The following is a 144,179-nucleotide window of genomic DNA, read 5'->3' on the forward strand; positions in this document are numbered from 1 at the left end:
AAGATCAGGAACAAGACAAGGTTGTCCACTCTCACCACTATTATTCAACATTATTTTGGAAGTTTTAGCCACAGCCATCAGTCAAGAAAAAGAAATAAAAGGAATCCAAATCGGAAAGAAGAAGTAAAGCTGTCACTGTTTGATACTATACATAGAGAATCCTAAAGATGCTACCAGAAAACTACTAGAGCTTATCAATGAATTTGGTAAAGTAGCAGGATACAAAATTAATGCACAGAAATCTCTTGCATTCCTATACACTAATGATGAAAAATCTGAAAGAGAAATTAAGGAAACACTCCCATTTACTATTGCAACAAAAAGAATAAAATACCTAGGAATAAACCTACCTAAGGAGACAAAAGACCTGTATGCAGAAAACTATAAGACACTGATGAAAGAAATTAAAGATGATACAAGCAGATGGAGACATATACCATGTTCTTGCATTGGAAGAATCAACATTGTGAAAATGACTATACTACCCAAAGCAATCTACAGATTCAATGCAATCCCTATCAAACTACCAATGGAACCTAGGGGCAGGACAGGAATAAAGACGCAGAAGTAGAGAATGGACTTGAGGACACAGGGAGGGGGAAGGGTAAGCTGGGACGAAGTGAGAGAGGGGCACGGTCTTATATACACTACCAAATGTAAAATAGGTAGCTAGTGGGAAGCAGCCGCATAGCACAGGGAGATCTGCTTGGTGCTTTGTGACCACATAGAGGGGTGGGATAGGGAGGGTGGGAGGGAGACACAAGAGGGAGGGGATATGGGGATATATGTATATGTAGATATGATTCACTTTGTTATACAGCAGAAACTAACACACCATTGTAAAGCAATTATACTCCAATAAAGATGTTAAAAAAAAAAAAGGCAATTAAGAGTCAGAAGAAAACAAGATACAAAGAGGACTAGAGAAGATGGAGACAGTAGGTGGATCCTATGACTGTCCATATTTTGAAGGATTCCAGTCGTAGTCTGTGTATTTCCTTAAAAATAAGCCCCCACCCCACCTTCACCATTTTTTAGTATTAAAATCGTCCCTGTTCCCTGTAATTGAGGTGGCACATGTTTTTTGTATTAATCAAGACTCTTTCTATTGCAAGTAACAGAAAGGTAACTAATCAGTTGGAGCAAAAAGCCCAGGGACCATGCTTCTGGCACGGCTAGATTCACATACCATCAGGAATCTGATTCTCCATCGTTCAGTCTGCTCTCCTTTGTGTTTGTTTCATTCTCCAGGGTTTCCCCTCTTGATGGCAGAGATGGCCATTGGAAGCTTCAGGCTTATTTTGTACTAGTTTATCATCTCAGAAGAAAAAGTTTCTCTTTCCAGTAGTTTCAACAAAAGTTCTGTGGTTAATGCTCACTGGAAAGTGCTGAGTAGCTTTCAATCACTGAAATGTGATTGGAAAATTGTGATTGACTGGGCTTGGTCATATGCCTGCCCTTGAACTAGGCTCAGACCACACACACACCACATAGGAAAAGAATGAGAGAAAACGCTCTAAGAACGGTAGAGATTATGAATTGCCCTCCATAAGTTTTTGTCAAGTTCTTTCCGGGTAACAAAACACCCACATATTAGCCAGGAATATAGCCACCCGGAATCAAGACTACATTTCAAAGGATCTCTTGAAGCTAGAAAGCCAGGTGACAATGTTCAGACCGACTGAATACAAGTGGAAGTGATGCAGGTCACTTCCAGGAAACGTCCTCAAAGGGATATGTCATGATTTTCTGCCCTTTCTTCCTTACCTGTGTCCAGAATGTGGACAGGACAGCTGGAGATGAATAAGTCATCTTGGACTTACATGGTGATTTGGGGATGGAGGAAACACGTGGTAGAGCCTGGGTCCTTAACACTGTGGAGCCACATCAGCACTGAATCATCTGTGTCTTCTTTCATGTGTTAGAAAAGTAAACATATGTCTTGTTTAACTGAGTGTTATTTGACAAAACACACAACCCAGCATAATCCTACCAGAACCCCCCGAAAGGAAAATCCTGGCATTCCTGGAAAAAATAGGGGCAGGGATGATGTGCAGGCATGTCCACTGTCTCACTCCCTGAAAAATTTTATCTCAGTCACGGTCATTACTCTGGTTGGAAATTTGAAGAGGTAGATCTGCCTGGCTCTGATGTATCTGAATATCCAGAAATTTCAGAGTTTATGAATTCAAAGACAAAACTAATTTTAAAGTTGAGCCAAGCACAGAATTATGAGAAATAACCATATCCATGTTTTTTTCCCTAAAGAAAAAAGCACTTGTCAGAGTGGATTAATCCACATTTAACCTTGTAACTTTAACAGTGAAGTGTAGAAATAGCAGGCTTACAATGTGGAAAACTGTTGAGAATACATATTAGAACTTCTTTCAACATATCTGTTTTGACATTTTTATTAAGAATTTGAGTGAGGAATTAATTAAATTGTAATCAAACACAGAGATGGGATGACGCCAATAGAACGGTTCATGTCTTGAATAATGGAATCAGAATTACGCAACGTCAGAACCCCAAGAGGTTTAAGTTTGTCATAACTCCCCATTGTACAGCTGAGAAAATTGAGGCTCAGAGCTGTCAACCCATTTGCCCAAGGTATACCTGGAATCTAGGGTAAAGCTGTTGGCATTCCTTCTTTCTACTTTTTCTTTTTGAATAAATGAAAGCTATGTCATGATTCAAGATTCAAGTAGACATTTTTTTTTTTAATGGAGGAGTGAGATGATGAGATAAGATACAATTTAATCAGGTCAAATGTGTAAGGACCTACATGTTGGGTCCAAAAAAGCCCACTGTACAAGCACAGTATGGGGTAGATGTGCCTTAATCAGCAGCAGTAAGAAACTGCTTGTAAGAAACACTTAGAGACGTTATCTGGCTGAAGCTTGAGCTGTCAGCAGTGTGATGTAGCTACAAGAAAAAGATGATGGAGTCATGGGAGGCATTACTAGAAACAGAGTTTACGGAAGGGAGGGGAGAGTCCTGTTGAAGTTTTCAGTCTGTTGAGCTTTTCAGTCTACACTGGGGAATTCCTCATTCAGCCCCAGGTGTCAGACTTCAGAAGTGATATAGACACATTAGTTCAGATCTAGGATGGAATTATGTGAGGAATAGTCAAAGGAAGTTAGGAAACTGCAAAGCACTCTAAGAGCTTGAATCTTGGAGTCCGACTGCCTCGGTTTCATCCCAGCTCATCCAATTACTGAGTATGTGTTCATTAAGCCTTAATCTCACTGTCTGTAAATTAGGAATTATAATAGTACCTGTCGCTGAAGATAAATGAGGTAGTGAATGCCAAGTGATTTTCATGTTACTGGCACAAAACAAGCACTCAATAAATGTTAGGATTAAGGAAACGACGTGATGTGAGGATAATGGTAACAATCCCATAGGTTGTGGTGAATATTAAATGAGCTAACACATGCCCAGTGCTTGAAACAAACTTCCTAGGTATTATTATCATCTGTAAGAGAGGGATTGGCCTAAGGTTTCTAGGGATGGGTCTGGTTTGGGGACAGAATATTCCCTTAGCTTGGGCTAAAGTCCACAGAGCCTGACCAGATTATTCCCCAAAGAAGGACCCTGAAAAAGGATGCTCAGTTTGGGGAGAGAGAGGGGTGCAGTGAGGGTGGTGGTCACTCAGACATTTCACGAGGGTCCTCACTTGGTGAACACCCGGACAGGATGACATGGCACTGCGGAGTGGCAGCCCAGCTGCGTTCTTGGCCATGGTCATTTAGGCCTGTCTGATGAACAGTTCTGATCCGCTAGTGTGGTCGTGCAGGGCAGTACTGGGGTTGGTCACTCAAGCCTGTTCTGGGCACGGTCACTGAGAATTGTCCTGTGGGCAGTCACTTAGGACTCATTCGAGGAGGAACTGCTCCTGGATAAGTCCTCCGCGCCCTCTGTTTCCTCCTCCCCGTGCCACTGCGTGCAGAAGTCCTGGACCTTAGGGACGCTGTGGGACCCTGGTCAGCTCCCCGGGGAGCAGCCCACCGCTAGGGGGCGGCGGCTGAGAGGGACCCGCCCTCGGGGAGTCCGCTCCTTTGGGGCTCGCTCTTCCGCCAGGCCCAGGGAGAGGTGGAGTGACAGTGGGTGGGGATGCACGCTTCGTGGGCGTAAGAGCGAGCCGCCTGGGTGTGAGTCAGCGCGCGGGGGTCCAAGGAGCTCCACGGATAGTCACGGAATCTCACTCACGCTCGGCTCCTCCACCCATCCCGTCCAGAGCGTGTGTCCCAGTCCCGCGCCTGCGTGCGCACACCGCACGATGTCCGATTTCGGGCTCTGGGTGTCCGTTGGGTGAAACGGGGGTGGGCGGAAGAGGGAGTGTCCCTGTGGGTGTTTCTGCGCCCAGGTTAGATTTGTCTCTCCCCTCCCCATGTGGGGTCTGGGGGTGTATCCTGCTCAGGTACGCGTGTACCTGTGTTTGTGCGTGCGTGCATGTGTCAGTGTGGTGGGACCTGTTATCAGTGCAGGGTGCTTGCGTCTGTGCCCGGGTCTCTGTCTGGGTCTGGATGTTGGCGCAGTCTCGAACCCCTGGGTGTCGGGAGGCCCTGGTGGCCGGGGTATCCAGCCTCCCGGAGGAGCAGATGCCTCGACACCTTCCCCTCACCATCCCAAGCTGGCCTGGGCTCCTTAGGGAGCTGCCTACGTGGGGAGGGCCCGGGGTGGTGTGTCCCTGGGAGGGATAGAGAGTGGGGGCCAAGGGGCTGGCCGGGTCCCCGGGCGGGGCGCGGGCTCGGGGGACCCGCGCGGCTGACGTCAGGCGACTCCTTAAATAGAGCCGGCAGCGCGCTCGGCCCCGCATTTCTCGAGGAGCCGGAACGCGGCCGGCGGCCAGCGCCACCGTCCGGCCCGCCCGCCCGCACCGCCGCGCCGCCGCCGAGCGTTCGGGGCGCCGCGGCGCGAGGATCCGGGATGGGGCTTCGGGCGCTGGGCGCGCTTTTAACCCGGCGCACGTGAGAACCGAGGAGCGCCGGGAGCCGCCCCGCTGCCCGGAGCCCCGGAACCCAGGACGCGGGGATGTCGGAGGCGCCGCCGCCCGTTCCCCGAGGAGACGCCGCCTCCGGGATCCCCGGGCATGGTGCGCGCCCGGGCCGGCAGCGCCCGGAGAAGACGGCGCCCCCTATGCCCGACCCCCGTGGCCCGGGCCGCGCCTCTCGAGCCCTCTAGGCGGCCGCAGGGCCCCAGCCGCTCCGCCGCCGGCGCCCCCTCGGAAACCATGACCCCCGGCGCGGGCCCATGGAGCCATGGCCTATAGGGTCCTGGGCCGTGCGGGGCCACCTCAGCCGCGGAGGGCGCGCAGGCTGCTCTTCGCCTTCACGCTCTCGCTCTCCTGCACTTACCTGTGTTACAGCCTCCTGTGCTGCTGCGACGACCTCGGCCAGAGCCGCCTCCTCGGCGCGCCTCGCTGCCTCCGCGGCCCCAGCGCGGGCGGCCAGAAACTTCTCCAGAAGTCCCGGCCCTGCGATCTCCCGGGCCCGACGCCCAGCGAGCCCAGCGCTCCCAGCGCGCCCGCCGCTGCCGCGCCCGCCCCTCGCCTCTCCGGTTCCAACCACTCCGGCTCGCCAAAGCTGGGTACCAAGCGGCTGCCCCAAGCCCTCATTGTGGGCGTGAAGAAAGGGGGCACCCGCGCCGTGCTGGAGTTTATCCGCGTGCACCCGGATGTGCGGGCCTTGGGCACCGAGCCCCACTTCTTCGACAGGAACTACGGCCGCGGGCTGGACTGGTACAGGTAAGGAGGGGAGCCCCACTCAGCGCGCCCCGGCTCCAATCGGCTCCGTCCTCTGAGCCATCTCCTGCGCTTTCGCTTCCCCTTAACCCGGCTCGCTGAGTGGGTTCCGGTTGACACGTGAGGGGGTGGGGGAACTCTAGCAGAAGGATTTATCCAGAACTTCCCAGTGATTGTGCAGACGGGCCCCGATTTGTTGAACGGCGAAGGACAGTTGGCTCTGGAATCGCCGGAAGGGAAGGGAGATCTCTGGCCTGACCTCGGGGCGAGCTGGAGGGCTGGCTTCGTGTCCAGCGTCTGGGGTAAAGCCGAGTGCCCAGGGAAGGGGCAACCAGGACAGGTGCTGCCTGAACACAGCCCCCTCCTGAGTCTCGCCAGATCTTTCCTGGCATTTGACGGACCCAGAGAAGGGAAAGTCCGAAGAGGGCCCCCTCGCGGCAGGGCTCTGCGCTTGGGCGACGTCCCCGGAGTTCAGGACGAATGAGAGGTGCCGGCATGACAAAGGTCCCTTCCGGAGTCTCATTCTGAGCTCCAGGTATTTGCTGCTGTATCTGGCCCGAGACTCCCAGTCACTGTGACCCTGAATTAGTGTTTTTGAATAGTGGAAAGGACCCTGGATGTGAGTCTTGGCTCCGTCACTTAGCTTGAGCAAATTCCTAAAATTCATTGAGCCTTGATTTTCTGGTCCATCACAGGGAGCAGGAAAAGTCCCTGCCCTGTGTGCCTCTCAAGGCCTTTCTAAGCGCTCTAAAAGTGTCAAAGGGACACTTTGCACTGGGCGATGCTTCTAAACCAGCAGCCAGGGTGTGGAGTTTGGAATACTTGTAGGCACCTCAGATGAAGGCTGGCTAGGGTCATAGGGGCAACCAGTCATAGGCAGAGTGTCCACTCCGCCACTGCACGGCCAGGGATGACAGTCACCCAAGCTGGTGGTGTCTGGGAATAGCCTGAAGCTTCTGGAAGGTCGTAGCCTCCACTGTTCAATGCCCATTTCCCTCCCAAGCCCTGTATGGTGCTGAAGTGTAGGACTGGCCCATGTGTGGGCTGAGCAGGGCATCCCTGGGGGTGGTGTAATGTATGTGGTCCCCATAAAACCTGGGTCACAAATTTCTCACCATTTGCCTGACCCCTTGAAGACTTGCTAGAAATGTCTGCCTAGTAATGGAACTGGCGAGGGGTAACATGGTAGCTGACACAGTAGCTGAGGCTATTCTTTAAAAATTTTATTAAAGTAAACCCTCTAGGGAGTAGAAAGTCATAAGCATATTGGATAAAGGACAACTTCATTAGAAGGAGGACCCCACTGGGCTCATAATAAGGACCCTGGGATTTGTAAGAATCGGGGCAAAAGGACCAACTTGTCCCCTTTGCCAGGGAGCCCTGGCCTGCAGTGGTCATGGCTTATGGGACCAGGGGTGGGACATGCCCCTTCCTCAGGAAGCAGACACACAGCCCCTCTCCAGTGGAGTGCCGCAGGGCACAGCTGGTCTGTGGGTGGCCCCAGCACCGTTATGTTGGCTCTATGGAATAGGGAGGGTGGCACAGAATGGCAGGTTTGGTGCTTTCCAAGCTGTGACCCCCAGACATCCCATCTGGGTGTACGAAGTATTCGAGGACAGCGTCTGAGCCAGACCGTGGGGTGGGAGAGGCAAACACATCTAACAGCAGAGCGCGATGTGGGTCAGCCATGGCCATACTCTAATGCACGGCAGGGCTTCCTCGATGGAAAATCTAAAGATCATTATGAAACCCTTTGCCAAAGTGAAGTGCCTTTTAAGTGCAAAACAGCAAAATTCTGAGCATTGGCTTTTATTGAGCCCTCCACTAAACACCTATTCCCTGCACCCAGCCCCTGCACTCGCTCTTCTGTGCTCTGCCGCCGAACACTGTACCTCAGGCTTCCTTCTCGGAGCCTGTGTCATTCAGGGATGGCTGCTTTTTATTTTTAACCTTGGCATGTGTGATTCTAAGCCAGCTTAGCTGTGAACCTTAGAGATGGGAGCCGTGCCTTTTTTTTTTTTTTTTTTTTTTTTTTTTTTTTTATATAGCACATTTGGATTCTGCTAAAATTCTCAGCTGAGTCTTGGTAGGTTTTATTTAACATCAAGCATGCTGACAGCTCCACTTCTCTCTCTACTACCCCCCCACTTCCCAGGGTCTGTCTTACCGTCCCTTTCCCCCTTTTTATTTCTGAAAGAACATTTAGCCTGCAGGTCAGGTACTAACAGCCCCATCCCCATCACTTCCCCAGGAAGGCTAGGAGCCTCTAGCATCAGGAGGGGCTGTGTGATTTGTGCTTATTTGGGTTGCAAATCCACACCCCCAGAGCCCAGGGTTTCGGGTGTGGATGGTCATTTCTGCATAAGGTAATACTGCCCCATTTGGATGCTGTTTCCATAATTTCCAGAACATTTCTCTGTATGTGTTTTACTCTTTATTATCACTCAAGTAATATGCATTAGTTGCAGAAGTGATGGGGATAGATGGTTTTCTTTAAAACCCATGCTCTCACTTTATTCCTGAATTCCATGACTTAGGACGGCAGGTGGTAAGATGCTTCTGTCTCTGCCTGTTGCCCTTATCATTTCACAGATGTGAAAACTGCAACCCAAAAAGAGAGCATCTGGAATGGGACCCAAAGCAAGCTGATGAAATTTAGGCCCAAAAGTCATTGGCATGCACTGTCCCACCAAGACTTACACATACACGCTGTGTGTGTGTGTGTGTGTGTGTGTGTGTGTGAGCTCGTGCGTGTGTGCATTTCCAGCCAAGTACTCTAACCAGTGTTCTACACAGCTTGCCACCATAAAGCCAGTGTCCACTGGGTAGACATGGCCAAAGAGCCCTTGCACCTATTGTAGGGGACTGTGTTTTCTAAAGGTAGAGTTGCAGAGTTGCAGGCAGTGGATCTCATTATGATCTGCCCACCTTGAAGCCCCTGGGGATAACCTCCCAGGTCTGGAGGCCCCAATAAGGTAGACAATGGGCAAATCAAAAGGAGAGACTTCTTTCTGTGAGTAAGTGGAGATAAACCAGGAGGTGACAAACGGTGCCTGAAGGCAGAATGAAACATCCAGAGAGGCACCATTGGCCAGAGACCAGGAGACAGAATCTGCACCTTCCTTACCCCCAGCCTGAATCCTCTCTTGGAACTAGCCCAGTTCAGGCCACCCTAGGAGAGCCCATCACTGAAGCTTACCTCACCTCTGCACCTGGCTAGCTTCCCCTCTCCCAATTTGCTCCACATACAGAAGGGTCCTGGCCTTAAGTTCTACTTTCAGCTCTGCTTTAATTGTCCTTTTTCCCCCTCCCTCCCTTCCTTCTCTCCTTCCTCCTGCATTGGTAAAAAGTCACTTCTCATTTCTGGGTGTCAGTGTGCTCACCTTTAAAATGAGAATGATATCTGACAATGTATGTGAAAATGCTTCTCCCAATCTAAGATTATATTCAGGATGCATCAAAGGTTGATTATGAGACAGAATATTCAGGACCTTCATCTTTCGTAAAGAGACGTAAGTTGTGCATTGTCCAGTAGTTTTTAAAGTCTTAGGGGAAGCTGAATTTTGTGTAAAGTGTTCTCCATTTTGCTAGTTTTCAGTGACTGGGGGTGGGGGTGGCAGTGTGAAGAGGAAGTGAATCTTCTCTAAATGCATTGAAATGCCAACAAGAGCAAGTTAATATGTGATAATTGACTCTGTGCTCTGGTGTCAAAATTGTGATAGTTGAGCCGGTCCTGTAAATTTTAGGCTCCACAAGTCTGGTTATTTATTTGTTCAGTGGCAGTGGTGTTCTGCGGGTGGCGAAAGGCAAAGAAGACACAGCATTTGCCCGAGAGGCAATAGTCTAAGTGAGAAAGAGAATTAAAAGCACAGAATAAGGTCTATCACCTGATCCAGCTCATTTCAATCAAGAAATCAAATTTCAAGAGCGAAGCCAAACTCTAGAAAGGCAAACTTTAAGAAGAAATAAAACCAAAGGCAGAAGGCAGGGGAAGTAATGAACGTAGAAGGCTTTACCACCTTTAACAAACTGATGGACACATGGCATAGATGGACCCGTGCTTGCCGCGTGCACAGATGTGTGTGCACGCACAGCTCACACGTGGGCACCCGCACACACAATTCCAGTGTCTGTGCAGACATGTCTTCATAAGGAGTTTTCCTGCTTCTGTCCAGGAGGATGTCACACACGCTGATTAAATGGATCCACTGAGTCCATAAATCCTCTGTCTACCTTGTAGGTCTCTGTCAGCCTCGCAGCAGCTGGAGATATAGTAGTTAGTTCCAGCACGTGTACAGTTCTTGTCAGGCACCGAGGAACATTCAGGATGGGCAAGAAGGGCTGTCATCGCTCAAGGAGGCTTTTTGAAGAACTGGCCTTGCTTCCCCCTAGAGCTGGGTGGGACAGTGGAAGAGCTTGGAATGAAGACTGGGCTTTCCCCATGGCCTTTGGTATGTGGCTATTTAGGGGGGAAAGACCCAGACCAGCCCCTGTGCTATTCAACCGGCACACATTGTTACAGCTGTTTTGGATGTTAAAATATTACATAGATTCTAAGAAGCACATTTTCTTTTTCACCTTTTAACATCTCTGAAATTAGGATGTGTCCAATGATTGATGGGGTCTTAAGTCCTTGAGATATGATGCTTCCATATTGGATGGAAACTCTCTCCCCCAGAGATGCCCTCTGCTCTGGAAACTCATGGACCTTACAAAGGGCCAGCAACTAGGTGGCAAATGCCCGGCCCAGCAGGGAGCCCCTAAGACCCTGCTTGTCTCTGCAGCCAGCAGGGGTCTCTTCTGATTGGTGAAGGAGCTGTACCCATTTTAGATTTTTGATTGTTACCCATGCCATTTTCTATCCTGAAGTGAGGGGAAGTGTGGGTTGACAACCACCAGGAGACAACAAGATGCTCTGGTGGTCATGTTCTTCACGGGCTGCTGTTCTGCCCAGATATTTGGAGTCATATCCCAAGAGTCCCTAACAGGTTCAGGGCATGCTTGATGCCCAACAGGTGCTGTTGCCTGCAGTGCTGGCTTCTGTTCCATGCATCTGGCGTGCAGGACTGTAGAATAGTTTTCTTCTCGTTGGTTAGACCTCCACGCATCATTCCTGAATGATTGAGTGAGCGAGTGGGCGGGGCGGGGGTGGAAGCACACAGCTCCGGATTGATGGCAATGCCCCGAAATGAGTGCCCTTGGAGGGCACGCCCTCTCTGTGAGCGAGGGCTCAGCCGTGGGTGTGGGGCGGGTAGGTAAGCTCGCTGGCTGTGAGTCAGGCTGGAGGGCGTCTGCAAGGTCACGCAGTCTACCTAAACCTGTGGGACCGTCTCTCCCCTCCAGAACTAACCCCAGGGTGGTTAATCCATTTATTTGTCAAACGCCTACGATTTGCCAGAATCAGTGCCAAGCTGCTGTAGACCGGCTGTGCTGCCACTTTGCTCTCCTAGTGGGCTGCACGGATGGGCTGGAGGGTTCTGTAGTCCATGGGCAGCTGGATGAGGTGGGTGAAAGCCACAGTGATGGAAATAACTTAGCGTTTCAGAGGTAATTGCTGCCTGTCCATCTCCACAGCTGGGCTGTTGGTCCGATGCTGCACTCACGGGGCTTCCTCAGAGGATAACGGCCTAGAGAGAGAGGGGCAAGGGGTTACTACTGAGCGTGTGCTTCCAAGGAACTTGGGCCAGATGGACTTGTTGGGTTACCTGGGGCTTGAGCATCACATGATTTCCCGGACACAAGTCCACTGGGACTGGCTTCCCAAGCTTTGAAATCAGCGGCGTTAATCGTGGTTCCATCTCAGTGCTCGTGGCCACCGGCTCCCACGAGTAAGAAAACCAGGGTGTCTGCTCTGGGTGGAGGCCCAAGGACCTCTCACTGCTGTTCTCTGAGAGGCAGCGTCACGCCCTCATCTTCGGAGGGTAGCATTTTCCAGGCTTCAGTCATTTTTGTACCGCCTCATAGTTGCCAAAACCTGGCATGACCTCTACTATTATTTTCTTAATAATGTGTATGTTTACGTTAACATTTAAAAATTATAATTTTTGTAAAGAACTGGGTTGATTTTTCTTCAGTGTGTACATTTTAGAATAGATAATATGTTCCCATAGTGCAGACTTCAAGAGTGACAAAGGATATTCAATGAAAACCATTCTGCTCCTTCCCACTCTGTCTCTCCACCACGCAGTTCCTCTTCCCAGAAGCAGTCACGGGATCCGTTTTTGTGTATCCTTCTAGAGATGTGCTGTGCATTTGTAAAGCTAACACCCATTATGCAAATGTAGTCAAAATACATATTTTTAAAAAACAACTTTATTTGAAAACCACCTTAAATGGAAAACCAGCATCACTTGCCATAATTAGAAAGTAATTGTAAAAATAAGTAGATTGAAAACAAACAGTGCTATTGAGTTTTTGCTACTGAAAGTGGCTAGAATGTTCCAAGCCTGTAGCCTGCTCTATCTTTGTTTAAAAGAGGACGTTAGGGGATACTAAGAAGAGCAGTTAAAGAAATACTATATCAATGTGAAACATTTCTCCTTAATGTAATCAGAAGGAATGAAAGTGAAGTGGAAAAGATAATAAATTTCCTCACCAGTAGGTCTAATGTAGTATCTAAAATCACTGAGACGAGCTATGCGCCAACATCATAAGAAACACTACTAGTCTGCAGAACATCCAGTGTAAGTAAATACAGTGATGTGTCTAGCGTTCAGATTCCTTTGATGTGTTAATGATTGGAAGAGACAAGCCAAAGGAAAACTCAGAACAAATATGAGCATTCAGAAAAGTATTGCTGCTTACAGTATTTACAAAGTAGTCTAGCCTTCAGAAGAACAGGAGTCCCTGAATAAAGGGTATAGCAGGTATTTAAAAGAAAAAAACAAACCCACAAGTTTACTGTTGGTTTCATCACTGCTTTTGCTGGTGGAGAATCAGCGGTCTCCCCCATGAATATCGTATCTCCATAGGTCGTTACATACCTGCAGGCATCAGTGTTAACAAAAGTCAAAAGTAAAGTTGTTTCCACTAGGGACTTGGCAACTTACGTGAAAGGGGCTCAAAGCTTTATTCTGTTTTTTGTTTTTTAAATTTTGAGGCTCATGTGAGAGAGGATGTCTTTTTGAAATCTCAGGATGCAGAGTCCTTTTTTTTCCCCCTCTGCGATGCCTGATGTGAGGCTTAAACATAACAGCAGGGCAGGGTGTCACTCTTGCTTTCTCAGAGAGTTTGATCTCACTGTATAAAGAGGGGAAGACAATGTTATGTCTTTGTAAATACTTTTTAGCTGCATAAAAGGAGCTCCGATGGGGAAAATTGTCCTTGGGACTTACCATATGTTGTCAACAGAACCCATTTAGAGCACGTCTGTGGTAGCAGGGCTCCCCAAGCTTGCCTTCAGGTGGGTAAATAGTCATCGACCCTGATGAGGCGGAGGCTTCCTGCTTTCTCAGGGCTCCGGGTCTTTGGTGCTCACTGCGGGTAATGGAATCCCAGATCCACCCTAGGCCTGGTGGAAAAAAGAGCTGGCATTGAAGCAGTGCCTCAGGGAGCACCGGAAAGAGGGAAGGAGGGCAGCCCTGAGTTCATGGATGAGATGAACTCAAAATGGAGATCAGAAGACAGTTTCAGCACAGTGATTAAAAGCTCGGGCTCTTGAATCAGAATGAACGAGTTGGAATCTTGGTTCTACCACGGAGTGTCGGTCCACCAACAAGTGCCCCAGTTCTATCTGCACATGGGGACCAACCCTCTTGCCTACATGTAGGACTGAACGAGTGATATCACGTAAAAGTGCTCAGAAAGTTTCTAGCATGTGGAAGGTGTCCAACAAGTGTTGGCTGTCATTATCGGTCGTTGATTTTCTCGTCATTCCTTTATTGAGCTAAGTGCTAAGAACCTGAAGGTGAATAAGACACAGGTCCTGCTCCTGGGTTCCTCCCAGTTTGATGGGTTATGAAATGTTCATGGGAAGTTTTTACGCAAGTCAGAGCTGATGATAGGAACCATAACAGAGATGCAAGCAGAGCTATCGTAGTGTTGGGGGAGACAAAATCCAATTGGAATTTTGGAAGGCTTTCTGGAGGAGATAGTGTGTTATTTGGGTCTCACTGGGCAGACGGGATTTTTGCAGGAGGCGGGTGAAAGGGGTGGCCCTATAGGGATGCTGTTTCTAAATACATTCATTGCACAATTTCACTTCTGATTACAGTCAAATCAAAAAAAAGTTTTTTCAAATCACTTTAGTTCTGCATGCATTTATTGACTACCTACTGTATGCCAGGCACTGTGTTAAGTCCTAGAAAAATTAAGATACAAAAGAACTCTCCTTTAAAGAACTGAAGGAGCAGACAAATCCAATAGCAAGATATGCTGAGAGAGAAAATGCTCCTGGCATATGGGGTCACAGGAGGGGCCCCCACTCAGGGTGGGTCAGAGAGAATTTCCGGGGAGCTGATGCCTAAGCTTTAGGACATTTGCAGTGGCTGTTTCCTCCGCCTGAATCACTCTTCCCCCAGAGCGTCCCTAGATCTGGCTGCTTCTCATCGTGCAGGTTCCAGCTCAAATGTCACCTCGAAGACGCCTTCCTTAGCTACCCAGTCTAAGCTGACTCACCTTCCTCATTGCCCTCTATCTCTTGTCTCCTCCTTGGTTTATTTACTTTTTACTTCTTATTGCAATTTGAAATGATCTTGTTCATTTTTCTTTTTACTCACCGTCTCCCCCACCAGACAGAAAACTCCGGGACATCAGGGATCTTGTCTGTCTTGTGCATGGTCGTGTCCCCTGGGCTGAGAGTGGTGCCTGGCACACAGTAGGTGCTCAATAAATAGTTGTTCAGTGACTACGCTTAGGTGTACAGGACGACTAGGAATTGGTGAGTCTGCTCCAAGGCTACAGACTGGCCCCAGCCTTTCGTTAGGCTTTTCACACGTGGGTCTCGGGAGGCTGGGTGAGAGAGCGCAGGGTGCGGTGCCGGTGACTCAGCCTCCCCTTCAACAGATATTTAGTGAGCATCTGCTCCATGCCAGGTACTGCTATAGTCCCCGGGGAGAGAGCGGTTGAAAAAAAAAGCAGACAAAATTCCCTGCTCCTGTGGTGCTTACTTTCTATGGGGTGGGAAGGAGATGGTCAATAAAGAAGTAAGTACATTATATCTACGTCCGATGGTGACAAGTGCTGTGGGAGAGTGAAGGAAAGGAGGATGGAGAGAGCTCAGTGGGCAGGGAGGGGGGCACTGCGATTCTAGACGGGGTGTTTTCGGGAAGGCCTTACAGAGAAGGTGACATTGGAGTAAAGACCTGAAGGAGGTGAAGGAGCAAAGCATGTGTGATCTGAGCGAAGAGCCCTCTAGGCAGAGGGAAAAGAAATGCAGAGGCTCTGAGGACAGCAGGGTCTCCGGTGTGACTGAGGGAAATCTAGGGGCAAAACGGCTGGAGTGGCCACAGCAAGGAGGTGAGTTATGAGAAGTAAATTCAGAGAGGTGGCCAGGCCCCCATTCAGATCTATGCAGGGCATTGCAAGAATTTTTTTTTATGATTTGTTTATTACTTTTTAAAAAAGTATATGCTGTGTCATGCACCAGTGAAAACTGAGAGATCCAAAATGTTCCCCTCTCACTTTTAGAGTTGGAGAAACTGGTCTTCTCAGAGACTCAAAGATTTGACCAAAGCCACCTGGCTGGGGAGCGGCAGAATTGGGGCTTTTGTTTGTTTCAAACAAAATTAAGACCGTAGTGTAGACACATAAGGCACAATTTTCAGTCCTGCATTCTCTGCCCGATATTCCATCATTAAGATGTTCCCACACCATTAAATATTTCCAAACCTTGATTTCAGTGTCTGGGTCTCATTCTATCATGTGGTCCCGTGGAGGGCTTACCCATTCCCCTCTTCTTGGACATTTAGTTGCTGATCCCCAATTTTTATTTTTCTATTTAAGTAACTCTCCATTGCCTAGATCTCTAATTCTTTCTTTAGCGTAGAGTCCTAGAAGTGAAATTACTATGTCACAGTGAAGAACTTTTTTAAAGGCTCGAGATACATACTGCCAAAATGGTCTCCAAAACATTGCAAGAATTTTGGCTTCTACTCTGAGCTAGTGGGGAGATATATTGGATGGTTTGGAGCTAAGGAGTCATATGATCTGACTTATATTTTAAAAGGATCTCTTGGACTGCTTGACAGAAGCAGGGAAACTGATTAGGAGGCTTTTGCAGTGGTAACGTTGGAGGTGTGAGAGGTGGGCAGGTGCTGGGTACCTTCTGAAGGTACAGTTGCAGGTTTTGCTGATGGATTCATAGGGACTAGGTAGGAGAGGGGAGTCAGGGAAGATGCTGGTGTGATGATGACATCTCTTAAGGGCTTGCTGTCTTTCAGACCCTTCCAGGTGACAGCAGGCTGGGGTCTGAACCTAACATACTTCCCAATACAGCCCCTGGTTTGACGGGCCAAGCATCTACCTGTAGGTATCCTTGAACTAACCAAAGAAAGGACCGTCACGTTCTACTGTAGCTTGGAGACTGCAGGGTCCCCCCCAAATTGGTGAGAGATGGCAGAGTCCCTCTTTCTGGAGGTCTTTGAGGCCCTTTTTATAAATGCAGTGTTCTTAGGTAATCTATTGAGATTTTTTTGAAGATTGAGTTACCTTTGCTCCAACCCAGAAAAGGCACGTGTCACTCAGTGTGTGTATCACCCAGCTTCTCATTCTTGTTCCAGCCTCATAAACATGCCTGGCAAGGGAGCTGCCTTGATGGCATTGCTAGATTTAGGGGGCTCACGTGTGGTTTCCTTCAAACAGAATTGAACACCATAATGCCTTCCCGCAAGATAATCAGGATCTGAATCTCCCCACCTTCTCCAAAGCTGCTGGAGCATGGGGAAATGTTCTCTGCCTTGGCAGCCTCTTTGCAGTGCATTTCTGCTTTGATGGTTTTAATGAAGGTATGAAATCATCCAACAGCTTTCATTTTGCTCAAGTGAGATGGCTTAAAGTGGAGGTAGCATTTCCCAGGATCAATCCCCATTTTTAGAAGTGGCTGGTTAAACTCTCTGCAGTTTATGGCCACTTCTGGCTGAAACAGTGTGGGATCTGAATTATTAATTCTGTGAGAAATGAGTTAAGTCACTGCAAAGCTCTGTGGTAGCAAAATCCCTACTACTTTAAGGCCTCTTTCTCATATTTTCTCTAGCACAAACATCTCCGTTAACCAGAAATTCTTGGGCAACTTGGCCAAATCTCTGTCTGACCGTCATTTTGTCAGGAGGGAAAGAATTTGGCTTAATTTGATTGTTCTCTCCTACCAAGGATGACAAGGAGGAAATAGGCACAAAGACTCTGAGAGGTACTTATTTCAAAGCTATTTTTTTATAGGTACTCAAACTTGGACATGATTCAAATGTCAACTGTGCAAGCAAGGTCATCTCTAAAACACGAACCTCTGAGCACTTCTACCCTGTCCAGGTGGCTGGTGCCCAGGGAAGTGTGTAGAAGGATGGAGAGCTCTGAGCTGCTCTGATTATGGCACCGGGAGCTGGGGGTGGTGACCCAGCTGCAGAGAGCTCCTATCCCCTGGAGAAGCAGTTTGGAGCAGTGATGGCTCAGAGATTCATGTTTTAGAGATGACCTAGCTTGCACAGGAGGTGAGAGCCTCTCTGATTAGGTGGTTTGGTGCAGATAGAAGTCCAACCTGGAGAGTGAGGTCTTGGTTGCAAGGCGAGGCTAAGGGATGGGCAGGGGTGGACCTCTCTCCAGCCTAGTTGGCACCTGCAGAACGACAGGAGAACATTGGGACGGTGGTGCAGAGGAGACTGGAGGGAGAAGGGTATGATGGAGAAGAGAAGGCAGCCGCCCCTCAGGAGGATGAACTGTGTCATTTCTGACACAATTCCCTTTAAAGCCAAACAGAGCTTTGATGTGGAGAGAGCTCCACTGGGTTGGTTGAATGATGAGTATTGAGAGTCTGTGGGTGTGAACCATTGGTGGAAGAGCTAGGCAATCATCCAGGTTTGTCTTGCCTCTGGGGTAATCTGTCAACAAGCTTCTCCCATCATAAGAGTCAGCAAAGTTCTATCTAAAATCTGACACACTGTTTCCCAATCTTCAGTCGTTTGGGTGCCATCTACAAATACTTTTATAACCTTTACATGGTGTTAAAGTCCACTCATAATTTTTGCTTTAACCTATTTACTTAAACATGAAACTTTATATCACTATCTTAAATGAGAATCATCACTTGCCAGAAACAGAAAGTGGTCATAGAAACCAATGCAGTAAAAACCAAACAATGCAATTAGACTCCAGCCCAATACTGTTGCCTGTGCCACATTCTGCCCGAGGCAGCCTCTTTTTTTCTGTTAAAGAGAGAGATCAAAATCTGTTAGGGAGGCGTTAACATTATAGCGCCTAAGACTTTCTCCATGATGTAATCAGAAGATTTGAATAGAATGAAAAAGGAAAGATGATTATTTTGTCATGATGTGATTAGGTGGCATTTAAAGGCATGTCTATGTGCCACCCAAATATTTTTTTAACCAGTAGTGGTACATATCTCACACTTTGGGAAATGCTGACCTACCCACCTGGATCCCTCTTGCTTTGATGTCACTGTATTATTTTATCATACTTGGTTGTCATGGTCCATCAACAGCTTGGGAGGGACTGGCTGACATTACAAAGTCTGGGTGGTTTAAAAAGCTGTGATTTCAATTTAAATTGCAAATTGATGGGGCATCATGGGAAAAGCGAATACAGACGTGAAGAACTGAAGGAAAAGATCCAGCTATGCAGTATTTTTAGATCTTTTTCTCTGGAATGATTTTGTATCATTTTTTTCTGGACTCTGGGTTTGATAAGACCAATTACCTGAGGGCTACCCAAAGTTTCTTGACAATTCCAACCTAAGTGGCCTATGTAAAATCTTTATTTACTGTTCCTTAAAAAAAGCAAACAAACAAAAAAGCTGTGACTTGGATGAAGCTCTAAGGCATTATGCCAAGTGAAAGAAAGGTTACATACTGTATGGTTCCATTTACATGACACTCTCAAACAGGCAAAACTAAAATGATGGAGAAGAAATCAGTGTTTGCCAGGGTTTAAGGCAGGGGGATGGTGTGAATATAAAGAGGCAGACAAGGGAATTTGCGGTGGGTGTGCAGTGGGGAATGAAACCCTTCTGTGTCCTGACTGTGGTGGTGACCACATGAATCTATACATGTTTTAAAATTCATAGTGCTTAACACTAATAAAAGTCTATTTTCCTGTGTAATACTTTTAAAGATAAAATTTTAAAGTAAAGCTTTATTTTAAAAATATCCATGATTGTAGAACTCAGCTACTGAAGGGCCATCCTATATCCCTAGTTCTTAATTATCAAAGCGAACCAGCTCCCATGTTTTTGGAGTTCACAAGCCTACCTTCCATCTTTGTTATGAGTTAGAATCAAGAATGTGGGTAGCCTTTAAATCTTCCCCATCCCACACCCACATTTCCGAATGATGCTGGGGTCTGACGCAAAGGTTGGGTTTCCATTGTGGTCTGGGGCCTTGGTGGCCAATGCAGATGTTCAGCCAGGCCTCCACCTAAAGGTCTGAGGTCAGGACATGGAGGAGGCAGCAGTGGAAAATGCATCTCATAATCAGAGTGCCTGGTGGTGGATAAGAAGATTTGGCTGAGGTCCTGGGGAGAGTTGGCGGGGCATGTGCGATGGGGGAAAATGGATCACAAACCACAGAGGAAGAGGTATCCAAGGATTTCCCCCCCAAAACAAACCAATTCACGATCTACCAACAGCAGGTCTGACCACCTGAGCACCAGACAGCCTAAGGACGGAGACAGAAGCATCCCCTGCTCTCCACTCCCTCCATCCCGAGCCAACTCAGCAGGGACAAAAAGCTCCCCAATGCACCTTCTCCTGCCAGAGCACCCCCTCTTCTGCCCTGGGAAGAGCACCCACCCTGGACTGGAGATGCCCACAGCTCCCTCCTCCCAGTACTTGGTGAAGAACCCATGCTTCCCAGAGCCCCACAAGACTTCACTCCTCAGCCACCACTACGGATGGGCCACCAATCATGTTCTTTCTTTCCGTGGCATCTGAAATTAGACACAGAGACCCCGTGTACAATAGGGAGAGGCCATTAAAGTCTGACTGTACTGCCTGCACTTTATATCCACAAGGCACCCACCCCAGCATCCTTTCACAAACCCCAGTTTTCCCTTGGGTTAGTTTGAATGGATTTCTTTTCACTAGGTGATGAAGACACAACTTGGGTGGTTATGCTGAAGTCACCTGGGCTGGAGGCAAAAATGTGAGTGTTGCCAGCCTGTGGGTTTTAATTGAATTCATGGAAGGAGCTGCAATAACTCAGGCTCCTGTACTGCTGGAGAGGGAGGTCACAAGGTGTGGCGTGACCAGGAAGTAAATGGACACAGTGATGGGGAGGGATAGAGGCGGGCGGTCCGCACATAAAGCACAGTGAAGCAAGGGGTACGTGCACCAGACGTGTCTGAGGTGTCCACCCCTCCGACATCTCTTACTCTGTGCTGGCCCCTGAGGAAAAGATGGTTTGTATTTCCTAACATTACCTTTCTCCCATGATTATTGGTCTATTTGGACTTTTCCATGGTCAGCTCTCGTTGTTCCTACTAACCTATTTCAAATATGGTGATGATCATACCACACATCAAGACATCTGGCATCTGCTACTGAGATCATTGTCCCCAACATATAAATGCTTTAATTTTGCTGATTATAATTCATCTATAAGTAAATAAGTAAGGAAACAAAGAAAGATACGTCCACATGGTGGAATTCAGCATAGCAGATAAAAAAAGAAAAATGGAACGAATATGGAAAGTTCTCAAGATACGTTACTATTCAGTTAAAAAATAGCAAGGTGAAAACCTTATTATCTTTTGTGTAAAAGAGGGAAAGGAATAATATATATTTAAATTTTCTTATTTGTGCACAACAGATTCTGAAAGAATACACAGAAACTAGTAATGGCAGTTTCCTGGGGGTGAAATTAGGTGGATGGGGACAGGGGTAGGAGAGAGACTTTTCACTACACACCTTTTATTTTTATTTTTTGAGCTATGTGAGTACATTCTTTGAAAAATTAAAATAAAAGTTGTACATTGTGGACAACTTAGGAAACTGATAAAATAATTTAAAAATCACCCAGACTTGGACTTCTGGTTGTAGCCACTTAGGATTTTGCTTTTTACCACATTTACCAATTGCTTTTACAATTTGACCTGGATATCTTTCCATGACAATAAGTATGCATCTACAGAATCATTTAAAATGCTTTTTATAACATTTACTTGTGTAGATGTACCGTAATCTATTTAACCAAATCTATTTTTTTTAATTTTTTTATTTATTTATGTATTTAATTTATGGCTGTGTTGCGTCTTCATTTCTGTGCGAGGGCTTTCTCTAGTTGTGGCAAGTGGGGGCCACTCTTCATTGCGGTGCGCGGGCCTCTTCACTATCGCAGCCTCTCTTGTTGCGGAGCACAGGCTCCAGACGCGCAAGCTCAGTAGTTGTGGCTCACGGGCCCAGTCACTCCGCGGCATGTGGGATCTTCCCAGACCAGAGCTCGAACCCGTGTGCCCTGCATTGGCAGGCAGATTCTCAACCACTGCGCCACCAGGGAAGCCCTATTTAACCAAATCTATTGATGGACATTTAGATTGTCCCCACATTTTATTATTTAGTAAGAAAAAGGATAGCAGCAAAAATTTGTCCATTCCCCCCCCCCGCAAGATATATCTCTTGCAGAGGAATTTGGGGTTTGAAGATAAACATACTAAAAGAAAGAAAAGTTTCTGAAACAAATTGCTAACTTTCCTCTACTCCTATTGCAATATAGGTGAGGCATTTATTCTCCATTAGCAGAGCCTAAAAGGGCTCTTCCCCACAACCTTGTTAACACTATTAACAGTCTATTTGATCTTTGCCAATATAAGATGTGGAAACAATCTCTTTTTAATTTGAAAAATTTGATAGCTATTATAAAATGTTTATTATTGATTTGTATTTACTTCCTGAATTTTTTTGTTAATTGTTTTTCCTGTTGGATATATTTCTTTTCTTTTTAAAAGAGGACGTGTAGTGATTGATGACGCTTACTCTGGGTTGACGTCACACTTGTAGTGTCATATTATTTCAGATATGTTTCTGGTGGGGCAATAAAATTTGGCTGGCTTCCATGTTTTTATCTAGTCTGATAATCATCTTTCAATAAGAAAGTTTACATTTTTATATGTGTTCTGATTATTGACGTATCTGGACTTTTTTCTATCATTTATTTTGTTCATTTCCATTGTTTCTTTTTTCCTCTTCCCCTGACTCTCTGCTATTTGAATCGTTGGAGCTTTCTTAATTCCTCCTTTTCTTCCCGCTACTGGGCTGGAAGTTATACAAGCTAATTCTGTGCTTAATAGTTACCTTTATATCTGACCAAACAAAGCCTTAACAAAGAATAACTTAGAATGCCGTGACTCCCAACCTCCCCTGCCCCAACTGGCTATGTTATGGTTGCCTAGTATTTTATTCCACTTGCTTTTGTGGTTTTAATGTTTGTCAAAGCCATATGTCTGCCTCGTCTAAACAGTTAAATGATATCATGAGGCTCGTCACAAAAACAGCAGCCTACTGCCTGTCTCCCCACGTTCTGATGTCCACTTCGTGGAGGCACCCGATGTTGATTCCTTTGGCTCCCTCTCCGTCTGTCCCTCCATGTTACTAAATAACATGTTTCTATTGCTGTGTCTTATACATCACAAAAAGATAACCTTGGGAGTTAAAACCGCACCTCTCAATTACTCAGGTAAGTGAAGAATTTCAAGATTGTAATTGTGCAATATGTGGAAAACAATGCTAATGTGTACAATACTTACTGAAACTAGTCAGATGTAGTCAAAACTCTACTCCACAGCAGCCAAGCTTCTTTATTAAATGAAGAAGATGAATTGACTAAGGACTCCACCCCAAAAGTTGGAAGAATGATAACACAAATGTAAGGAAACAAGGAAGAAATCATTAGGAAAGATAAAAACAGGAAATGAATCTAGGAAAACAGTAACATTGCTTTAAACAAAAAACCCAAGAACTGATTCTCTGAAAAAAATCAATAAAATAGACAAACATCTGTGGTATTTAATCAAGAACAAAAAAGAGCACAAACAGGCAAAATGAGGAATGAGAAAAAGAATAGAGCCAGAAGGTTTTAAAAAAATCTGCGAAGGGCTCAAGCATCTTTATAATGCTGAAAAAGAACTAGATAAAATCGAATTCGTATTTAATCCTCATAAACCACTTAGTGCATCTTTTTTTTTTTTAATTGCTTCACAGTGGTGTGTTAGTTTCTGCTTTATAACAAAGTGAATCAGCTACATATATACACACACGTTCCCGTATCTCCTCCCTCCCGCATCTCCCTCCCTCCCACCCTCCCCATCCCACCCCCCCAGGCGGTCACAAAGCACCGAGCTGATCTCCCTGTGCTATGCGGCTGCTTCCCACTAGCTATCTATTTTACATTTGGTAGTGTATATATGTCCATGACACTCTCTCACCCTGTCACATCTCACCCCTCCCCCTCCCCATATCCTCAAGTCCATTCTTTAGTATGTCTGTGTCTTTATTCCCATCTTGCCACTAGGTTCTTCATGACATTTTTTTCCCCTTAGATTCCATATATATGTGTTAGCATACTGTATTTGTTTTTCTCTTTCTGACTTACTTCACTCTGTATGACAGACTCTAACTCCATCCACCTCATTACAAATACCTCCATTTAATTTCTTTTTATGGCTGAGTAATATTCCATTGTATATATGTGCCACATCTTCTTTATCCATTCATCCAATGATGGACACTTAGGTTGCTTCCATGTCCTGGCTATTGTAAATAGAGCTGCAATGAACATTTTGGTACATGACTCTTTTTGAATTATGGTTTTCTCAGGGTATATGCCCAGTAGTCGGATTGCTGGGTCGTATGGTAGTTCTATTTTTAGTTTTTTAAGGAACCTCCATACTGTTCTCCATAGTGGCTGTATCAATTTACATTCCCACCAACAGTGCAAGAGGGTTCCCTTTTCTCCACACCCTCTCCAACATTTATTGTTTGTAGATTTTTTGATGATGGCCATTCTGACCGGTGTGAGATGACACCTCATTGTAGTTTTGATTTGCATTTCTCTAATGATTAATGATGTTGAGCATTCTTTCATGTGTCTGTTGGCCATCTGTATATCTTCTTTGGAGAAATGTTTATTTAGGTCTTCTGCCCATTTTTGGATTGGGTTGTTTGTTTTTTTGTTATTGAGCTGCATGAGCTGCTTGTAAATCTTGGAGATTAATCCTTTGTCAGTTGCTTCATTGGCAAATATTTTCTCCCATTCTGAGGGTTGTCTTTTGGTCTTGTTTATGGTTTCCTTTGCTGTGCAAAAGCTTTTAAGTTTCATTAGGTCCCATTTGTTTATTTGTGTTTTTATTTCCATTTCTCTAGGAGCTGGGTCAAAAAGGATCTTGCTGTGATTTATGTCATAGAGTGTTCTGCCTATGTTTTCCTCTAAGAGTTTGATAGTGTCTGGCTTTACACTTAGGTCTTTAATCCATTTTGAGTTTATTTTTGTGTATGGTGTCAGGGAGTGTTCTAATTTCATACTTTTACATGTACCTGTCCAATTTTCCCAGCACCACTTATTGAAGAGGCTGTCTTTTCTCCACTGTATATGCTTGCCTCCTTTATCAAAGATAAGGTGACCATATGTGCATGGGTTTATCTCTGGGCTTTCTATCCTGTTCCATTGATCTATATTTCTGTTTTTGTGCCAATACCAAACTGTCTTGATTACTGTAACTTTGTAATATAGTCTGAAGTCAGGGAGCCTGATTCCTCCAGCTCCATTTTTCGTTCTCAAGATTGCTTTGGCTATTCGGGGTCTTTTGTGTCTCCATACAAATTGTGAAATTTTTTGTTCTAGTTCTCTGAAAAATGCCTGGGGTAGTTTGATAGGGATTGCATTGAATCTGTAGATTGCTTTGGGTAGTAGAGTCATTTTCACAATGTTGATTCTTCCAGTCCAAGAACATGGTATATCTCTCATTTGTTTGTATCGTCTTTGATTTCCTTCAGCAGTGTCTTATAGTTTTCTGCATTTTTTAAAAAAAATTAATTAATTATATTTTTGGCTGTGTTGGGTCTTCGCTTCTGTGCGAGGGCTTTCTCTAGTTGCGGCAAGCGGGGGCCACTTTTCATCGCGGTGCGCGGGCCTCTCATTGTCGCGGCCTCTCTTGCTGCGGAGCACAGACTCCAGACGCGCAGGCTCAGTAGTTGAGACTCACGGGCACAGTTGCTTCGTGGCATGTAGGATCTTCCCAGACCAGGGCTCGAACCCGTGTCCCCTGCATTGGCAGGCAGATTCTCAACCACTGTGCCACCAGAGAAGCCCCACTTGGTGCATCTTAAAGATACTTTTTCTCATGATTTTAAAAATAATTTTTAACATGACATCCTGAACTCACGTGGGTATCATTTCCCCCAAACTCTATCTGCTGATGAATCACAGAAGTGCTAGGTAAAGCGTAGATAATTGATAAAAGAGTTCAAGTGTAACAGCTAAAAACAAAAAGCTTACCTGCGAACTGTAGAAAGAGACATCACCAGGGGCCACGGAGGGTGGGAACGGAATGGTAAGTGGCAGCTACTGTTGCTGAGGGCTTTATTTCTAAGTAATTATTATTAAATCATTTCATATAATGTATCTCAATTCAAATATTACATTTGATATTGTCCGTAAGCTTCATTACTGTATTCACAGCGTAAGTCTGTGTTTACTGGTGCCAGTATTCACCTTCCTTCCTCCATTAATTTATATCTTTTCTTTAGCTGTTTGTTTTTATTTATCTCTCAACCAGTTGGAGAACTTTCATCAATAACTTTTTTTTTTAAGTTACTGTTTTAATTTAAGCCCTTTGGTAGGTTTAAGCATATCTTTCTGCTTTTCTCACACATGAACAATAATTTGGCTGAATTAAAATTTTTAGGGCAAAACTTTTAAAAAAGAAAACAAAAACCCTTCTGAAAACAGCATTCTACTGTCCTGTGGCGCGCACGCGCGCGTGTGTGTGTGTGTGTGTGTGTGTGTATGTGTGTGTGTGTGTGTGTGTATGAGACAGAAGAGAAGTTTGATGTCAGCTGGATTCGTCTTTTTCCTCTGCAGACAAACTGTTTCATTTTGTGTGGTTGTCTTTTTCCCTGCCTGGATGCTTTGTGATTTTTCTCTACTGTTTAAGTTAAAACATTGAATCAGGATATGTTTAGATGTGGTTCATGAGTTTACCTTGCTACTTACTAACACTTCTACTCTGATCAATAGAATTCATCTGGATTTTCCATTAAATTCTTAATAAACTTTACAGATTTGTCCTCTAAAATTATTTTCTCTTCTCTCTATCACTTTTTTCTTTTGCCTCTGAATTCTATAAGTGTCTCCTGAGTTGCTTTATTCACTGCTATGTAGTTTGAAATGTGGAGTCCCACCTCCATTTTTGGCTTTTACTTTACCAATCAGTTCTTCTTTTCCATGCAACCCTTATTGACTTCAGATTATTCCCTCTCTACAGTTGAATGGATGTAGTGTTTTCTGAGTCTTGCTGAGAATGCAGCTATTTCTAATATTACTTTTGTTCCTTGTAGCGATTGTCCTGCTTTAACGTTTACTCTTATTTCTCGCACTGGTTTATGAGCTACAGTACTTTATTCTTCCATACATCTGGTGATCTTTTCTCTTTTCTCTACAGGAGTAGACAGTTGACCTATTTTGGAGATGATTCCTGGAAGCAGGAAGGATAGTGGATAGAGGGACAAGGGGAAGGGGGGAAGTGAATTACGAATAGCTGGTTGGCATGGTGGTGACTTGGACTCAGTTGTGCTGGGGAATCCAAGGAATTCTAAGGAATCCTCTAGAAAGTGCCTCAAAATTGTCTCTCCAGATGAGAGCCATTGGCTAAGAGTTTCTCCAAGGAGTGTTTCCCTCCCTGTGCTTCTTTCTGGACTGCCCTGGGTGAGGGGAAAGTGAGCAGGGGTGCTGTCAGGGTTCACAGGAACTGTCCATCATAGCTGCCGCTGAAGTCCAAGGTGGGCTAAGGGAAGTGAAACAGGGCATAGAATGTATCTGTCACATAACATATCGTGCACTCTTTCTTGCCCATGAGCTCAAAAAGAAGTCAAGGTCTCCAGCTGCTTACTCTTCCAAACTACTTTCTCTGGAAGCAGACACAGAGATCTCCCAAGGACCAGGGATCTACTTTGCTGCTCAGTAGTGATAGCTCAGCCGTGACTTTCAAGTCCTCCAGTTTTTTAGATTGAGCTTGGTCTAGACAGAGGGTCCCATCTTAGTCTCTCAGTCCCATCTTAGTCTCTTGCTAAAAGGTGCCTATCAGGCCTTTGTTTGCTTGGAATCCTTCAGACCAGGCCATTTCCTCCAGGAGGGTCCCTGAGGCCCAGTGCCAGGGCAGCCAGCCATTCCCAGGGCTCTGTGCTCCACTGTGTCCAGTCAGGGCTGACCTCGGGTGGCTGGGAGATAGCTGAGCCTTCCTAGACTAATGTCTCCAGCATGGTTCTCCCAGGGGAAGCTTGTGATGCTCAGAGGTCCTGAGCCTTGAAGGAAGGAAAGCTTAGTCCAATAGTGGTGTCAGAAGAGCTCTGGTCTCGGGTTAGGAAACCCATGTTCTAGTTCCCACAAGTTCATCAACTTGCCTTTGCTCTTGGGTGGATGACTTGTGTACCCTTAGTGTCAGTGTTTTCATTTGTAGAATCAGGGAGTTAGACTTAGGTTTGTGTAACCTGAGTGGGGAATGTGTCATAACTAGGTGGTTTGGGGTGATCCTTGAGGTGATTTGGGATGATGTATACTCATGTTACGCACATCAAAGTTCATGGTGAAAACATGCCCTTTTCAATACCCATTCCTCATTGCAGTTGAGTCAAGGAGAAGGTCTGCTTGGCGTTCATAGCTAACACTGCAACGCTACCTAGTTAGAGTTTAATTTTTTTTTCCTCTCTGTACTTATTTTTACGGTTACCTACCATTTGTGGCAAGAGATACAGTTTTCCATTTATGGTTCTAACAAAATTTTTTTAAAACTAAAAAAAACTAAAATTTTTTTAAAACTAAAAAAAAAGTTTTTTAAAACTAAAAAAAAAAAAATTTTTTTAAAACAAAAAAAAGTGAGTGGACTTTAAGGAGAAATAGAAAGTAAACAATAGTGCAAGTATATGGCCAGGATTCTGGGGGTTGTATCTGAACGACTGAATTTGGAGCAAATGGACTTAAAGCTCCTTTGTCTCGCTCTAGAATCTCTTTGAGCAAAAATCCATCATGCAGTTGGGACTCAGGGTGCAACATTCCATAGCCTGGGATTTTGAATGATCCGTGTTGGATTCCTTTGGAAGGTGTTCCCAGCAGACTCACCAAGCACCACCCTTCAGATTCAATATCCTCTGCAACGTTGGATCAAAGAGGCTTTTTTGACAGTTGGTGGAGGCTCCTATATCTTACAGCAGCTTCAGAATGAGTCCTTAAAAAGCATAAATAACAAATTGCCTCTTTGGTTGCTTTGACATCTTTGTTTAGATCAATCCAGGTGTGTCGTAGCTGAATAGTTTGGGCCAGAGTCCTTGCTGGGGAGAAAATCGTTATGAAAAGCTATCGATTAGGTGTCCACGGCTGCTGAAACCCAGCAGTGGAGGCTCCTGGAGCTGCATTTATGAAAGGGCAGGAGTCATTGAGAAGTGCAAGAATGGGATTGAGAGAGGAGACAATTTGTTGAAAGGACAACGGCGTATGCAGGCAGGCGGCCACTGCAAATCCGGTTCTTCCTCGTTCCAGGTGGCAGGGTGGGTGGTACAGGGTCTGCTAGGGCAGTTGTCCCCTACCTTTTTGGCACCAGGGGCCAGTTTCGTGGAAGACAATTTTTCCACGGATTGGGGCGCTGGGGATGGTTCAGGTGGTAATGCGAGCCATGGGGAGCGGCAGATGAAGCTTCGCTCGCCCGCCTGCCACTCACCTCCTGCTGTGTGGCACGGTTCCTAACAGGCTGCAGACCAGTGCCGGTCCGCAGCCCGGGGGATTGGGGACCCCTGTGCTAGGGTGTGTGCCCTACTGCCATTTGCAGCCTCAGAAAGAGTCCGGGGGATGCTTTTTCTTCCTATAAGATCCTGCCTTGATCTCATTACCCCAGGACTCAGGTATGGTAATGCTGATCTACTGTTTTTACCACAGGGTCCCAGCGCTGCCCAGCCCCGCCTGATGCTGCCCGTCACTGCCCAACCATGAACGCCCAGCCCACACTTCCCTGCGCAGCGCCAGCCGGCACTGTCACCCCATCTGTGAACTGCACTAAACTGATGATCACAGTTGTGCATCCCTACATTGCCCTTAGCAACCCTGTGTAACACACTCCCTCACTGCACTGAATATCCTCGAACATCTGTGCGTTACTGCAAAAGGAAGCCCAACCTTGTCCCTGGCCATCTCCTCTGTGCCTGGAACAGTGCCTGTCACCTAATAACATTGATACCTGTTTGTTGAATGAATCAACGAGGGTTTGTAGCACCTGAGCAGGGCAGGACTCAGCCTCACTCACAGGCGCCCACTGAAACCACATTGCACTGCTGACTCACAAGAGAATGAAAAGCTTCTCAGGAAATCTGGAAGGAGCTCTTGAAAAGAACAAAATTGTAAGTAGCGAAGGAGGAGAGGTACAATGTTCCTTTCTGCCTATAGCTTTAGAATAGTTGTAATTGTGAACGGCCTGTCAATCACATTTGATAAGTTAAATCATACCTTAGAGCAGTATTTCTCAATGTTGTTTTCTTCTTGGCACAAAAGCTTTTGCATGGGTAACTTCTACAAGTTATGTGAAATTTTGTTTCCAGGGTAGAAGCCACTCCACTCTTTTTTTTCCAACTCACGGTAGCATATTATATACTTTTTTTTTTTTAGATGACACATAGTTTTGTCCCCTTTCACCCAAAGATTCCAATATGCCCCATACCTATCCCTCCTGCTAGTTAGAATTAATGTCTTAGGTGCTTCTAACTTCATTTTGCTCATAAATGTCTCCAAGAACATGATGAAAACTATATTCCCATTCCTCTCAAATTTATAAATATGTACCTGCAACATTTTGCAGAATTCATCTTATTGCAATGGAAATTGGCTGCCTTCAAGTCCATGCACTATGAATGGGATGCTTCCAAAAAACATCTTTTTATCTCAGCTTTTTAATGTGAAATAAATGGTCATTTTCTAGAAAAAAAATGCTCCAAGTTGTGCAGAATAAGACAAAAAGTAGCCTTTAAACTTTACTCAAAAGGAAGTTTCAACGATGCTGCCACCAGCATTTAGCTGGTACAAGAAGCTGAGATTGTGGTGCAGTGCGCATGTCATCTTTGACATCAAATCAATTATGACTTTTGGTTTTGATGGCGATGGACACCTGACTTACAAAAGTAAGTGGAAGCAAGTGAAATCAGAGATTCTGTGGGTTGCTTTGCCCAGTGAGAGTGGCCTGGTGTCAAGGAGCACAACATTTCCCCAAGACTCCTTAAGTTGCATTCACACCACATCATTTCCTTTGTACTCATGTCGGGGAGGTCACCTCTCGCTCAGTCTGCATAGTCTTTGCTTGGCAAAGAAACTTTATTATTTCAGAGATGTCGCCTGCTTTTGCAATTACCCAAAGGAGCTCACAAAATAGGAATTCTTTGATGGTGTCAGAGTGCATATAAGAGGTGAAAACGAGCTTCTGGCTGCCCTGGGAGGGAGCAGCGATTTTGTCCACCTGGAAGGCCAGAGAGAATGGCGCAGTTGTCATTCCCCTCATGACCTGCCTCATGCTATTAGGAGAGACGTCGGTGGTTCTGGAGTGTGTGACAGTGTCCTACCGAGGCACGTCTTACGTTTCTTCCACTGCTCCACACCATAAGCCAGCTCACAAGCCACACTGACTCCTCTCCTTCAACTACTTTGGACGTTATCTGTAATACTCAGGTTCTTTCAGGGGCTATCCTTATAATTTTAACTTCATAGTCTACAGCCTGTCAATATTTTACCTTCTTCCCCCAAAATACAAGAACCTCAGCATACAAATCCCTATCACCGGCCCCCATCTACCGTGTTTTTGTCTAGGATTTTAGTTACACCTTGTTTTTACCAGCCCACATCCTATTATCATTATTACCTCCTTTTTTAAAAACAGGAAACTTCTCTGTAGATCTATCCAGAGGTTTCCTAATTCCTTTGGTCACCATTGCATCTTTCATCCACTTCCTCATTCTACGTTCACTTGCTATCTACGCAAGTATGCCCTTCAGTAGTTTTTACTGGTAAATTCTGTCAATATCTTTTTTTTCTGAAAATGTCTCTATTTGCCTTCACTCTTGATTAATAGTTAACTCAGTACAGAATTCTAGGTTGGCAGTTATTCTCCCTCAGATCCTGCAAGATATAATTCCAGCATCTTCTGAACTTTCGTATCATTGTTGATAAATCTGCTCTGAATCAAGTTGTGATTCCTTTATAGGCAAATATGTCTTTTATCTCTGGTTGCTTTTCACTATCTCTTTGATGTTCTGGAATTTCACTACAATGTATCTAAAGTATGGATTTGTTTTATTTTGATCCGAACATACTTTGTTTCCTAAATCTGAAGATTAATGCTTTCTATAAATTCTGGGAAATTCTCAGCTGTCATCTCTGAGTATTTTCTTTTCCATTCTCTATTCTCCCTTCTTCCTCCTAGGTCCTCCTGTTAGACACGTGTTGTACCTTCTAATGCATTTCTCTCATCTCTTAATAGTCTCCCCTGTTTGCCTTCTTTAATCTCTCAGTGTCAAACTATAGAACACTTCCTTTGTATTTTTTCATTTGTTGGAGAGTATTTGTTTTTAACAAGAGAAAGGCTCACTTTGGAAAGGTTAGAACTTTTACCAAAACTAGGATTTGCCTGGTTTTTCCCCCATAATGGGCTATTCTTTCATTCATGTTTCTGGGTTTTTTTTATCTCTTTAATTATGTTAAACATATTTATTTCATAGTTTCTTTTAAATGGCTTTATTATCTCAAGTTCTTGGGAACACTTATTCCCTTTTTGTCATATCATCTTACTCTCCATTATGATGGATTATTTCCTGGAGTGTTTTTTAATTTTTAAGTTTCAAGCTCATCTTAGTGGGGATTGTTTCTGCCATGTGAGTACCATGTGTCCTGGTTTGGAAGTATTTCTACTGAGTGGCTTTGCATTTGCTTCTGCTGCACTGGGACGGACTTTTGTGTTAATTTCTTGCTTTGGGACTCCTACACCGTGCTCAACACAAGCTCAAGGTTTCAGTTTTTCAAGACTTAGTTTTTCCTCCCAGAACCCTGAATAAAGACAAAGTTCCTTACAGTTCCCCTGGGCCAGTGGGGCAAATTTCTCTAGTCTTCCTTCCCAAAGATGACAACCCTTGCAAGTTTCACAGCTCTATACAGGGGTCTTGATTCCAGGTAACCACCTCCCATGAGCTTAGGGTCACACCTTCAGTCCTTCTGAGGGCATAACAACTCCATCGACTAAGGCCTATATATGGTCTGTTATCTCTATGGGCCACTGTGGCATCATTCTAACTATCAAAGTTCTCTTCATGTTTGCCATTCAGGGATTTCCCTTTCTTTTTTGTGAACTCAACTATGTATTTTTACTGTAATATTTTATCTAGAATTTCTATTGATAGGAGAGTCCATGTTAACTCAGGCTACTTTGCTACAGGGCCATATGATGTCTTTTTAATTATGGCTGTATTTGCTTAGCAATACGATCAGCAACTTAGTAGGAGGTTGAAGGTTAGGCTTTTTGATAAAGCAAATTCAACTTTTGGTAAAGTTCCAGTCCTTTTTTTTTTTTTTTTTTTTTTGATGTGGACCATTTTTAAAGTCTGTATTGAATCTGTTACAATATTGCTTCTGTTTTATGTTTTGGGTTTTTGGCCCCGAGGCATGTGGGATCTTAGCTCTTTGACTAGGGATCAAACCTGTACCCCCTGAACTAGAAGGTGAAGTCTTAACCACTGGACCACCAGGGAAGCCCCCTCCAGTCTTCTCAAATTGAGTTTTCTTCTCTTTAACAAAAGATGTTTATTGTCTGATTTCATTTCAGGGTGGTCAGGTGTAAACTGGTCCTTCAGCTTGGTTGCTGCGTTGAGCCAAGAGGCCCAGTCAGCACTTGTTCACGTATTATCGGCATTGGACAGTGATGTTCCCAATCTCATTGCAAACCCTTTTGTCTTCCCACCTTTAATGCCTCCCTTGTTATATGCTTGGTCTTACTTTGTACCCTCATGTAATCTTAGTAAGATCCTGGACCAAGTCACCTACTTGTTCCACATCACCCACAGTGCCAAGCACATAGTAGGCAGTTTAAAAAAAAAAACAAACCTGTATGCTTTATATGAACTCATTTGTAATTGGAGATATTAAAATTAAAACAATTTGAGATATCATTTCACACCTATTAAACTAGCAAAAAATTAGAAAAATGCTATGTGTCAGAGTAGATAAGAGGGTGTGAGAACTCTCGGGCACTGCTGATGGGAAGGCAGACTGCTGTAATTCTGTACAGCGATCTGACATGACTGTCAAATTAAACATATCAAAAACTCCAGCGTTCCACTCCTGGGCAGATAGCCCAAAGACATCCTCACAAATTTCCGTAAAAAGACATGTACAGGGAAATATACTGCAGTGTAGTTATAGAGGTGGGGAGCTGGACACAGCCTCCATCCCCAGGAAAGTCGGTGAACAGGGGTGGGGATACACAGGTGGGGTCTTCTGCAGCCCTCAGCATCAGCAGATAGATGAACACGAAGCAACACAGATAGACCTTAAAAGTAGAGCACCGAGTGAACAATGCAGGAAAAGGAACGAGATATTCAGCGTAATACCATTTATGTAAATTTTTAAAAACCTACATGCCAAACAATATACATTTCACAAGATCATACTCAAGCAGAAAGATATCCAGTAAATATATGAGGATGGATTGCCTGTGGGAGAGGGGAATGAAGAGAAAAGTGTGTACATTAATTAATAAATACATAAGAAAGGGGCTGTCACAGACCAATGATGATGACACAGAGCAGGGAGTATGATTAACTCTCAACACATGGTGTTCAGAAGAATAAATAAGAAAGAAACATTTGTTCAGTTGGGAGTCTCATTTTCTCCTTGAATTCTTGCCTGATCAGGCCAGCCTTGTGTGTTTTCTAGAATCCTGTAATTATTATTTTAATATGTGTCCTTTCCTTCCAACTCACTGATAAGCTCTTTAATTGCAGGAGTTACGTCTTATTTGTTGTTACATGGCTGCAGCAAGATGTAGTTGAAAGAGGATGGATTTGCAGGTCAGATGAGCCTCTTCCACTGACTGTGTGACCTTGGGCAAGGTCATGTTATCTTTCTGGGCCTCAGTTTCCTCATTTGGAAAACAGGAGCGCAAAGACCTTTGAGGATTTTTACCAAGACTAAATGAGGAAATATGAACCATTGTCCCCAGTACAGTACCTGTAGTAGATATTCAGTAAATCCTAGCATCCTCTCCTTGATTATATTTGCTATATTCTCCAACATATCGTAGGTGTTCCAGGAAGATTTTTTGAACAGAAAGGGACTGATGTTCACATAGACTGGAGCAGAAGATGGTGGCTTTAGGTGTAGCTAAAACAGAGCTTCTGCACAGCATTGTTTTAAAGCATCCAGATTGCTTCTGTGTGTGGTTGTGAAATATTCTCCTTTGAGCACCTTTAGAAAGGAAGTCTCTGCTTTCACACATGCCTCTGCCATCCCACTTCCCGGCCCTGTTTCAGGCTTGAGGACTCTGTGACTTCTCACTCACCTTCCTCCCTGCTGGTCTTGGGGAGAAGGACTCTGTGTGTTCAAGCTGATTTCTCTCTCCCTTTTGTTCTCTGCTGTCTGTTAGAGAGACCATAACTTAACGCGAGGCTGGATGATTATCCCCACGCCTGCCACAGAGTCGAGAAACCCTGACACTCTACTGTGGACTGCGATGATTTTCTGAGGCCTTTAGATTGATTGCATTCATCTTAGCAGCAGGTTATACACGCTATAAAATTATCCAGCTGCTTTCTAAAATCTTGTATTCAACCTGAAAGTCTTTAAAAGCGTTCACATTTTGAACATTTTAAATCCAGCAGGCTTTGGACAATGCAGCTGACTCACTGTGATTTGTGTGGGTTTTTCTTACCCCTCTATGCCTTGTTTTTCTCATCTAGGAAACGGGAATGATCTTCAGCATGGTGTATTTAAACACCCAGAGGGTCGTGAAGCAAGCAACGAGCCCTAAATAGCAGGTTTAGCAGAGATACTCTCACTTGCTGGCAGTTATCACTCCCCCACTCATGTTATTTCACCACTACCAGCCAGCAGGAGCTCACAGACATATACATTTACCTCTTTGAAATAATTGGGTCCTCTGTCTCTTTAAAATAAGCCAGCCCACTCAGATACTAAGACCATAAATTAAGAGGGGGAAAAAACCTTTTACTAAAATGTTTGCTGTATGGACATGTTACAGCTCAACTTCAGTATGTGGGAATACCATCCATTTTATTGTCTAGTTCTCATTCTAACTCGATTTAGACAGACTGAATAGGCTAGGTCATGCTGCATAACAAACATCCCCAACACATCATTAAGATTAGCAGAGCAAAGGTTTGTTTCTTGTTTATGCTACATGTCCTTCAAGTGTCAGCAGGGGACCTCTTCTCCTTGTGGTCACTGAGGGACCCAGCTCATGGAGACCTCATCTCAACATGGGCTTCCAAGTTCACCACAGTAGTGGAAAGGGAATGTGGCAAATAATATGCACTGGCTCTTAACATTTCTGCCTGGAAGTAGCTTCAGGAAAGGCTTGATCCAGGGCACAAACAAGGCCATTATGCTCTATCTTTTGGACCTGCTTCTCCTGGGTTATTTCTATCCTCAGGTTCTGGCAGTTCCAGGCTTCCCATCACCACAGCACCCATTTCAGCAAAAGAGACAGGGTTCCCTCAAATAGTTTCCACACAAACCCTGAAGTCCCTCTCTCTTTGTCCTGGATTGAGTAATATAGCCATCCTGAAGTGATAACCAAGGCTAGGGCAATACAATGCATTGTCAGCTTAGTGTAGTCATCTCCACTTTCAGGGCTGGGTATGGGAGTAATGTTGCTCCCATAAAATAAAATACAGGATACCCAGTTAAATTTAGATTTCAGGTAAACACAGAATTTTTTTTTAGTATAAGTAAATCCCAACTATTTCAGGAGACATACTTAAACTAAAAAATTATTCATTGTTTATCTGAAATTCAAATTTAACTGGATATCCTGTATTTTATTTGCTAAAACTGGCAACACCATATGGGAACCCCCTTCCCAAGCCAGTGGTTCCTTCAAAGCAAAGAGTGGATGCTACATTATCAGAATAAGAGACTACTCAGTGTCATAAACCACAAGTGGTTCACCATAATAACTATGCCAGGGCTGAATGGTTGTGATGCTTCTCTTAGATGTATATGTGTGATATAGCTCTGAAATAATACCTTACCATGGCATGTGTAACAAACAACCCCACAACTTAGTCACTTAAACCAATAATTTATTACTCTCTCTCATGGTTCCGTGCAATGACCGGGCTTATCAGAGCAGTTCTTACACAGCATCTCTCATGCAGTTGCGGTCAAATGTCAGCTGGGCCTGTTATCATCTGAAGGTTCTACTGGAATGAATGTCCAAGGTGGCTCGCTTACATGGCTGGCAGTTGTTGCTGGCTGTTGGCTGTGAGCTCAGCTGGTGTTGTCAACCAGAGTGGTGATGTGTGGCCTCTCCACCTGGCTTGGGCTTCTAGGAGCATGGCAGCTGGGTTCTGAGAAGAAGCATCTCAAGAGCAAGTGTTCCAAGAGGTCCAGGCAGAAGCTGTGGGACTTCTTATGACTTAGCTTCAGAAGTTCCAGAATTTCACTTTTGCTGGCTTCTGTTAGTCAGGCAAGTCACTGAAGCTGGTCTAGATTCAAGGGCAGAAAGGAATTAGACCCCATCACTTATGAGAGGAGAAGCATGTGTGTAAAGGGAGGGAAGGGATTGATGGAGTCATCTTGGAGACTGTCAACCACATGCATTTTATGTATGTTATGTAATTTAACCCTTACATCGACCCTACTGGGTAGAAACTGTTGTAGCCCCATTTTATAGACGAGGAAACCAAAGTCTCGGTGGAGTCAAAGGACTTGCCCCAAATCAAACAGCTACTAAGTGGCAAAATAAGGACTAGAACTCAGGTCTTCCAATTCCAAGTCAAAGTTATTCTTTTCTCCATTGCAGCCCAGCTGTCTATTCTTTGGAGTGGGACCATTATTACACATGTATTTTAGAATAAAGATGAAAACCCATCCACCTGAAGGAGGGTATAATCCATATTCCCCTGATTCATGGGAATTTTCCAATCCCCACTTGTTGTATTACATTCCTGGGTCTCCCCTAGGATAACTTAATATAAAAGGTAAAGAACTTATTAGACTAATATAATTTTCAGCCAATGGTGGTGTTGATGGCTGGGATAGTTTGGATTATTATTCCATAAATAATCACTCTTGTCTCCCCTCCATCAGTGTTGGGCTTGGCCATGTGACATGCTTTGCTCAAAGGGATGTTAGCTGATGTAACATGACCAAAGGTTTGAATGTGCCTGTGTCATTGGGCTTGCTCCCTTGTGCTTCTATAACCACCACCTGGTCCTAGAAGGATGGGAGACACGTGGAACAGGCCTGGCCTCAACCAGAAGCTTAGGCCCAAGCCCAGGTGAGCCCAGCCCAAGTTCAGCCTGGACCAGTGGTTCTCAGCTGAAAGTGATTTTGCCCACCAGGTAACATTTGGCAATGCCTGGAGACATTTTTGGTTGTCATGACTAAGAGGAAGACACTATGGGCATCTAGTGGGTAGAGGCCAGGGATACTGCTAAACATCCTACAAATGTACAGGACAGCCCCCATGACAAAGAATTATCTGGCCCAAAATGTTAGTAGTGCTGAGGTTGAGAAACCGTGGACCTCCAGCCTACCTGTAGACACACGCACAGAAATAAGTGATTGTTATTTGAAACCTCTGAGTTTGGGGGGAGGTTTTTAATGCAGCATTATAGGTGATAAATGGCAGATATGATGGCAAATGAGAGAAGCGTGTTTTATGGGGCAAGCTCATAAATGGTTCCTCCCAGCTAAGCTTTGTAATCTCCTTGCTGGCTCTGGTCTCCAGGCATTTCCTCTGGCAAAGGGCAGCCCAGCAGATCAGCTTGGATTCTTACTTCCTGGGGAAGGGGGGCACCACCTTAAGCCCCAAAGATTCCTCCCTCAAACTTCATATGATCCTCTTTCTTGCCTCCTGAAGCCCTTAAATGACTCTCTGCCTCACAAGGCCTGCCCCTTCCCCTGTCTGTCACATTCAATTTGTCTGAAGAATTTTCTCCAGCTGGTTATTAATGCTTGTTTTCTCCTGCAGAAAAGCTCGCCTTTTCTCTCATCATTCCAGGCTAGACTCTCCAGTCCCGACGACTACGTGCGTTCAATGGTGACTCGTATCCCCAAGGATCTTAATTCATTCTACACTTTTTCAGAAAAGATGAAAAGTGTTCCTTTTGGTCCTTTATAAAATCCCCACATCCCTTAGGATGTTTTTATGTAGTCTTGGTTCTCAAACAGAGAAAAGAATCAGGTTCTGACTAATCTGCACAAAAGAAATGTGTATGTATAACTGAATCACTTTGCTGTACACCTGAAACTAACACAGCATTGTTAATCAATTATACTCCAATGTAAAATAAAAAGTTAAAAAAAATTATAGAAACATTTTTACCTACTGAATATGCAGTCCCGTTTTCTACCAGCTCACCTTCCTCATCCACTTGGAAGGATTTTTTTTTTTGATTGCTGTATAATTTACATACAGTGAAATGCACAAATCTGAAGGGTACAGCTTGATCAATTTTTACATCTGTATACACCCATGTAACCACTACCTAGATCAAGATCTAGAACATTCCATCACCCCAGAAAGTCCCCTTGTGCCCCTTTCCAGGCAATCACTACCCCCACAGAGGTCATCTGCTATTCTGTCTTCTATCATCAAACGTTAATTTTGCCTGTTCTTGAACTTCATAGAGGTGGAATTATACAGTGTGTCATGCAGCATTTATTCATGTGTGTCTGGCTTCTTTCCATCCACATAATGTTTTGAAACTCATCCATGTGGTTGAGTGTACTATTTACAGGATTCTAAATGGCTTCTTCCACAGGGAAGAGGAAAGATTTGGTAACATTTCTACCACTGCTATTTCAGGAGTCCATGAATGGGTAAAAGAGAGGATTAGAGACTTCTTTTTTTTTTTTTAACATCTTTATTGGAGTATAATTGCTTTACAAGGGTGTGTTAGTTTCTGCTTTATAACACAGTGAATCAGTTATACATATACATATGTTCCCATATCTCTTCCCTCTTGCGTCTCCCTCCCTCCCACCCTCCCTATCCCACCCCTCTAGGTGGTCACAAAGCACCGAGCTGATCTCCCTGTGCTATGCGGCTGCTTCCCACTAGCTATCTCTTTTATGTTTGGTAGTGTATATATGTCCGTGCCACTCTCTCACTTTGTCACAGCTTACCCTTCCCCCTCCCCATATCCTCAAGTCCATTCTCTAGTAGGTCTGTGTCTTTATTCCCGTCTTGCCCCTAGGTTCTTCATGACCTCTTTTTTTTTTTTCTTAGATTCCATATATATGTGTTAGCATACGGTAGTTGTTTTTCTCTTTCTGACTTACTTCACTCTGTATGACAGACTCTAGGTCCATCCACCTCGCTACAAATAACTCAATTTCGTTTCTTTTTATGGCTGAGTAATATTCCATTGTATATATGTGCCACATCTTCTTTATCCATTCATTTGTTGATGGACACAGGTTGCTTCCATGTCCTGGCTATTGTAAATAGAGCAGCAATGAACATTTTGGTACATGACTCTTTGAATTATGGTTTTCTCAGGATATATGCCCAGTAGTGGGATTGCTGGGTCGTATGGTAGTTCTATTTTTAGTTTTTTAAGGAACCTCCATACTGTTCTCCATAGTGGCTGTATCAATTTACATTCCCACCAACAGTGCAAGAGGGTTCCCTTTTCTCCACACCCTCTCCAGCATTTATTGTTTGTAGATTTTTGGATGATGGCCATTCTGACCGGTGTGAGATGATATCTCATTGTAGTTTTGATTTGCATTTCAGGATTAGAGACTTCTGAAGAGGATGGGCATCTAAGTCTTCCTCCCCTTCCCCCTCATGCCCATGACAAGGATCAACACAATAGGAGGAAAATCTGCATTTGTTTTATCTTTTTATAATTTTTATTTTTTATTGAAGTATAGTTGATTTACAGTGTTTCAGGTGTACAGCAACATGATTCAGTTATACATATACATATCTATTCTTTTTCAAATTCTTTTCCATTATAGGTTATTACAAGATATTGAATATAGTTCCCTGTGCTATACAGTAGGTCCTTTTTGTTTATCTGTTTTATATATACTAGTCTGTATCTGTTAATCCCAATGCATTGGTTTTAGATATTAAGAATAGCTTCACCTGTTTGGTAGAAACTTCAAGGATTTTCTGCTAGATCGGTTACAGATAAGGCTGGTCTGAAGGTGCCTTGGAAGGCAGCCTCACTTTCCCCATCCTGAGAGGAAGGAAGAGGGCCACGGGCAGGCGGAGATCCCTAAAGCAGAAGTCCATGTGGTGGCTGGGTTCCCTCCAAAACTGGAAGGCTGCCATGTGCTGCAAAGCTCCATGGAAGGCGTCTCCCTGGGGCTAGCAGCCAAAGCAAATCAAAATCCACTGAGACAGGGCGTCCTCCAAGGCTTCCTGTCTGGTCGAGCAAGAAGCCTAGCACCTTTATTGGTCTAAGCAGCTTGACTCTTCTTGAGTCAATTTTGGTAATTTATCTTTCCCTAGAAAAACATCCATTTCATCCAACTTTTCAGTTTATAAACTCAGACACGCATGGTCTCACAATTGCATTTTGAATCAGCCAGTGGTTGGCTGGAATATTACTGCAATAGAATATGGCCATTGAACCTTCTGAGCCTTCAATAGCTGAGAATAGCCTCCTTTTTGTGGCACATGGGGACAGCAGCTTGGCTGTGTGTTTAGAGACCTGGGGTTGCAGGCTTCCAGAACCCCCCAAACTCGACATTGTCTTCTGTTTGATGCTGCAGAGGTGAAGTCTGAGGCAAGGCTGACTCATCCTTTATAGGTTAGCTTTTCCCCTGAATATTTGTAGTTCTTTTCCTTGAAGTTAGAACTTTACCAGAATACACATCTAAGTTTTGGTGTCTTTTATGAATTTTTTTTCCTGATATGATTTTTGCATTCTTTTGAAACACAGATTTGGTTTTTCTTTCATTCAAGAAACTTGTTTGCTCATATCGAACATTGCTTCTGTTACATTTGTTTTGGAGTCTTGTTCACAGATACAAGTTTTCTTGGTGCTGCATCACACTGCCTGTCTTTAATATCTCCCATCTTCCACAATTTTCACCTCTGTTCTCTTCCTCTGAATCCTGGGGAACTTTTTCACACTTGCCATGTTGTCACTAAGTTGCTTTTCTGCATTGTTCATTTAGCTGTTACTGTATCAAATGCATTTAAAAATTTTTAATTTTATATTGGAGTATAGTTGATTCACAATGTGGTATTAGTTTCAGGTGTATAGCAAAGTGATTTAGGTATACATATTCATATACCTATTCTTTTTCAGATTCTTTTCCCATATAGGTTATTAAAGAGTATTGAGTATAGTTCCCTGTGCTATACAGTAGGTCCTTGTTGATTATCTATTTTACATATAGTAGTGTGCACATGCCAATCCCAACCTCCCAATTCATCCCTCCTCCCCACCTTCCCCCCTTGGCAAACACAAGCCCGTCCTCTAAGTCTGTGAGTTTGTTTCTTGTTCTGTACAAGTTCACCTTCATCATTTTTTTAGTTTCCACATATAAGTGATATCATATGATATTTGTCTTTCTCTGTCTGACTTACTTCACTTATTATGATAACCTGTAGGTCCATCCATGTTGCTGCAAATGGCATTATTTCATTCTTTTTTATGGCTGAGTAATATTCCATTGTATATAGGTACCACATCTTCTTTATCCATTCATCTGTCAATAGACATTTATCAAATGCATTTTTAAACGGTTTAATTTCTTTCTGCCTCTAAACCAGAATCATTTTCATCCCTTTTTCTTTTCATCTCATCTATGTTTTTGTTTCATGATGTCTGCATTTTCTTTAATTTTATTGAAAGCCCGAAGCAAATGCTATAGGAATTTACTTCTATTTCCTTCAGTAAACCATTTTCAAAAGTATAATTTTGCTCTGTCCATTTTATGATGCAGTTTTCAGGCTTCATACTTTTCCTTTTTATCATTTTTAATTGATGAGAGTTGCATCCAGCTCTGGCATTTCCTCCCAAGTAGAGGGCAGTAGATTCTCCTAATAATTTTCCCTCACATGGATCCTGAGCTGGAAGATTTTGCAAGTTGCTGGATTGAGCTTCCTGGGAGGCAGAGAAGGAAGGTGAGGCCACGGACAGTCCCAGCCCTGGGCTGTGCCTTCTCCACAATTGACCAGGCCAACATCACAGGTTTTGAACATTCCAGATGTCCAGACCTCTCAAAATCAGTGGGGGTTATGATGCTCAGGACTCTTTTGTGTGCAAGTGACCTTAAAACAAACCTAGGCTGGCTTGAGCAAAAGAGAACTTTTTATCTGATATAACTGAAAAGTGCAGGGGTCATTAGGTCCGGCTGGGTACAGGGGTATCAGAAACAACGCATCAAGTCTCTCTCTTTTCTCCGTTCTGTGTATTGACTTCATTCTCAGGCCCCCTACAGTGGCATGATGCCCGCCACAGCTTCAGCCCTCATACCCTCACAACTCCAAATATACACCAGAAAGAATATTTTCTTCTTTCCCAGCATTCCCGGGAAAAGTCTGGTTGTAGGCTCGTTGGCTTCAATTGGATCACATGCTCATCTCTGAACCACTCGTCACATCTAGGAGATGGGATATTCTGCCCAGTTTCAGCATGGGTCATAGTCCTACTTCTCAAGCAGGGTTTGGAATCTACCCCATCCAAATCCTAAAAAATAAATGTTGGGGTACTATTACTATAAAAAGGATGAATGGATGGCAGTGACACAAACAATAGATGTCCACTGTAGAAACCTTCTCCACTTAATTCTGTGAAACCACTCTCCTTCCTCAGAGTGGTAAGTAGTGAATTGGTCCAGCAGGGATGCAATGTACAGTTGGGCAGGTCGTGCACTACACAGCCATGCCACATTTAAAGGGGCCCAAGTCACATCATAGACATTATAGATTTGTGTAAATTTTACAGTTTCCCAACAGATGGAAGTATCAGATGGGGCATCTTTTACTAATTGCATGAAGGTGGCTTACAGGCTGATATCACATGGCAGGCTTCTGGAGGTGTAGTCTGCTCAGTGTTTCTTTCTGCAATCTGTAATTGCTTTCCCTCAACTGCTAGTCCTGATGCAGTTTCTTCAGCTTATTTTTGCATGTTTAAGTATGTAAATCCTCCATCCTGTGTCATTCCCCAGAAATAGAAATCCTATTGCTAATGTAGGATTATTCTTCTTTCCTGCCTCCATGCCTATAGCCCCAAAACATATACCTTCACTAAGAAACCAAAGCTTTCCCCATCTCTTACCTCGTAGGTTTTGAGCACTTCTGGTGGTAAAGAGTGGTAGGAAGTCCATTCTGGGGCAGGTGGGTTAGGCTCTGGAAGAGAAGGAGAGCTCCATGTCTGCTTCCATTTGGTAGCTGATGTGTCATCAGTTGGTAGTGACCTTAAAGTGCCCCAGGAAGCAGCAATCCTGATTTTTCTCTGCCTTGGGCATGTCATGTCTCTCCTCTGGGCCTTTACATGAGGGAGCAGGGCTGGGTCATTTCTGAAGGTTTTTCCAGCTCTCAGCTGATGCCTGGGGGTGTCATTCAAATGTAAGAATAGAAACATTTTGACTGTTGCTACATAGTCTCAATAACAACACTTTATTCAATGCTAATATACATGAGGCCCTGCCCTAGGGGTTTTATGCACTGCATCATTTAACCCTTTCAACAACTCCACAGGTATATATTACTGTCACCCCCATTTTATAAGTGAGGAAAGAAAGTGAGGCTCAGGGAGGCTGAATGACACCTGTTTGTATAATAAAAATTCGGTTAGCTCTCATACGCATGACTTTATGTGAGATTTCCTGAATATAGTGACAAAAATAACATTAATTTTAATGACTCAGATCTGTACAGCGAAGGTGGATGGCCTGTGACATGGATCAGACAGGGCTGCGTTCAGATTTGACCTTTGTCCTTTAATACCTCTCTGACCTCGAGCACGCATTTTCTCTTCTGTAAAGTGGAGATGATAACATTTGCCTCGTGGTCAAGAGGATGAAATGAGTCGATATGACCACTTGGCAATGATATAAGCACTCGAGAAATGCTCCTCCTTGATTATTTACATTTATTTACTTGTTAACTTGGGTTTCCACAGTTGTAATTTTTCACATGAGCCAATATGTACTCTGTTTCACAAGACATTTCTTGCGTCTTTCCGCACGTGTGTTATCCAATCACCATTTTCTTTCTTCAAGCCTTTGCATGATTTCCCTTTAAGAAAGCCTTCTTGTTATTTCCACTGGAGCCCCTTGATGAGTATTTGAGATGATTTTTAAGCATAAACAGTGGAAAATGCATTAATATCATTTCCTTTCCAGCCCCACTTCAAAATGAAAGGAAAATGTGTTTGGGGAAAAATTCACTTACAACTTTGGCCAGAAGCCCAAACTCTCAAAAGAGCCTGACAAACAGAGAAAACTTTAACTCCCTCTAAATAAAAGCCCCATGTCTCTGATTCTGTGCTGGGGAAAGCTCTTACAGCGACCCATTTGCTAATGATAGCCCGGACATCAATAATGGAATGTGAAAGACAATCTTCTAATCAATTTTTTTTTCCTGCTGGTTTAGATTAAAGCACAGAAAATGCCCAAATACTCCATCTGCTTCCTCTAAGATTTCTGGTGGGCTGGAGCTCAATTATGGCTGCCTTATCCATTTTTAATAATCTACTTATGATTATGCAAACACAGGGTGTGCTTATACCCACATCAGCTTCTGTTTCAGAGCTTCCATTTCCATCCATAATTAATAAGCCACTCGGTGCATCGGAGGGGAGCTGAAGGAGAGATGTGAGGGATTCTTAAGTAGGATAGCTTTTTCCGTTGTTGTTCATTCATTCATTTTACAAACATTTCCTGACATCTACAGCGTGCCGGGTGCAGTGCTAGACACAAAAGGTAAAAGAATAACATGTGCTGAGGCCCTCTTGAGCAGCTCATGGGCTGTCAAGGAGGATGTGTAAGCACATGCGTTTGTGGTGTGGATTGTACTTGTTTTTAAACCAGAAAATTCACCCGCTGAGACAACAGAATTCTCTATGTTCTCAAATTATGAAGTGTAGGATAAGTAGATTACTATATTATTACAAATATAATTCTAGGAAGACCTATTTTGGAATCAGTTTCTTCTGTTTGAAGGGGAGTGAGCTATTCTGGGGAGGTAGTCCATTTAGTAAGGAGGCTAGAGTAGTAAGACCTTTAAAGGTATAGTCAGACAGCCTGGGTTCAAGTCCCTGCTTTGTACTGTATGACCTTAGACAAGTCCCTTCCCCTCTTTGAGCCTGTTTCTGCATTGCAAAATGAGGGAAATGCCTCCCTTGCTGGGCGTCTCTGTGATAATGTACATGAATTCATTGGATATATTGCAAAGTGCTATATGATATAATATATACATATTATATATACAACAAAGAAAACCTAAAATCTTGCTGACCAGAAATATGATAAAACCACTCTGTCCTTGTTTTTTGATCTTGCCTCCCCACTCAATGATCCCAGTCAAATGTTACCCACGCTCAGGAAAGACCCATGCCTCCACACTCGAGACTAGCACGAAGTATTTTGCCACACTCACGGTACACATTCTTGTTCGTGTTTGCAAACAATGCAAACGGCCTCTAATAATTCTTGGCACAAAGGGGATATTTGGGGAAAGATAGTGGGAACTCACAATTTGCAGAAGGCTGGATAACTGAATTTAGTAGCTATTCTGTGATTCTTTGCTGAAAATGTAATTGAGTCAGTAATTTACTACTCAGTGGCATGGTCGCTATTCCAACTGTCAGGACTCCTGACAGCCTTTCTGGGCTGTGCCCGCTCTCCTGTCTCAAAGACTTCCTTGTTGGGCCAGAGTGGTCCTCTCCTGTCAGAGTTGGCTTCTTAGCCCAACTTAAAGGAAGTCTGTACCTCCCTTCAAAATTCCCACTGGCAGTCTTTTTTTTTTTTTTTTAAATATACATATGTTATCTTTTTTTTAAAAAATTATTTATTTATTTATTTTTGGCTGTGTTGGGTCTTCGTTTCTGTGCGAGGGCTTCCTCTAGTTGCGGCAAGCGGGGACCACTCTTCATTGCGGTGCGCGGGCCTCTCACTATCGCGGCCTCTCTTGTTGAGGAGCACAGGCTCCAGACGCGCAGGCTCAGTAGTTGTGGCTCACGGGCCTAGTTGCTCCACGGCATGTGGGATCTTCCCAGACCAGGGCACGAACCCGTGTCCCTTGTATTGGCAGGCAGACTCTCGACCACTGCACCACCAGGGAAGCCCCTCCCACAGTGTTTTAAAGGCAAACTAACTAAGCACCTGTTATTCTTGCAGTCCCAGCTGTTTAGCATCACTTGTCTTACACTCTTCCCATCTCCCACATCTCTGTTACCTGCCTGGCTCTGGCAACATTGACTGTTGGATCAGATTGCTCAGACACCTTCTGTGGCTTCTACTTCTCCCGGCATGGATCAGAGTCCGTTCTCAGGAAGCTGGCTGGGGAACCAGTCATCTCACGTGTCTCTGATGTTCCCAGGCTCAGGGTGGGTAGCAAGCCATGCCTGCTGGCTTTCATCTTTCCAAAGGAGCTGAGCAAGGTTGACAGCCGAGAGGAAAAGAGTAAAGGTTTGGAACATCCCCTACGGGGATGGAGGAGGCAGCCCATGAGAGCAGGAAACAGGTTTGTTTTGTTCAATGCTAATATCCTCTGCACCGGCACAGCTTGGAAAATAGTGGATGCTAAGGAAATACTTGAGTACAATTTTTTCAACGGCGCTGGCTAAAATGACAGTGCTTGCTTTTGAATTTACAGCATCCCCATTTAGTTAGGTTTTGTTACTTTCCCCATCAGCCTGGTAGGAAGAGCAGAGAAAGCAGATAATGGTGATTTTGGTGTCCTGGGATGCCTTTAAAGATGCAGTGGGGCAAAAGTAATAGCGTGTGTGGGTAGCCCAATAAAAAATGCAACATACCTGCCAAGGCCAGCATATCCTAAGAATTCCCTGGCACAAGCTTCCTACTGCCATCAACTTGAACTTGACAGGTAACAACTCACTTGGAGCAGAGGGCCCTTTGGTCCTCAAGATGAAGGTGTGTTGTCAAGCCTTCTGCAATGTATTAACCACCCATGCCCACCACTGGAATCCCAAGATCTCTGCACTGCCATTCAGCTTTGTCAACCACAGGTGCACTGTTGGCATCTCTGCCCCTACATCCACTTCCGAGTCTCACACCTCCTTGAATGCCCAGCCCCCTTGGCTGTGGTGATTGGTTCACAGTACGAGCTGAACCATAGTGTCTGCGGCAGGACTTTCCTGCCAGAGTCATCAGGGCAACTTCATTTTTCTACTGAAGTTACGGGGCTGATAGGATGCCTGCCCCTGGCATGTGGATAAAGCAGTGAGGGAGTTGGGACTGGGAGGGGCAGAGAGAGGCCGAGCTCTGGGGACATCATCTGAACCCCTGGATCCAGTGGGGTCTGCATGCTTCCATTCTGTGGCAAAAATTCTCTCTCCATTCAAACCCTTTTTGTTTTGGTTTCTGATTGCAACTCAAAGACTCCTTCCAACCTCTTAATAGTCATGGGTCCACCAGCTCCTGCAAATGGTTTTTTCTGCCCTGAGATGTTGCCCGCTTGCCACTGGAGCTCTGCTTGGCACTAACGAGTGGCTCTCTGCCTCCTGACCCAGAATATTCTTGTGAATGTCCTCTCTCGTGGACATTCTGTGAATAGACACACTGGCCATGGGTGCTCTCGGGGAAGCCACAAGTACAGTGTATTAGTTTCTTAAGGCTGCCGTAACAAATTACCACAAAGTCCGTGACTTAAAACAATGAGAGTTTATTCTCTCACATAGTGGAGGCCAGCGTCCAAAATCAGTAGCACTGGGTCAAAATCAAGGTGTTGGCAGGACTGTGCTCCTTCTAGAAGCTCTTGGGGAGGATCTGGTCCTGGCCTCTTCCAGCTTCTGGTGGCTGCCAGCATTCCTTGGCTAGTGGCCACATCACTCCAATCTTTAAATCTCTCTCTGCTCTGTCTTCACACCACCTGCTCCTCTGTGCGTGTCAGATCTTCCTCTGCTTCCCTCTTACAAAGAATACCTGTGATTTAATTTAGGGCCCATTCTGATAATTCACGAAAATCTCCCCAGCTTAAGGTCCTTAACTTTATCGCATTTGCAAAGACTGCTTTTCTAAATGAGGTCACATTTACAGGTGCCAGGGGTTAGGCCCTTGTATCTCTGGGACCATTATTCCACCAACTACACAATGTCTTCCCAGTTGTGCTGTGCTGCAAGTGAAGCACTACAAGTTGCCCAGGACCTTATATAAGTTCTTCTGGGATTCCTGCTAACCCCACTAGTGCCCCCAAATGAGCAGATTCATGGTACGTGTTTGAGAATGCTGTGCCTCCTGAATCCTGCCTTCTGGGATGTTACATCAGTAGATGTGATTGCTAGTTTGTCTCCACCTTAGGGCCATAAAGTTGTTCTTATTCTCATGGTGCTTATGAAAACAGCCATCTCACTCACTGGTGTCATTCCACACACAGGTCCCCTGACTCAATGGCCCTCTTCCTCTGAGAAGCACTCAAAGTTTTCTGACCTCCCAGGCCAGGACCCTTCTAAAGGACCCACGCCCTTAAGACCATCATCTCCTGCTACAACACCTCTGATGCAGCAAGTGTCCTTTACTCACAAGGCTCACACACAGGGGAGTGCCGAAAGTCCCATCAGTGAGGCAAAGATTCTGGCTATTTCAGTACAATCCATAGTTCTCCAGGCCATCCAAGATGCTCAATGGCAAATACCCACCACCCTTTCCTCTCAGCCTCTGTAGCTCCCAGCACCCATGACAGCACTCCACTGTTCCTTCCTCTGTTGAGTTTGGCAGGGTTCCTCACTCCATCTGAAAGCCCCTAATCATGGCGCTCATGTGACCAGGTTTTAAGACTTTGTTAAATTAACATTTGCTAAGTGGAACACAGGGTGTTGGATGGTGAGGAGGTTTAACAAAAGACCACAAGAGAAACTGAAATAGAGAAGTTAATTACTCACCCGTCCTGGAGGAAGTACATGGCATCTCTCTCAAGTACATGGCATATCTCACAGGGCCACACAGGGAAGTCAAGGCAGGGGGCAGGCCGAAAGAGAGATAGGACCTGGGAAATATGCCTTTATTAGGGTCTGTGTGTGGAGTGCTTTGGGGTTCCCGGGCTAAGGCCAGATTGGTCAATTTGAACCAGAAAGAGTAGGATTTTGGAAAGCTCCATGGGGGTCTTATCTAAGGGGCACACAAGGGGAAGACCTTGGGAGGAGTGCGGGGCTGCTGGGGGAGTCATATCAGGAAGTTACATTTGCTTGTGACTCTGTGGGCTGTTACCTAGGGCATGTGCTTACGTGCGGGGGCTAGTGTCAGCTTAAAGCCTCCACAGCCCACTTGACCAAACAGAATGGATGCCAAGGCAGCAGTACCATGGAGTAGCTTAGATAAACTCTCAACACCACAGTAACTGCAAATGTATTGGACAAACGTTCTTTTGGTAAGTTGGGTAGAAATTGAAGTCTCAAGGTAACATATAAACTTAAAAAGTAAGAATATAGAGGGACTGAAAGTCATCTGATCCACACCGTCCCTTCAGTCAAGGCCACACCAACATGACCAACATGCAGTTTCTCTGTTTCTGGAGGTGGTGATGTGATGGATGTCTGACCCTCAGCGACTGTCTGAATCAAGTAGCATCTGGTTGAGAATAGCAGAAACTTATTCAAATTAGGTAAAGCAGAAAAGGGGGGTTTATTATAAAGTTACAGGGATATTTCATGGAACCAAGTATAGGAAATATGGCAGGACCTCATGAAGAACTGTAGCCAGGAACCAAGGCAGTAATTACCTATTTGAGCAAATGGCAAATATTAACTAGTATATCTGATTCTCAGTTCCAAGTTCGCAAGATTGCTTGACTGCTGTAGCTTCAGCCAAGTGTCTACAGCTGCTCCGGTCCAGATTAGGAGGTCAGGCTACTCAGTACAAAGAGGCTGCAGGGGCCACTCCTGTGAGTGAAGGGGTCGCTTGCAGAAAGGGAGATGTAGACTGAGCAGACAGCCCTGGGTACATATGACTGAGTACCCACAAATCACACATTTACAACTTCTGCTAGGAGCATGGCCCTCAAGACACTTTAATTGATAAATAAACCCAAGTGCTGCTTCTTTAAAAATGCAAAATAGATCTCTGGATAGGTAAATCAAGGGGGGGGTGGCGGGAAGAAAACTTGAATGCACAATATTAGAAAGACAAAACAGCAGATTTTAAAATATATGTATTTCACTTATTAAAAGGGAAAACCTCATTTAAGCAGATGGTTTTCTACGGGAAAAAAATTGACTCAAGAAGATGTAGAAAAACTGAAAACATAGTAACAACCATGAACGTATTTGAAAATGATGTCTCCCCAAAAGCTGCTAGACCATGTATGCTAGTCCCTGTATGAATTCAATCAAAGCTTCAAGAAACTTGATAATTTATGCTATTCCAGACATATAAAAAACATACTTCCCTGTTTATTTTACTAGCAAGCAACTGGATTTCCCTAATACCAAATTCTGAACACAGATGCAGAAAACCTGAATGATAAAGGAGCAAATAATATTCAGCTAAATTAACACAAAGAAATATATATCTAGAGAATTGGTGAGGGGGTATTTACTGTAGCCAAGTAGAATTTCTTCCAAGAATGCTAGGAATGGCTTGTTATTAGGGTGCTTAATAATACGAGCAAAGCATATAGTGGGTAAAAGGAAGGAAAAATTCACAATCAGTTGGATGGCTTTTAAATTAGGCACTGCTAGAAGTCAGTGGTCATTTCTGAAAACAAAATACTAAATTAGGACTAGTGGATAGTCTTTTTATTTATCTGACTAGCTTCCTACATTATGTTTAAGTGGCATTTAAAGCCCAGAACAACACCATTATGACTGCAGTTATTTAGTATTGTTCTGGAAGGTATAGCCAATGCAACAAGACAAGAAAAAGGTGAAACTAGACACAGATTCTGAAAAGAAGTCATCCTTTTTCTTGATTAGCAGATGATGATATTGTCTGCCCACAAAACCAGAGAATCAACTGACAGTTTAGGAACTAATAAAAGAGTTTAGCAGAGCTTGGCAGAGGGAAAGATACCTACACACATACACACACACACACACACACACACACACACAATAATCAGTTAAGAATATTGTGTATTGTTACACACAATACACAGGGAGGAGGGCTGTTTATGACAGAAATAAAATGCTAAATACTTAAATAAATGCCTAGAAAGACTGTGTATGAACTATAAAACTTTACTAGATAATGTAAACAAAGACCTGAATGAGTGGAGGGCATGGCCTGTACCTGGATGTCAACTCTTCTCAAATTAATCTATTCCTTTCATTCACTTAAATGGAAACACCAATGAAAAGAAAAATCTTGACTTTTAAGGTTCATCTGGAGATCAGTGAGAACACTGGAGAAGATTTTGAATTTGGAGAATATGATTATATTAAAACATAATGTAAGTTTATAATAATTCAAAGTATAGTACTGCTATAAGAAAGTTCAGTGGAGTAGAATAGAAAATTCATAAAATATTTGAGTTTGTTATATGATAATGTGACACTTGAATCAGTGGGAAAGACTTATTTAAGAAATGGTATTGGGACAACTGGGTAGCCATTTGGAAAATAATTCTTCCCTCACATATATCAAAATGTCTCATCATGCTTGTTAAAAATAAAACCACTTTATAGCTATAGAATGGTTAAACTTTTCTAAGCATGACACCAAGACAGAAAACATATAGGAAAAGACTAAGAAATTGGACTACATAAAAATGTAAAAGCATTTTTACACCAAAAAATTATACAGGTGAAGCGGAAATTAAAAATGGATAATGGTATAGGCAACACAGACAGTCAAGCATTAACTATCCTTAACTTGTAAAGATTTATAACATATAGATAAGAAAGAGACAGACACCCTAATAACAAATTGGGCAATGAGCGTGAAAAAGCAATGTGTGAAGCAGAAATTCAAATGGACAATCTACAAATGAAAGAAAAGTGCTCAACTCAGTAGTCATGAAAAAAATGAAGTAAAATAATGGCAGCATTTTTTCACTTATGAAATTGGAAAATGTGAAAATACCCTCTTGTAGTGGTATTATGAATGTCAATTGGTATAACTGTTCTGGAAGGAAATTTGACTGTTTGTTGGAAAGCCTTAGACTCAGTCACATTCAGAAACTCTGCTTTTTAGAAAACAAATTCAAGAAAATAAGGGGTAGATGTATATTTAACTTCAAGGATGTTTAATATAGCTTCGTTTGAATATTTTAAAATGCAAACAAACAAATATCCAATATAAGAGATTGGTATGGAATACTATACAACTGTTTAAAGCGATGAAGTACATAGTGTAAACTATTAACATGGAATATTATCCATTGTATATTAACAAGTTGTAGAAAGTTACAGAACATCACGTTCATTTAGTGTGATTCTGTTTAGTTTTTGAAAATACACGCACAAAATCATATAAATAGAAACATAAAAAGTCTGAAGAATATACAACACACTGTTAATAATGTTTATTTGTACATGGTGGGATTATACAGGATCTTCGTTTTCTCCTTTTTACTTATCCGATATGTTATTTCCATGTAAATCAGCCAGAGAATGCAAAGTCAGGAAATATTTTAAAGTCAGCAGCAGTTAAGTTTCAGATCCATTTCTGAGGGTGGGCCGTACCCAGGACTGTTGTTAATCTAAAGATGAATTCATCCACAACTGTGCTCCATTTTATAATCCCAGGCATTGATTTGTTTCTTTTTGGAGTTACTTTTGCTGCTGCAGCATTCTGAGGTCTCCTGAGCTGGGGGGTGCCTGTTTAGCTAGCAGTCCTTGGTGTCCCTTGCTAGATTTATTCAGCAGTTTATCTGGTGCTTTTCCTAATTGAATAAAACCCATAATTTCATTTTTAAAATACACGAGTCCATTAGTGTCAGTAATTAGACATTAACAAATATGAAGATGGCCCATTAATGAAGCAGCAGTTTTAGGAGGCTCCACTGGTACAGTCTACAGGGGGAATCACTTATAAATGCTGTCCCCTGAGGACTTTTGATGGAACTGTTTGTGATCATCTGAACAGCGGTGGGACCTACAATGAAATTAGCATTTTCCTGACAGGTATTCAACAGCGAGACCTGCCGCTGCGATTTATGTTGTTGGAAGAGCAGAGGGAAGCCCAGTGAAGCTGGAGAAGGGGGGTCTCCGTAAAACTAGCCCTCCGAGGCAGGGCTGATTCTGACTTTGCCTTCTGTTAGAGACGTCCCTCATCAGCCTTGCTGGACAAATCTTTGAGGAGAAGGTCTTCCATCACATTCGGGAAGCAGCATGGTATTGTAAAGGTATGGGGTAGAATCAGACAGCTGTGGGTTCAAACCCAGCCCTGCCATTTTCTAGCTCTGCAGTCTTGGGCAGGTTATTGCAAATTACTCAGCCTACCCAAGACTCGGTTTCCTGATTCAAGATTACAGAGCAGGCCTAAGCTAAAACCTCAAGATCTTCAACCTTTGTAAAATTTAAGCCAGGGGAACAAAAGGAGCCCTTTTATACCAGATGTGGTCCAGCTCAGGTTGAAGGCAAAGGCTTAGAGTCTCAACCTTATTTGGGTTACTGACACCTTGAAAAAATTGGATAAAAATAGCTAACGTATATTGGATATTTACTATGAAGTGTTTTACAAATATAGTCTTCAATTCTTAAAACACATAAGGTAGGCACAGTTATTAATATCCCTGAGTTTACAGGTGAGTATACTAAGGTTTAAAAGCTTGTGTAGGGTTACAGAGAGAGTAAGGCGCTCACGTGGAATTTGAGCTCAGGCCATTTGACTGCAGAGGGCAGTTTATAATCCCTGGGATGTACTGTCATGTACTGACCCTCCCGTATATATACAATACACAAAACAGCATTTTGCCGACAATTTCATGGGATCCATGGGCCCCAGCGAAGCCCACCAGCAATGCCCAATAAGCTTGTGGTGGCAGTAATAATCAAGAATTTGGGGATTTGACCAAATAGTCTGCCCACTTCTTACCCTCTCTCGCCAAGCCACCATCATCTCTTTTGTGAATGACTGTCAATAGCCTCCTAACTGATTCTTGCTTCTGCCCTTGGTTTTCTTCTGTCCGTCTCCAGCACTGCAGCCTGTGGGATCTGCTAAAACATAAATGGATTAGATTACTCCTCTGCTTCTCATTTCATTCAGAATAATGAAAGTCCTTCTATGACCTCCTATGTCCCACACCCCAGCCTTTTGTGCTTTGTCCCTCTGACCTCCTCTCCTGCTATTCTGTTCCAGCAGCGCGGCCTCCTCACTCTCCCTAGCATACACCAGGCACAGTGCCACCTCGGGGATCGTGCACCCGTGTTTGCACCACCTGAAATGCTTTCTCCTCCAAGAGCCTCGTGTCCCTTCCCTTACTTGCTATAAAACTCTGCCCAAACACCTCTTCTGAGGAAAGCCTTCCCCAAACACTCTTTGTAAAATTTTAACCCCCTGACTTTTCATCATCCCTGTCCCTGCTTTGTTTTTTTCTCCTTAGCACTTATGTTCTCTAATATGCTATCTATTTTGCTTATTCATCTTGTTTATTGTACATCTCCCCACAACACAATCTCCATGAAGGCAGGGGTTTTTGTCTCTTTTGTTCAGTCTACCTTTGGACTCTGGAACAGTGCCTCACACATAGTAGGTGCTCAATAAACATTTGATGAATGAATGAACCTGGTCCAATATCCTTCCACCCACAGGGGCCTGGGATTTGGAGGCAAAGTCTCCCAAGGAAGCCAGCAGGTCTCCTACATTGAGAGCAGCCTCTATCAGCAACACCTCATGGGCTAGAAACCTGTGTAGCTCAGACTCTGATGTTGGCAGGGAAAAGGATTCATTTTCAGAGCCAGGGTAGGCTCACCTGGGAGGTACAAACAATCCTGGAATAGCCCTGTGGGAACTGACCAGGCATATAAACATTTTGCTGGGTGCCAGTAGAACGATTACAGATGGTGCCCATTCTTCTCCAGACTGTGTGTTTATTGTTGATGGAAACGAGATCTGTAGACTGTTGTAGATACCCGAAGAGCCAGTAGCACAGCAGACTCTCTGAGATGAAAATTTCAGAATTTGGCTTGTAAATCTGCTCTCTACACAGAAATGGGACAGTCTTGTGATTTGTCAACTGAGTGTTAGGATGTCAAATGGCAGCCCTGGAGATAAACCCAAGTGAAAGACTATTTAATAATCCACCCTTCACTTCTCTTATCGACCCTAAAGATGATTATTCCAGACTTATTTTCTAGGAGATAAATTCCCCCTTAAATTCATTCTGATTTTTATCGTCATTTACCCCAACTTTTATCTCTTCTACCAAATATAGCAAATGCTGCTCTTGGGCAATATTTGGCTCAAAGAAGTTTTGTTTGGCTCACGTGGTATTTTGAGAAAAAAAAATTTTATTGGATGCCAACTTAAAAATAAAAACACATGAAAAAATTAAATTTCTGGCTTGCCTTGAAAAATGGGAAAATTGGGCAACAGTGGACCCATATTCCTGCCTGCTAACAATCAGCTGGAAAGAAATAATTTCCTCTTTCGATGAAGTGTGTAGCCAAGGATTCCCCACCAGCCCCACCCAGCCCATTGCCTTCACCAGTTACCTGCCTGATCCATGGAAGTGCCTAAACTGGCAACTCTAGCACCCTCCACTAGGTGGTGGGCTGCTCGTTGAGGACAGAGAAGGGGGCAGCTCTGGACCCCAGAATATAAGATTCTCCCAAACCTCGTTCCAAAGAATCCAAAACATGGGCTTGTCAGGCAATCTGCTTCCCTGCCTGGGGCCCTAGTTTTGGTTTCTAAACAGCAAAATGAGAAGGAGGTAGTTGTATAATGACTTCCAGACTTTCAGACACGAATACTGAACAATCTGGCTAAAATGAGCCCTTGAGGCAGAAGGCCTGGTGTCAAATCGACCACTCATCAGATGTGTGACCATGCACACGTTTCTTAAGCTGTCCATGCCTCAGTTTCCTCATCTGTTCAGTGATGGTAACAACGGTTCCTACCCGACTGGGTTAGAGTTGAGGATTAAATTATTTATGTAAAGCACTCAGAAAAGGACCTGGCACATAAGTAGCGGTCAACAAGCGTTCGCTGGAATAGGGATCCTGTGGTAACATGAAAACACCTGAAGTTTGAATTAGCAGAGCAGATTTCAAACCCTGGCTCCTCCACTCCCGGGGAAAACAACGCCTCTTTTCTGAGCCTGGGCTTCAGAACCTGCGGAAGCAGAATCCATCTCGTAGGTTAAGCGGCGGCGAATGAAACCGAGAATGTTTAAAACACCAAGTTCAAAGCCTGGCACATGGTAGGCATTTAAATGTCCATTAAGTCTTATCTTACTTTAACGGCAAGTTTCTTGGACCATTTTCCCTTACTTCAACTTACATCCGACTAAAACTTCTGGGGGACAGATAAACTAGACTGGGAAGGGAGGGAGCATTGGGAGATGGCTTTTTCTTTCTGATACAGGTCACTTTGAATTCATAATCACTTCCTTTGTTCTTTAAATTTCTATAAATTGCCATCCTGGGATGTTCTAAACAGATATGTCAGAGTAGCTGGATTAAGTTGTGTCTACTCTGGCGATCTCTGACAACACAAAATCCACGTGTTTCCGTTTGCTTTTGTTGCGTAACAAAGTACTCCAAAACGTCGTGACTTAACAGCCATTTATTAAGCTCAACAACTCTGCAGTTTGGCAGTTTGGCCTGAGCTCACCTGAACAGTTCTTCTGGTCTGGGCCAGGCTCACCTGAACTTGACTGGACTCCCTCATGCATCTGTGGCCAGCTAGTGGCCGGGCTGCCTGGGGGACAGTGTCTTGGTCCAGGATGCCTGAGATGATGGAAGCCCATCTCCACACAGTCTCCCATCCTCCAGCAGGTGAGCCTGGGAGCTCTCAGTGGTGGCCACAGGGTTCCAGGAGCAGCAAGAGGGCAAGCCTTGATGCAACAGCGATTTTCAAGTTTCTCCATGTTTCACATTTGCTGCTATCCTATTGGCCAAAGGAAGTCATGTGGCCAAGTTTAAAGTCATTGTGGGAGGGCTCTACCAAAGGGGTTCATACAGGAAGGGGAGTTGTTACCATTTTTGCAAACAATACGTCCTACCATGACTGTAAGCCTACTTGGAAAACTACTCCCTTGACTTCTAACAAGTGGAAAATCTAGAAAGGGAGTAGTCCTCCCTTACTTCCAGTTTCCACATTCTTAGACCCGTGGGGAATTTGTTCCTTGGCGGATGCACCAGCCAGCCTTCCAGCGGGGCTGGTACCCTGCTCCCCTCAAGCCTGGTTCACGGTGATACTCATTCAAGTCCCCCAACCCCTGCTGCCCTGCGTGGCCTGACTTGGCCAGAGTAGCTTGGGCAGTGGGCCCATGCGACCGTGAGTTTGTGCCTTTTGAATTCCAAACTCTGCCAAAGCCATATGCTGTCTGGGAAACGGCATTATTCACTGTGAACATCACTGCTGAGAACTGGCAGAGGCAGCTGCTGGGGCTGGAACCTGTCGCAGTCGGGATGAGCGCTGGGACCCACAGGCCCCAGGAAGCTGAAACAGCGGACTAATGACAGCTCTCCTGGTTCTCCTCAGGTCTCTGGGTCCTACATCCTTAGGCCACTAGAACTAAAGGGGACTAGTGTTCTGAGTCCCTCAGGCACTCAGAAGACACTCACCAGGGTTTACACCCCAGAACTTTGCCTGTATCTGGACAATCTGGGACCTGCCTGATCCTTGTACCCTGTGGGGAGGCAACATGGGCTACATCCCCCTGTGTGGCTCCCCTAGGGCTGGGTGGATGCAGTGGGCAGGACTCGTACCTGTGGCTTAAGTAGGAAGGTCAATACCAGACACGAACAAGAAAGGGTGTCGGAGGCCAAGGCTGCAGAAACATGCCCTAGTGGGACCATCATAACAGCAGCCAACATTGACAGAGCATTTGCTATGTGCCAGGCACCATACTGAGCATGTACCCTGCAGGTCGTATTATCGTTATCACTATTTAAATAAGGGCAAACTGAGACCCCAGGAGATGCCGTCACTGTACTGGCCCAGCCAGTGGTAAGTGGAAAGAATGAGGATCAAGCCCTAGCCTGTCTGCCTGACCCTGGGGCCCATGCTCTTAATTGGCTACACCTGAATGCCAAAGACAGGGAGGAGGAGGTGGCCATGAGTGGTTGAAATTGTGGGCTCAGACGATGAAAGCAGAAAAGGGGGATGAGTGAACCCAGAAGGGTGTGTTCTTGCCGTGGTGGGGTTCTCACACAAATCAGATCCCTTTGAAGGGACTTGGACTCTGGGGCCTTGGCATGAGTGTAGGTGTATGTTGGGGGTAAAATACAGCCTCTGTGGGGCACTTAGTCTTCCAAGAGCACCCCCAGTTGGGTCCTGACTATAGATTCCCTGACAACTCAAGCCCAGGTCCTCTGCCTGAGCCTGTGACTTCTGGCTTCTATAGACTTCCAAGACTTTATACCCTGTTGAAAGTTGGGGCGGGGAGGAGGGCAACACGTGAGATTGCATTCCTCTCTTCCCTTCCCAAGTTCAGAACCAGTTGAGTCAAGAGTCAGACAAATGGCGATCAAAAGGTCAGCTCTGTCACTGATGAAGGTGGCTGAGAATGTGGTCCAGAGAGCCTGCCGATGGCCCTGCTGAGTTAGACTCACACCTGGTCACAGCAGAGCTGGGACTTTGGGCATCCCCCAGCGCTGTCCCTCAGCGTCGATGGACCAGAGGTGTGGGCACTGCCCTTTTTGGGGGATAGCTGCTTCTGACAGGGCTCTGAGAGGGTTGCTGACCACAGCATGGTTTGTTACTTCTTCCAAACTCACCAGCTAATCAAGGCAATGTGAGGAGTGACTGCAGGGTGGTGAGAGAGACCAGGAGTGTTATTCTAGCTGAAGACTTTCCACGTGGTTCTAAGTGGGCAGGGAAATGGAGGTCCTTCTGACATACCCAGTTGGCCAGGTGACTCAGTGTACAGGGGAGGATGCATGTCCCTTTGTGCTGGGCTGGGAGAGTCTCACTTGGATAGAGGAGAGGAATCTGAGGGAGCCCTAAGGTCCTGACTTACCCTGAGGAGGGTGCAGGCCAGGATCAGCTTGGATTTCATTCTAGACTCATCCCTGACCCCAAAGTGCCAGGCAATCAGATTGTCCTGCAGTGTCCATGAGATACAGTGTTTCACTCAACAGTTATTGAGCATCTGATGTGTGCGAGCCACTCCACACAGTAGATACAAGAGGCATAGGGCAGTCTCTGCTCTCAAGGAACCGTTGTCTAAACAAGTGCCATGTAATTCGTGCAACAATACAGGTATAAACACGGTAGACAGGCAGCAGAGAGAAGCAAAGGATGAATTCTGTCTTCCACAGAGAGATTGCAAGGGGCTTCTCAGAGGTGGTGATGGTGACACTGACTTCTGATGCATGAGCTGGGTTTCACCCAGAAGATAATGCTGGGATGCCCATTCTGGGCACAGATGTGTGAAACAGCAAAAAATGCCAGGGGAATCGTAAATCCTCCTGTATTTCCAGAGTCAAGGTGCATGAGGAGAGTATCTAAGAGACTGCACCAAGTGCCAGGTCGTGAAAGGCTGAGTGCACCGTTGAAGGATATTTTGAATCTGTTGTATATATAACGATTTCTTAAACTTGTGTCATTCGTGTAGCCCCTTCATGATTTTCTTCGTATCAGGTACTTGGGCTTTCTACTTAAATTATTCAGAAAGTAAACTTTTTATCACTGGTAAATGAAAAACTGGTATCTTTTGTCAAAGAAATAAATACAACAAACACAAAATGATATTCTTCAATTCTGATTAGAAACTGTTGCCTGCTGAAAGCTCAGAGCCTGAGAACTGATCTCTCTGTTAAAAATGGAGAATAACACGTTAGAGACACGCTAACACCGACTGAGACTTTGTCCTTGACTAAGCAGGAGAGAGTGGAAAGGTTAAACTTTTTGGTCTATGATTCAATGTTAATAAATGCTGAGCCCAAGGACCAACCAAATCACCCACCCTTATGGGAGACCCGTAAGACATGGAGAACCGCTGAAAGATATTAAGCAGGGGCATAACATGATCCAAACAACAGAAATAAGTAGATTACAGAGTATATTAGGAAATGGTAAGTGAGGCAGAGAAAAATAAATCAAGACATGAGGGCAAGGAGTGCTGGGGGAGGGGTGTTGCAACTTTAAGTAGGGTGGTCAGGGATGTCTTCCTCCAGAAGGCGCATTGAGTACAGACTTGAAAAAGGTGAGGGAGGCGTAGAGCTCTGAGGGAAGAGCTTTCCATGCAGAGAACAGCACGTGCAAAGGCCCTGAGGTGGGAGTGTGGCTGGCGTGTTCAACTGCAAAACGGCCAGTGAAGCTGGACTGGAGTGAGGAGGGGGGAAGTGGTGGGTGATGAAGTCACAGAAGGAAGGGGGAGGGTGCAGAAGGTCTCCTGGCATTTACCCAAAGCCCTATCTATATATTCCTGCCCCAGTCTTTGGGGGGAATATGTGAAAAAGTCGGTCAGCCATTGTGTGCTCTGTTTTCACGAGCTGAGCACCAGCCTTCATCAGCCAGTGCCAGGACCGTCTATGCAGGTTACCTGGGCTCTGGCTACACACTCCGGGCTCTGCTTTCTGAGCAAATAACCAGTTTGACTGATTATTTCTGTGGATTCCAACAGAATCCACCAAGAGGTTCAGCGTCTCATAGACTTAGGAGCCTTCCTGTGCCGAATCCCCTGCAGGGTGGGACTGTGGCATGGAGGGTTCTATCCTCGGAGCTGTTACTGAGCTCCCCGCGGGCAGGTAATTGAGCTCCTCGTGTGAAGCATGTTCTTGCCAGGCGCCCTGCGCACCCAGGCACCCTGTCCTTGGAAGGAGGAAGGCAGATGGTGGATGGAGGTGGGGGGTAGGGGCGGCTTGAGCATCCTCTGCAGTGTTGGTAGCCCAGCTGGGTATCCACCCCAGGGATCTGCCATTGAGTACACATGGCCCCATTTTACATGAGATTAACTGTGTCCAAGGTGTGGCGAGGAAGGAGAGGAACTCGGAGCTAATGAGCTGAGCTTGTGGCAGCATTAACGTGGTGGCACACCCAGCAGGCATCACCATCCATCCGTCTGTCAGCCTCTCTGGGGGCCACTGGAGTGTAAATTAATCTGGAGGTAGCAACTCCACTGCCGAATCCTTTCTGCACATATGTTTGAGTCTGAAATCTTTCCCTGGGCTCCCAGCGTGGGTAAGGCAGCCACTTTCTTCCTCTGCCACCAACGCCTGGGGATCTTCCACGACCAAGCATCCCAGGCAGGAGGCAGGGGCCGTTGGTCCGGGAGAGAGCCCCTGATGGCCAACCGTGGGCTGGATGGGTCAGGGTGAGAGAGAACGAAGAACACCCCAGCCCCACAAAGCTCCAGGCGGCATAGAGCCCAAAACTATTCAAGGACATTCTGCCAACCTAGATATCTAGGTTGATTACTCCATGAGTAATCAAATGAATGAGGGAAGGCTCAAATTTACTAAGTCTCCTATCCTATCTTGATTTGTCTTCTTTCCCATAAAGGTGTGGGAAACGTTTTGATATCAGAAAGTGTGGACAACATCTATTGGTTTGCTCCCCCAGTGTCCATTCCCCTCTTTGGCTGGTACTAGACCTTGATTTCACCTTGGGGAACCTCCTTTGTGCCATGTGGTCCTGGATGAGGAGTATATAGACTGCACCTGGTCCACTGAGGTGGGCACATGACCTAGGCTGGCCAATCAGGGAACTCTATCCCTTGGCCATTGTGATTTGTTCAGGGATGGCATGTGACTCAGACTGAGCCAGTCAAAACTTCCCTAAGATATGATATATGGACTCCGGTAGAAATAAGTCTCTCTTTCTCTGGGACCTCAAACTGTGCCAATGGACATCTTTGCCAGTCACATGGAAGGGACGGTCTGCAACATGAAGCCAGCATACCAAGGACAGCAGAGCCAAGTGATGGAGACAGAGAGCCGCAGTGACACATTTGAGCCCCTAGATCTGGATGCACCTGAGACTAGATGAATCACTGGAGTTCCAAAGTGTGTGCGGCAATAAATTCTCTTATTGTTTGAGCTGAGTTTCTGTCACTTGCAACCAAGGGATAGACCTCTGTTCAAATCCTAGCTCTGCCATCTACTAATTCTGTGATCTTGGGAAAGAATTTACCTCATCTACATTCACTTTACTTATCTGCAAGGTAGGAATAATAAAGCATGTCCCTTGTAGGGCTGTTGGGAGGGGCAAACGTGAGTGCTCCTGATTATTTCGTGGCATTAACAGGTGCTCAGTGCAGTTCTGGTTCCCTTCCTTCCCTGATGCTCTACCTCTTGGTGGGCAGTACAGACATCAGTGCTGTCAGGAGGGGATACGGCGGGATCCACATGAAAACCGCAGGCTCTAAGGGCTGCTCTCAGGCACTGCTCTTGCACTATCTCTACCCCTTTCCTCTGTGTCCCTCAGTTACCAGCCCCCTCCATGCTCTAAAGAGGGTACCAGAATGCATGTCCAGCCATGTCAGAATGGAAAGTATCAAATCAAACCAAGTTGAAAGGAAGCAGAGCTTGCAGGAAGCCCACAGGTGTAGAAACAAAGGTTTACATAGGGGCAGCTGACTTCCACGGCAGAATCCTCACTGCTCACCAGGAAGGTTCCAGTGACCTTGGGAAGCTGGAGAAGACACTTCATAACATCTCAGAAACTGATGCCTTAGGTTCTTGCCTTAATTTACTTATTTGCAAGACCTGCAATAGCAAGAACTGTGGGTCCTTTGCTTGCTTCTCTTCTCCCCACATCATCTCAAGTTCTTGGCATTTAATTGGTCTTTAATAAACATCTGGTAAAAGCAAGAACATGCCAGTGGCCTAAGGCACACAGGTTGCAAACTGGCAGCCAGTAGGCTGCAGCGTCAGGAACACATTTGATTTGGACCTAATCATGTTTTTAGTGGCTGTTGATGTTGTTTAAAAACACTCACCAAAATTTTATAATTGAGAACTTTCATAGGAAAATCTTTATTTCTCACTTCACTTAAAAAAATAGCATATGTGGGATTTCCAAGGAAAGTCTTGGGGATCAGTAAGGGAGGTGAACTCAGCTACATTAAGATTCCCAGATCATAGCAACAATCCTGCCAACCATATGCTCCATTTGGGGCAAATTCAGATCACTTTATAGCACTTGCAGAATATTATAAACTGCAAACAGATGCCAATTTCCAAACATGTTGACCATTTGTGCCTCCTTCTCTGAGAGTCACAGGAGGAGAGGAAGTGACAGAAGAAGCCCAGGGAATGCTCTCCAGGCTCACTGTGTCAGGCAAGTGCTACCCAGATCATCAGCCCAGCAATGCAGAGGGTTTTTCATACCCTTTAAGAGGGAGCCAGATACATCGGAGAGGCCAGAGGAAACAAAAAAAAACCTGGTCCAATGGGCAAGAGTTGAAGGAAAAGGAGCAGTTTTGCCAGGACCAGAGAGTTCTAAGATAGAAGTATTTGAAAAGCTGTTCCATAGAAGAGCCGTTGATGGAGGGCCTGCCTGTGCTGTGGATGATGGATGGGAAGTTCAAGGCATCACAATTAGCACAATCAAAAAAAAAAAAAAAAAAAAAAAGAAATGAAGTGAGCTGTCTTGAGAAGTCACTGGAATGGCTGGAATAACCACTTAACTGGGTTTTTCCTTTTTTGGCTTAAGGATAATATATTAGATGGTAGTTGAACTGTATACTTCCCTTCTGTTGAGGTTTGAGGTTAGCAGTTAATCACACTCCTCTTCACTTCCTGATTCTAAACCAAATTTAAAAAATAGATGTAGGTGGAAATGAAAATATAATATCTGCTTGTATTCCTGGTGAAGCTAGATTGAAGAATGCATCTTGAACACAAGACCAAAAGTAGGCATTCCGCAAGTTCCCACCACCCCCTGAACCTGACTTTGGGCCAGCCTGCACGAAAAGTTGGGGCACCCCACCAGCCAGCCACAGAGAGGTTCTGGGTCTGCCTCACCCTCTTTTGAGAAAAGCCAGAGGGTGGTTTCCAGACCTGTCTCCTGAAACCAGAACAGGCAGGACCTGCCCCAGGTGGGATAAGGGCTCCATTTCTAGGCAAGTCACAGAGACAGAGGAAGAGGGAGAAACACAGGGTCAGGAAAGAAGCTGAGCCTTGCTTGGCCCAAATATCACCATGTAATTAATTAATTCTGACATCTAACACAAAGTGCTTATTACATGTCAGGGACCATTCTAAGGGCTTCATGTGATCTATCTCGTATTATCTCATTTAATCCTTGCAACAACAATCCTCTGAAGTATTACTATTATTGTCTCTATTTTATAGATAACAAACCTGAGGAACAGAGGAGTTCCTTGCCTGAGAACATACTAGTAAAAGGTTGAGCTGAGCTTCAAATCCAGGTTCATCTGACTCCAAATTGGAGCTCCTGCCAAGATAGAAGGAAATGCAGAAGCTTCATTCATGATGCTTCTCGGAGATGATACAAGTGTTGGCAGGAGTCTCCCTGGCCCATTGGCCCAGGACTCTGTAATAGAAGGGGCTTCATATCCTGTGTCTCCTCCCTGGACGCCAGGTCCTGCAGTTTCACCCTCCAGGGCAGGTGCTGGGTCAGACAGAGCTGAGTTCAAACCTCCGCCACTTTCTATCTGGATGACCTCGGGTAACTTCCCTAACCTCAGTTTTTCCATCTGTAAAATGGAGGGAAAAAATATCTACTGTCAGCTTTATCCCCTGTGAAAAATTAGGCAGGATCTGATTCCATCTAGACATCTACCTTGATTGTCATTCCTTTTTGCCAGATACATCTTCAGACCTAGACCATCGTGTTCTTCACTCTTATATGAAAACACACAACCACAGTACCAACTGGCTTCCCCCATTTTTGCCTCTTTAACTTAAGGATCTGTGAGAGGTAGCTTGGAGGAAGAAAGCCTTCCCACCCTTGTTTTCCTAAACCTCAAATACAGGAGAATCCTTCAGAGGCCAACCCAGTCCACAGTCTCTGAAGAGGGAATTGAGAGAAGCCAAGAAAACCCCAGAAAGAGCAGAACATTTGAACTTGGGGCTCTTGCCCTCAAATGTCACTTCCTACCAGAGTGGCCTCATTGTATGTCCCTGTAGATTCCATTTTGTTCTAGATTTTTACCAGAGATGATCCTCTACTGGGGATATAGTGGGGACCCTTCCCTAGAAGAACAGCACTGACCTAACCATGGTGTATCTGGAAGAAATGAGGTCTTGGGTACAACACCAAGTGGGAGGTCTGGCCTACAGTCTTGGGGTCAGTACCATCTGGTTGCCAAAAGCAGGGCACTCAGAGATTTCAATAGACTACCTCTGGCCCAGCCTGGCTCTCTCCCAGGGTCAGGTCATCAGAAATCAGCCGTTCTCTCGTGTGGGGCTCCAGGCTCCCTCACACCCAAGACCGAGAGCTACATTTGCATCAATTACAGGGGTGCAGTTAATACATGACTATATTCTAAGTAAAGTAACCCTGGAGGTTCACTTGATTCTCTGCCGAAAATCTTTCCAGACCACCACGGATCCCAGCTTATAGCTTGAGTTATTTACACAATTAAACCCAAAGCGGCCCAGTTTATGAGTATGAGATGCCAAGTTTCCCTGCAAAACATAGCAAAGTAACAGATGCTTTAGAGCAATAAACAAACTGAAATATAGCTCTTCTCTCTCTCTCCCTCTGATACTAATGGGGAAAACCTTTCTGGGAAAATACAACTTGGCGAGGGGAGCTGCAAGTTAAGGGTAGGTTCACATCACTCCCTTGGACGTGGGGCCTGGATGGCCTGCCTTTGAGGAGCCACATTTGCCCCAAACCTTGGTAAAGGGGACTCCTTGTATGAAGCCCAGGGTCACCACCAGCCTCCTGCAAAATAGACAAAGTCATCACTCCCAGTAAACCAGCTTCATGGGAGAAACTTAGTAAACCTGATGGCGACTGGATTCTACCCCATTTCTCCCTCGGCTGGAACACCCTGGGGCAGGAGACAATTTGTACAACTTTAGGTCGTGGACCTGATGCAGGCACTTTTATACTGCCCAGAAAGTGACCTCTGCTTCATAGATTTTTTTTAAAAAAGCAAAATCAAAAAAACAAACTCGAGAAGCCAAGGAGACATTTGCTCCGCTCTCCGCTGGATTACACCTCACATTTGAAAGACGTTGCTATGGCCTTGATGCTACTGTTGAATTGTGGATCCTACACTTCATCAGAGCCCCGAGCACTTCTGAGCGATTTGTGTGTGAGCCTTGAGGCCCCCTCTCTCCATCCCCCAGTGGTCATCTCAGACCTTTCATTCTGTGTTCAGTCTTCCGCTCGCTCGTCCCAGCCCTGCAGCCGGTGACCTTGCTCCCTCAAAGCCTTCCACTGATCACGTGCGGGGAACTGTGCTACCACGTTATAGACACTTTATTTAGCCCTCACAGGAGCTCTGGGAGAGACTGTATCAGCCAGGGTTCTCCAGAGAAACAGAACCAATAAGACATATATAGATTATATATAAAAGGAGATTTATTATAGGAATTGTCTCACGTGGTTACAGAGTCTGAGAAGTCCCACCATCTGCTGTCTGCAAGCTGGAGGACAGAAGAGGTGGTAGAATTCAGTCCAAGTCTGAAGGCCTAAGAACCAGGGGAGCCGATGGTGTAAATTCCAGCCTGAGGCCGAAGGTCTGAGAACCAGAAGCCCCAAGTCCAAGGGCAGGAAAAGATGGGCATCCAGCTCCGGAAGAGACTGAATTCACCCTTCCTCGTCTTTTTGTTCCACCCGGGCCCTCCATGGATGGGATGATGCCCTCGTACGCTGGGAGTAAAGAGAGGGCCACTCTCTTTGCTGAGTCTACTGATTCAAATGCTAATCTCCTCCAGAAACACGCTCCCAGACACACCAAGAAATCATGTTTTACCAGCTCTCTGGGCATCTCTTAGCCCAGTCAAGTTGACACTTAACATTAGTGTTATAGTTGAAGTTCTCCATTGTAGAAATGTATCACTTTCTCCCTTTCATATGTGTAGAAAGTGACGCAGAGTTGAAGTGACTTGTTCAGTGTAAGCGGTGGAGACTGGATCAGAACTCAGGCTGGAGCTTTCACTGCACTGAAATCATTTCCTTGTGGGTTATGCTTGACACATTCAGCAGGTTTTTACAACTAGGAAGTGGGATAAGACCTGAGATTTGGGGTATTACCTATAACCTTTTTCTGGGACATAATGGACTTTTGACAAAAATATTTCTTAAAAAAAAAAAATAAAACAGACTAAAGAGCTGCCTTTGGAGCAATGGCTATTCTTTTTTTTTCTTTTTAACATCTTTATTGGAGTATAATTGCTTTACAATGGTGTGTTAGTTTCTACTTTATAACAAAGTGAATCAGTTATACATATACATATGTCCCCATATTTCTTTCCTCTTGCATGTCCCTCCCTCCCACCCTCCCTATCCCACCCCTCTAGGTGGTCACAAAGCACCGAGCTGATCTCCCTGTGCTATGCGGCTGCTTCCCTCTAGCTATCTATTTTACGTTTGGTAGTGTATATATGGCCATGCCACTCTCTCACTTTGTCACAGCTAACCTTCCCCCCTCCCCGTATCCTCAAGGCCATTCTCTAGTAGGTCTGCATCTTTATTCCTGTCTTGCCCCTAGGTTCTTCATGACCTTTTCTTTTTTTCTTTTTAGAGTCCATATATATGTGTTAGCATACGGTAGTTGTTTTTCTCTTTCTGACTTACTTCACTCTGTATGACAGACTCTAGGTCCATCCACCTCACTACGAATAACTCAGTTTCGTTTCTTTTTATGGCTGAGTAATATTCCATTGTATATATGTGCCACATCTTTTTTTTTTTTTTTAAACATCTTTATTGAAGTATAATTGCCTTACAATGGTGTGTTAGCTTCTGCTTTATAACAAAGTTAATCAGTTATACATATACAATATGTTCCCATATCTCTTCCCTCTTGCATCTCCCTCCCTCCCACCCTCCCCATCCCACCCCTCTAGGTGGTCACAAAGCACCGAGCTGATCTCCCTGTGCTATGCGGCTGCTTCCCACTAGCTATCTATTTTACATTTGGTAGTGTATATATGTCCATGACACTCTCTCACCCTGTCACATCTCACCCCACCCCCTCCCCATATCCTCAAGTCCATTCTCTAGTAGGTCTGTGTCTTTATTCCCGTCTTGCCACTAGGTTCTTCATGGCTTTTTTTTTCCTTAGATTCCGTATATATGTGTTAGCATACTGTATTTGTTTTTCTCTTTCTGACTTACTTCACTCTGTATGACAGACTCTAACTCCATCCATCTCATTACAAATACCTCCATTTCATTTCTTTTTATGGCTGAGTAATATTCCATTGTATATATGTGCCACATCTTCTTTATCCATTCATCTGTCGATGGACATTTAGGTTGCTTCCATGTCCTGGCTATTGTAAATAGAGCTGCAATGAACATTTTGGTACATGACTCTTTTTGAACTATGGTTTTCTCAGGGTATATGCCCAGTAGTGGGATTGCTGGATGGTATGGTAGTTCTATTTGTAGTTTTTTAAGGAACCTCCATACTGTTCTCCATAGTGGCTGTATCAATTTACATTCCCACCAACAGTGCAAGAGGGTTCCCATTTCTCCACACCCTCTCCAGCATTTATTGTTTGTAGATTTTTGGATGATGGCCATTCTGACTGGTGTGAGATGATATCTCATTGTAGTTTTGATTTGCATTTCTCTAATGATTAATGATGTTGAGCATTCTTTCATGTGTTTGTTGGCCATCTGTATATCTTCTTTGGAGAAATGTCTATTTAGGTCTTCTGCCCATTTTTGGATTGGGTTGTTTGTTTTTTGATATTGAGCTGCGTGAGCTGCTTGTATATTTTGGAGATTGATCCTTTGTCAGTTGCTTCATTTGCAAATATTTTCTCCCATTCTGAGGGTTGTCTTTTCGTTTTGTTTATGGTTTCCTTTGCTGTGCAAAAGCTTTTAAGTTTCATTAGGTCCCATTTGTTTATTTTTGTTTTTATTTCCATTTCTCTAGGAGGTGGGTCAAAAAGGATCTTGCTGTGATTTATGTCATAGAGTGTTCTGCCTATGTTTTCCTCTAAGAGTTTGACGGTGTCTGGCCTTACATTTAGGTCTTTAATCCATTTTGAGTTCATTTTTGTGTATGGTTTCAGGGAGTGTTCTAATTTCATTCTTTTACATGTAGCTGTCCAGTTTTCCCAGCACCACTTATTGAAGAGGCTGTCTTTTCTCCACTGTATATTCTTGCCTCCTTTATCAAAGATAAGGTGACCATATGTTTGTGGGTTTATCTCTGGGCTTTCTATCCTGTTCCAGTGATCTATATTTCTGTTTTTGTACCAGTACCATACTGTCTTGATTACTGTAGCTTTGTAGTATAGTTGAAGTCAGGGAGCCTGATTCCTCCAGCTCCGTTTTTCTTTCTCAAGATTGCTTTGGCTATTCGGGGTCTTTTGCGTTTCCATACAAATTGTGAAATTTTTTGTTCTAGTTCTCTGAAAAATGCCATTGGTAGTTTGATAGGGATTGCATTGAATCTGTAGATTGCTTTGGGTAGTAGAGTCATTTTCACAATGTTGATTCTTCCAATCCAAGAACATGGTATATCTCTCCATCTATTTGTATCATCTTTAATTTCTTTCATCAGTGTCTTATAATTTTGTGCATACAGGTCTTTTGTCTCCTTAGGTAGGTTTATTCCTAGATATTTTCTTCTTTTTGTTGCAATGGTAAATGGGAGTGTTTCCTTAATTTCTCTTTCAGATTTTTCATGATTAGTGTATAGGAATGCAAGAGATTTCTGTGCATTAATTTTGTATCCTGCTACTTTACCAAATTCATTGATTAGCTCTAGTAGTTTTCTGGTAGCATCTTTAGGATTCTCTATGTATAGTATCATGTCATCTGCAAACAGTGACAGCTTTACATCTTCTTTTCCGATTTGGATTCCTTTTATTTCTTTTTCTTCTCTGATTGCTGTGGCTAAAACTTCCAAAACGATGTTGAATAATAGTGGTGAGAGTGGGCAACCTTGTCTTGTTCCTGATCTTAGTGGAAATGGTTTCAGTTTTTCACCATTGAGGACGATGTTGGCTGTGGGTTTGTCATATATGGCCTTTATTATGTTGAGGAAAGTTCCCTCTATGCCCACTTTCTGGAGGGTTTTTATCATAAATGGGTGTTGAATTTTGTCAAAAGCTTTCTCTGCATCTATTGAGATGATCATATGGTTTTTCTCCTTCAATTTGTTAATATGGTGTATCACATTGATTGATTTGTGTATATTGAAGAATCATTGCATTCCTAGGATAAACCCCACTTGATCATGGTGTATGATCCTTTTAATGTGCTGTTGGATTCTGTTTCCTAGTATTTTGTTGAGGATTTTTGCATTTATGTTCATCAGTGATATTGGCCTGTAGTTTTCTTTCTTTGTGATATCTTTGTCTGGTTTTGGTATCAGAGTGATGGTGGCCTCGTAGAATGAGTTTGGGAGTGTTCCTCCCTCTGCTATATTTTGGAAGAGTTTGAGAAGGATAGGTGTTAACTCTTCTCTAAATGTTTGATAGAATTCGCCTGTGAAGCCATCTGGTCCTGGGCTTTTGTTTGTTGGAAGATTTTTAATGACAGTTTCATTTTCAGTGCTAGTGATGAGTCTGTTCATATTTTCTATTTCTTCCTGGTTCAGTCTCGGAAGGTTGTGCATTTCTAAGAATTTGTCCATTTCTTCCAGGTTGTCCATTTTATTGGTATACAGTTGCTTGTAGTAATCTCTCATGATCCTTTGTATTTCTGCAGTGTCAGTTGTTACTTCTCCTTTTTCATTTCTAATTCTATTGATTTGAGTCTTCTCCCTTTTTTTCTTGATGAGTCTGGCTAATGGTTTATCAATTTTGTTTATCTTCTCAAAAAACCAGCTTTTAGTTTTATTGATCTTTGCTATTGTTTCCTTCATTTCTTTTTCATTTATTTCTGATCTGATCTTTATGAGTTCTTTCCTTCTGCTAACTTTGGGGTTTTTCTGTTCTTCTTTCTCTAGTTGCTTCAGGTGTAAGGTTAGGTTGTTTCTTTGAGATGTTTCTTGTTTCTTAAGGTAGGATTGTATTGCTATAAACTTCCCTCTTAGAGCTGCTTTTGCGGCATCCCATAGGTTTTGGGTCATTGTGTTTTCATTGTCATTTGTTTCTAGGTATTTTTTTATTTCCTCTTTGATTTCTTCAGTGATCTCTTGGTTATTAAGTAGTGTATTGTTTAGCCTCCATGTGTTTGTATTTTTTACAGATTTTTCCTATAATTGATATCTAGTCTCATAGCATTGTGGTCAGAAAAGATACTTGATATGATTTCAATTTTCTTAAATTTACCAAGGCTTGATTTGTGACCCAAGATATGATCTATCCTGGAGAATGTTCCATGAGCCCTTGAGAAGAAAGTGTATTCTGTTGTTTTTGGATGGGATGTCCTATAAATATCAATTAAGTCCATCTTGTTTAATGTATCATTTAAAGCTTGTGTTTCCTTATTTATTATCAGTTTGGATGATCTGTCCATTGGTGAAAGTGGGGTGTTAAAGTCCCCTACTATGATTGTGTTACTGTTGATTTCCCCTTTTATGGCTGTTAGTATTTGCCTTATGTATCGAGGTGCTCCTATGTTGGGTGCATAAATATTTACAATTGTTATAGCTTCTTCTTCGATTGATCCCTCGATCATTATGTAGTGTCCTTCTTTGTCTCTTGTAATAGTCTTTGTTTTCAAGTCTATTTTGTCTGATATGAGAATTGCTACTCCAGCTTCCTTTTCATTTCCATTTGCATGGACTATGTTTTTCCATCCCCTCACTTTCAGTCTGTATGTGTCCCTAGGTCTGAAGTGGGTCTCTTGTAGACAGCATATATACAGCTCTTGTTTTTGTAACCATTCAGCCAGTCTATGTCTTTTGGTTGGAGCATTTAATCCATTTACATTTAAGGTAATTATCGATATGTATGTTCCTATTACCATTTTCTTAATTGTTTTGGGTTTATTATTGTAGGTCTTTTCCTTCTCTTGGGTTTCCTGCCTAGAGAAGTTCCTTTAGGATTTGTTGTAAAGCTGGTTTGGTGGTGTTGAATTCTCTTAGCTTTTGCTTGTCTGTAAAGATTTAATTTCTCCATCAAACCTGAATGAGATCCTTGCTGAGTAGAGTAATCTTGGTTGTAGGTTTTTCTCCTTCATCACTTTAAATATGTCCTGCCACTCCCTTCTGGCTTGCAGAGTTTCTGCTGAAAGATCAGCCGTTAACCTTATGGGGATTCCCTTGTGTGTTATATGTTGTTTTTCCCTTGCTGCTTTTATTTTTTTTTCTTTGTGTTTAATTTTTGATAGTTTGATTAATATGTGTCTTGGCGTGTTTCTCCTTGGATTTATCCTGTATGGGACTCTCTGTACTTCCTGGACTTGATTGACTATTTCCTTTCCCATATTAGGGAAGTTTTCAACTGTAATCTCTTCAAATATTTTCTCAGTCCCTTTCTTTTTCTCTTCTTCTTCTGGGACTCCTATAATTTGAATGTTGGTGCGTTTAATGTTGTCCCCGAGGTCTCTGAGACTGTCCTCAATGCTTTTCATTCTTTTTTCTTTATTCTGCTCTGCAGTAGTTAATTCCACTATTTTATTTTCCAGGTTACTTATCCGTTCTTCTGCCTCAGTTATTCTGCTCTTGATCCCTTCTAGAGAATTTTTAATTTCATTTATTGCATTGTTCATCACTGTTTGTTTGCTCTTTAGTTCTTCTAGGTCCTTGTTAAACGTTTCTTTTATTTTCTCCATTCTATTTCCAAGATTTTGAATCATCTTTACTATCATTATTCTGAATTCTTTTTCAGGTAGACAGCCTATTTCCTCTTCATTTGTTAGGTCTGGTGGGTTTTTGCCTTGCTGCTTCATCTGCTGTGTGTTTCTCTGTCCTCTCATTTTGCTTAACTTACTGTGTTTGAGGTCTCTTTTTCACAGGCTGCAGGTTCATAGTTTCCATTGTTTTTGGTGTCTGTCCCCCGTGGCTAAGTTTGGTTCAGTGGGTTGTGTAGGCTTCCTGGTGAAGGAGACTAGTGCCTGTGTTCTGGTGGATGAGGCTGGATCTTGTCTTTCTGGTGGCCAGGTCCATGTCTGGTGGTGTGTTTTGGGGTGTCTGCGGCCTTTTTATGATTTTAGGCAGCCTCTCTGCTAATGGGTGGGGTTGTGTTCCTGTCTTGCTAGTTGTTTGGCATAGGGTGTCCAGCACTTTAGCTTGCTGGTCGTTGAGTGGAGCTGGGTCTTGGCATTGAGATGGAGATCTCTGGGAGATTTTCGCCGTTTGATATTACGTGGAGCTGGCAGGTCTCTTGTGGACCAGTGTCCTGAACTTGGCTCTCCCACCTCAGAGGCACAGCCCTGATGCCTGGCTGGAGCACCAAGAGCCTGTCACCCACACGGCTGGCCCACGGTCCCCAGGACTGTTGCGGCTTCGGCTGCTGAGGCCCGTCCAGAGCCGGCAGCCTCAGTGAGGCCGCCCTCCCCTCGGGCTCCGGGGCAGTTCAGTGACGGCTGAGGGAAGAGGCCCCGAGCCAGGAGTTCCAGCTCTGCAGAAACGCGGGCTACATTCTGGGCTCAGGGGGTGGGACCGCCGCAATGGCTATTCTTAGGTTTGATTCAAGATATAGCATTTAAATGGTGACTACCTTCTTCCATGTCAAGATTCTTGATATAATAAGGACAAATCCACGTCTCCTCCATGACAACCTTGTACAATCAGAAAGGAAAAAAAAAAATTCTGACATCTCTCCTTTGACCGCCTTGCTAATCAGAAAATTACTTTTCACATAAGTGACTGGAATTAAATAATAATTAGTTACATTTACATGACAGCCCACCCCTTGAAAAATGTTGACATATGAGAGATACTATTAGATAATCACAGTAATAACCAGACTTTGGGGTTTTCTAAAAGGATTTTCTTCTTAAAGGAGCATAGCTTTTTTCTTTTTTTTTTTGAAAACCAATGAAATGTTTTTGACCATAATGCAATCATACTTTTAAACAGTTTTCCTCACATTTTCCTTTTTAGGATATTTGATAAGCAAATTATTTATAAACTTAACACAGAGGACAATGTGCATGTTCTTTGTGACTGCTTTTTCTGGTCGTTACAGGGCTCCTTAAAGAGAGCTCAGCTACATACATCTTTCTGAGGTAGGTGACTTCCCCATTGCCTGCATGAGGACATGATCCTTCCCGGGAATCTTCTAATGCAAAAGCACATATATCTTTGTTTTGTTATCATTTTTTGAGGCCTTGCCTAGCACCAGACATTGTGCAAAATACCTTTAATGCTCTTCCATCTTCACCCTTAATTACTACAAGAATCCTATGAGGTAAGCACCATAATTGGCCCCATTTAACAGATGGAAAAAAACTGAGGTTTACAGAGGTTAAATAACTTACCCATGATTTGTCAGTTAAGAGGTGATCAAGCAGAATTAAAAGCCATCTCAGACCAACTCCAGGGACTGTAGATTTAACCACTAAGATATGTGCCTTCCTAATGTTGAGGAGGTATCAAACTGACCTACTGCATGAGAAATGCCTTACAGTGGTTTAAATGAAGGTTAGACTTTGCAGTTCAAATCCCCCTGCAGTCAGCATCTTGCTGGAACCACTGGTGGGGAGAAGAAGTTGCCTGTGTTTAACAGAAAAGGGCCAGGGTTTGCTGACATGTTTAGTTAATCCTCATGGAGATGGCTGATGAGGATTCTGGTTAATTAGTTGTGGAATTTTAAAAAACGAGCAGATGTGTTGTGGTAAAATGCATTTTACTTCCTGAACCCTGGGGGAAAGCACTGGGTATGTTCTGCGGCTGTGTGTACTTACATATCTTGATTGAACATTCAACAGCATGTTTTGCAAGCAGGTATCCTAGCTTTGTTCCAACAATGGATAATTACATTCTGCTTCAGCTCTGCCTACAGTCTCAGGAAGGTACAAGATTAATCATAATAACCACAGCTAACAAGTGCCTACTATGCACCAGCCAACACACGGGGAAATTTTCATGCATCACCTCCAATCCTTTCCACAATCCTGCAGAGTAAAGTTTATTTTCTACCCTTTATTGGGGAAACTGAGGCTCAGAGAGAGGATAGTTACTTGCCCAAATCTGTACACAAATAAGTGGCAAAACAGAGACTCAAACTTAGACATGTCTGGCTCCAATGCCTATATTTTTTCCCCTTCTGCATTCTTCATTTGAAGAAAAAATGCACTTGACAAAAAAAGTCAAAGGATATACAAAGGATGTGTAATGAAAATGGAGTTTCCTCCCAGCCCTTAGTCTCCTGGTTTCCCTTCCCAGAGGCCCACTCTACCATGCTCTTACGTAGCATCCAATATAACTATGCATGTACACCTCATTTTTTTCTTTGAAGTTGCGGTTATAAGTTGTTTGGCTGAAATGGACCATATCTCTGTACTGAAGTTTCCCATTTAGAATTTATAAATGCTTTGGGAGCAAAACTGGGAAGGGTTTTGTATAAATATCAAATGAAGAACAGTCTGTTCTATCTACACATCTTTCAGGAAAAGTCATCAAGAACAGCAGGTCGTATATTTTTATACATAGTTGGGAGAAATAGAGGAAACCAGAATATCCAGGGGTAACTATGTCTTCGCTTTTGCTATCCAAACACACACACACACACACACACACACACACACACACACACACACAGAGAAGACCAGTTAACATGTGTAATATGGTATTTTCTAACTTCTTTTTTTCAACCTACCAGTTTAATACCAGCATTTTCCCGTGTATTAAACATTTTCTGAAAAGTTATTTATAATTGCAGCATAGCATTTCTCAAAATGCATATACATACCGTCATTTAATCATTATGGTATTGTGCGTATTTAGGTTGTTTCTATTAGTTCACCACTTTAAATAAAGAATATTGTGTTGAGCAGCCTTATAACACATCTTTATACAAATATCTTAACATTTCAACAGGCTAAATTCTAACGAGAACCTTCCTTTAAATTATTTTTTGAAGTGTAGTTGATTTACAATGTTGTGTTAATTTCTGCTGTACAGCAAAGTGACTCAGTTATACACATATATACATTCTTTTTTATATTCTTTTCCATAATGGTTTATCCCAGGACATTGAATATAGTTCCCTGTGTTATACAGTAGGACCTTGTTGGTTAGCCATTCTATATGTAATAGTCTGCATCTACTACTTTAAACTTATTTGCAAACCTAGCATTGTATGAGAGTGCATATTTCTATGCACCATGGATAACACTAAATAATAACTTTGTGATAGGTCAAAATGCTATCTTATTTGGATTGAATTTGTATTTCTTTGATACCTAATGAATTTTAATATTTTACCAGTTTTATGTCTTCTTTCAGGAATCGTTTATGTCTTTTCCTCAGTTTTCTGTTGGGGTGTCTTTCTTACTGATTTATAAAAACTCTAGTAAAGATACTAAATATTTGTCTATCATATTTGGAACACCATTTGCTTTTTTGCATTTTATTTTCCCTTATGGTTACTTTTTTTGTCTTCCAAAACTTTAACTTTTTTTTTTTGGCCTCACCTTGCGGCTTGTGGGATAATAGTTCCCCAACCAGGGATCGAACCTGGGGCCCCAGCAGTGAGAGCACTGAGTCCTAACCACTGGACCACCAGGGAATTCCCCAAAACTTTAACTTTTAACTTTCTTCTTTCTTTCTTCTTTGATATCATGGTTATAAAGCCTTCCCAGTTCTCAAGAATATATACATATTTACTGATATTTTAATTTCTTACTCCATTGTTTTCTTTTTAACATTGAAATGTTTCATTCATCTTGAATTAATATTGGTGTAGATGTAAATGAGGAAATCTGACTACATTTTTCCCAGCTTAATAACCTAATTGTCCCAACAAAGTCCCAATAATGCATAATTTCCCAACTGACTTGAAATACTACATTTATCATGCGTTTTTTATGTAGCTGTGCTTATTTCTGATTTTGTATTCGGTTCTATAAATACATTTGCCTGTTTCTGAGCCAGAACCACACAGTTTTAATTACTATAGCTTTATAATATATATTGTGTGACACTGTAGCTTCCTCCCCATGATTCTTCCTTCTAACACAATGCATTGGCTCTTATTTTTAATTTATTCATCCAAAAGAAACTGTATAATTGTAATGTCAAATTCAATTTTTAAAATCCTCTTGGGACTTGGATTGGTATTACATTTGATTTATAGATTAATTTGAGAAGTATGGATGTCTTTCTAATATTACAATTTCCCATCTCTCCATTTATTAAAGTTTTAATTGAACTGTCTATAAAATATGGAACAATCTTAAATATCAATTGTGTTAGCAGGCATCTTTGTTTTGCCTGACTTTAACGAGACTCATAGCCTGGAGGTTACAGCACATACAACTAGAATCAAAACCCTTGGGTTTACATCCTGGCTTCACCAATTACTACCTTGGGTCTTTGGCAGATTATTTCTCTGCACCAAATTTCCTTATGTGAATAACAAGGTTAATGCAAATACCTACCTAGTGATATTGTGGTGAGATTTAAATGAGATAATAGATATGAAAATACTTAGAACCATGCCTGCCACGTGGCTCTCAATAAAAGTAAGCTATTGAAGAGAACAGACTTGTGGTTGCCAAGGGGGAAGAGGATGGGGGAGGGAAGGATTGGGAGTTTGGGATTAGCAGATGCAAACTATTATATATAGGATGGATAAGCAGCAAGGTCCTATTGCATAGCACAGGGAACTATGTTCAATATACTGTGATAAGTCATAATGGAAAAGAATATGGAAAAGAATACATATATGTATGTGTGTATAACTGAGTCACTTTGCAGAAATTAACACAACATTGTAAATCAACTATACTTCAATAAAAACTTTTTTTTTTAAGTTAGCTATTGATACTATTTCATCCTTCAATATACAAGTCCCTGTGGGTTTGAGATGGATATTCTTTTTCATGTTAAAGATGCAGCCTGCCTGGTTTCTTAAGGTAATTTTTTTCTTAATTAGTGATGGATGTTGAATTTACTAAGTGCCTTTTCAGAATCAGTTGAGAGGATCATTTTTCCTTTTGACCTATTTCTGCACTGAGTTATGATTCTGTATTACATGTAATGATATGGATCTCAATGGGATGTGGCAGCTTTTCTCTTAATAAATTGTGCTTTGGTAGATATTACTTGAAATCTTGACTGGTCAGTTTCTCTCAAGAGGGATCTTTCACTTGTCAGCTTGAGGTAGATAAGCTGCCTGACAGCATTCTGGCAGGTGTCTCGCCCCCCTCTTCACCTTGGCCAGTGTCTGGGGTCTGCCTGTTTTAATAGTGCCACAAGATGATCTCCCCATCTCTGCCCTACTAGGAAAGTGGCTCCAGCCTGGCTGTAGGGCTGGGGGAAGCTCTGTAGGTCCAGCTGCTCGTTCTAGAGACCTCTAACACTGACTGTTCTTCTGCCCTCTCACCCCACCAGGGTCCCTGGTGCCTCCAATTCCAGAGCTATTGGAAGATTCCACTTTCTTCTCAATAGTGACACCCTCTTCTCTCTGCAGCCACTTAAGTTTCAGCTTTCTTTTCCAAGACAAATACCCCTTGTAAGTCAGCCTCCCTTCTTCCAAAAGTAAGTCTCTCTTCCTTGTCTGCCACCAACTCTTCACCCATTCTCTTGATATTTTGACTTTGTACCTTTTATCCATTCATTATCAACTTAGTGGTGACCAGAGAAAGAAGAGAGATGAACACTGTGATTCCCTCACATTATATGAACGCACTACCATGAATTGGGCCCTTTATCAATATTAAATGATGCCCTTTGTCTCATTTAATGTCTTTTGCGTTGGATTCTACTTTTTCTGGTGTTAATAATGTGACTCTAGCTTTCTTTAGACTGGCATTTTCCTGCTGCATCTGAACCCCTCCATTTTCATATAAAATGTTTCCATCCCTGTGTTCTGGGTGGTCTTATAAACACAAATATGACTGACTAGGTTTTATGTGAGAATGAGAAATCTTTATTGTTGTCATTTTTTTAAATTATGGGGTTTAGCCTATTTCCAGTGATTTTTAATATTAACACAATCAATCCTACTTCTGCACTTCTGTCATCTTGCTCTACAATTTTGGCTATTTTTTCCTTGCTTTCCTTTCGTGTCTCTTTTGTTATATGAGCTGCATTTACTTTGCTTTTCTATTTTCCAGTGTTTTGAAAGATGTATGTCCTGTTTTTAATGCTTCATTGTATTTTTCTCTAATAGAGCAAATGAGCAGGAGGGACCTTCTGGTAAAGGATCTCCTGTGCTTTCCCTCTGCCGCTTCCCTCCCCCTCTTCCTCTATTGCCAATTTCTCAGTCTGTGTTAATTTAACCTGGGATTTTGAATTTGATTGATGAAATTATTAATTTTTTCAACTGTATTGGGGTATAAATGATTACTTTTTACATCTAATTTTTAAAGAAAACTATTGATATTAAGAGCTAGATATATTAATTCTTTACACTCTGTGCTGTGTTCAATTCCAGTCACTCTCCTTTTATATTCAACTTCCCTTTCCCAAGTTCCTTCACACCATCACTCAGGTCACTGCTTTTATCTTCAGAAAACTTTTCGAAGAATGAGGTGGAATGCTTTTCAAGCTTATCTTATAGTGCTTTTCTTTTGCCTTCACAGGAAAATTGTCTAACTACTAGGTATTGGAAGTAACAATTTTTTTTCCTGCAAAACTCTATGAATGATGATTTGTGTTTTCTAGCATTTACTGCTGCTACAAAGTCCTTGTCCGGCTTGAATTTGTAGAAAAACTGTTTTGTTTGCTTTATCCATCCTGGGTATATATAATACTTATAAAACGTTTGCATTTTACGTATAATGTTAAATGTTTGACCGACGCATGTTTGTATAGATAGATGATGGATGGATAGATGGATGGATGGATGGATGGATGGATGGGTTCACTGATGTAAGTTTTATTTTGTTTGGACTAAGCTGGCCTTTTGATCTGCCCACATTGCCATCTTTTATCTCTGGAAGTGTCTCTTTAATGAAATCTTTGCCCATAGCTCTGTCCAATTTGTTTCAGGTTTCCTCTTCAGTAACATCGCAAACTATTCGTTGCCTGTGACTACTCTGTCTTCCATGTCATCTTCTCTCCCAACAGTTCAATCTTGTGGATCTTTACTTGAGAAGCCCAAGATCAGGCTCAAGTTTGTTCTGATTTTTATTTTCTACGTTGCTAGTTCTACTCTTGATTTCTGTCAGTGTAGTTTGCTAGGGCATTTTTAGATTCTCTACAGTACCGTCTTACCTCATCCATACCTGTTTTTGTCTTATCCTATTGTTTTTCTCATTTCATCGTATGGCCTTTTCATCCAAGCCAATGCTCATCTCCTGAACTTCTGCTCAAATGTCCACTCTGGGGTTTCTTCGACCCCTCAATTCCCTCGTTACACTTGCTCTTCTTTTCTTCCACCCCAAATTGTAATTATATATTTGCTTATTTTTTGTTCATTATGTCCTCCACCAGACCAGAAGCTCCATGAGGGCAAGTGCTACATCTGTTTTACTTAGAGCCATGGCCTCGGCACCAGCAATGGCTGGCAAACAGTAGGTACTTAATAATTATCTGTTGAATGAGTCTATGTCTACATTACTCTGGCTTGGATTTCCTTTGGCCAAACTAACATTGTTTTGAGCCAGAGGTTCCCAAACTTGAGTCATTATAAGGATCACCTTTTTTCCATATTCATGTACCATTTGTACTATTTACTTAGTATTTGTCTTTAGATCAAGTCACATTTTCTATGGTCACTGCATATTTAAGCCTCATCCTAAGCAGTAAAATCTGTTAAATATAGATGATCTTCTAGTTCTATTTTTCTAAAATACATTAAAATAAACACAAAATTGTTTTTAAAAAATGTAATTTTCATCCATGAATCACTTGCACACCAGAGATTATATGTGACTGCACTTTGGGAAACCCTTTCTAAAGAGCTCAGGCTGCTGCATTTTCTCAAGGCACCCAGGTCTTCTTGCCTTTAGGCTTTGATTCTTCCCCTGTTATTCACTTGACAAGCATGAGTCATATGCTTTTTTGACTGCCTGTGGTGGTGTGGCCCAGTGACAAGGACTGAGACTCCACACTCAGCAAGGAAGACAGCATCCCTTCCTGATGGGGTTTGCAGACTAACTGGGGGAAAGGCAATAGATAAACAAACAAATATGCAAAAGAATTACAGGTTGTGCTCAGCGCGAGGAGGGAAATAAACCATGGGGTTTAGAGAGTGACATTTGAGAGTGGTGACATTTGAACAGAGACCTGAGGATGAGAAGGGCTGAGCCATGGAAGAGTCAGGGGAGAGTGTTCTAGGCAGAAAGAGCAGAAAAGCCCTGGAGGCAGGAAAGGGTAGGACTGAAGGATTTGAGAGTGTCTGCTATCTCATCTTGCAAGGTGTCCTGGATGCCTTCCAGAACCGAAGTGCCGAGCTGGATCATTCTACACCACAGCCTGGACAAGAATCCAGATTTGCACAGTTTGGGCGAGACCTGGACCCTGTAGAAGTGCTGTTGACTCAGTAACCATACATGCAGCTTGGCCCGGATGATATCTGAGCAGCTGACTCTCCAATGCTTTGCTCAACAGCACTGCTCTCCTTACTCCCTGTGTGATCAGAAAGCCAACCCCTGCTCACCCTTGCAACCACTGGGCTTCGTGTATTCTGATACACCTGCCTCTTCGGGAGACAAAATGGAAAGAACTCCTGATGGACAGCTGCAGTTGGATCACCTCCCACTAGGGGGCACTGTTATGCTGCAGGAAGCGGGGGCAGGCTTGTGGAGCTCAACCCTGCGAAATTTAGTACCCACAGGGACTCTGGAGTGTGAAATTGTAAAGCTTGGTGTTAAAAAATAAGATGAACTCACTGATTCATCCAGTCTTTGGCTGGGGTATTTGCAGATACCTGGGATGCATTCAGATCTGGTGGGGACTGACAGGTCCTTAGCATGGATCCAGGCACAGGTGGAAGGTGGGCCTCCGTGGACACTGCAGGCAGGGAACACTGGGAGGTGGAGGTGGAGGTGGAGACGCGCAGGTCTGGGGGACAAGCATCAGAAGGCCACTGGGTTGACGATCTCCATCCTCGGCTGGTCAGTGTGGAAAAATTTATGTGTTTGGCAGCAGGATAATGAAGATGTTTCATGCTAACAGTTTCCTGTTCTCCATGGTGCGAGCTCATCTGCTGAGAGGGACAGAAAAGGGCTGGCTTTGATCATTTGCAGAGAATGGAAAAAAGGTCTGAGATAGTCATTGTGCAGAATGGGAGAGCGAGTTGGCCAGAGGAACATGGTGGAATTTGCTGGCTGTGCTGAGGCCCCCTTTGTGTCAAGAATAAGGTATTTGTAATGGAGCCATCCTGCCAGTTTCAGACGTTCTCCAGCAGCACTTTCCCTTCTTCCCCTCCATCTGTTTTCACTTAGATTGACTTCAGGAGACTGCAAGGAGGATGAAGGCCCCCTAAGCCACCCCTTGGTACCACCCCTGGTAGCCTTGGGGCCACTTGGTGGAGCAAGCTGGCCCAGAACGGATGCTGGCAAGCGGAGTCTACCTAGAGAAAGATGCTGAGCCGCTCCTTGCAGCTCCGACCGTGAACGAGGATGCTGTGGTTGGTCCTAAGCTGGCAGGGACCAATGTCAGAAGAGACTGGGTGAGAGGTTACCAGTTGGATTTGGTTACAGATTAGATGTGAGTGTTGCTGGGGCAACTGGTGGATGGTGGGGCCATTAAGTGAGACATAAAGATATAAGTGGTAAGTGCGGGAAAAATAACTGAAATGTGTATGGAGAAGGACTGGTAAGAGGGGTAAGAAGGAAACCAAGACCTTGTGTTCTCAAAGCCAAGAAAGAACACATTCCTGAAGAAGTCGGGAGTGGGGCTTCCCTGGTGGCACAGTGGTTGAGAATCTGCCTGCCAATGCAGGGGACACAGGTTCGAGCCCTGGTCTGGGAAGATCCCACATGCCACGGAGCAGCTGGGCCTGTGAGCCACAATTACTGAGCCTGTGCTCCACAACAAGAGAGGCCGTGATAGTGAGAGGCCCGCGCACCGCGATGAAGAGTGGCCCCCGCTCTCCGCAACTAGAGAAAGCCCTCGCACAGAAACGAAGACCCAACACAGCCATAAATAAATAAATAAATAAATAAAAATGTAGGGAGTGGGCTAATGCCTCAGATGCCACAGAAAGTTAAAACAAGGCCAGGACAAAATGACACCAGCATTTATGGGTTTGCTCAGAGAGAGCTGCCTTAAGTGGGTGAGGAGGAAGGAGGCAGGTGTGACAAGTTGAGGATGAATGTGAGGTGAGAAAGGAGAACCATTGAGCTTTATTTCATGAACTTTGGGAAGAAAAGGAGCTATATAGGGCTGTAGCAGGAGAGCATGTAGGGACAGATGACTGGCTTTTTGAACATGAGAAAGACAAACACTATGGCACAGTAACTACAGTTAATAAAACTCTATAGCATATTTGGAAGTTGCTAAGAGAGTAGCTCTAACAAGTTCTCCTCGTGAGGAAAAAAGGTAACTGTGTGTAAGTCTGTGTGGTGATGGTGTTCACTAGACTTATAATGGTGATGATTTCACAATATATATGTATGTTGAATCATTACGTTGTACACCTGAAACTAATATAATATTATATGTCTTTTATATCTCAATTTTTAAAAATAACTGAATAAATGAAAGAACAACAAAAAAGAAAAGACTTCAATGAAAGGGGGAAAATTAAGTAGAGAAAGAGGAATCCATTGATGGCTGGGTACAGTGCTTTATGGTTTACATGGGCCTCTCATGTGTTCATCCAGCTTAGACCTCACAGCAGCCAGGGGAAGCCCACCTTATCACCATCCACCTGTTGCGCTGAGGGAACTACTATGAAAGTCACAGGCCAGGAAATGGAAAAGCTGGGCCTCCAATCTGGGTTTTCTGAATTCACATCATCTACAGTTCGTCATCCAATATCCATTAGCCAATTCCATTTAGTGCATAAACAGTCACTGACTATGCAATTCATGCCAGGCTGGCCAGGACCTGGCTACTCAACCTGTGGGCCATGGACCAGCCTGTCAGCCTCACTGCAGAGCCTGTTAGAAATGCAGAATCTCGGCCCCCTCCCTAGACTTATAGCATCAGAATCTGCCTTTCCACAAGACCCCCAGGTGATACAAATGTGCCTCCAAGTGTGAGAAGGGCTGACTTAAGGGACCCACTTCCAGGGAAAAGGGAGCGTAGGCTTAGTGTGGGGAAGGAGCTAAGCCCAGACAGTGGGAGAAGGTGAGAGACCCAGAGTTACCCACAGAAGGTGCCCTGCTAGTGTCCCCATGGTCAGGCCAGACTAGCCTGATGGCACCTGAGAAACTGAGGTCCAGTTGCCTGGAAACTTATCAGAACTGTATGTGCAGCAGCAAAATCCATTCATTCAACACACCCACGGTCGCCCTTCCTCCTTTCCGAGCCAAGATTCCGGAGAGCAGAGCTGTGGATTCCCAGCCTTGCATATCTTTGCTTCTCACCCACACCCCATCTCCTCCAGACACATTTCCTCCCCCTCACTCCTCAAAACTGTTTCCATGCAGGCTATCTTCTCCCTAAACAATATCAATGGAGATTTTTTTAACATAGCTTTTTATTAGCTAGTTTTTTTAACTACAAAGAATGCATGCTCATGGCAAAGGAAAAGAAATCCAATGAGTGCAGAAAGATAAAGGTGAAAAAAAAGTCCATTCTATACCACGGGCCATCCAGGTCCCCCAAGGTGATCACTGCTAACAGTTTACTGTGTATCTTTTTAGAGATGGTATATGCATATCCATACTGGCATCTGTGTGTATATTTTGTATGTAAATAGGTGCATATTGAACTCGCTGTTCTGCATCTTGCTTTTTTTTTCACTTAAGAATACATCTTGGACTCCTTTCTGTGTCAATATCCATAGAACCAGCTTATTTTTTTAACAGCCACAAAATAAGCTATTGTCTGGCTTTATTTAACCAGCTTCTTACAATAGACATGTAGGTTGTTCTGGTCTCTTTCTGCTACAAACAGTGTTTCAGTCATTAGGTCAATGCCAGCTGCTGTAACAAACAAACGCCAAGAGAAAAGTGTATGTCTTGCTCACGGTAGTCCAAGGGGGTTGTTTTCCCAGTTATAAGGGGTCTTCGTTCCCCTTCTACCTTTTGGACCTTCTAGGGCCTCAGAGTTCTCTGCATTTAGCTAGTAGATGGAAAAGAAAATGAAAAGGACACACCTACTTTGTAAGCACCTGGGTCTGGAGGTAACACACATAGAACCAGCCACAGGGCCCCACCTGGATGCAGGGGGTGCTGGGAAATGTAGTCCGTGGCTGGGCCACCGCCCTCTAGAGACAGAGCTACACTATGGAGTGAGGGGCAGGGATCTTTGGTGGACACCTCCCCATCTCTGCCACAAATGCTGCAACAAACATTCTTGCACACAGGTCTTTACACACTTGCACAACTAAATTTCCAGAAGTGGAATTGCTGGGTTAAAGGGTATGTGCATTTTACATTTGGGTAGATAATATCTAATTGTCCTCCTAAAGATGCATTGATTTACACTCCCTCCAATATTGGCAAGTACTTAGTTCTACACACTCTTGCCAGCAATAACTGTTATAATTGTTTAAAGTATATTTTCCAGTCTTATAGGTGAACAATATGATCTCATCTTAGTTTTAATTTGCATTTCTTTAATTTTAAGAAAGATGGAGTATCTTTTCATGTATTTATTTCCCATAGGTAGCTCTTTTGCTATTAACTTTTCACAGCCTGTGTTCCTTTATTCTACCAGCTGGCTCTTTTTCTTATTAATTTGCAAGAACTTTGAAAAAATATATAAAACATATGAACATGTATATAGATATTAAAAATATATGAAATCATCCTTTGTTTCCCTATCTTATATGCTGCAAATGTTTTTCCAGTGAGTCATTTTCCCTTTATTTTATTTATGGTATTTTTCCATCCCAGAGACTTCCATTTTTTACGTATCTAACTTTTCAGTCTTTTCCTCCATGAGTTTTGTCTCATGCTTAGAAAGGCTGTCCTCGTGCCAAGATTAATTTTATATTCTCATGTTTTCTTCTAGTGCTAGAGTCACACTTGCTTGAATCCAGATTTTTCAACTTGCTGCATCGCTTTGGTGACTGACTTTAGTTCCCTGTGTCCCAGATTCCTCAGCCCATAAACAGGAATAGTGAGAGTGCCGGCCTCGTGGAGTTAATGTGAAGGCTGAGGGAGGTGGTTCATACACAGAGCTGAGAACTGCATCTGGCCCTCGGTCACTGCGCAAGAAATGTTAGCTGTGAGCTTGTTTACATCGAAGGCATCAATGACCCCATCTCAATCAGCTCCGGCTGCTATAACAAAAATGTCATAGACCACGGAGCTTAAATGACAGAAAGCTATTTCTCACAGCCTGGAGGTTGGAAGTCCAAGATCAAGGTGCCAGCCGATTTGGTTCCCAGTGAGGACTCACTTCCTAGTTTATAGACGGATGCCTTCTTACTGTGTCCTTATGTGGCAGAGAGGGAGAGATCATCTCTCCCATGTCTCTTCTTATAAGGGCACTAAGGCCTCCACGCTCATGTCCTAATTACTCCCACAGGCCCCACCTCCAAATACCATCACACTGGGAGTTAGGGCATCAGCGTATGAATTTGGGGTGGGGATGGTGGGAACACAAGCATTCAGTCTGTAGCAGACTATGTGTATGGCTGATGTATGCTGTGTGTATGTACCATAATGATTTAATATATGTTTACATTGTAAAATGATTTTCACAGTCAGGTTAATTAACATATCTATCACCTCACATAGTTACCATTTTTGTATGTGTGTGGTAAGAACACTTTAGACCTACCCTCATAACAGATTTCAAGTATACAGCACAGTATTGTTAACTGTAGTCACCAGGCTATGCATTAGATCCCCAGAACTTATTCATCTTATAACTAAAAGTTTGTACCCTTTTTCCAAAGTCTCCCCATTTCCCCACCCCCTACCCCAGCCCCTGGCAACCACCATTCTACTCTCTGATTATATGAGTTAGACATACAGATTCCACCTGTAAGTGAAATCATGTAGTATTGATATCTGTCTTTCTGTGCTTGGCTTATTTCACTCAGCCATAAAAAAGGAAGGAACGCCTGCCATTTGTGACAACGTGGATGAACCCACAGGACATTATGCGAAGTGAAGTAAGCTGTGTGCCCATTTCTTCTGATTAGCAAGTGGCAGAACTCAAACTCAGGTCTCTTTGATTCCAAATCCCATACTCAAAACCAGCTGCTAAAGTAGCCCACTGCCCTCTGAACATGTCTAGGATATATCAGGCAAGGAGGATCCCTTTCTTGTCTCCATCGGTCACATGGCAGGACTCAAGACAAATTCCATAATGCACAAAGTATGGGTGAAACAATAGGTGTCACTGGGGGGACTTCCCTGGTGGTCCAGTGGTAAAGAATCCGCCTTACAATACAGGGGACGCGGGTTCGACCCCTGGTCAGGGAACTACGATCCCATAGGCTGCAGGGCAACTAAGCCCGTGCACCACAACTACTGAACTCGCGCCTCTCAACTAGAGAGCCTGCGTGCCGCAAACTACAGAGCCTGCACGCCACAACTAGAGAAGAGAAAACCCGCATGCCACAACTAGAGAGAAACTTGAGCAATGCAACGAAGAGCCCACGCGCCATAACATAAGATCCTGCATGCCTCAATGAAGATCTCGCATGCCGCAACTAAGACCCGACACAGCCAAAAATAAAATAAATAAATAAATAATAAATCTTAAAAAAAAAAAAAAAAAGAATAAGCGTCACTGGGGAAACTTGCAGTAGAAGAGGCAGGCAAGGGGTTACTCTGTCTTCTCACCATCACCCTGGGGGACATACCAGAGCCTGGACCAGCTGCGGGTTTACGCTCCAGGGAAGGGATTCTGCCCCGACACCTACATCAACTTCCCCTCTTATAGGGCAGGGGTGAGAACAGCCTTGTCAGCTGGGGGGACAATCAAACTACTGGGACACCAGGCAGGCTGGGCTGAGGTGCCAGCTGTGTACAGAAGTTATCTGGGAAAGCCAGCTGCCCAGCCCCTGGGGGCTTTGATGACTGTCAGAGACTGGGTTCAGGCATGGCCCCTCCTGGCAGAGGAGGAAGCCACCAGCCCTAGTGGGAAGCCAAGTTCAGTGCAGCCCCTCACATGGAGAAAAGGGAACCCCTTCATCCCTGGGGTTTACAAGACTGTTAACTCCTTGAGGACAGAGACTACACCATGCCTGTCTTTGTACCCTGGCATACAGCAGGTGCTCAATAAATCCTTGTCCAATGATTACATGAATGCGTACCAAGCACAGGACAGGCCTTGTTGATAGAGATGTGACAGTGGTGATCGCTGCCTTCCGTGACCTAACATTCTAGGGTGATGACAGATGCAGACAATGTGTAAAAAAGTGGGATGTGTCTGTAGTGACTACCATGGAATCACAAGGGTAACAAATTGCAAATTGCCTAACTCCTGGGAAGGGGGAAATAATAAGGGCACAGTCAGGGAAGGCTCCCTGGTGGAGGTGATGATGAACTAAGAGCTGAGAGATGAAGAAGTTCTGCCTGATAGGCTACAGAGCCTTCCCCCAGAGGGCAAAACATGTCAGAGGTCCCTTAGCATGAAAAATGCAGTTTCGGGGGAGAATCCTGAATAGTCCAGTCTGGCCAGAGCCCAGGGCGGCTGTGGGCCAGATCAAGATGAGCCACATAAATCCTGTTTAGGCCTCTATCCTGTGAGCAGTGAAGAATTATTGATGGGGTTCAGGCTGGGACTCAGCGGTTTCCTCCTGGGTCACATCAATATAAGGATCTGGGGCTGTGGACTTGGAAGGAGGACTTGCCACGATGCTAGTGGGGCCTCATTTCTACCCTCACAGGTGCTGTGCCTGCGCGCAGCCAGCATGTAGCGGGTGAGCAGGTTTAGCAGGTTTAGGTTACTTTTGTTTTGTTTTAACATCTTTATTGGAGGATAATTGCTTTACAATGGTGTGTTAGTTTCTGCTGTATAACAAAGTGAATCAGCTGTACATATACATATATCCCCGTATCTCCTCCCTCTTGCGTCTCCCTCCCATTCTCCCTATCCCACCCCTCTAGGTTTAGTTTTAAGAACCAGGTTCTTGCAAGAAAGTCTTTTCCCCCCTCTTCCGCTCCTAATTATCCCTCTGGAGACGGCAATGATTTTTTCTTCAAGGAGCCTGGTTGCCCAGCTAGGAGCTAATAAATCACTGAAGTCCCCCAGGCCGCAGACCTTTTAGAACACATACACAGAGTGTACAGATTTAGCAGGAAATGAAATCTTCCAGAGAACCCTCTCAGTGATAATCAGGGGTGTGCCGGCCCTGCTCAGAGGCCCCGCACAGGACGTCCCTCTGTGGACAGTGGAGCCACAGGAACTGCCTGTGTCCCACTGGGTGGGTCAGAAAATGCCATTTCCAGAGAGCCTCAAGCTGACAAGTGAGTGTTTGGATTTTGTGTGTGTATGTCTTTTTCGGTAAGGGCTGCAGAAGTCTGTGATTTTTCCATTAGGGAGAAGATAAAATACGGACTTTCGTGCGTACATCTCCACCGGCACACACAAATATGCTTCTTCCTCGTTGTTCCCAGACTTGGGAACCAAAACCTTGCCTTTCTATTTTTTCTCTTCAGCAAATATTGACTACGCCCCTACTAAGTGCCAGCCATCTCCTAGGTGCTGAGAGCACAGCCATGAACAAGACAGACACCAACACTCTTCTTTTGGAACTTCCAGTCTATGGTTGGGGGCAGGGGTGGGCAGAGACATCCATCAAATAAATATATAACATCTTAGGTAGTAATGAGCACCATCATGTTACTTATGAGGGTGCATTTTATTAAGGCTGTGCTTCCCAAGCTTCTCTGATCATGAGTCCTGGGGCAGGGGGCTTGTTAAAAATGTAGGCTACTGGGCTGCACCCCAAACCCGCTGAAGCTGAATGTACTGGGACCCTTTAAGGCACACCCCCAGGTGATACTCCTGAGCTACCATATTGAAGGCTACGTGCCTAAAGGAACATGCAGTCCTCAACCGTGGTTCTTAGCCCTGGGGGGCCCACTGGGATCATCTGAGGAGCTTTAAAGTCGCAGGTACCAAGGCCTCCGTGCCCACCCAGAGATTCTTATTTAATTAGTCTGGTGTGGGGTTATTTACATATTTCCAAAGCCCTCCAGGTGGTCCCAGAGTCCAGCTTGACTTCCCCAACTCCTCCTTTCCCAGCCACACTACAGATGACCACAGCCCTGTCCTCTTTCAACATTGGAGGCAGCCTTGGGCAAAGGACAGAGTGCAGATGGCAAAACAGAAATGGTACAAGATGTGTTCCTTTCAATCTCATTTTACCTTCGTATATTGGGAGGTTTTGATTGAAGCAGAGCTTGGATTCCCCTCAGCCTGTGAACCTGAGCACGTGTGACCATGATGAAATTTTTAAAACGGCACAGCGATCCCCTCGCCCCAGGACTATCTGCTGGAACCTTCCTCTGCCCAAGGCCAGAATGCCAAGAAAAGGCCAAGCTTCATAAAGCAAACACTGGTAACTTCTGAGGACTAGAGGTAACCTCTGAATAGGCACCTACCTTTGACACTGGATCTTTGATCAATTTATTGAGCACCTATGTCATGCCAGGTATTGTGCTAGGAAGGCAAAAAAGAATGAGAAACACACCCAAGATGCTGATGATCTGTTGGAATAAATGGATGCATACCTAGTAAGTTCTACACAATGGGGTGAGGTCTTAGTAGTTGGATTCAGGAAGTGCCAAGAAATTACAAGAAAGGGTTCACAGAGGATATGACTTTTCCTTTGGACTTGGAAACATGAGTAGACATTTACCAGGGTGAAAGAGACAAGAGAGATGACCAAGAGTCTTAAAAAATAAAAAAAATAGGGCTTCCCTGGTGGCGCAGTGGTTGAGAGTCTGCCTGCCAATGCAGGGGACACGGGTTCGAGCCCTGGTCTGGGAAGATCCCACATGCCACGGAGCAACTAGGCCGATGAGCCACAGCTGCTGAGCCTGCGCGTCTGGAGCCTGTGCTCCGCAATGGGAGAGGCCGCGATAGTGAGAGGCCCGCGCACCGCGATGAAGAGTGGCCCCCGCTCGCCACAACTAGAGAAAGCCCTTGCGCAGAAACGAAGACCCAACACAGCCAAAAATAAATAAATAAATAAATAAATAATAAAAATAAAGGAATTCCTTTAAAAAAAAAATAAAATAAAATAAAAAAATACTCAGCAAGTGCAAAACATACGTAAGAGCAGGATGTGTTTGGGGAGTGGATTTTGTGTTCGGCATAGTATAAGCATCAGATTGCCAGGAGGTGGCAAGAGATAAATTCTGGAAAGGTAGGCAGCAGCCTTGAGTACCAGGTCAAGGAATGTGGGCTTTCTTCAAAAGAATAACTGATGGTTGACAAGATTGGATTTGCTTGAGAAGCAGTTCCCTGGTGGACACAGACTGCAGAATAAATTGAAAGGGAGAAGAGAGTAGAAGCATGGAGGTCAGAGAGAAATCTGTTGTCAGAGGAACAGAGAGCCTGAGGTGTATGAGTGCTGGGGGAGGGGGAGGGGGAAACTTGAGAACTTACAAGGACGACAGACATTAGATGTGAGAAGGAGTCAAGAATGACTCTGACGTTTTTCTGCTTTGTGAGTGGATTCGCAGTGATATCACCTACACGAACAGGCAAAAGAGAGAAGTAAGCTTGGAAAGAAAATGGGGAGTTCGGTTGTTGAGGTGGGGTGTCCAATCCACAGACAGTTGGACGTTCCAGGCCAGAGTGTGGGAAAGCTGGAGCTGCAGTTACAGGCTCATGAAGAGTCAACAACTCCTGGGCGGTGCTAATGGCTGGGGAAGGAATGAGGTCATCCAGGAAGATCATGTAGAATAAGACAAGTGGGAGATAGACTCCTGGGAAGATTCCCAGTGGTTTGGAGAGAGTTGAGAATGTGAAAAGGGATGAGGGCTTCGTTGCATAACTGGATTAGGTTGTTGGCTTCATGTAACCTCAGAAATATTGATGGAGACTTTACTTGTGCCATGGCTGTGGTAGACTTTGCAGATGTAGATGCAAATAAGGTGCACCTGCCCTCCCTCATGGAGTTTATAATCTAGTGGGGGTGAGTGTAGCTTCCACAGAGAGGAAGCCAAGTTGTGCAAGACACGTTGGAGTTCTTGGGTTGCAAACAACAGAAACGGACTCTGACTAATTTAAAGTAGTCCAGAAACAAACAAACAAACAAATTAGAAGGATGTGCAGTAACTCACAGAATACAGAGGAAAGTGGGAAAACCAGGTCTCAGAAAGGGCAAGAACCCAGAGAGCTGAAGGGATTTGGTAAAAAAAATCGATAGGGAGGCTCTTCCATGCTCTGTGTCTGCTTGGAAGATTCAGTCCACTTTCAGTCTTTATGATACATTTTTGTCTTTCTGACACAATTGGCACTAATTAGCCTAACTTCAGTCACGGCACCCTCCCCTTGGCCTGCTAAGATTTTATCTAAAGCAGGAGTGGTGGTTCCTTAAAAAAATCTGGGAGCTGTTACCAGATGTGGTGGAAATTGTTGCTGAGCAGGTTAAAATAACAGATGGGAGGTAAGTCCAAACGATGAGTGTTAGACCATTCTTTCCGTAATTTTTGCAGAGCTACACAGAAAAGAAAGGACGCTGAAGCTTAAAAGGGTTACAGGGTGAGAGAAAAGTTCAGCTGTTTGTTAGCAGCTGGAAACAAATCAGCAAAATTTGAACAATGACATGAGGAGGAAAAATGAGCCTTAAGGAAAAGCCTAATGCCCCCTTCCCACCACAGAGCAGGGAGGTGTGTGTCCATATGGTCTCCTTGTACATTATCATCTCGCAGGCCTCCTGTACTCTATTCCAGTGACCTAAGGAGAAATAAATATATAGGGGTGTCCTTTGGTGGGATAGAGAAAATTTGGAGTACACATTTGACTCACGACGTGATGACCTTGGTGTGATGTTATTTACAGTCTGGTGTTTGTATCTTTCTTAGTATTTGTAATTTGGTTTTGTAGCTGATATGCCAATTAGGAATTAGAAGGGTGGAACTTCACTTCAGTTCACAGCTGGGGGCATGATGTGACACTCTGACAATCACTGGAATTGGTCAGAATTTCCCAAACTGGTAACAGAAAGAGGTGTCAATTGGTGCTCCTGGCAAAAGTTCACAGCTCCTTGGCCAGATAAGCTTTGGAAATGCTGCACCTTCAATTCCTCTCTTGGATGTTCTTTAGCGTATTAAAGGATATTGCAAAGAAGGACTTCCTTGATGGTCCAGTGGTAAAGAATCTGCCTTACAATTCAGGGCATTTGGGTTCGACCCCTGGTCAGGGAACTAAGATCCCACATGCCACGGGGCAACTAAGCCTGCGTGCCACAACTACAGAGCCCATGCGCCCTGTGCACCACAACTAGAGAGAAACCCGCGCGCCACAACTAGAGAGAAGCCTGCACACCACAACAAAGAGCCCGCACACTGCAACAAAAGATCCTGCATGCCTCAGTGAAGATCCCGTGTGCTGCAACTAAGACCCGACGCGGCCAAAAATAAATTAAATAAATAAATAATAAATCTTTTTTAAAAAAGGATATTGTGAAGAAATCTGTTTAATGGCTTATCAGGTCAACTTTTTGTGTGTTGATATCAGTAACCCCCATAAAGTTTGGAAAGTCCTTAAGTTTAAATGCACTGTCACATATATGTAATTTCATCTACTCTTGTCATAAAGGCCAAAACCTCATTACAATGTATGCCAAGGTCGTAAAATATTACAGGCAGATGTCTAAGAAAATCCAGCCAAAGAATTCTATTCAAGTACACCTGTGATTATTCGCCAAGAATGATATCCAACTTAAAAAATGGCCTTCTCAGTAGTAATAAATACTTAAGTTTCAACCCATAAGGGTGCATTATAGACTCTGGGCCTAGAAGCAAAATATCAGTCGTATCAGCTTATCAGCTGCAAAGAGAATTTGAAGATTCAAAGGGATAATGGGTAGATTTGCAAGGAAGGCAGTAGGGGAAGGGATCTGACAGCACAGGTGGGCAGGTGAGCCCTTGCCTACCTTGTCTTCTGAGATTAATGGGAGGGGTTAAGGATGGATAATAGTCACTTTCAAGGTGAAGGAGAGGAAGACTGAAGGAGTGGAGGGGTGGAAGCTTATCCTTTTCTAGAGTAGTGGGAGACTAGTTGTGTGTTAGGGTGGTTGAGTATGGTTGAGAGTTTATGGTGAGAATTTGGAACACTTACTATGAGGAATGATGGGGGTGCTGTAAAGACAAATATAAAAGATTATTGAGCAGTGTTGAGGGCTCAATTTAAGCTAGAACTAATAAATATATAAAGGAGAAGAAATCCTTTGTCAGGATCAGCAATTTTCTCTACTGCTGTTTGGCAACCCAAAGACAGAATTAGAAAAGATGAAAAGTCGGCAAGATGCATTATTAGAGACTGGAAGAGCAAGTATTACAAAGAAATTAGTGATGATGATGGTGATGGCGATGGTGGTTAGGGTTAGGGTTAGGGTTAGATGTGAAGATGATGCTATTGAAATGATTGTTCACTGGGTCCAGAGAAGGTTTAGAAGAAAGTGAAATCAAGAATATCACAGATGAATCTGAAGATCGGGTATCAATACAATGAATTTGAAACCGTGGTAAAGGTAGAAAGAAAGAAGGTTGTACTCTGTGTTTGTTTCCTGTGGCCGCCATAACAAATGACCACAAAATGGATGTCTTAAAACAATGGAGATTTATTCCTTCACAGTTTTAAAGGCCAGAATTCTGAAACCAAATTGTCAGCAGGGTTGGTTCCTCCTGGAGGCTCTGAGCAAGAATCTGCTCCATGCTTCTCTCCTGGCTTCTGGAGGCTGCCAAAAATGCTTGTCATTTCTTGGCTTGTAGACGTATCACTACGTGCTCTGTCTTCATCACATTGCCTCCTTCTCTGTGTATCTCTTCTCTCCTTCTCTTCTTTTCTAAGGATATTCCTTACAAGGAACCCTAATCCAGGATGACCTCATCTTGAGATCCTTAACTTACTTCCATCTGCAAAGACTCTTTTTCCAAATAAGGTCACATTCATAGGTTCTGGGTGGAGGTATCTTTTGGAGGATCATCATTCAACCCACAACATAGTCCTAGAGTGGAATTTCATTGTGAACCTTTTCAGAATTAGGGCAATCCCAAGGACAAGACCTAAGGTATGGCCATGAAAAAGAGTTGCTAAAAGGAAGAGAAAAAGGAGATATTTGGTCAAAGAACTGTAAGGCCAGGTTACTGAAGAGAGATGACGATAGGGGCTGGGACGAAGAAGACCAGGTACCAGGCGCCTCTATTCCAGAGGACTGTGAAGATGCATTCTGTGGGTGTTGGGAAGCCGTAGTGTTAAGAGTGGGGGAAGGACGCTGTGTTGATGGTTCTCATCCCTACCTTCACATTGGAGGAGCTTCACAAAGGAACCCACCCCCAAATATTTTTAATCAGTTGGTCTAGGATGGGGCTCAGACATTTGTGGGGTTTTTTTTTTTAACTTTTTTGGGTGATCTAATGAACAGCCAGGATTAAGAAAAACTAGTTAAGGGTAAAACACAACCTTCAGAAAGAAGTAGCAGACTTCCCTGGTGGCGCAGTGGCTAAGAATCCACCTGCCAATGCAGGGGACGCAGGTTTGATCCCTGGTTCGGGAAGATCCCACATGCCGCAGAGCAACTAAGCCCGTGCACCACAACCACTGAGCCTGCGCTCTAGAGCCGCGAGCCACAATTACTGAAGCCCGTGCACCTAGAGCCCGTGCTCCGCAGCAAGAGAAGCCACCGCAATGAGAAGCCCACTCACCGCAACTAGACAAAGCCCGTGCCCAGCAACGAAGACCCAATGCAGCCAAAAATAAAAACGAAATTTTTATTTTATTTAAGAAAAATGTAGCGACTGGTAGCCAGAGGTATTCCCCTCCACAAGGGCCTGAAAGAGACACACCTGAGAAGGAGACATCAGCGTGTCCCACCATCCTCCCTTAAACCTTAAGCAGAACCAGGAAATTAAAAAAGTAAGGGAGCAAGAGGTTGCATTAGGGCTTCCGACTGAGGTCCCAACTAGCCTGCAGTTCTGTGCTTCTTCAGTCTTACACCAAGGAGGAAAAGACATCAGAACTCATTTCTAAAACACATGTTATTCCTACAAAGTATGCCTTTCCTCCCCCCAAAAGATTTTCTTAATATATTTAGAGAAGTATCTTCGGCCAGAACAATATTCGGTGGCTTCCTTTGTATTTTTTGAATATGTAATAAACACAATAAAAATTTCAAGCAGCGTAAAAGATTGCACAATAAAAAGTAGTTCTCATTTATCCCTGACCTCCTTGCTCTGCTCCCACTCAAGTCCCCTCCCCAGAAGCAATTACTTTTATTGGTTTCTTGGTATCTTTCCTGAGATAAACAAGTTGTATCTTGCTTTTTTTCATTTAAGCACTAAATCTTGGAAATCATTCCATAACAGTACACGCAGATCTACCTAACTCTATTAATTGGCTATTCCATCATTTATTTATTTCACACTGATGGACATTTAGGTTGGTTCTTGTCTTAAAGCAAACTGTTAAAGACCTAAAAAAAAAAGTCAACAAGAGTTAAAGTGGGTTCTTCATCAGATGAGAGCAGGTGAGCCTCAAATGTCCCGTTGGTGAGGGGCGGGTGCTTCACTAGGGAGCTGGGTGGAGGGAAGTGATCTGCTCCAAGCCCCCAGCAGAGCCCTGGCTGATCATGTGCGTTTCTGCCCCACAGGAGCCTGATGCCCCGGACCCTCGAGAGCCAGATCACACTGGAGAAGACCCCCAGCTACTTCGTCACTCAAGAGGCCCCTCGCCGGATCTTCAACATGTCCCGAGACACCAAGCTGATAGTGGTCGTGCGGAACCCCGTGACCCGCGCCATCTCCGATTACACGCAGACGCTCTCCAAGAAGCCGGACATCCCTACCTTCGAGGGCCTCTCCTTCCGCAACCGCACGCTGGGCCTGGTGGATGTGTCCTGGAACGCCATCCGCATAGGCATGTACGCGCTGCACCTGGAGAGCTGGCTGCGCTACTTCCCGCTGGCCCAGATCCACTTCGTCAGCGGCGAGCGGCTCATCACTGACCCAGCCGGCGAGATGGGGCGGGTCCAGGACTTCCTGGGCATTAAGAGGCTCATCACGGACAAGCACTTCTACTTCAACAAGACCAAAGGATTCCCTTGCTTGAAAAAAACAGAATCGAGCCTCCTGCCTCGATGCCTGGGCAAATCGAAAGGCAGAACTCATGTACAGATCGATCCGGAAGTGATAGACCAGCTCCGGGAATTTTATAGACCTTATAATATTAAATTTTATGAAACTGTTGGGCAGGACTTCAGGTGGGAATGAGCCAGCGAGATGCAAGGGCTCTTCCACTTGTCTCTTCCACGAGGTTTGCCCTGAGAGCCCTTGACCCTCTGCCCCCAGGGAACCCAGGCTCCAACCCCTGTTCCTATCTCAGATTTCATCATCCTGGAACCGGGGAGCCCAGACAAGGCCAAGAGACCAGAGGGGTCCCTGCCACTAGCCCTCCCAGTCTGTCCATGCAAAGCTGATCTGCTTCTGGCATGTCCGGTCAATTCTGAATTGTTTCCCTTCAGCCCTTAAGAGGCCTTGGGAAATTGCTTTAGGAGGAGTGGGAGTGCATCTTCCAATTACGATACATATTATAAGGGATGATGGTCTGTTGCTATGAACACAGCAGTCTGTCCCTGTCCCCGTCCACCCCGGGGTGGGTTTGTTAATTTCGAGTGGCATGTACCTCCCCTCTCAGCTTAAGTCTCTGAGCCACCCTGGGTGATGGATGGGGAACCAGCCTCGTCCTCCTGACCTTAGCAGCTCGTGGCGAGATTACAGAGCTGGAAGTGTCCCCCTGGTCACTCCTAGGAGACAGACCCTTCGCTGATGAAATAAACCAGTGATTTCAAAGCCTGTGGTCTCAACGCTGCTTGAACTGTCTTTGAAAACCACTCTGTGACTCTCCCTGCTCCCTGTGGACAAAAGCACATAATTCTGCTGTTACGGGTACTTTCCTCACGCGAGCTTTCATGTTCAGCATGTGACAGAATCACGCTTGTCCATGTGAAATAAATACGGCTCTCTCGTGTTCTCATGGCTGGGCTTTCTCTGTAAGTCAGGCCTGGAGCACGGCGCATTCATCCAGCTCCTCCAAGCAAGATGGGGCTGCACTGGGGATGGTCTGGGAGGGCAGTGAGGGAAGAAGCAAGGGGGTGGAGGAGGGAGAAGAAGAGGTCCTTGCTGGCAAAGGCTGGGGAGGTCAGTGGGGACATCCTCTTTCTGAAACATAGTCTGACGGTGTCAGCTCTCTGTTTAAGCTTTACATCTGAAGTGAAGCCAAACTAGAGGCTGATAGGACATCAGACATGTTTTTGCTTGGCCAGCATGATGTTTTGAAATAATTTCCAACATTTAAAACTTGGGAGTGTTCATATAAAAATATGGATTTCCAGCTTCTATTTTTTAAATTTTTATTAGAGTATAGTTGATTTACATTGTTGTGTTAGTTTCTGCTGTACAGTAAAGTGAATCAGTTATACGTATACATATAGCCACTCTTTTTTACATTCTTTTCCCATATAGGTCATTACAGAGTATTGAGTAGAGTTCCCTGGGCTATACAGTAGGTCCTTATTAGTTAATTTATTTTATATATAGTAGTGTGTATATGTCAATCCCAATCTCCCAGTTTATCCCTCCTCCCCTCCCCCCTGCTAGCCATAAGTTTGTTTTCTACATCTGTGACTCTATTCCTGTTTTGTAAAAAAGTTCATTTGTACTATTTTTTTAGATTCCACATATAAGCGATATCATATGATATCTGTCTTTCTCTGTCTGACTTACTTCAGTCAGTATGACATAGAGACTTGGCCACGCTGAGCCTGTGCTCCAGCACGGCGACAATGGCTGTCACCTTTGGATGGGACCTGCACTTCTCGGTTTTTCAGTTCCCACCTGGCCCCCCTCATCATCTGCCTGACCCTGTAGGCATTTGCGTTCACAGCCCTGCTTTGAGTGTGTACCGTGGCCTCAGAATAGAGTCCGAATCCTCCAGCATGGTGCCCAAAACAACCCCGATGTCAGTTTGGGGATTATGCACTTCTCCTCCCCCACCCAGCCTTACAGAACTACGTGTCTTTTCTTGATCCTTTTCTGTCTCCATGCCTTCTTGGAATGCTTCCCCCCATGTGTCTCCAGCTAATGGAAACCCCTGCTCCCGTAAGACTTCAGTCAATTGTCGCTGGCTTGATATTTGTGGATGTCTTCCCCAACCAAGCTGAGTTATCTGCTCACTCTTCTGCACTTGGTAGTTTGTATGCATCTCAGTTCCAGCCTTTATCACACTAGAGTATCATTTGTGTAAATGTCTGTCTTGACCATAGACCGTGAACTCCCTAAGAGTCAAGATTGTATCTTGCTGACATGTAGTAGGCACACAGCAAGTGTTTGATGGATGAATGTGTGAGTGTGTGGATGGATGTTGGAGGTCTGGTGGCAGGGACAGGAATGTCCCATGGAACTGCACTTCTGGGACGCTTCCCAGATAGCTCCATAGGACCCACAGGTAGCTGGGAAGGACTGCTGAACCTCCAGGGGCCACTTTGCCTTTGTCTGCTCTGTCAGGCATCATGGAAGCTTCCTGAAAATAAGAGTCTGACTTACAAGACTTACAAACATAAGATATTGGCTCTGTGTCTTAACCCATCTTTCCACCCCAAGCATCTTAGGAGATCAAATGACTGAGAACATTGTACCAAGAATCCATCCAGTTCTGGGAGTCTGCCCCCTCTGTGCATCCCCCATGGGCATGGAGAAGGGACACAGAGGCCAATGGGAGCTGCTGCCACCCAGAAGCTGAGCCCTGAATCTCTGGTGATGAGTTGTATGTGGACATTAATGAATTGCCCTTATAAATTCCCCATCCAAAAGTATTTGGTGTCCTGTGATCCTGGGCCATGCGGTGGCCAAGGTTGTATCCAGAGGGTGATAGAATTACATTGGGACACAAAGGAAATACCCAAGAAAGAGTCAGTGAAATTTGCTTGTTTATCCTGATCAGGGAGAATCCGGTTAGAATTGATGAAAATTCTGAATTTTGTGTGCACAAATGCAGCTTTATTCCTTTGCATTATAAGCATTCACAGACCTCCCAGACTAAGTAGCCTCTAAGTATTAATGAATAGGTCAGAGTCCATTGTAATTAGCGTATCAATCATCATATGCAAATGAAAGATGCTAAAGTACCTTAAAAATCCTAGTTTAAACGAGTGAAATCAGGTGTATACATGAATCTGCTCAGCAACCTCTGATTTTTAATCCAGTGCAAAAGTACCCTTTCGCCCAGGCTGCCCAAGGGCAAACTTGCACAAGTTCCAAATTAGTATGGTTTAAATAGATGAGGTCTGACTATTCAATCTGGGACAAAAAAGTCTCCTCTGGACCTGAGTGTGTGTGTGTGTGTGTGTGTGTATGTGTGAAGCGTTCTTCTCTCTCACTAACAGTCCAGGGTGCACGGTGATTCCAAACTACTGGAGACTCAGGTTCCTTCCATCCTGGAGCTCACAATTCACGATGGCTCATTCCATACTCACCAGCAGGAAGGGAGTGTAGAAATCAGTGGAGATCGCCCAAAAGAGAACACACAGAGCGTCCTGACTCTTCAGGTGTGCCCTGAAGGTGGTTATTGGCTCCGCGAAGCTGGAGGTGGGCTAACTAGAAGCGGGCATCCTATGTGATTGTTTTGTGGGCATACTTGACTGTCTCTGGTGGGTCCTCAGTTAGAAGCAGGGACATAAAAGTAGGACAGCTGGCAGTCATCGAGCAGGTCCTGACCATTCCAGGCCAGTTGCTGCAGGAGTATGGGTCAGAGTTCTGTTGTCATATATGGTCTGGCCGTTTTCCTTTCAAATATTCAGTCTCCTGGGAGCAAAAGGGAGAATGGGCAGAACAAACCTCTTCCAGTCAAGGTTGCAACATCCTTTTTACTCATATATTCCTCACATTGTGAACAGTGCCCCCTAGGCTTGTGCGAGGATAGTGGTACTATTTTTGCTCACATCATCTTGGGTAGAACTCTTAGATGCGAGGGAAGTAGGGAAATATAATCTGTCATTTTGGTGGCACAGGGTTCGGCTAAAACTGGGGTATTCTATAGAAGCAGGGGAGAGCAGATATTGGGGGACACCTAGCTGTACGGGGCACAGAACCTTACCCACACATCAAAGCTTCCAGCTGCGTCTGGATCTCTTGCGTCTTGAGTGTCGCTCTGTAAGTGTGTTTCTCTGAGCCTATCCGAATGTGCCTACACCTGTGTCAGCCTTGCTTTCCCTGCCTCTGTCTAAAGACAATATATCATTGGGAGCCCAGTAGGTCTGAGTTTGAATCCTACCTCTCCTCTTTCCTACCTATGTGATCTTGGTCAGATTGTCAACTTCTTAGAGCTAATTTTATCGTTAGTAAACTGGGACAGAAATTGTACCTATGATAAGGGGTTTGTTGTGAGTCTTAGGTGAGAAAGCATGTGCCTGACACATAGTAGGTGCTCACTTGTATTCCCTTTATTTTCACTTATTTGGTTCCTGGCAGTGGAACCTACCACTCCTGTCAGCTTAGATCCACCGCATCTCCAATAGAACCAAGCTCGTAGCAGTTTCCTCCATCCTATCTCTTCCAATGTGCCTAGGAATTAAGTCACTCTCACAACCCAGGAGCAAGTGGCTGAGTCTAAACTGATGAGCTGTAAAGATTTTGGCCCAATAAACTCAATACCCATTACGCCCAGGGTAGCGTGATCATTCACCCTGGTTTTCCCAGGACAGATCCAGTGTATACTTGATGTCCTGGAGAAATTATTGACACTGTCCCTTCCACACTCAGCAGGGCCCCAGTTTGGGTGGTAAATTCCCTGGTGTCCTTATTGCCCTCAGGCCAAAATTGTCCCAGTGTTCTGCTCCTGCTGGCCTAGACCCTGGGACCAGTCTTCTCCTAGGTTTTCTTTGGTTCTGACCGTTTGCCATACCTACCACTCTGATCTTACCCTGAACGCCAAAAGCAGCTTATTCTTCCTAAAGAGCTGATCCCCGAGATAGCATGGCTGGCTCCTTCTCATCGTCCAGTTCTCAGCTCAAATATCTACCCAGAGTTGTCCTCCCTTCCCCCTGTCATTCTCAGTCTTGTGCTTCTGTTTTCCTTCCATTATGGCACTTACCGCTATCTGGCATTATATGTGAGTTTACTGGTTGATATCTTTCTCCCACCTGGGTCTGTAAGCTCCAGGAAAGAAGAGACCGTGTCCATCTTCCTCAGCACAGTGCCCAGCGTACAGTAGGTACTTAATTATTATTTGAGTAAATGAATGAACTACTGGGGCTCTGTACCCTGAACGCATAACCCCACTGCTTAACCCCAAGAAAGGGTGCTGTCCATAAGCTCTACCTTTTCCTGGGATCTCTTAGGTCTCTTGGGGTCTTTACTGCCATTATTAGCCTATACAGCACCATTGTGAGAGTTAGGAAAGGGCACTCCCTCTTGGCGGATAAACAGAAAGGGTGCCCCTTGGGGATGCACACAGCCTTGGGGGACACACTATAGCAGACAGAGTGCAGGCTGGACATCAGCCTCCACGCCCCCTGCCACTCCCAGCTCACATCTTTGTGTAGGGCACAGACTGCACCATCACGTGTGGCAGTCCTGACGGCCATTCCTCGCATTCACTGAGATTCCCTGGCCCTGAATGCACCTGCAAGTAGCACTGAGACATCCGGGATGCTTTCTATTCTCCCAGCTTCCTGCCCTGTCTTTGAGGCGCTCCCGCATCCCTACTGGTGTCGTGATGCGTACTGACTCCCCACACTCCACATTCAGTCCCTCTGGTCTGTGCACGCATGTGTCTGAGGATGCATGCTTATGTGTGGGTTTGTGTCTTCTTGTATGTGTGTGTCTGTCTCTTTCCTATATCCTCATACACACTTATTAACACTCAAAACTAGTCAACATGTACTGAGTGTTTGCAAAAGGAGAGTATGGAGGTCACAACACATAACCTTTGTTGAATGCTCTTTCTGTGTCGGCTGCTGGGCTTTCCATATCTTATCAACCCTACAAAGCAAGTCCTATTTCAAAGTCCAGTGAACACAGGGCAGATGGGTGTGGTGGTTACAAACATGGGCTGCCTGAGTTCTGACTCTAACTCACTGCTCTCTTACTCTGGGATCTTGGGCCAGTTATTTTATGCTCTCTGTGCCTCGGTTTCCTCATCTGTAAAACAGGGGTGCTAATTACAGTACCAACATCATAGTGGCTTTATGAGGATTAGACAAGTTAATCCATGTGAAGAGTTGAGACTCACATTCAAAAGTGGTAACTGATATTACCCCTATTTTTGAGGTGAGGAAACTGAGGCTGAAAAAAGTGGAGAAAGTCAAGTTCACACAAGTAGTAGAGCCAAGATCCAGACCAGGCGTTCCTCTCAAGGTCACACCCCGGCCCTTTTTTTTTAACATCTTTATTGGAGTATAATTGCTTTACAATGGTGTGTTAGTTTCTGCTGTATAACAAGGTGAATCAACAATATGTATACATATATCCCCATATCTCCTCCCTCCCACCCTCCCTATCCCACCCCTCTAGGTGATCATAAAGCACCGAGTTGATCTCCCCAAGCGATGCAGCTGCTTCCCACTAGCTATCTATTTTACATTTGGTAGTGTATATATGTCCATGCCACTCTCTCAATTAGTCCCAGCTTTCCCTTCCCCCTCCCTATGTCCTCAAGTCCATTCTCTACGTCTGCGTCTTTATTCCTGCTCTGCCTCTAGGTTCATCAGTACCATATTTTTAGGTTCCATGTATATGTGTTAGCATACAGTATTTGTTTTTCTCTTTCTAACTTACTTCACTATGCATGACAGCCTCTAGGTCCATCCACCTCACTACAAATAACTCAATTTCATTTTTTTTATGGCTGAGTAATATTCCATTGTGTATATGTGTCAAGGCCACACCCTTGATTCCTGCAGTATGGACACTGTCCTGGAGTAACCCACACAAGAGAGATGTGAGCAAATAAGTCCAGGGCAATAATTGGAGCAAATGCAGGGTGGAGGGCAGTGTAAAGGAGGAAACATAACACAATCAGAGAGGACTTCATGAAAAAGGACAGGGAGCTCCTTCCACTTATAACAAATCTCACCACCTATTGCATAAAGCTCAGCTTGTTTATTAGATACTGCAGGTGCAATGACATTACATCTCCCAGGAATGAGAAGGAAGTTATGAGGTCTGGTCCTCAAATTTGGTGAAGAAACTACTAGATGAAATACAAAAAAATAGGAATCAATGCGATTTCACTCGTTCTGCATATATTTACTGAACAATTTAGGCTGACTAGCCGGACACGGAGGATACACAATTGTGTGAACCTTTGTTCCTGTTCCCCTCACAGAGCTCCCAGACTAATGAGAATGAGAGTCACATAAACAAACAATTACTCTGTAATGTAATAAACTGAAACTTGGTGATGAGGGGCACAGGGAAGAGAACGGGAACTTTCCTGGAGGAAGTGACAATGGAGCCATGTCTTAAAGGATGAGGAGGAATTCATCCTTCGGAGAAGAGTGTTATATGCCAGCCTGAAATGCCCAGGAATGTGTTTTTCTAGGTTGGGGCAACTGGGAACAAGGATTAAGGGCACTGGGCTAAATTCTGGTCACTAGATTGGACGCTGGGCCCATCTACACCACATCCCAGTTCAAGGGCTACTCTCAGTTTTTCCACAAATTCAGAGTGTACCCCACAGCTGCTTACCCAATACGAAGGGCAGAAATGGATGCCCACTCTTTTTCCAGGGTAAGATGGGCCACTAGTCAGCTTGGATGCCTTCTATGGGAGACATACGTAATCTCTTCCTCTCACCCCACCTCCCATTGACCAGCACTGGAGAGCTGAAGAACGAATTCAGGTGGATAAACAGATGCCCCAAGGGGCCCCTCGCACTTCAACTTCGAATGCTATGTTGTTTGATTTACAATATTTGTACCTATATGTGGATTATGCCTTTTATCAATATAAATATTCATATTATCTCATTAAAAAAAAAAAGAAATGTATGTGATAAATGTTCCACGTTGATTGAACTCAAGCGTGGCTCTGAGTTTCCAAAGAGTCAAGGCAAAGAGGACAACTGATGGGTGATGTGCTTCCTACGACCTAATGTGAGCCCAAAGGAGAGAGAATCAGTTTCCTGAGGGTGATCTTTACATGAGAGCTGGAGGTCAACATAATGTATCCTTGATAATTCCTTTTACAGGAACTCCTGGAATATCCACTTTTTTGTCTTTCTTACATAAAGTGATGATAAACACGAAATAGTAAGAATGATGAGTCTATTAAGGGGATTCTATGGGGGATCAAGGTGATATTGTGCAGAATTGCAAATGATGGCTGGTCCCAATGGATAGAGGGATAAATAAAGCCTGGAGAATTCTGAGAAGGAATAATTGTGATCTTATCCTTCCTAGAGCATCAGCCACCTGATTTTGGCATTAGTTGTAGGCAAATGATTCACCACTGATGTCACTAGTGAGCACATGAAATAAGTATTCCATGACTTCACGTGAAAGTAGACCTTCTAATAAAGAAACTGGGCAAATAGTGAACAAAAATGATAATTTATAATGAAAACAACTAAAATCTTGATTATTCTAAAAAGAGGAGGGTTATTGGAGTAACTACTGATGAAGCCAACAGTTTGTCTCCCCAAATGGTCCTCCGTTAATGAAAAATTCAATAAGTCTACTAAATATCATCATGACCCTAACCTTGAAGATTCCGCAGTTAGAAAATTCCAGTGTTCCACTTTCACCTTGAAGTGTACACACCTGCATATAAGGTGACCCCACAGCTAGGGTGACCCATCGTTTTCCCAATAATATCTTTTTGTGTGTATTGCCAACTTGAGTTTATGAAGTTGAACCATGTGAAATTGCCAACATTCAGCTGTTTTAACCTGCAAAAATGGCAATCTCATATGGTTCGACCTAATGTAAACTTTTAGAAATTTAAAGGGAATAGTTATCTACTTGTAGTGTCTCGTTTGTTGTAGATCCTCAGATGAATTTAAAATCACATTATCTGGACAATTATAAGGATTTAAAATACTGCTTTGTTCCCCTTCTTGCATCTTCATGAAATGATATTATTTAAATTCTTCTCATTAATCTCTGGCATCAGGACCTTGTTTGAGTTAATCTAACAGTTCTCTACCATGGCAGTCTTCCAGTTCCATGTATCCATTCTCAGGACACATGAAGTCATGATCCCGTCAACATAATCACTTAACATCTCATTTAAGATGACTTCCAATGGCTTGTTTATGTCCAAACTTGCACTGTGAGTTCACATCTCAAGGAATAAAGACTGAATTAGTGTTAAATTTCTCTGCCTTTTCTGTTACCAAGTCCATCCAGTGATCTATATGAATATCCTAAGTTAGCATTTAGGATAAGTGAGTCCTCATGGTGCCCTCATGGTTCAAAATAAAGTTATTTAGAGAATGCCCTTTAAATTAGATACGTTTTAAGGACTCAGATATGAGACTCCATTTTCTCTAAGGGACTTTTTTAGTGGGGAGAGCTGTCACCCCTCATATAAACATATTTGGAAACTGCTTTCAATTTTGAGTGTACAAGTGTACAGCAATTAACATGTTGGGAAAATTTGGCAGCAAAATGGCGCCCAGGTAACCAAGTGAATGAACCTTTTGAGTAGGATAATTTAATGTTTCCCATTTGGATGTCAAGATTTCTTTTTGCCAAATGCAGGTTTTCTTTTTGGCATAATTCACATTTAGCTCGTTCTACCTGGCACCATTTAGCCAACAGGTTTGGCTGTTTTCTATTGTCTCCTGGAACCAGTGAATGTAACCTTGACATCCAGGGCATGAAAGTATACTGGTCTCCTTGTTTCCTGTGGCAGTAGGACATGCTTCTAGTTCACTTAGAAACTACATCAAATTATTGAAGGACACAGTCTTATTTTATGCCATTAAAAAAAGAATTTGCTATTCTACCTACTCCTATTCTCACAGTGAATTTAGAAAAAATGAGAGAGAGAGAGAGGGAGGGAGAGGGGAGAGGGAATTAAAAGCCTGGGATCAATACTATTAAGATCATATGACTTGACCCAAAAATGATGTATATATATATGAAATCAAAGCTGATAATATATCAAGGGTCTTGGTTTATTCGTTCTAACCACTCTCTATTGAATGAAACAATCAAACCATGATCAATGGTCAAATAACTGAGCTAAAGCTGCCTTAGGAGAACATTAGGATGAGAGACCGACCCTGATCTGCAGTGTGTGAATATGAAATGTGGCATTGAGATTTCAGGGAATATTAATTGGACCAGTGTTTCCCAAACATTAGACATTTGAGCATCATCTTTACAATTTTTCATATATCCACATATTACCTGTACTATTATTACCTTAATCTTTTTCTTTTAATCATCTCCTTTTTGTTCACGTAAATTTATTTTAAAAGGAAACCTTTTGTTTCTATCACACATGGAGAATCAGCTCCACTAACCCTGATTAATTAAAATACAAAAGCACAACTATTGCTATGAGGGGATGTTTTTCCCCCATTTCTCTGGTTTCAAAGAGAAGGGATTTTCACAAAACACCCTTAGATTCTCGTCTATCCTTTCTCCTCTTCCCAGAGGGGTGAGAATTTACCTGGTTGTTGGGCGTAGTCACTGGTCCATATTTCTTGATTGGGTGGGTGTAGCTACTTTATCAAAATCCTAGTTTTTGTCTCTTTCTTCTTCCCTCTCCCCACAGATTGGCATCAAGTAGTCATCTGGGTAGGTGGGTCTGTTCCTCAAACTCACTTTCCCTGAAGTGGGATTCCCAGGATGCCAGCAAGGAGGCAAGGGCGTTAGTAAGGTCCCTTGATGCTAATAAAGCCAGGTTTCAGCCTTGCCTTTGTCATAATAAGAATGTCATGGTAATCTCCCATCTGCCTTGTGCTTTTATCCTTTTTCTCAGTTGGTTCAGAATTCAGTGAATGGATGGACCTAGAGATTATCATACTAAGTGAAGTAAGCCAGACAGAGAAAGACAAATATCATATGATATCGCTTACATGTGGAATCTAAAAAAAATGATACAAATGAACTTATTTACAAAACAGAAATAGACCCACTGACATAGAAAACAAAGCTATGGTTACCAAAGGGGAAAGGGGGGAGGGATAAATCAGGAGTTTGGGATTAACATATATACACTACTATATATAAAATAGATAACCAACAAGGATCTACTGTATAGCACAGGGAACTATACTCAATACTTTATAATAACCTATAAGGGAAAATAATCTGAAAAAGAGTATATATATATATACATATATGTGTGTGTGTGTGTGTATATATGTATATATATACACAAAACTGAATCACTTTGCTGTACACCTGAGACTAGCACAACATTGTAAACCAACTATATTTCAACTAAAAAAAAAAAAGAATTCAGGTGGAAAGAATATTTTTAAATATTTGTAAAGTCTTTAAAAATTATCAGTGTGATACCTAAAATTCTCTCACATACCAACAATGAGGCATTCATCTCACTTTGGGATATGCTAAAAATGGACAATGGATCTGAGACACAGAAATTTGTCTTTGTTTTCTAGCTGGAATAGATTACACTTTGCATTTACCTTGATGGATTCTATTCAAAGAGTTAATGATAATCATTTGTAATAATTGGGGCACTGAAAACTGAGAGCAAAATCTAAGGCATTCTTGTGGTCAAATGTTTTCTTCAGGAACAGGGTGATATTCAAAAGATTTAAAAACCCATACAACATTGGCTGTGACCAAGGAGAACAGATTCCTGCCATGTATAACCAGGGTGGCCTCCTTCAACCTGGGGACCACGCCAAGTCCTTGGAGGCTCTGCTACCAAGAGTGAGTTCTGCAGACCAGAATCATCAACATCCCCTGTGAGCTCGTAGAAATGCAGCCTCTCAGGCCCCACTCCAGACCTGCTGGGTCAGAATCCACATTTAACACGATCCCCAGGTGATTCCTATGTACCTGAACGTGTGAGAAGAACAGTGCATTTCTGCATTTCTAAAAAACTGCCAGTGCAGAAGGGAGAAATAGGGCATTATTGCTCATCAGGTATGAAGTTTCAGTTACACAAGATGAACAAGTTCTGGAGATGTGCTGTACAACAGTGCATACAGTAAAGACTCTGGTACTGTGCACTTCACATTTTGCTAAAAGGGTAAATATGGTAAGTGTTTATACCACAATAATATAATAATAAATCACAAAGAGACACAAGGAAACTTTTGAAGGTGATGATGGTTATGTTTATTACCTTGATTGTGGAGATGGTATCACGGGTATATGCATATGTTCAATCTCATCAAATTGTATAAATTAAACAAGTGCAGGGTTTTTTGGTATACAATTATATCTCAATAAAACTGCTAAGAAAGAGAGAGAGAGAGTACTAAGGATTTTTTTCTCCTCCCCAAAACAAAAAATAAAAAACAGAAACACCTGCCAAGGGATATTAGTCTGCAGACCCTACCTGGAGCGGTCACGCTCTCGGTAAGGCAGGGATGGATGTCACTAGACTCTGGAATTTGGAGAAAGCTTCCAGGCATCAAAGCTGTGTCTGCACCCCCAGCTGCCCTCCTGGGGGCTCTGGCAATGGCAGCAGTGCCCCAGAATCTTCTTTGGGTCCCTGGACAGCCAGGTACCAGGCTTCCCGTTGACAGTGCTGGCTGCCTGTTCCAGCGTCAAGAAAAAAGTTATTTCCAGAAAAACTTTAGAGAGTCCCTGAGTTAACTTTCTTTGATTGTTAAAGTGAAGCCTTTGATTATAAAAGGAATAGATGTAAAAAAAAAAAAAGATCTACAACAAGTAGGACAAATGTTAACATTTTTTAAACTTCTATGGTGGGTGCATGAATGTCTGCTGTTATTTTTTATATGCTTGAAATTTTGAAATTAAAAGATTAAAAATCAAGTAAAAATAATAGATTCCCAATTGAGATCAGAAAAATCGCAAAGAAAAAAATAAAAATCATCCAAAATTCCACTGCCCAGATATACTTTTGGGTATTTATCCTTTCAGTTCCTTTTCATGTGCAAAAGGAAATTTAAAATTTGCATTTTTATTATAATTAGTTAAGCACATGCTTTTAACACCTCTCCTTCAGAAATCCCAATTGAAATGATCACAGACAAATAAGTAAAAACAGGTGGGTTGGGGGCGGTCAGCCCTGAGAAACAGGAATCTTGCCAATCAACAAGCCTAATGTGGGATTTCCACAAAGAACCCCAGCTCAGAGCAATGGGGACAGCGCAGGACACAGGCCTGGGGAGCTGTTGGCCCTGGCGAGTACCCCGGCAACACGCCAAGCCACTCTAAGCATTTCTGCAGTGAGCTCCTAATTAGGGCCCTTAGAGGAGAGGGCAGTGCCCTGCTAACTTCTGCTGAGGAAATAAACTCAGAAAGGAAACTGCTTTGCCCATCAGGAAACTTCTCTCCTGCAATGCTGACTCTCCCGGAAATTCACTTCCTACTCATCACAGGCAACCAAAACTGCAATCCAGCAAAAGAAAACTACAAAAATACAAGCTTCCAAATCTCCCCTTTGTCTGAGACAAATAGATGGAACAAGGACCCGTGGGTTCTCTGAGGGAACCTATTTTTTTTTAAAGCCAGGAATGGACAAGAAGATCTCCCTCTATAAAGATGCGCAAGGAGAAAAAAATTACGCGGCGGGGTGGGGGGGTGGGGGGGGAGAAAAAACTAAGAGAAGATTCAGGAGTTTAAATAAAGATTATGCTTAGATGTAAGCCAAGAAAAGTGAAAGCTTTTTATAATTATTCTTATTTCATATTTTCTTGTGATTCTAAAAGGCATTACATTTTATAAAAAGACAGTAATTAAGAAATACTATATTTAACCAAAAGAAGGCATAAGTTAGGTTAAAAGGACAGGCTTTGGATTTAGATGACCCAGGTTCAGATTTGGCTCTTCCGTTTACTAGCTACGTGAGCTTGACGTCTCTGCGCCTTAGTTTCTCCACCTGTAAAAAGGGCTGTTAATGGTAATCCTCACCTCATAGAATTCTCGAGAAGGTCAATGTGATGATAGATGTCAAATGTCTGGCAAAACAGTCACTAATATTACGTATTCTTTTTGTTGCTTTAAAAAAAAAAACTTCAAATTTTTAAAATGCAATGGACAACTTCTGGTTTCCAGAGGGTGAATTTAGCCTACATGTTTATCTCTCTATTCCCTCCCAAAATACCACTGAAGTGGTAAAAAAGTAAAAATCGCAGTAACCCTGGAAAAGAGAGAATAGACAAGAAGTTCTGGGGAGTCCCTGGAAGATAGGAAATGGATGCAGACAGACTGACAGAAAACTCCATCAGGGCTGAGCACGCCCCATCTGCCCTGTGGGCAAGGCCAGGTTGCTCCCCCAGGGCTCCGTGGCTGGCCTGCCCCTCACAGGAAGCAGTGCTGCCGGAGAGGGAGGAAGGCAGAGGGGCGAAGATGCCCAGTCAGGGGCTGATAGAGAATGCAATAAGCTCTTTCAGAATTTTTAAGTATTTCCTTGGATCCATGGTGTATGTTGGTGTTTCCTTCCGAGGAAGGCGCTGTTGGCAGGAGTTACACAATATGTGTATCTGGGTATTGGGGGGGGACGCTGTGGGGATGGGGGGGTAGGTGTATACATGTCTGTACATCCCAGGTCCGCAGGCGCAGACACATAGGCTCCTTTCTACGGAAGGTGACCAGATGGAAATATGAGGAGCAGTAGAGAGAGAAGCCCTCCCTCCATCAAAGACAAAGGCAGCTGTACTTTGTGCTAGAACATGTCGTTCCAAACTCCTCGGCAGCTGTCTTCATGCCTCCAGGGTCCGTCCATCTTCCCCAGAGCAAGAAGACTCCAAGAGATATTGTTGATTGTTAATAATTTCCATAATCCTCAGTATCAGCTACTAAGCCAGCAGCCTACTCCACATAAGCAATAATAATTTATAGTTGCAGTTAACGGGCTGTTTTATAGGAACCCACAATTATAATTGGATGTCAAGTGTTGTGAATCTCAGCGGATGGAAAGCGACAACCGCTGGGGCCTGGTGTTTAATTTTGTAATGTGATTATTAAAATTTCCCATCTCCTTGCTCTTCTATCTTCTCTCAATGTGGCTTCCAGCTGTGGCCCCATCTTTGTTTGTGCTGTCTTCTCCAGCCCAGAATCTTGACCCTTCCTTCTGTTAAACCTGTTTCTGGACCTGTGACTTTTTACTGAGCATGGGTAGAAAGCCTGGATCCTGCAGAAAGAGGGCAGCTACCAACTTTTCTGACTGGGAAACCCACCAAAACAAACCCATCCAAGAAAATATCCGAAGTCCCCGGGTTTGCTCATCTTGCTTTGCACAAACGGAACCCCCCAGCACTCGGCCTGGTAGCCCCAGCCCATCCAGAAGGTGACCATGGGAAGTACCCGGCTCCTTCAACCCAGTGGCCACAGGCTCTTGGAACGGACCGCCTTGGCACTTTGCAGTCAGAATCTGTCCTTAGAGTTCTCCTGTTCCAGACTCTAGGACTCAGATTAACACAGGACTCACCAATAGCAAGTGTCAGGGAAGTGGTATAGTTGTTTGGGGAAGTGGCAAATAGATTGAGGAACCACGTAAAGCATGCTTTTATGTGTCTACTCCTGGGTGAGGAGGAAGCATGGCCTTCCTCTAAGTATGGTTGAGCAAGGGAAGGAAAGAACAATCAGAGAGGGGCTGGCCAGGGTGTCACTACCTGGGGGTGGCCCTGAGCCCACCTGCCTTATCCATTTCAGATCCCACCTCAGCCAAGAACCCCATGTCTAAAGCCAAGTACAGAGCCTAATGGGGCACTAACTTAGCCCCAATTCTAGCCAAAATCAAAGCCAGGTGAGGACCCAACAATTCCCAGGGCAATTCAGACACAAGCCCAAGTCTAACCCAAGTATAACCCTAGAGCCCTCTCCATAACCCATTTTAGAGCACAGCTGAACCCAGAACCCAGTGGAACAGTATCCCTGAATTCAGTCCTGCCTAAAATCCATAACCAGGGCCCAAATCCCACGTCCATGTCAGGATGAGGAATAAGGTGGGGAATCAAAGACATCACATTATTGGAAACCATCATCCATTAATCATTCCTGAATCCAGAGCCCTGTGACCCAGCAATTCTCTACTGAGAGGGAATTGCCCTCCAAATGGACTCGTCTCATAGCTCCCAAAGCACCATAATTCTCTGGGGACAGAGGTTGTCTACCATTCGACTAGGAAATCCCAAGCTTAGCACAGGGCCCAGCATAATAAATGCTTACCCCGTGACTAGATGGAAAACATGGAGTCAATGAAAAAGAAGGTGGTCTCTGAGTTCATCAGATCTGGATGAGAATCCCTACTCTGCCACTTCTTAGCTGTGTGACCGCTAGCAGGGCCCTTCCCCTCCCTCCGTTGTGAAATGGTGTGAGGAGGAAATGGAACAGTGCATCTAAACCACCTGGCATGGAATGTTGGTTTCCTTTTTCTTTCTCCAAGGGCGATGGCTCTGAGGGCGGTATTAGATAATATCTTTTTTTTTTTTCTATCCATCACTGAGTGCAGAATCCTCAGAGGGTTTCAGATTTCTAGAGTCCTTGTGACCCGCCGAATCTGCTTCGCCATCCTGCTGCCCAACTTTCTATTGTGCATAGTTCCAGGATGGAGTCTCCATAGCTTCCTGTATTAAACATCTATTGCCACAATAGGGCCGGGTAACAAACAACCACAAAACTTCAGGCGTGTACGACAATAAACATTTATTGTTGCTCCTGAATCCCTGGGTTGGCTGAGCCATTCTGCTGATCTGGGCCAACATCTCACGTGTGATCTAATGTGTCTGCAGTCAGCTGGGGTCCTCAACTCTACTCCATGGGGCTTCTCATCCTCCAGCAGGCTAGCCTGGTCTACTTCACATGGCATTGGCAGGCTTCCAAGAGATGAATGGAAGCCCACAGGAGCCCCTGAGGCCTGGGCTCAGACCTGACACACCATCACTTCCACAGTGAGTAACAAGGCCAGCCCAGCTCCAGAGTGGGGACATAAACGCTGCCTTTTGATAGGAGGAACTTTAGAGTCATCTTGCAAGGGAAAAGGATTCAGAGAAGGGAAGGATGGTGACCATTTTTGGTAGTGAATCCACTATACCTTGTTTGTCCTTCTTCAGTCTCTTTGCTTTTGAGAAGGTGGATAAGAGGCTAGAAGGAATGATATGCTTCGACTCGAGTCAGAAACCTTTGGGTTCTACCACTTGTATTAGCCTTTCTGAACCTCAATTTCCTCGTCTATACAGCAACATCAATAGCAAGAACTGCTGACCCTTAGTCTATTCCCCTGACTCTTTGGGACATGACTAACCCTCTGGTACTAAGAACAGGAAGAAAAATCTAAGCAGCGGATTGTCAAAATCACTGTCTGGTGGCGGCCCTGAGCCTACCTGCCCTACAGAGGCAAGGATTGACTCTATGTTGTCCTTCTCAGATCCCAGGTGAGCCACGGCCCCAGTGTCCAAATCCAAGTACAGAGCCGCGGGTCACCAGGAGGATGGCCTTTCACCGTCTCCCAGGAAAATGTTTCTCCAGGCAGCTATGCCAGTGGTGGAAAAGAAAGTCAATGTGGGCAAACAAGTGCATGATTTACTATCCAGTCCCTTTTCACCAAAGCCTGAAACCAGAGGTACGTGCCATGCCTAGTTCTCTCAAAGTGACTTTCGTACATAACGCAAATGTTTCCCTCCTGCCCTCAACTACTGTCTACCTTCCCCCAAGGTGGTCCTAACTGGGCCACACACAGCTCCTTCCCTAATTACTATTTATTTCGTTTGCATTTTTCCCATTATAATGTTATTATCCTAACGTGTGAATCCTATTACCTGGGCAACCAAAAGGGGTGCCTATGTGGATTCAGTCTTGACTGAGACCTAAACTCTACTTGGTTAAAATCACTCTTGGGGTCAAAGAACAAAAAACATCCCACTGTTTCGCATGCCTTATTTCTTTATTTTGTCTTTGTCCAGACAGGACTTAGCTGACCTCTATGGTTTCTCCCAAATGCACTCACATAATTCATTTTACTTCTACTCACCAGCCACAATATCTTATCTCCTCCTATACGCAGATTCCCCTCTGATCAGTACTGCCTACTCAAGGCCTACCTCGTGGGGTTGGGGTTAAATGGATAATGCATGTAAGTTCTCAGTAAGGTGCTCAGTACATAGCAAGCAACTCAATAAAGATTAATGACCAGTGTTACTATTACTGTTAATATTAGTGTCAGTATTAGTCTGTCACCATCCTCCTTAGAAGTCACCGGAGTCTTAACATCAGTTGTTACTCCCATACCCTACGTCCTCTCTGCAAGACAAAAATCTTCCTCCCACCCCAGGTTCTGTAATACTCTCCTCCCAGGTAAACCCAGGTCAAGGCACTGTTACTGTCTCAGTTGGCAAAGAAGCTCCAGGGCCAAGTCCAGAGAGGAAGAGAGAAGAGACCTCACCCTGCATTTTCTCTCTTGACTCCTGACCCAAGCAGAGGCCAGTGCCGTGGGGAGTGGGTGGTCCTGGGGAGGTCCCTATGGGTTTCCCTTCAGAACTAAGATGAGGAAACAGCAGCTGGCAGGAAATTAATATGACATGAACGCTCTGCTGGAATGGCTATAAATAGGGAAAGTCAATGGAGTGGAAAGGAAAGCATTTAACAGCTAAGTGTTCTTTGCAACGGCAGGCTCACACCTCATTCTATCAGGCATTATTTACACAAAAGAAGGTGTGATGGTGCTTATGGCATCATTAGGCGTGGATTACTTCCTTAACTGTGAATACAGAAGCCCAGGGGAGGCAACCGCTCTAGAACTCCTCCAGGACACCCTGGAAACCAAGCACAGACTCAGCTGCCCCCTGAGTCAACCGGAAACGCCGGCATCATTTCCTCAATCATTTCCTCCGTCACTCACTCAGTTCTCTACCCCCCAATAATAAATATAGAGGGGATACGAATCAAAAGTCAGCGTGAATCAAAAGTCAGGGGTATAAGAATGGTCACATCTCTCTAGCCTCAGTAACCAGCCTCGTTCCCTGTTCTGAGCTCATGGTGTGAGGAGGGACCTCCACCTCCGTTCTTCAGCCCTCCTTCAGCTCAACCCAGGCTGTGCTGTCAAGGATCTGGGGTCGGACGCAGTGCCAAGGCCGGGGGCACAGGATCTGCAGTCATCAGTCACCCCTGAGAGCTCTATCATTCCATCTGTGTGGTGCTTTCAGCTCGGGGTTCTCTCTGCTGCTTCCTCTCCAGGCGTGGGACACAGGGGTCTCTGGTGAGGCTGGGAGCCCAAATCCCTTTGGTCTTATGTCCTTGACATACCATGTACCCGTTTCTCCCTGGGTCATTCTGTCTTCCCACTGCTTCAGGGGCCCACTGGCCACTCTCTCATAGCCCAGCCCAGGGGATATCTTTTTCTTAGTCTGAGGGAAGCCCCTCTCTCTCTCTTTCCTGAGCCTCCCAAGCCACTCCACCTCCTCCCACAAACCCATCCCTAACATGTTTAGGTTTTCAGAACAATGACAGAAATCTCGGGGATAATTCTACCTTCAGCTCTGACACGTTCCTCCCCCGAGGCAACCAAACACCAAGCCTGCCACCTGCCTGCAGGGAAAGAAGGAAAAGGGAGAAAATGCAAATTATCCACAATATTATCCAAACACTAGCATTTAAGAAACTCTGACTACATGTTCTGTCCACCCAGACAGTCTGTCCTTTCAGGAACACACCTGTACTCTCCGAGTGTTGATGACCTGTTTTAACTAAACCTTGAAGATATTCACTCGCCCACCAGCTCCCTGCTGGATCAGCTTGTTGGTGCCGGAGGGTGGGAGGTGGTCCAGGGAGAAGGTAGGTGGAAGAGTCTTTGGAAGCTCAGGATAGAGCTGGGCAGGACCCCTCATGGGTTGACCCCATCCTGCAGCTTGTTTCCCACATCATTCTCTCTCAGGTTTCAGAGACGCCTCCAAAGAATAAAGCCACCATGCTGCAGACCAGCGTTATTCCTATCCAATGCCAAGGAGCAATTTCTTATTACCTGGTATTTGAACTTTCTGGAAAGATGAATGTTCACATTCCCTAGTTGTCTGCTCATGATGAGCTAGAGCTTAGATTGCTAACCAGGTGGTCTCTTGGGATGGGAAGGATTCCACCAAACAGGGTTCTCACTGGGTTTGAGTAAAACTAGTCTCGGGAGTGGAAGTGTTGACAGCTGGATTCCTCATCCAGCATCCCGGTGACACCAGCCTCTGCTCAACTGCCTCCACGTGATGGGAAACTTATTGCTTCCAGGACAGTCCATTCTGGCTATAGATCATTTTGGTTACAAGCCTTTTTTCCCTAATAAAAGCTATCTTTAAACCAAATATGAGTCCATATACCTCTCCCTTGAACATATTTTCCTTTAATGCAAAAAGAGTTGGAAAATCAGAAAATAAAGGTCTTTACAAGAACTAGAGAGTATTCCTTGTACAGTGTCTTCCATTTTCTCTCAGTTTTGTTTCATGTATTAGATGGTCTTTGTAGAAGGGACTCCTTTTTGAGGGAAGATGTGAATGAGCCCCTACACCTGATTTATGACAGAGTCTATTAGTCAGTATAGGCCAGCTGCTGTAACAAACAGTCCCAACAGTCCAGTAGCTTAACGATAAAACTTTATGTCTTTTTTACATCATAGATGTGGCAGAGTAAATTCTTTGCCACTCCTCCAGTTGAAGGCTGGGGTCTTTTTCCCCTACCTTAAATCTGAACTGGCCCCTACGACTGGCTTGAACAAAGGAATTTGGCAGAAGTGATGCTGTGCCAGTTCAAGGCATAGCCCTTAAGAGGCTGCACAGTCTCTGCTTGTACTCTTGGGTGGAAGCCTGCTACCATGTAAGAAGTCAGATTACCCTGAAATTGCCATGCTATGAGGAAGCCCAAGCTGTCATGAAGAGAGGTCACATGAAAAGAAAGAAACAGAGAGTCAGAGAGAAGGGGGTGCTGGCCAGCATTTCAGTCATCCCAGCACCAAAGTGTGAATGAAGACACCATCATGAACATTCCAGTTCCCTGCCTTATATTCTATGCCTGTCTCCCTCACCTTAGCTCAAGCTCCGAGTGATCCCCACAACACCATCCTTCTTGACCATCACCTAAATGAGATGACCCCAGCCTCTGTGAGGAGGAATGCAGACAACAGAGGTCTCATGGAAACAGCACAGTCCTCTTTAGTTTTCAAAAGATAACACCTCCAGGTGTGTGTGTATGGCTGGTGTTACATGTGCACATCCTCGCCCACTCACCTGTCACCTAGACCTTTAGGCAGGAGGCCCTAACAGGAACTATTTCTGATTTAGGTTACAGGATCCCAGAGCCAGGATGTCCAGAGGTCAGAGATGACCCCAATCAAGGGCCAGCAAGGCCTCAGAAAAACATTATACACAAACTCATTGTATTCTTTTCAAAAACTCTCAATTTTATTTTATTTTTTGCCTGACCTTATTCAAAATTTCTTCTCATAGACTTTTTGGTTGATTTCCAAACAAGTTTTTTTAATAAGCCATGGCTAATTCACTTCCCAGCTGATCTGTTGCTTATATTAATAACTGCTGTTCAGTTACTGAATTCTCCCAGGTGCCTTGTAGTGACAGGCTACAGAGTGTACTGTTAAGACGCAAACTCTAAGGGCCAAATTGCCTAGGTTTGAATTCAGACTCTGCTACTTATTAGCTGTGGGACCTTGCGCAAGTCCCTTGATCTCTCTGGTTCTCTGCTTCTTTGTCTGGAAACGTGAATAAGAGTATCTATCTCACAGAGTTACTGTGAGTATTGAGTTAATATATATCAAGCAGCTGACGTAGTGTCTGGCACAAGTGTTAGCTACTATTGATGAGAGCGTGCCCAGCAGGGACAAGGGTGCTGTTGAGTTCTTGCTCACATCCTTGCTGTGAACTGGCTTGGAATCTGACTGGTCCCGATATCAGCCAGTCATGGTGGTTGTCCTAGGTTGGGTGTCCCAGAAGCCGGCCTCAGAACAAGGATTCACGTGAAAGTCATTTATTAGAGGTGCTCTCAGGAGAAGCCTGCGGGAGTGGGAAGGTGGGCCTGGGAAGGGAAGGGAAGGGGCTGAGTGTGGGCATGGCATCAGGCAGAGTAGTTTCTGTTTGTGTAGCAGAATCTAATCGTAGGTAAACAATGCGTATTCATACCCCACGTGCTGCAGTCACTGATGTCTTAGTATTAGCGAGGGCTAACTTTTATGGAACAAATGCCATTGTTCTAGGTACTGTGCCAAGTACTTTACATACATTATCCCCTCTGATTCTCAAGACCTATGAGCTATTACAGCATCATAATAGGTCCTAACAGGCAAATGATATGGCAAAGTTTCTGTTTGTTTTAAGTAAATATCTGATGATGTTTAGTTCATTAGAGTCTACACATAAAATGTCTCCAGATACATTATCTTCCTCTAAATAATGGCTGAGAAGATATGCACATTTATTTATAACATATTGGCTGATGCAAACTTCTCTAGTGCAATGAAAGTTGGAACGTGCTTATGTGCAATAATTGCAGGGTTATTCATTCTTAAGTGAAGCAAAGAGGTATAATTGTGATGGAGCTTGTAGTCCTTGGTCTGGCAAGGCCCAAGGCCAGTGATGATCTGTAGGTTTCATCCTGAGCACCAACCTTAATTGATTAGGCAGCACTTGGAGCAACAGTTGTGGCTATCTAGGCTTAGCAGGTGAGACTGCTATGATTGATTAGTTATGCCTGCATGGCTGTAGGACTGTCTTAGTCCCTTTAGCTGCTGTAACAAAAATACCATAAACTGGGTGGCTTATAAACAATAGAAATTTATTCCTCACAGTTCTCAAGGCTGGGAAGCTTAAGATCAAGGCACCCAGCAGGTTTGGTGTCTGCTGGGGCCCGGCTTCCTGCTTCATAGACAGCCCTCTTCCTTTTGTGTCCTCACACTGCAGAAGGGGTGAGAGAGCTCTCTGGGGTCTCTTTTATAAAGGCACTAATCCCATTCATGAGGGTTCCACCCTTATGACCTAATCACCTCCCCAAAGTTCACCTCCTAATACCATCACTTTGGGCATTATAAGTTTCAACATATGATTCAGGGGGGTGGGGGCGTTGGGGGGTGCGGGGGACACAGCATGCAGACAAGAGCAGACTGGGAGTGAACTGTGTATGCCAAACCTGTAAGAGCACATCAACTTGAGGAAGCTACTTTAATAATTCCATTTTGCAGATGAACAAACTGAGACCCAAATATGAAATTTACCCAAAGTCATAGTGAGGCAAAGCTTGAATCACACACCTAAGCTTCTTGAGTCCAGAGTGGATGCTGGCAACCATTATGGTATTATGACAGGCTCCTAATTTGACACCAGCCCCTGCCTGGCCCTCAAGCCAAAGGGGATAATGGGGGCTGCTTCTGGTTCTGGCTACAGCCTCCCTTAGATCCAAGATCCAAGTTCCATCTCTGCCAACCCTACCCCAGCACACTCCCAGCAACCCCAGGATTCCTGGGATACAGGGGGCCTAGCCTCCTGTAGGACAAGGAGGCCTTGAGGTGGCCTGGCTTCGGCCCTGCCTGCCCAGTCCAGCAGTCCAGAGCACGTCTTGGCCTCGGCCCACTCCCCAGAATCCCCAACCCGACGCAGGACCAGCAATCAGGCCGGAGCTGCGCGGCCCAGCGCGCCGGCGCTAGCTTCCCCAGACCCAGGGCTCAGCTACTATTGATACTGGCGCTCCCAGCAGCCGCTTCTGCCAAGAGAGGCAACTTACCACCAGCTAGAAGGCCATGGGAGGGGCCCAGCCGCCCGCGGCGCTTTTATGCCTCTATAAAAACCATTTAAAGGGCCACTTTGCGAGCCACAAGGCGGAGGAGGAGGGAAGCAGCGGAAGCCACGGACCCACAAGCCCTGGAGCCTCCTTTCGAGCCCCCAGACTGGCTGGAAAGCCCCAGAACCTCTGCTGCCCGCTCCCTGCCTTGGGGAGAGGCTGCAGGAGCTGCGAGGCAAGTGCACCGGGCCGGGAGAGCCGCCTCCACGCCGCCCGAGTGGGCAGGACGGGAGCAAGATGCCCACTAGCCCTTTTAAGTCAGATCACAAAGCCCAACCCTAACCCTCACACTGATCACCGCTAGGTCCCCGCTCCCTGCTCCGTGCCAGGCAGCCCTGCGCGCCTCGCTTCCCCTGCCGCCTCTGTGGCAGCTCTCCGAGGGCGTGGCCACAATCATCGTCATGCCCATTTCTCAGAAGGAAAACCGAGGCCCGGGGAAGTTAAGTGATTTGCTCAGGATTTCACAGCCTGGATTTAAACTCGGAGAGCCCGACTCCAAAGCCAGTGGTCTTTAAATTTAATCACCGAAAGACGCTGCAGCACCCACATTCTGACGCAATTACTTCGGCCTCAAAAGCCAGCTGCATAAGGGTAACGTGGTTTATCAGCAACTAAGATGAAATAACCTTCGGCCGTACGTAGGGAACCAGTAACACCACGCTACCCCCCACTCCAACCCAGTCCCCACTACATTTCAGGCTATTTCTTGCAGGTCTGTTGGCTCCTAAATGCCCTTCCCACTCTCCTCTGCCTGTTCAGCTAGCGCCACCTGCAGGTAGAGTTGGTCACTGTTTTTTTGGGGGGGCCACCGGTGAATTCTCTCATTTCCTCATTCATTCTTTCGGCGCGTCTTTCCACAGATATTTATTGATTTCTGCTCTGTGCCAGGAGCAGGGAACTGGGCTGGAGACCGCGGGACACAAGTTGCTTACAGTCTAGCGGAGAGACAGACATTTAAACAGGCAATTATACAGGATAGAAGGATAGTGAAAGGGGAGGGAAGCTGGGGAGGGCTGCCCGAGGAGATCTGCCCTTACTTAGCCAACATTTCCCCCAACCGCCTTTAGCTGCCACATTAGTGTCCTCCCATCAGAGAGACCCAGGGGCCCTTCGGCTGAGAGCCCTCAACTTCTGCCTGGCCCTCAGGATCCTTGGGTGTCTTCATGATTTCATTCTAAGCTTCATTGCTGCCTCAGAAGAAGCAGCTCCACCGCTTGGGTTGAATCGAACTTGTCTGCCTATAACGTGGATTCCACACCAGCCTGGGTTTTCCAAGACTCAGTTGCACAGATGGTCCCATCTCTCTTGAGTCATCAATATTTTTTCACTCTCCCTCTGCCAGTAAGCATACTTAAATGTCCCGAGCTAAACAAATGACCCCTGACCCTGCCACCAGCTTTCTTTCTCCACTGTTACACTTTTCTCCAAAAAGTAACCTCTGTTCATGACCCCTGTAACCTCACTCTAGGACAATTTGTCTAATGCCAGCAAGGTTACCTCTCCTTAAGCATTTGCTGTCAGCCAGCTCCGTGTCATTTTATATACATGAGCTCAGCCATTTCTCATACAATCATGTGAGTCATGATCATCCTCATCGTACAGATGGGGAAACTGCGGCTCTAGAAAGAGAGGATTAAGTAAATTGCTCAGTCATACCACTGGCCCTAAATCCTACCTCTAACCATCTAGTCTTAATGAGCCCTCCATGGGGGCAGCCACTCATCATTCCCTGCTGTACCTCCCTGGTAGGTTTGAGGCACTTGATAAGTATTTGTTAAATGAATAGATGTTCAAACACTTTGATGACTTTTTGCCAGTTTTTCTAGAGACGTTTTCTGCAAAGTTTCATGATTTAGTAATACACACATTTGTAGTAATGTTATGTGTATCATGTGTCTCATAATTCCAGAATTCCTTTATGAATTAAGTATCTTGAAAAATAAAATAGAGTGGAATTCAATATAATTCTCAACCCATCTATCTCGTGTCTTCATCCTTGCTGTCAAAATGCCCGTGCCTTCTTAAACAGGAGAGAATGCTGGCTACATATTAATTTGGTTTAGCTCCTGAAGTACACTCAGGCATGCATAGCGCAGAAAAAGAAAAATCAAGAATGAGACAAAAACAATCAAAAGGGATGAATCTGGTAAGTCCTGTACAAAATGCTGCAGGTCTGAAAATATTTATTGGGAGAAACATACACATAAAGAGAGGTTATTCAGCAGACAGAAGAAATAAGAAGACATTCACGAGAATAAAATAGTACACATTTAGAGAATGTTTCAAAGAAATTAAAAATTAAGCCAAAAATTTCCTTAAGCAAATTGAAGAAAACATCCTGATATTTATATGTACAGGCAGCTAGGTGAAGTAGTATTAGATAAATTAGCTGGTACAAATCAGAGTGGGTTAGGTTCTGCTGCAGTAGCAACCCTCAAATCTCAGTGGCTTACCAAAGCAAAGGGTGTTTCTTGCTCACTCCACATTTCCAACCTGGGTTGAATGAAGATTTGCTCCATGTTATCTTTATTCCAGGATACAGGCTAATAATACAGTTTCTACTTGGTATATTACTGAGATGTGGCAAACCATGTACTAGCATTAAGAGGAGTAACACACATCACTTCTGCTCACATTTGACTGACAAAAGCAAATCTTACTGCTTGGTCTGAGCTCAAGGAACAGGGATGTATAACTCTCCTACAGGGAAGGCAGCACATAGCAACCCTCCACTTCAGGGAAATTGGATTTAGGTAAATGGGTAACACTCTATTTCCTTCCTCTCCTCCCTATACATTCCCTCCTTTAGCTTACAAATTTTAATGTGCGTACAACCACTGGGAAACAAGTTACAATGCAGATTTCTGGGATCCACCTCCAAAGAGGCTGATTTAGGAGATCTGGACTGGTCCCCTGGGATCTGCATGGTCACTACAGGTAATCTTGATGTCTAGTGGTATAAGGAGCATTTGAGAAACACTGATTTAATCTCAGATGAAACTTGCTAGTGGATCCTTCTCACATCAAATGACCTTTACCTCATTCCTCATCTTTAGCTCAAGATGCTCACTCCTTGCTCCTGGCAGTCCAGTGCTTAGGACTCGGTGCTTTCACTGGTGGAGCCCAGGTTCGATCTCTGGTTGGGGAACTAAGATCCTGCAAGTCTTGTAGCGTGGCAGAAAAAAAAAAAAATAGGAAGAAGAAGATGCATACAACCAAAAACCCTCAAAATATCAGTAACTTAGTAATTAAAGAGACACAACAACTAAATGCAATGTGGGATCCTGGAACAGGAAAAGGACACTAGGGGAAACACTGAGTAACATGAGGGGAAATCTGAGTAAGGGCTTTAGTTTACTTAACAGAACAGTACTAATGTTAATTTTCTGGTTTTGAAACTTGCACTATAGTTATGTAAGATGTTAACATTAGGGGAAGCTGGATGAAGGATACAGAGGAATTTTCTATACTATTTTTTCAGCTTTTCTGTGAATCTAAAATTATTTCCAAGTGAAAAGTTAAAAATGAAGTTATTATAAAGATATTCATCTCATGGGATCATGGTGATGTTAAAAGAGATTATATACATAAAGAACATGGTACTATATTGTGCTGTCTGCCTACTGCCCCCCACAGGACCTACGCAGTGGCCTGCCTTCTGCAGGTGCTTTCTCTGTAAGTGCTCGACATATTGAATTAGCTTGAGAAAAAGGAAGGCACACTAACTTTATATAAGTCACACCATTTCATTCTTACGATAACTCTATGAGGAAGGTATTATTATCCTCATTTTACAGATGAGGACTTTGAAGTACCAAAGCGTTTACATCTTACGCACTTGAACGCAACTTGTTTCTGCCGAAGCTGCAGCGAAACCACTCTCGCCCACAGTACTTCCAGCCCAGGGGAGCAACTGTCTGCTCTCCCCAGCACCACCCTTTCCAGCTTCCTGGTTTGTGCTTTCAGAAAATAGGGCTGCTTCTGCCAGTTTCCGGCTCCAGCATTTGGATTTCATTAGCAAGCACAGTTCTAATTGAACTTTCATTCACTAGCCACAACTTGGCAATTAATCAAGCTTCTCCCAAGCTCGGAGCCTATGTTCACTTCCTTTCACCGAGAAAGAAAAAAAAGAAAGCGAACCTTAATCCTCATTCCTAAGGCAATGTACCCTGCTCCTGTGCTGGTTTCTGCATCTCCCTGTGTTCCCAGGACACCGTGCACTTAGTAATTTCTAAAGAAGACTGTTAGATTCAGGTGGTAATCACGGGCCCCTTCTGGCACATTCCCTGGACTCCTGGCCTCATTAGAAATCCTCTCATTGCTTGCTTCCAGCCGTTCACTTGCAAATAAATGCTGGTCTCTGCTCTCCTTCCTGCCAGAATCTCAAGGCACCTTGTTTACTTTTTTCTTAAAGTAACATTTACTGTTGTTTCCCCCATTCTCTGATTAAAGAAGGAATAATGTTCATTGCAGAAAAATTGGAAAATGTGAAAAATCACAAAGAGAATAGAACTCAGTTATAAGGCCACAGGCCAAAAATAAGCATGGCTAATATATGGAGATGCAAGTGATCCTTGACTTTCTTAAATATGGCTTTTGTGCAAATTGCCCATTTATGTCAAAAATCTCCAATTCAGAGAACCAAAATGCGAGTAAAAACAGAGGCAGGGCCACCACATTGCACAATTCTAGCAGGTACCATTCATATTAGTCTATGGGACTGATACCCTCTGAAACTGTGCAGTGCACAATCTGTGCAGCTGTACTTGGCAGCTGTGTACAAGATCTGAGCCTGGAAGCTCTAGGTAAACTGAAGGACCAGGGCAGCTCCTGACAATTGCTGTAATATAGGGATATGAGGCCTAGTGTCAGAATCCTGTGATTACTTTTTTCAAAGGGAGTTAGAAATCTGTATTTTTAGATAAAATCACCCAGTTTTTAAATGCTGGTAACTAATTCAATTTTTAAAACCCACTATGCTAAACAAACAGGCCTAATCTGGACTGTGGGCTGTCTAGTGACTGAAAATGATTTCTCGTCATCCCAGGGCCTTCCCCTCTCCTGGCCCAGCCTCTCCTTCCCTTCCTACTCCTACAAATATTGTGCCAAATTTTCACGTACTATGTATGAGTGCTCATTTCCCCACCCCTTGGCCCACAGTAGAGTTAGAGCTAGATTATGGGACAAGACACCTAAACACTCAGCTGAGGCATCAATCAAAGCATAACTGGAGGACTCAAGTGTTGCTGAACATTGTATTCACCAAAATTCCTCTCAAGGAGAGGTTCCTATGTGGCTGGAAGGAATATGCTGATGAGCCATTTGTAGAGGATGAGTGAAGCCCTTCAAGAGGCTTATTTAAGGATCAAATAGATCGTCATTAAACTACTGTCTGAGGAAGGTGGTTCCAAATAACTGCAAGGATGTTATTTGCTCAATGGGCATGCAAGTTCAGGGTCAGAGCTGAATTGTTGGGGCATAGACAGAGAGGCTGAAAGCTACTGTGAATTGTCCTCCTTTTCTACTCTTCTCCACATAGCACTCAGCCACTCCACTTTATAATAACTGAACATTAGTTTTAATCATGTATTTTGCATTAATTGGAAGAATATACATGATAAACAGAGAACTGAAAAAAAAGCAAGCTGAAGAGCAATAATTTTGTATTCCCCACTTTTTAAAGAAAACCTGTGTAAGTACTCATATGTTTCCAGATGTTTATGTAAGCAAAGGAAAATATGGAAGATACACAACATTTTAAAATTTTTATTTTATTGAAATACAGTTGATTTACAATGTTGTGTTAATTTCTGCTGTACAGCAAAGTGATTCAGTTATACACACACACACACACACACACACACACACACACACACATATATATATGTATACATTCTTTTTCATATTCTTTTCCACTATGGTTTATCATAGGATATTGAATATAGTTCCCTGTGCTATACAGTAGGACCTTGTTGTTTATCCATTCTATATATAATAGTTTGCATCTGCTAATCTCAAACTCCCAATCCATCTCTCCCTCACCCCCCAGTTTTTAATAGTGACTATTAGGGATATTAGTTTGTAGAGGGGAAGAAAAGGCGATTGATTTTACTTTAGATGCTTGAATTGTATCAGTTGTTTGAATTGTTTCAACATGCACATACAACTTTTATAATTCAAATGTTTAACTTTTTAAATTAGATTTGAAGAGACACCAAATTGTAGCATAACCAGAAGAGGCCACATGTCTCAGAACATGCCTGACTGGATATTATTTTTGAAAATCATTGCTGAAAAACTGGCAGCGTTAAATATTGATGACATGGAAATCATAATAGGGATCTCTTTTTGCCCTTGACAATATGGGATTATTTCTAGTATTTTGCTTTTAAGTTAATGAAATGTTGTTTTAAGACAGAAATTGTTCATCATATTAAGGAACTGCACCTTTATTCTAATTTTATCTAGAGTTGTTAAGAAAAGTGAATATTAAAGATTATCAGATGTTTTTTACAAAATCTACAGAGTTGATCATTTGGTTTCCCTCTTTGTACTTATTGATATTATCAGATGCGTTAATAACTTTCCTAATATTAAACCATCCTTGCATTACAAAACTAAGTTTCATTGGGTCATGCTTTAACGTACTTTTAGTACAGTGTTAGAATCAACTTGATTAGAATTGATTTGATGATATTTTATTTAGGATTTTTGCATCCATATTTATAAGGAAGTTTGGTAGTATTCTTTTTTGTGATGTTTTTATCATATTTTGCTATCAGTTATGCTAGCTTCATAAAACAATTTGAGAAACTCTTTAAATTTGCTCTACCTATTCAAGTAGTCTGGAAATGACTTGTTCTTCGTATGTTTAAAAGAACTCATCCATAAAATTGTCTGAATACGGAATCTTTTGGGGAATGGGGTTTTGTTTGTTTGTTTACAACTTTTACTATTTCTTTCAAGGCTACTAGTCTATTTACATTTTCCACTAATTTCTTTAGTCAATTTTATTCATTTTTATTTTCCTTGAAAAGAATCCATTTCATCCAGATTTTCAAATTCATTTGCACTGTATTATAATATATCCTTTGATAATTCTTTTAAAACATCCTCTAATTTCACACTTCTGATTCCTTTTCCACTCTGAACTTTGCCTATATTTTTAGATTTGCCAGAGGCTCGTCTGTTTCATTGGTCTTTTTAAGGAGCCAGATTTTGTATGTAGCTATCAATGTTTATTGGCCTTAGAATTTCTAGTTCAATTTATGATCGTTCTTTTTGTTAAGTCCTCTCTCCTGCTTTCCTTGTGTTTATCTTGTTGACCTTGTCTTCCTCATTCTTGAGGTCAATGCTCATTTCATTTGTTTTCACTTTTTACTTGTTTAATGACTAAAGAATTTAAAACAATTATTTTTCCTGAATTCAGCTTTAACTTATCCCCTAAAATCAAAGATATTGCATTTCATTTCCACTTTTTTTGAAATGGTTTATATCCTGAGTTTTAAGGAGAGAGTTTTTATGGTTGTTTTTTCAACTGTTTCCCAGAGATTATTTTAAATTAAAAATAAATTGATTATACAAAACAAAAATAAGGGGAAAATCACCCAGTCAGACGGTTATATACATCTCTCCAATCATTGGTGCCTATGAATGCTTCTTTCCTTTCCTTTTCAAAAATCATATTATCTATTCTGTCTTAAAAGCCACTTTCTTTCCTCGATATTGTGTGTGTAGTTATTAGGAACTCTTGTTACTATTGAGGAGTTGTGGGCTTTGGGGTCCTACAGTAACGTATGAACATGGAGATTGTTTGACAGGCAGATTTTAGGAGATTTTAGGAGATCCCTCCTTTTGAGAGACAAAAGAGGAACTGTGACAAAGACTTCATATACAAAAATATTGCTTTGCCTCCGTCTCCTTTAAATAATGATCCCTCATCAAGCTGGAAGGCAAAGGGCATACAATGGAATATTACTCAGCCATACAAAGAAATGAAATTGAGTTATCTGTAGTGAGGTATAAGGACCTAGAGTCTGTCATACAGAGTGAAGTAAGTCAGAAAGAGAAAAACAAACACCATATGCTAACACATATATATGGAATCTAAAAAAAAAAAAAAGGCTCTGAAGAACCTAGGGGCAAGACAGGAATAAAGACACAGACATAGAGAATGGACCTGAGGACACGGGGAGGGGGAAGGGTAAGGTGGGACGAAGTGAGAGAGTGGCATAGACATATATACACTACCAAATGTAAAACAGATAGCTAGTGGGAAGCAGCCGCATAGCACAGGGAGATCAGCTCGGTGCTTTGTGTCCCCCTAGAGGGGTGGGATAGGGAGAGTGGGAGGGAGATGCAAGAGGGAGGGGATATGGGGGTGTATGTATACTTATAGCTGATTCACTTTGTTATAAAGCAGAAACTAACACACCATTGTAAAGCAATTATACTCCAATAAAGATGTTAAAAAAAAAAAAAAAAAAGAACTGCTTTTGCTGCGTTCAAAAAACAAGACAAAGGGCACAAGACACGGCTCCTCAGGTCCAGGACGCCTGCCTCCTCCCCAGCAGCCGCAGATTTACAACCAGACCCGTCCTTTACCAACCAAGCTAATCACATCACTTCTTGGGAGCCTCACTTTCCGCATGTGTAAAATGGAAACAATCATAGTCCCTCGCTCATAAAATAGTGGTGAGTTTTAAACAAAGTAACGCATAGAAAGCTTTTAACACAGGGCCTGGCAAGTAATAAATACTCACTGAATGATAGCTATTGTTATTGTGACCGAGCCCCCTACTTTCCAAACCAGCAAAACGAATAAAAAATCTCACTTCCCAGCTGAGACTGGGGGAGACCTCAATGCCGGCTACTCATCTGCAGTTTTACCAAAGCAATTAAAGCTCGGCCTGTGATCGTGAGTCTCTTGATTGTCCTTGAAGCCCGAGTTACCCTATTGAGAGAAGAAGCCGGTGCCCTTGCACCCGTTCCCGTGCTATTTATTATGCCAGAGAGGCTGCTCAAACTCATTACCGCTGCGGAATACAGGCCCCCAGGGGCTGAAGTGGAGCCGGATAATTACCAACAGATCCCTACTAGGGATGGACTCAATGGAAACAAGTCAATCAGGAGCGAGGCATTTATGTCTAAACTATTCCAGTCCACGCCTGGGGGCACCGGAGACTGCTAATGAGGGCCATGCTCCCAAGGCCGAGGGCCTGACCACCAGTTCCAGCCTTGAGAGCCCTGTGCCTAAGAGGATCCTAACACGGCTCCGCCTGGTCTACGCAGCAGCTCACCTTCGGGAGAACTAAGAGGCAAGCTGGTTTGGTTTGATACCAGAAGCTTCTCTGCCTTGATGGCCTGGCCCTGCCCTCTCCCGTAAAATAGCTGGTTCTCTCAGAAATTCCACCTTTAGGAGAAATCTCTCCGCGTTAAGCCTCCCTCTCTGATCTTCTTTCCTTCAACTCCTGCAACCTGTCTCCTCCTCCATTCTCACCACAGGTCGCATCCTTGTTAAACTCTGCAGTGACTTGCAGAAGCCACCTCACCTCTGCTCACCAGTTCTTTCAGAGCCGCAGCCTTGCCTTGAGGTAGCATGGTTTTATTTCTCTTTTTTTTCCCTTTTAATATATATATATTTTTAATATATTTATTTATTTATTTTTGGCTGCGTGGGGTGTTCGTTGCTGCATGAGGGCTTTCTCTAGTTGCGGCGAGCTGGGGCTACTCTTCGTTGCAGTGCACGGGCTTCTCATTGCGGTGGCTTCTCTTGCTGCGGAGCATGGGCTCTAGGCACGTGAGCTTCAGTAGTTGTGGCTTGCAGGCTCTAGAGCGCAGGCTCAGTAACTGTGGTGCACGGGCTTTTAGCTGTTCCGCGGCATGTGGGATCTTCCCGGACCGGGGCTCGAACCCGTGTCCCCTGCATTGGCAGGTGGATTCTTAACCACTGCGCCACCAGGGAAGCCCTAATATTTTTTTAATTGAAGTATAGTTGATTTACAATGCTGTGTTAATTTCTGCTGTACAGCAAAGTGATTCAGTTATACACATATATATACACTCTTTTTTTAATATTCTTTTCCATTATGGTTTATCATAGGATATGGAATATAGTCCCCTGTGCTCTACAGCAGGACCTTGTTGTTTATCCACTCTGTATATAATAGCTTACATCTGCTCACCCCAACTTTCCACTCCATCCCTCCCCCAACCCCCTCCCCCTTGGCAACCACCAGTCTGTTCTCTATGTCCGTGATTCCGTTTCTGTTTCTGTTTCATAGATAGGTTCATTTGTGCACATTTTAGATTCCACATATAAGTGATATCATATGGCATTTGTCTTTCTCTTTCTGACTTACTTCACTTAGTATGATAATCTCTAGTTGTATCCATGTTGCTGTAAATGGCATTATTTCATTCTTTTTATGGCTGAGTAATATTCCATTGTATATATGTACCACATCTTCTTTATCCATTCATCTGTTGATGGACATTAAGGTTGTTTCCATGTCTTGGCTATTGTGAATAGTGCTGCTATGAACATAGGGGTGCATGTATCTTTTTGAATTATAGTTTTGTCAGGATACATGTAATGTGGTTTTATTTCTAACATTTGCTATCAGTACGGCATGTACACGTGCAATTCAAACTAAAACATGACAGATTAGGGTTCTTGCCACACTGCCCCCCGGAAGTAAGAATTTCAGGCCACGAAATAGGGGTGCCAGGAATTGAGCTTTCTGGATGGTTCTAGAGCTGATCTTTATTGGTATCCCAGGCCCCATTTCTTTTGGGTGGTAGAAACACAATCTCAGCAATTCGAGAAGCCCCCCTCACTTGTTCTCTGGATGGGTGGGGCACCTATATTCTGGGGGCAGAAGGGCCAAGTGCCAGAGGGTGAATCTGGTCCTCGGTCACTGTCCGCCATGCATGCTGGCATCCTCCAAGCCACGCTTCTCCTCTCCTGCCTTGGTCATTCTCCATCGTCCACGCAGAGTCCTTGCTGAGACCTGTGCATTCCCATGGCAGACTCACTCACACTGGTCAGTCATTCAGCTGTTTCCAAGCCCTTCTCCCCACATGGCACACACTCACCAGCTTTTCTGCTGTACCATCCCTCCTCTGAAGCACTAAAGGCCACTAACTTCACGGACGAGGAAGGACAGAGAATCCTTAGTTAATATCTAAAATAAGTATTTTCCCACAAGGGTTACAAAGGGAAAATGGTGGGTGGTTAGGAGGTGGTCAAAGGTCCAAAAGGACCCTTACCGTTTGGGAAGCATCTGTGACACGAGTACAGTTTTGGACACAGCTGGTGCTCCTGGAAGGAGTGAGATAAGGAGGATCATTAAAGGAGAAGTTAGCCGTGGAAGTTACCTCCGGGAGGGAGCCTCCTCTGGGTTCAGAGGCCATCGGTGGCTTTCTTCATTCCAAACTTCCATAGAAGCATAAAAGCGTAGCCATGAGGAGGGATAAATAATTGCACAGAGGGAAAGAAGCAGCAAGGCTTTTTTCTCCCCTAAGGCTGTGGGAACATGTGTGATTATGTATCATCCAAGTAACAGCTGGGTCCACCACGGTGGCTTCCCTACCCCCCTCTCATTTGCTTCTGGAACAAATTGTTTGTCAAGACCCACAAACTGGGGGCTTCCCTGGTGGTGCAGTGGTTAAGAATCCTCCTGCCAATGCAGGGGACATGGGTTCGAGCCCTGGTCAGGGAAGATCCCACATGCCGCAGAGCAACTAAGCCCGTGAGCCACAACTACTGAGCCTGTGTGCTACAACTACTGAAGCCTGCACGCCTAGAGCCCATGCTCCACAACAAGAGAAGCCACCTCAGTGAGAAGCCTGCGCACCGCAACAAAGAGAGTAGCCCCCGCTTGCCGCAACTAGAGAAAGCCCATGCGCAGCAACGAAGACCCAACGCAGCCAAAAATAAATAAAATAAATAAATTTATTTAAAAAAAAAAAAAAGACCCACAAACTATGGGAGACCTTGAGCAAAAGTCAGAAGCAGTCAAAGCCTCTTGGGCTCCTGCAAAAGCATTAGCCTGATCCAGAAATTTGAAGGCAGTTCATGCCACCAGACAGCCCTGCCCTTCTTGGCCACCATACAGAATACAAACAGCTTGGATCATCTATCCTTTAGATCTTTCCCATCCCCACATTATCCTGAGCTTCTTCCCCACCAACTCTTCCAGCCCCAAGCAAAAAAGAAGCCATGCCATCGGACCACCTCTGGTCTCATCCCTGACATCCTGGACACTCCCCGACAGCTTGGGTAACTTCAGTGTCCATGAGATGGCCTGTCCAAAAAAAAGCCCCCATTCTTGAGCTCTACAACTTTGATGTCTCCCTGCATCAACTTGAGCGGTACCTGGAACTTCTCGGCATCTCCTAGAAGTGCCCCGTGTCATAAATGCTAAATTCTCCAGCTGTAATCTCTTACCCTCTCCACTGCTCCAATAACACTGAGACCTCCAGGGTCTTGTCTCTTTTACCTCGCCTGTGAGCTTCTCCTTAGCTTTACATCCTTCCCTAACCAGCCCAGACCCCACAGTCTCTCCTTTCAACTAATTGCTTGCCGCCCACACTCTCAATTCCCTGCCTCTGCCACCCCCTTCCTAACCCAGAATTCATTCAGGCGGCTGAGGACCACCACAGAAATGCACACAAATGTCACAACGAATGCCTGCTCTCCACCATCGGCTTCACTCTCCAGCCTGTCAAGGAATCAGTTGAAGAATGAAGTCAAGTATAAATATGTTTGGTTTAATTGTCAAACTGAATCAAGTATTTTAGCTTCATTGTGATGTCAGTGCTTGTACCTAGGAGAACCTTTAACGAAAGTAAAACCAACCATTGCCTCTAACACAAGGAGCAGCAAGGTTCTATTTTAATAGATTCTGTGGACCGTGAAACTGTTGCCATTGTTCCATTTACTTCCATTTACGAGACCACCATGCTTGCCCTGGGGACAGTTTCTGAGGCTTCTGGAATCAATTCCTCACCACCTCTAAGTGGAGCCTGGTGGGTCACAGACCCTCATGGGTCACTGTGTCCTGGCACAAGGGCCTAGGTAAACAAGGGGTTGTTGGTGTATTGAGGGATTAGCACTCGGGGTCAAGGTCAGCTCACGTGTCTAGAGGCATTCTCAACTCTAGAGTGAGGATGAGGCTAGTCTCTTTGACAACAGATCTCCCCAGTTTGGGGAACTAAGAGCACACTGACATCTTTGCTTATGGGCAAGACTTAACTCACATGAACCATGGAAGCAGTGCATGAGGTGGTCAGAAAGAGGCAAGCCCTTCCCACCAGTATAAGCACATATGACCTTTCTTATTAAATGCATATAATACACTACACTCGAATTCCTTCAACAATGATACAGCTACACTACTCCATCCAGTTGAGCTGCAGCCATCAGACCATGGATCATTCCAGCACTCAGTCCGCATGGCTGCTTTGGGAATCCCTGAGCTATGTCTCACCTTGGTGGCCTGAGTGACGGGTCTCACTTGGCTTGTCTGTCTTTAGTACTCACACTGTGACATGGTCACTCACCCACTCCTTGTTGACAAGTCCCAGGCACAGGCAATAGGAAATGAATGGCATGGGAGGCCGAATTGGGTGCCATTAGTGAGACTTATAACCACTCTGGGAACCCCAGAGTTCCAGCCACATTCCTCATTTCCATTTGGTGTTAAATAAGATAACAAAGAACTTAAAACAGGGTACATAGTAGGTGCTCAGTAGTGGCTAGTTGGGTAATAATGTTAAGTAGTGTAGGGTAGTGGCTCAAAGCATGGATTCTAGAACTAGATTCCTTTTTTCCAAGCCCAGCTCTATTGTTTACATGCTGCATGATCTTGACTTAGTTGCTTAGTGTCTCTGTGGCTCAGTTTCTCCTCCTTGAAATGGGGACAATAATAGCCACTACCCCATTGGACCGTGTGGACAGCACTTAACACATAGGAAGAAGTAAGTATTAGCTAACTTTATTAACAAGCTGATGACAATGACAATGATGATGATGATGATGGTTAGAGGAATGGGAAGCCTTTGGATCCCACCTTAATGTCCCCCTTTTTCCCCATCCTTTTAGCCCCACCTATCCTGCAAAACCCCAACCCAGGATCCATGCACCCGTGTCATCTCAGCTGGGCTGCTGAGGAGCCATTTTCATACGTGCTTGCATTGGCTTATATAATGGATTAAAGATGGGCACAAATTCCTTGACGCTTCTCCCATTGAGAGTTGGGGTTTGCTCTTGAATCTGGAATGCTCTTAGTGACTTGCTTGACTAATAGATTGAAGCAAAAATGATGATCTGGGACTTCCGAGCCTAGGTCATAAGAGGTCTTTCAGCTTCTGCTTGGATCTTGTGAATGCTCACACTTGAGATGCCCCTTCTCAGAACCCAGCCGCCATGCTGTGAGAAGCCCAAGCCACACAAAGAGGTCATGTGTAGCCTACAGAAAAGTCAGAGAGAGAAGGTTTGTGCAGAATCCCTGAGGGGCATTAAGTGTTGCAAGTCTCCCAGAAATCCAGGAGCAGGAGTCATAGTCAGGTCTAGCCTTGGTGAGGCTGGGAAGCAGGGGGTGAGCAGAACCCGAGGAAGTTGCAAGTGTTTCTTTTCACCCCTTCAGCGTTCCATAAACACCTGCCCACCAGGTCCACTCTTGACCAGGCTCACTCGGCTGCATCCTGAGATCTGCCTTTCCCCAAGCTGTCTGCATCTCTTGATGCTTCCCACCAGTGTCCTCATGATCTATACTTTCTTTCCTCTACATTATAAATCCTTTTGCTTCACAACTGTCCCCTGCTCGTGACACACACCCCTCCCTCACGTGACCCCTACTCAACGTGACAACCGCTCAAAATGCAGTTTGATCACTTCGGCTGAAACTGAATGTCCCAGACCAAATTCCTGACAGCAAGGACAGAGCCACCCCTCAGGCTGGGTGTCTAGCCCAGGGCGGTCAATGCGTGGCAGGCCGGCCCCATGTTGATGTGGAGAGGTTCCTAATAGCAGGGGCAGATAGAGCGACAAGTCAAGGGCTTGGAGATCAGAGGACCTGAACTCCAAGAACGACTCTGTCACTATTCCTGGTGCAACCTGCTTCCATCTTGGGTCTTCTCGTGTCTTCCTGTATCGAATGAGGTAGTTCCATCAGGTGGGGGGCGGGGGGGGGATTGCATCTAGTAGATTTTCCAGAATCTAAGGTTAGAGAAGCATGTGGAGTTTGTCAAAGGAAATCTACCTTATCTCTTTTAATCCTCAAACAACTCTATCCAATAGGAACTAATGTCACCCTCACTGTGCAGCTGGGGAAGCTGAGGTGTGGCGAGATGAAGGGCACACCCAAGCTCACACGGCCAGTACATAACTCAGTTGGGACCCAGACACAGATCTGTTTGCCCTCAAAGCCTGTGTTCTGAGCCACTCCCTTTTCCCCTTATCTATGCCCTGGTCTGTGTGCCCAGGAGGAAAATGGTATAAAATAAAAGAGATTGAGAAATGCTGGAACAGTATATAGTACTTCTTTCAGCACTGCATCTTTTCTCTTATACGCTAATATTTTGTTCTGTTAAGCGTTTCAGGACCTTGGGGGTTGGGTAAGTATTAATGGGCCGGATATAAACCGAAGGGCTCAAGGAGAGACGACTGCTCACAACACCACCCCCTGCCATGGGATGATTTCATGATATCACAAAATACAAGGGTCAGGAGATGGCTCCATCTCTTTCTATTAATACTGTTCAGTGGAAATTTGTTAAAGAAACTGACCTGCATCATTTTCTGCAGCTGGGGAAACGGGCAAAGGCCTTGGTCTCTGTAACCCTTTGGGCCGTATGAGGCTATGCATGCAGAGCATGTGTGGGGTCCTGGCCAGCGTGGTGAGCACCCCCATTAGCTGACCTCTCCCTCTAATGAGCACAGCCCCCACGGAGGGAGGACGGAGGCCCGGGTCAGCGGGAAGGACTCTGCCCTCCCTACAGATCATGGTCTGAAGAACAGGCTTCATGGGGTCTCAAATGTGCATTTGAATTTCTGTGCTGTCACTCCCTGGCTTGAATACAGATGAAGGCTGCTGAAATACAGCGGCTGCTGCAGGCAGGAAACCTGCTCCAGTTTTCTTAATGTCTGCCTGCAGACGAGGGAGAATCCTTCCACCCAGGGATTCCCAAACTAGAATACACTTAGGGCAAAAGCTCAGGGGGTACACACCCAAAGAGGGGGTGGGGAATGTTGATGGCAATTAGTGTTCAATAGTTCTGAAACGAACTTGGTAGACATCCTTTTATGTATTCTTTTTTTTTTTAAGTTTTCGTTTTAATTACATATGGGGTGAGTGGTGGAAACCATAATCTAATAATTATAAAATAGCTACTCTTGTGTGTCGCGCTCACTGTGTACCAGGCCCCATTCTAAATTTTTTTTTAATATTAATTCATTTAATACTTTAACATTTAACAATAAATGCTGGAGAGGGTATGGAGAAAAGGGAACCCTGTTGCACTGTTTGTGGGAATGTAAGTTGATACGGCCACTATGGAGAACAGTATGGAGGTTCCTTAAAAACTAAAAATAGAATTACCATATGACCCAGCAATCCCACTACTGAGCATATACCCAGAGAAAACCATAATTCAAAAAGACACATGCACCCCAATGTTCATTGCAGCACTATTTACAATAGCCAGGTCATGGAAGCAACCTAAATGTCCATCGACAGACAAATGGATAGAGATGATGTGGTACATATATACAATGGAATATTACTGAGCCATAAAAAGGAATGAAACTGGGTCATTTGTAGAGACGTGGATGGATCTAGAGACTGTCATACAGAGTGAAGTAAGTCAGAAAGAGAAAAACATATATCGTATATTAACACATATTTGTGGAATCTAGAAAATGGTACAGATGAACTGGTTTGCAAGGCAGAAATAGAGACACAGACGTAGAGAACAAACATATGGACACCTAGGGGGTAAGCAGGAGTGGGATGAATTGGGAGATGGGGATTAACATATTTACACTAATATGTATAAAATAGATAACTAATGAGAACGTGCTGTATAGCACAGGAAACTCCACTTCACTGTACAGTAGAAACTAATATAACATTGTAAAACAGCTATACCCCAATTTAAAAAAATACTTTAACATTTTAAGTTACATGATCTATTTTTATCCTCATTTTACAGGTGAAGAAATTAAGGCACAGGAGGTTAAGGAATCTTTCTCAGGTTAAACAATTAAATGGTGAGGCTGGGATTTCAACCTAAACAAATGTACACCATAGTTGTATCAGTTAGTTTTTGCTACATAACAAACCATCCCCAAACTGAATGGCTTTAAACAGCACACACATTATTTCTCATGGCTATGTGACTTGGCAGGCTGGTACTTCTGTTTGGGCCAGCTCAGCCTATCTCTGTGGTCAGCTGGCAGCTCAACCAGGTCCACAAGTCGACCCAGACTTGTGGGTCAGCTGGTCTAGGACAGTCTCACCCACAAGTCTGGTGGTTGGATCCAAGCCAGCTGGGATGATGGGGATGACTTGGCTGTGCATTTCTCATCATGCAGCAGGCTACCCTGGACTTATTCACGTAGAGGTGGTCACAGGGATCCCAAGATGGACGAGAGGGGGAAGATCCCAATGAGCAAGTGCTTTTTGAGCTTCTGCTTGTATCATGTTTGCCAATGTCCCATTGGCCAGAGCAAGTTACAAGGCCAGCCCAGAGTCAGTGTGGGAGGGGACTACCTAAGGTCATGGACACGGGAGGGGAATAATTAGGGGCTGTTTTTACAATCTCTGCAATAGTCTTAGCTCTGAAACGCTCAACTAAACTACCTCTTAGGCTTCTAACAGTCTTAACCCAACTCCAGCTCTCAACGGAGCCCAGAGCAAGAACAGCCAGGAGAAATCTTACAGCCAAAAGGGACCAGATACTCCACGCATGCCCACGTCATTCCTCCTTCCTCCCAACCCAGTGAGCAGCCCACCACTGTGTGGAAACAGAATCTGATTAAGCGTCCCTGGAAGGAAAAGGAAATGGGTTGTGAGCAGGAAGTTTGAGTCCTGTTGTCTGAAACGAGCTGTGGGACCTTGGGCAGATCCCCTCATCTCTCTGGGCCTCCATGATTTTATTTTATTTCAATAGCCCCATTCATTCAATAAACATTTATTCACTTCCCACTGTGTGCTAAGCATCATGTTGGACAACACAGATACAGTTGTGAAAATAGACAGGTCTGGCCCTTATTGAAGCATTTAGCATAATGGGAAATAGGCGTTAACCAAATCATCTCAGTAATGAGCATATAATTGCAGACCGAGACAAGTGCTCTGAAAGACAAAAGCCCATTTCTATGAGAAGTTACCACAAAGGAATGTGGTATAGGCCAAAAGAGGGGGGAATAAAGGAAGGTCCCCTTCAATAGAAGGCCAGTTGAGAGGAAGCTAACTGGGAGGACCAGGGGAAATGGCATGGAAACCAGAGTGACTGGGAGACAGTTCTCCATAGATCTCAAGTGTTTCTGCACATCTTGAAAGCAGAGGTCCTGACCATCTTTGTCTAGGCTTGCTTTTCAAAGATATTTTTATAGCAAACAGCCTTGGAAGATAGAGATAATAGCTCCCTCTGGAGCGATGGGTAGACTTGCACACTGCCCAGTATAAAAGATTCAGGCTCCCTAAGCTCCAGGTTCCTCTCCTATAATGCAGCCCACTGGGTGCACAGGTGGCACTTGGCCCTCTTCCCATCACCCTGTGGGAACTGGGGCTCAGAAAACCAGGCAAAACGATGATACTCTGGACTCTGCTATTGCTGTGAGTAATCAACTCTCCTCTCTCTCTGACCCAGGTGTCTCACGTCTTCTGCCGGCAGTCATGAAGCCATGGCCAAGCTCACAAGCTAGCTTGCAAGGAAGGCAAAGCTCAGACTCATCACAGTTCTTGATATTCTCAGGTTCTCACAGTGACTCAAAGTGCAGCTGGAAGATGATTCAAGCAGGAGGAGAGAGGGAGGGAACAGAGTCCCAGCTGAAATCAATCTGTGGAAAGGCTTGGAGGTGGTGGAGAGCAAGGAAATGGAGAACAAGATCTGTTCAGTGCCCTGGGAGTAGAAAACGTGATGAGGAAATGGAGAGAGAGGAAGCCAGAGGGCGGGGGAGAGGTGTCAGCCATGTTAAGCAGGAGACTTTATCCTAAAGGCGGTGCAAGCCTCTGAAGGATATTTCAGGCAGACTTGGCTCAAAATCCATCAAGGGAGATTTGAAAGCTCCCCACCCCACATCTTAGCCTCCAGAACCTTTTCTACCTCAACATCCCCTGGAAAATAGCCTTGGGTACAGCACAGGTTGGCATAGCAACTGATGTGGCTGTTTTCACCGTAGTTTTATTCTTACCAGCTCTAGGCTGTCGAGCTGGCCCTACGTGTGTTCGGACAATTCCAGGGCACTGGGCAAGGGAAAGAGAGTTAGGGGGTCAACCTCTTTCTGGCTGACGATTGGACAGCGACAGGAGCTAATTTCTTTTGGGAGACTGTGACCCTTAACCAGTCCTTTCTGGCCTGACAATGACTGCTTATCTAATCCAGCCAAGCCAGGCTGCTTATAGGATAGCAGCCTCTTTCCTATAACCCACAAAATATGTGATGAGAGAGGTTACACCTGGAGTTTCAGAAGGCACTAATTCCTCTTATTTGAGTGTGTACGATATATACAATGTATTTGAGTGTATACAGTGTACAGCCAGACTGCCTGGGTTCAAATCCTGGCTCCTCCACCTAATAACTGTATGACTTCAGGCAAATTAATTACTCTTTCCTCAGTTTTCTTATGTGCCAAATAGAGCCTAACTCATAAGGTTGTCATGAATATCAAAAGAGGATTAAATATGTAAAGTGTTCAGAATGGTGTGTGGCACATAGTAAATAGACATTAGCTATTATTATCACTACTTATTTGAAATGTACCTTCTCACCACCTCTGTCATTCAAAAACTCCAAACATTTACACCACTCCCACCAGAGCAGGCTCTGTGCAGCAAATTAAACACCTGTAGTCAACTACATCATAGTAAAAAAAAGAAACTCCCTCTTGGAGCCCATTGGAATCACTACATTTTGATATTTGAAGCTTGCCAAAATACAGTTTAGGGGTTACTTCAACCTAATTCATTGATGACCCCCTAGTGCTTACAAACTTTCCTTCCTAAAGGACACATGTTAGAACTGGGGGATTTCGCACACTTGTCCTTGGGCTCCAGGGTCTTTGAATTGGGGACGTCCCAGTCAATCCACAGAACATGAGAAATAATGAATCATTATTGTTTTAAGTCACTAAGTTTTGAGATGCTTGTTACTCAAGAATAGATAAGATATGGATTTCCTTACCACAAGCCCAGAGATTCTGTGAGGTAGGGTTTGGGTAGCTACTGTCAACTTGTGTCCCCAGGTGATTCCAATTTACATGGTTTTCATCACCCCCGTTTCCTGATGATAAGAATCACCTGGAGACTCCTGGGCCCCAACCCAGACCTTCTGAATGAGGTAGTCCGGGGAAGGGCCAGGAATTGAGAGACTGAATATACAAATGGTCAACAGCCAGACTATATATAAAAATAGAACTCCGACCCATTATCTGCAGCATCCAGCCCAGGAAACTAAACAACCCCTGTAACCATTGACCCAAAATGACCAGGCCATGGGGCCAACCAGAGAAAGCCAAATATGCTCCCCTAGCCAATCACAGGATGCCCTGCTCTAGTAAGCCCCGCCTCCAGCTTCCCCAAGCCAATAGCCTCCAATCAAGGCACACCTGACGCCTTCCCTTTTTTCCACTATAAAACTTTCCCTCTCCTCCACCTGCCTTTGAGTCTCTGCCAAAACTCAGACGGTGATGGCTGACTTCTTTGCTAGAGCAAGCTCTAAATAAGTAGCCTTTGCCTGTTCTCATTTGTGTGGTCTTCATTTATTTCCACAGAATGTATATATTTAATAAGAACAAGTGATGATTACCGTTGGGGTAGTTTGGAACACACCATCCCAGACCCTTGCCACTCAAAGAGTGGTCCCCCAGAGCCACAGCAGCAGCAACATCTGGGAGTTTATTTAAAATGCACAATCTCAGTTCCCGCCCCAGACCTGATTCAGAAACTGCATTTTAACAAGATCCCGGAGGTGACCCTCCAGCACATTATAGTGTGAAAAGCATTGACCAGGAGCACTGATCCAGGTAAGTGGGTCCCAGCCCTGGGTGCCTATGAGAATCCTTTAGGGGCTGTTTGAAAGACCAAGGCCACCCTACTCAGAGCATCTGATTTAATTGACCCTGGGCAGGGCTTGGTCTAAAAGGTCCCCAGGTGATTCTCACACTCAGTGAGTGCTAAGAACCACTGATCCAGGGCAACAGTCCCACTCTTGTGTGTGTCAGAATCATCTGGAGGGCTCCCCAGGTGTACAGAGGCCCAGGCTTGACCCAGGCTTAGGACAGCCCTGGCTTGGTAAGAATCTCCAAGCTCCCAGATGATCCAGAAACTGACCAAAATAGAACTGCTGGACTAGGAGACCGGCGGAGAGGGGAAGGAGCCCCATGGAAACCTCCCATACGCTTCTCTTCCTATTTCTTCTTCCTCAATTCTACTCGTCCAGCACCATAGCTCTTAAAGCTCAAGGAACAAGAAGATCTCAGAACTGGAGGAAGTGGAGGCATCTTCAAGCACAGTGAACAAGGGGCTGTCGGCCAAATCCAGTTCAGTGTGTGCCTGAGTGTGTGTGTGTGTTTTAATCGGCACAGTTTTTTTTTAAGTTTTGAATTCATTGCCAACATTTTTAAAAGGAGATTGTACATAAAAATCTAGATTCTCCTGGAAAATCAGGGGATCTCGCAACAATCAACTCACATTCCTGTGTGGCAACAACTGGCTTTAACAGCCCCTTAAATGGGGCATGTGTCCACCAGTTTCCCAACAGTCCATGCCTGACTCAGGTCATTCGTTTTTGTCACCTGCCTGGCCCTGCAAAGCATTTGAGTTTGGAACATTTATATATATAGAGTCCAAGCCCTTCTTTTGTAGATGAGAAAACCAAGCCCCACCCCACAGTGGGTCACGTCCCTGAGTCATGGCCGGTGGTGGAATTTGAGGTAAAATTTCTGTGTCCTGCTTGTAGGAGGTTGGGGATTCTGCCTTCCTGAGACCCGACTTCCCCACCAGAGAACAGGGACCTAGACCCCGCCCCCAGTTCCCACTCAAAAACTTGAAGTATAAG

The 144,179-nt window shown here is 44.2% G+C and overlaps 1 protein-coding gene and 1 non-coding gene across 2 annotated transcripts; one reads left to right on the plus strand and one right to left on the minus strand.

Annotated features, from left to right (window-relative positions):
- Window positions 1-4,964: 4,964 nt before the first annotated feature.
- Window positions 4,965-98,479, plus strand: HS3ST2 (heparan sulfate-glucosamine 3-sulfotransferase 2). Its single transcript, XM_059897035.1, has 2 exons — window positions 4,965-5,749; window positions 97,608-98,479. The coding sequence occupies exons 1-2, from the start codon at window positions 5,265-5,267 to the stop codon at window positions 98,224-98,226; spliced, it is 1,104 nt and encodes a 367-aa protein (XP_059753018.1). The 5' UTR covers window positions 4,965-5,264; the 3' UTR covers window positions 98,227-98,479.
- TRNAE-CUC (transfer RNA glutamic acid (anticodon CUC)) lies at window positions 77,246-77,318 on the minus strand. Its single transcript has one exon. It is a non-coding gene; the product is annotated as a tRNA-Glu (tRNA).
- Window positions 98,480-144,179: the final 45,700 nt, after the last annotated feature.

This window comes from Balaenoptera ricei, chromosome 15 (assembly GCF_028023285.1).
Source record: "Balaenoptera ricei isolate mBalRic1 chromosome 15, mBalRic1.hap2, whole genome shotgun sequence".
Lineage (NCBI taxonomy): Eukaryota > Metazoa > Chordata > Mammalia > Artiodactyla > Balaenopteridae > Balaenoptera > Balaenoptera ricei.

Coding starts and splice junctions, on each gene's coding strand:
- HS3ST2 (XM_059897035.1), top strand. CDS start 5,265: ATGGCCTATAGGGTCCTGGGCCGTGCGGGGCCACCTCAGCCGCGGAGG. Junction 5,750..97,607: donor CGCGGGCTGGACTGGTACAG/GTAAGGAGGGGA, acceptor TCTGCCCCACAG/GAGCCTGATGCCCCGGACCC.